Source organism: Candoia aspera, chromosome 2 (genome assembly GCF_035149785.1).
Source record: "Candoia aspera isolate rCanAsp1 chromosome 2, rCanAsp1.hap2, whole genome shotgun sequence".
Classification (NCBI taxonomy): Eukaryota; Metazoa; Chordata; class Lepidosauria; order Squamata; family Boidae; genus Candoia; species Candoia aspera.
In genome coordinates this window covers 135254836-135397588 of record NC_086154.1, presented here as the reverse complement: position 1 = coordinate 135397588, position 142753 = coordinate 135254836, and the positions used below count along the sequence as shown (strand labels likewise).

At 41.4% G+C, this 142753-nt stretch overlaps 1 protein-coding gene across 1 annotated transcript; it reads left to right on the top strand.

The window, feature by feature from the left end:
- The first annotated feature begins 34865 nt into the window (after positions 1–34865).
- SLC4A8 (solute carrier family 4 member 8) lies at positions 34866–134764 on the top strand. The gene is made up of 26 exons (XM_063292966.1): positions 34866–34878; positions 35413–35657; positions 64608–64689; positions 75786–75920; positions 80334–80469; positions 82606–82766; positions 84504–84680; positions 85935–86026; positions 89237–89394; positions 95517–95604; positions 96946–97092; positions 97504–97604; positions 98547–98721; positions 100014–100147; positions 103476–103721; positions 105480–105585; positions 107102–107263; positions 114746–114859; positions 116758–116919; positions 117896–118147; positions 120810–120878; positions 125242–125415; positions 127347–127484; positions 128422–128540; positions 133700–133802; positions 134257–134764. The coding sequence occupies exons 1-25, from the start codon at positions 34866–34868 to the stop codon at positions 133785–133787; spliced, it is 3474 nt and encodes a 1157-aa protein (XP_063149036.1). The 3' UTR covers positions 133788–133802; positions 134257–134764.
- Positions 134765–142753: the final 7989 nt, after the last annotated feature.

Genomic DNA, 142753 nt, shown 5'->3' with positions numbered 1-142753 from the left:
CTACTCAAAAGATAACCTCACGCGGTCCAGCTACAGCGGTTCCAAAGGCTGCCGTTTTATTCATGACTCAACTTGTAGATTATCTCTGAGTAATCTACATAAATCAGCTTTCTAATTGATCCTCGAGTCACCTGCTGAATCACTGCCTATCGGGAAAACGTGAAGGGCTGCAAAGACCAAATAGACTGGGGTTGCACAACATGCTGACACCAAACGCACTGCAGTGTGGCATAGCATGATGGAGTTGCAAACTATGGTTTCTGACCTAGCATCTGGCTTATTCAATAAACCACACCTAATTAAATCATAGTGCAATATGTTAATTAGGTCACCCTCAAGACAGCCTTAGCTAATTGGTGCCCTCTAGAGTAGGTGGAGTTCTACTGCCAGAGTCAGCAGCTTGCAGTGCCAAAGGCCGGGGAGCACAGCCACAGGTTTTCCCTTCCTATTACAGCAAACGCTTTTCTAAATACAGGCCGACCACTGATGGTGTGAACAGGTGATGCGGCGAGAAAGGAACCGCTGCCAACTGCAATGGCCTTACAAGGCAATTACATTTAGGGTAGTGTCAGTCTAAATAACTAGGTAGGGTGCTGCTCAGCATCAACTGAAGGAGAGGACGTAAATGGCCCCCTGTTGTCGCCAAGGGTCGGATACGACTGAATGGATAATTCAATTCGATTGTTGCTTTTAGATCTTGCTTTTGGCATCCCAGGAGCTTTTACCTGACCAGGTGGAACCGCAGTGGAACAGGCAGGCCTTAAGCTCATCACAGCTCTTGGTATGTTCTAAAGAGGGAGAATATAGTGCGCCTCTCTCTGGAAGCATGAACACATTTCTGGCTCCTGCTTGAAATTTCCCCCTTCCAAATGCGTCTTCCTATACAGAAGGGGGAGCCTCAGAGTCTTCTCATCGGCATCATGCGTAACCTCTTCCATGTTTCAAGTTACGATTTTAACTGTCCTCAGGAAAGTCCCATGAGGAACTCTCCCCCAACTGTTCTGCTTTTGTGGCGCTGTGAGGCTTGTCTGAGTTCTGTTATAAACTGGAGAATTCTTTAAATTCTCCCTCCCAGAAATAATTAGTGTTTCAGATTAGGGATGTAGCAAATTTCAATCATTTATCCCCTCCTTCTTTAAAGATTCATTTACTGTGATCATTGCTCAGAAGCAAACAATACATACATTTTTACTTAGCTCAATTAGAGTACATTTCCTATGTTAGGTCAATGTTGTAAGCATTTGATCAATGGTGCAGGCCCTAGCAGAAAACAGGATTACAGTAGGTGTCCTTTCTGGATGATAATTTGGCAGTCAGTAAAATTATTTGAAGAAGGGAATTATGTTCTCAGTGGGAGACCCTATCACAAAAATGATTGTAACAGCAGATGGGCTACCGTTTCTACCTCTCCTGCATTACCTGGGTACAACTGCTCTGAGTATGGGGCACAGTAGTCTGCCCTCCAGTAAAGCCACTGAAAGATACTCATGTGGACAACAGCAAAACCCTGTCTCTGATTAGGGATAGTGAAGCAGGATAACAGTTTTCCGCCTTGTACTTATTCCTGATGCTTCCAGAGATGTAATCCTTGGTCTGACATAACTCTTTGAAAATCGATGTTGCAGACTGCTTCTTGCTGCCTAGTTTTGTGGAACCCCATTATAACCACAAACTGTGGGACATGTCCCAAATCTAAAATTTATTTTCCAAGCCCTTCTTCAAGGAGGACTGGAAATAGTCCCGTAGAATTAAGGGTACCCTTCTAACCAGAATTTAAAAAATATATTGCCAAGCTCAAGCCTCGGTTGGTTGGTTCCTTTCCTGCTTCCACATGCAGTATTGCATAGCAATTAACACACACTGGAGGGGGGGGAGGCTGCTGAGTTCTAAGAAAACTAGTCTGTATCTTCTCAAATTGTACGTTTACATACAAGTTTAGTAGAGCATCATAGAGAAGTTGAGCCTAGTTTTTGCAAGGAACACCTTAAGAGTGGATTGTCAATGGTATCCACCAGATGTTCTGCAGAATCTCAAAACAGGGGCGACCTTCTTTGGCATGTACAATCTCAAATATGTATTGGAAATGTGCCCACCATGACCTATAAATATATGGGAAACAACCCCCAGATATTCAATAACCACAACAACAACCCAAAACCTTGCTCAGGGTGGATCCCATGTAGTTGACATCTATGTAATTTATATCATTTATCAAAGAACATTTTCTTGGAATTAAAGACAGGTACAGGTATCTTATGCCCCCATGTGATCTAAAGGACATTTTTGCTCTTGAATCCAAAGCACTGTACAGCCCAAATATCAAGTCAGAGTAGTAAGCTAACTTTCAGCTACACTGATGGGCAGATGTTGTCTAGGGATTTCAGATAGGAATTGTTCCTATTCCTATTTCAGAGTCTAGTGACCTGGAATCTTCTGCATACAAAGCAGATGCTCTGCCATTGTACAACAGCCCTTCTCCAACATATCCAGCTAGTGCAAAAGCACTGGGTAAATAATGTTTAAAACCCAGTTTAATTCAGAGACATGTCATGAGACTTGAAGAAAAGTATGCAAAGGTGAGCTGGAGTGATAAAGGAAGTGATGGAAGGCCATTTCTATGCCAAACTACTTAAAAGTAGTTTGAAGCCAACATGCAGTTGTCTTCACTGCTTCTGGTCTCAAATTGTTGAGAACAGGTTGAGCCAATCAATACTTTTGTCCAGCTGTCCAATAGAAGCAGACGAAGAATGGTATTTCATCAGAAGCCTGTATTCCCCTCCATATTCTAAATTTTGCAAGGAATGCATTTGCTCAGTCACTCCTTTAAAAAAAGCAAACAGTTGCTATCAGGGGGAGATGCAAAGTCACTCAGGTGGTATTCCTCTGCTCCATTAACAGTGAATGTGAAAATGACTTGGCAACCATGATGCTCTGGTGGCTTAATTTCTACAAAGGAGTGAGAAGCACTTGGCTTCAGACCAGAAGCTGAGGGTTGGGTAATTATTTATTAACTCAGCTCTTGGTTCAGGGGAAAAACTGTGTGGACACTTGCATAACGTTTCTTCTGATGGGGCAGGCAGTTTCCCTTTCCTGGGAATACTCACCTCTTCCCTTCTCCTAGGATTTCCCCTCTTCCTTCTATGGTCAAAAGGCAGGATGAAGCCCAGAAGTGAGATGCTGTAGGGCAGCACAAATTTGCTGCCAGAGATTTAAGGGGGAAGGCCATTAGCTGCATGGAAGTAGCCTATGTGAAATAAACACAGACATAATTTATAAACAAGGTAGTTTGATGTATAAATGGCAACTCGTAAAAAGGAGGTGCTTAACAACATTTCTTTTTCTCACTTTTTCTTTTTGCTCCTTCCCAGCTGATGCTTTTCTTTAATTAGCTGTCTGGGAGCTAAACTCTAAATTTGGAACATAGAGGAAATAAAATGCTAGGGAAAGAGGTGTGTTCCCATTTAGTATACTTGAGGTTGTTGAGGGACAAATATGAAGAATGTTTCCTGAGTCATGATCCTATTTTTGGTAGGCAAACCAATTGTTGTCTTTTGAAGACGGTATTTCCATAATTACTCAGCTACTTTGGACAATCACACTAAGCTTATAATAAATTCGAATTATTGACACCTTTCCTGATCCATACAGCCTTCTCTCTCACTCTTCTCTGTATGCCTTGATCAAACTAAGATGTCTTCAACTAACCATAGTTTCCCATTACTTCAGAACTAGGAAACTATGATTATCAGGTTTGAAATAAATCATATTCTTAAACCATTCTTCAAACTATCTGAAGATTCTGGCTTATTCTCTTATTATCATTGTTTACTGGCTCAGATAATGACAGGACATATTAATATTTTCTAATTTAATTATAATGCTCAGAGAAGGATGGAATGATAGGGGTGGATTAGATTGTAAGTACTGAACTGTAAGTTCTCTGACTTGCTCTTTGCTCGTTAATAATTTAAGGAGCAAACTCTTATCCTGCAGACTCCAAAACAGAGGCCAGTTATTCTAATAGATCTAGAGACCCCTTCCTTGGCATCTACCAAGTTCCCTGCCTCAGCTAACCTTTTTAATTTTTAGAATGATTTGATTTTAAAACCTAAATGGGAAGCTGGCCTCCCATAAAGCAGAATGTCAACCTCTTGGGTTAACTTTCTTTCCACAAATACCTCTGGGCCCTACATTGGCATCAGAGTTACACTCAGTAACTAGAAATGGGCGTGTGGATGCATCCAAATGTTTTATCTGGAAATGTTTCCACTGCTCCAGAAAAAAATGATGCAGGTAGTCTAGGGTGGAGGGAGGCATTCTGAGGGTGAAATGGGGTTGGGGGAAGCAACTTCACCAGTTTGCTTTGGTAGGTAGGTAGATTCTGTCTACACAGAGAGAGAGAGAGAGAGAGAAAGAAATTTACAAAGAACATTTATATTCTTGTGGACATCAGCATTAATTAAATTCCATCTATAGTTGAAACAATAATCATAGTTGAAGTACAGCCTCCAAAACAGCGTCTGACTTATTATACCTGAAAAAAATCATAAGTTTGTGCTATGCTGAATAGGTAAATGCATTCTTTATAGAACTCACTAATGAAAGTGAATACTGTGCTTGGTAACTTGTGTGTGTGCCTTTGAGTAGGTGTTGACTCCTGGTGACTGCCTGGACAAGTCCCTGCAGTTCTTTAGGCAACATTTTTGGAAGTGGTTTGCCATTGCCTCCTTCCTAGGGCTGAGAGAGAGTGACTGGCCCAAGGTCTCCCAGCTGGCTTTGTGTCTAGGGCAGGACTAGAACTCCTGGTCTCCCGGTTTCTAGCCTGGTACCTTAACCACAACACCAAAATGGCTTTCTCTTGGTAACTTACTGTAGACTGTTGTATGTTCGCTGCCTTGAGTTATTTATAAAAATAATAAAGGCAGGATAGAAAACAAACAAACAAATAAATAAATAAATCTCCCCTAGAAATCTGAGTAGCTCTCACCCTTATGTCATTTAGGAAATTATTGAAGTCTTGGCTGTTCTCCCAGGTCTTGGGAACTGGCTGATACGGAGCCCCCTTTTTGTCTAGTCTTTTGTTTCCTTTTGGTCTGTTTTGTTTTTATATTTTGCCCTTCTAGTTTGTTTACTCTTTTTAGATGTTGGGGTTTTTAGCTGAAGCCACCCAGTCATTTAGAGGTAAATGAATAAAAACTTTTAGTTTCTTCAGTAATTCATGCAGTAAATTCATCATTTACTTCGTACAAAATTGTCTCCAGAATGATTCTGCTCATGATGCTTAATTGTTGGGACATGAACTGAATGTTATATTTATTTTAGCCTAAATTCTAGAATTGTGGTTTGCTAGTAGATTCAAGAATTCAAAAACAGAATTCAAAAGTATTTGTCTTACTTTCCCAGTATTCATGCAAAACAAGAATGGCCAAGCAATGCTATTTTTTAAAATAAGCTCTTTAAGTACACTACTTAATTTTGAAAGATGGCTAAGCCATCTCTGAAATTCTACATTTGTCTATTAACTGTCTATTGCTGCCACACAGTCTTAATGGACTACACTCCTGTTACACAGCTTCAATCCTGAATATTTATCAGAATCCCTTTTCAAGCTGCTCCATCCTTTATAGGTAAAAGTGTTTTTGCGTCTAGCATATTTTCCAGTAAAATGGTATCAAACAAAGCAAAATTATGGCATTTCCATGGTGCTAAATTCTAAGCCTTGTGGCTTGAAAGACCATCATGATTTGGCATATTTTGTTGGGGAAAAAGTGTTTAGCATTGACTAAATGTCTTTCTTGCTTCTATTGTGCCATTTCAGTCATTTCAGATCCACCATTACTACCTGGGCATGTTTGTGAGAAAATGTGGTCAAGCAGTCTCAAGGATGAGAGAGGAGAGATTGGAGATATTTACCACTGGGCTTCCAGCTAAGAGATTCAGGGGTGTTATCTAAACTAAGTGCCAACTTGTTCCTGGCAGGTTAAGGGCAGGCAAGGTAAGCATTATATTCAGAGAAAGGTTCCTGCAGGGAGGGCATGCCACTCCTTCCACCTGACTCTCTGAGTGGTGATAGCTAGCAACCCATTGCTTGCTTGGTCCATGACATGTCTGGGCTTGCATCACCTGATACCTTCAGTAGGGTGGTGTTGCTACCCCATCACCCTTATAAGCATAGAGTCCAAATGTCCTGCTGAAGCCTGAGTGTATAGAAGCCCAATCCTAGAAAATCTCTCAACAATAATTTCTCATGAATTGGACTGAACTGGTTAGATACAGTCCCTCAACCAGCTCAAGAGGAAGGGTACTAGAGCAAACCAGTGACTATTCCAACACATGAGCATCTTCAGTGAGGGCAACGGGGCAAATGACAGCATTTGTGATAATGTCATCACACAAATCCCACAAGTAAGGTAGTTGTGTCAAAGGTTGAGGGGCAAGTACTAATGTGTGGTGACGTCATTGTATGTGTCATTTTCAAATGAAATTTCCCCCTTCACCTATTCTTAAGACCAGCAAAATAGGTGAGAAGGAAAAGCTTTATTTGGAACTTTAGGTCTCTGTGTGATATACTGTATATCAGTAACTTCAGCATGCTTTGGTTTCCTGTTTTATTTTCCAGGACACTGAATAATAATAGTGGAAATCCTTTGTATCCTTTATTCCTCCACAGAGAATAAGTTTTATTAAGAATTCTTGAATGCAATGAAATAATTGCTGGTTCACAGGTTTATATTACAAGCAGATAAGGGAGCAATTCCATTCATCCTTGCATGAGAATAACCTCTGTTTTATTTGTTTGTTATACTTCTATTAACAAAGTCTCTCTTTGATTTCCTCCATTAAACTGTGAAGGAAAGATAAATGTCAGTGTATTGAAAGGGAACCTGTTTTCAGTTACCTTCCAGCTGCAAAGTTTTCCTCTTACCTGTCACCATTCCAAAACTTAGCTCATCCAAATGCTCTTTTATAAATTAATAGTATATAGATCATAACAAAGAAAAATCTTAAATTCACAAGATGAAAAGTATCAGGTTGTTCAGAAATTAGTGGAGATACATAGAATTAAATGTTATTTTAAAAAATGGCAATTGTGGATATACAAGAGAAGTTACCACATAGGCTTACTGTTCATTTTTTCTAAATATATTAAAATAACCATTCCACTAAGTTCCATTAAAATGGAATAAGAACTTTCTCCCCTACCAGTGTCACAGTGCTCACATGAATTATTGCAGTTAAAGTCCAAAGACCATGCAGATGCGACAGCTAAGGGAAATGCTTTTTGTCATTTGTTGAAAGGCATAGGCGCTTAGGAGTTTCCCATAGTATAAACTCTGTTCTAGGCTGACTGCTTTCTGGAGCGCTGAGCAGAACAGGTTTTTGTGTTGCAATTGTGTCATGACATAGAATACTGACGTTTCTGCGTTGTCTCTTCAGCTGCTTCAGAATTTCCTATCTTTGTATATTAGTAATGTGGAAGAACCAGCCTAACTTGTCTGACTATGTTGCAAAGGACTGACTTATAAGATCAAGGAAATAATCCTAAATTCATGTCAGTCAAGACCCCATCTTGATAACCCTTGCACAGTTTGTGACATATTAGCTAACTGGCCTTTTGTAACTTGCCAGATTATTTAGGAATCACTTGGGAATAAATCCCAGAATAATGCAGCATTGTTGCTTTATTTTAACAGTAGTGTGAATAAAGTGTGCCCTAGATATGTTTTGGTCTGACTAAATTATATGTTGATACTGCTTAAGGGTTCTCGTTCTGTTTGTTCCTTCCAGGTACAGAGCAGACTTTACAACCCGTTTCGAGTCACAGGCAAGCAACAAACTACTGTGAGAGACTTTTTCAAGCCCCTTGAAGGAAAAACAGGATTGGGTGGACTGTCTGAGCTGTAATGGGACATACATTTGGGCCTATGTTTCTTAAGGTATTATTTCAAAAATAGAAAATCAACTCATGTTGGTGAGCTGTACGGGATATTGGGAAGAGGTCTGCCGATGTGAACTCACAGGTTCTCGGCTAGCCATCACTTTTGGGTATCAAACATGCCTCTGGCTCAAAGCTCACTTGAGTCACAATTTGTATTACAAGGTAGTAAGATGGGCCTAGCTTGCAGGGCTACTATCAATATTGATGAAATCATATAAGCAAAGAGTTGTTCTTATCATAATTATTATTAAGTAAGAGGGCATTTTGAAAATAGTATAAAAAGAAGAATACTTACAGTATGTTGGTACCTACAACTTTGATGTTAATGACTGGATTTCAGATTTTGAAAATAAATTCCAATAATCTTTTGTGGGTTTCTTTTTTGAGCAAGTTTGAGAAGAGTCCCTCACACAACTATCTCTGACCTAATAAGACCCAATTTGCATGTCTGGAGACTCTCCTGTATAAGTTCTAAGAATGTTATCTGCTATAGGCAAGGTTCAAACATTGGCCACATTTAGTTAATAAATCTTAATTTACAGTTAAAGACCAAAAATTAATTACACTCATGCATTGACAGGAAATAAAATACAACAACAGGATAAATAAAAAAATACATTTTCAAAAGAAGCTAAGTTTGACATAACATTAGCATAATTTAAAATATTGTATATGTATGAAAAAGAGGGGTACAAAATTGATCCCCAAATGCTGATTGTTATTCAACAAAATTTGGTTCCCATTCCAGAGATTACAGGAGGACAGAATACACTTCTCCTTCAATTTACCCTGCTGTGTAGCTAAAAAGGGCATTATTAAATCCGTGCACCAAGCCGTCTAAAAGGACAACTCAATCGTACATGTGGGACAGTCTTGATTCCCTCCTCCCTCACTGGCAAGGGCATAGATGCTGTTGCCCTGGAATGTGATTAACGCTCCCTTCCAAACTATTAAACCTGGACAAAAAGAAGGCTCTTCTGTGAAATGGGCAGAATGCTTAGGTAGCTAACTAGCATGAGGAAAAGATGTTCCAAGCAAATCCACATGGATGGGACTTCTCCTCAAAAGTTTGTGAAAATCAATATTGACCGCCCTTTGCTTCATCTCCAATGCGGGTTTCCCAGAACCAAGTTAGATCAGGGATTGGGTTGAAAGACCATAGAAATTTACGTTCAGATCAGTTTTCTTTCTTCCAGAATTATAGAAAGTGGTCTCAAGAGATCAAAGAGGCATCTTTGCTGCGTGAGCTGCACTGGGTACCAGTTTGCTTCCGGGTCCAATTCAAGGCCAGGCTACCTGAGGGACTGCCTCTTCCCCGTTACATCAACCTGTCCCACCCGATCATGCAGAGAGGGCACGTTACGGACCCCGTTGGTAAGAGAGTTCCATCTGGTCGGGTCCAGGAAGCGGGCCTTCTCTTCAGTGGCCCCCGCCCTTTGGAACATCTTGCCCCCAGAGGTGAGGCTAGCCCCATCGCTCCTGGCCTTCCGGAGGAATCTGAAGACCTGGCTCTGCCACCTGGCTTGGGGTGGGGAGGGGAGTTATCATGTTTGGGGATGGCTAGTGCCCTAGAGTGCTCATCGCATACAAGGACTGAGTTATTTTTGCCATTTGGATTTTATTTTTATCTATATTGTTTACTTGTAACTGATTTTTAGATATTGTATTTTTATACAGTATATGGTAATTTTATTGTATATTTATTGTTTTACCGATTATTGTAAACTGCCCAGAGTGTCTCTGGTGGGAGGAGGTGGGCAGTGACAAATTCGATAAATAAATAAATAATAGTATTCCTCCTCTTATCTCCTGGATTTTAACTATTTCTCCTTATGAATAGTTCCTGCAACTACTTCTTCTCCACCCCAAAAAGTTTCATATGCCATATTATAAGTGAATTTCAACTGTTGTAACCAACACTCTTCTGCATGTGCCTATATTACCTGGGAGATAGATAGATAGATATCGATCAAATCCAGACCATAAATAAAATATTTTATCATGCCAACTGCAGTTGTACAAAACTGATAAATTGCAGATGTTTTACACAACTTCAATCATCCTAATAAATTGTTTTGTGCATTCTGAATATATATTGTTTTATTGCATAACACAGATTATGTGTTCAAGCCTTCTCTGAAAAAGAATTAGATCCATCTGTAAGCCTTCTAATCAACACAAGGTGATGCAAGTTGTTTTTCTGAAAAAGAGGCCATTCTTTTTATTGTTTCAAACCCAACAGGATGTTGAAAAGGAGTCATGTACTGTAGAAGAGCTTGGAACACTATCTGGCGATCTGTTAGCAGAATAACTCTGAAAACAACAGAATGAGACCCAGTTTGGTGTGTGAAGGATTGAAGGTAAAGCTGGCAAAGGAAAGATCAGATTTTATTAAACAAATAGTTCTGCAGAGAAAAACATTCTAAAAAAAAATAAAAATGTCCCAAAGCATCCTAAAGGGAGAAGCAACTGGGGAGTGACTCAGAATGCTGCTGACTGTTCAATTCTGACTCCCTCCCTCCTGGTCATGTGACCCAGAGAAGAATATATGTAGCTCACCCTGAGCACATGTATGTGACAGGAATCCACAAACAGAAACACAAACAGACTAACATGCTATTTCTTTACATAGAAGAAAATACACCGCCTGTGGCCACCACTGGTAAAGGGGTTCGAAAGAATCCTAAAAGCTATACTCAGGATGTTTTCCCCAACTTCCCCAATCCTACTGAATGTTGGAAAGAAATTATGTAAAGAGGCTCAGGATTCTGTTTGTCAGGAGTATAACTCTCAGAAAAATGATCAGAACAGGATCACATTTGGTAGAATGGGAGAAGCTGGCAAAATAAATATTGAATCTGACCATGGACATATCTGGACGGGGGCCCAATGGGAGAGGCAACTGGCTAGTGCAGGGTTCCCCAAAGTGGTCAGTATTGACCCCCAAGGGTCGATGGGACTATCAAAGGGATCAATAAATGTCTGGGGGTCAAAGGGGGGTCAGTAAATGTCAGGGTCAGTAGGTGGTTGATAAATGATGGAAGTTCGATTGGGGTCAATCTTTTGGGGTCCCTGTAGAGCTCTATGCCAGTCCCTAATCCAGAAGGGAGGTGGCTTGTGGCAAAACAATGTTACCCAGGGTTGGATGGTCAGCTGCCAATGAAAGCGACCTTGAGTTGTCTCTATTATTATTATTATTATTATTATTATTATTATTATTATTATTATTCTTCATAGTACTATTAGATAAAGTGGTGAAAGGTGAAAGGTCCCCTGTGCAAGCATCAAGTCATGTCTGACCCTTTGGGGGGATGCCGCTTTCGTGACCTTTTCTTGGCAGACTATAGCGGGGTGGTTTACCATTGCCTTCCCCAGTTGTCACCTTCTCCAGCAAGCTGGGTGCTCATTTCACCGACCTCGGAAGGATGGAAGGCTGAGTCGACCTGAGCCGGCTACCCGACAGAGAATCCAGCTTCCGCTGGGATCGAACTCGGGTCATGGGGAGAGTTTCGGTTGCAATACTGCCGCCTACTACTCTGCGCCACATGAGGCAGATATTAGATAAAGTAGTATTTATTAAATTATTTTCATATAATAAATGTTTGGGGTTTGATGAACAACCTGAAACATCATGAATGGGTCATTAAGCTGAAGAGTCTGAGTGAGTGGCTCAGAATATTGCTGATTGTTCCACTCTAACCCCCCACTCTCTTGCTTTCCAATCATGTGACCCATAGCGGAGGTGCTTCTACAGGGTTGGAAAGAACTGCTGGGTGGGTGCCATCTCCTCCTCCTCCTCACACAAACTGTGTTACATTTTCTTTTCTGAGAATATTTCTGATCTGTTTTCTGCCTTATTTTGGAACCAGACCAATAATGAAGAAGAACAGTAAACAAGAGAGTGAAGTCCTTTTCCATCACTGCTGTGATTATGACCTGTTCTAGATTTGTTCCTCCACTCTGGAACTGCCATAGCGTGTGACCATTGTTCTATTGGTTCTTGTTCCAACAATGTGACATGTGCAGCTGATCAGGGTGTTTGCACTGTGGTGCATTTTGGTGGATGAAAAATGATTTATGGTTGCTGGAAATATTATCTACTGTGTGTAATACAGGCTACACTAGGAAGCATTTCAACACTACCATCTTTAGACACAATACTGTACTGAAATATGTGTAATGGTAATCTTATTACAGCAAGTTACTTCTCAGTATAACTTCCTTGCTGGCTATTGTTCAGATGCTACATTTTAAATCTGGATCAGACATTTCTCTGTATAAAATTTTCTTAACACCTGTTGACCAAAAAAAAAATTCAGATCCGATCTTAATTGGAGGAGGTGAATGCATTAAGTAATCATCTAATATGAATTTTTAATATTTTGTATTGCATTACTAAATTCTACCTGAACATTTTAATGTAATTTGCATGCTTAAGCTTTACTGATAAAGATTCAAATCATAGTTATGTAAAATTACTTGCAGAGTCATAATGGATGTCTCTGCAGCTAGCTATGACTTGAATCTTCAAACTGCCTCCCCTCCAGTGCACCATCAGCAGTGAGAAAAAAGCTCAGAAAGTGTCCACCCTAATGTACATGGAGATATATTAATTCTAAACTGAAAATAAATCCACTTGCTGGGATTCTTGTAGGACTACTCTTTCATCTTAATAAATCTTGTTAAAGAGAACTCTAATTTTGTGTTTGAGTAAAAATACTTGAAGTTCAGGCAACTGCTATAGGCCTGACAAGTTCAATATTGGACTTTCATATTTCTTAATTTCAAGAGTTGAATCTCTTCAAATTGCTGACTTTATTTATACTTATTTGTAAGCATTTATAACAATAAAAGTGGCATTGGGATCTTTTGGATTTTCCTCCAGTTTAATTTTGTTTTACTTGGTGGTGTAGTAAATCCTGACTCTGCTCATATATCTCTTTTGTGCATGGAAAGTGCTGTTTGGCTACATGAAGATCTATATTTTATTAAGGATCCAATTGGCATAGGATACTGAAGTGAAATTTCTTAGATACAGCTGAAATCTGTCTAGCACTTCTGTGAGTTTAGTAGACATTTGGTATGTGAGAAACCTATTTTTTAAGGAATAATCATGTGTCTTTAGTTACACTGTTGTAACTAAAGACACATGATTATGGCTAGTTACACTCTTGAGAGGGAAGGGTAAAGACTAAAACATGCAACAACAATTTAAAGTGTCAGTCACACTGAATCATAAATAGAAACCAGGACTCTAGCTTAGCAAGATGGAATTATTATTAGTAATTTTGTATATCCTTCATTAAAAGTAAAAGTGGGGACATTTTCACAGAAAGCACAGTGGCGATTTATATTGTAAAGCTTTGTGTTTTTTTTTAGTCTCATTGTGACCTAGCTTTCATTGGAGAAAAATATGGTGTGGTTTTGCTAGCATAGCATTAATTGGAGAAAATGTTTTTATTTACTTTAATAAAAAAGAGCTTTAGAGTATGTTAATTGCTTGAACATAAAATTTTGTACCACGAAAGTTGGGTATCCTAATATTGTCTCATTAGAGTTGTCCATCCAGACTATATTTTACTTGCCTGACCAGTAAAATTATGTTCTGACAATATTGAAGTACGAAAATCTGTGCCAGATCCATTTTAGCCTTTCACCTGGTCACATTTTTGGACAGAATGCTGGCAATTGCCTTTTTAGTAGGCCAGTTAAGAAGCCTAATTTGACAATGCTAAAAGAAAGATGAGTTGTACATCTCTGTAACTTGTGTGGGAAGTTCAGGCTGGCTCTAAAGTTTATAGGATAGGAAGACATAAAATAGTGGCCAAAGAAGCCAGGTTTAGAAGTTCTGAAAGGCGGTCACAAGACTGGCTTTGCCCTATCAGAATGTTACCTCCTTTTGTTGGTCTGAGTAAATTTGACGAGAGTTCATTCTACAATTCATTTTTTTAAAATTCATAGCCAGGATTCTATCTGGAAGCAACGCCTGGTATCTTTGGTAGCCAGCCCAATTCCTAGTTCATGCTTGACTTGCTGCTTCTTTTGGGACTTCTATAGTTCCAACCTGCAACATATAGATCTAGACAGATGTAAGCAAATCTAAAAACAAGACTTGAGGTTGATTAATAAATAATTAAGTAGCTAATCAGATTAGCATTTAGCATTGCATCACTGTTTAAAGTTTAACAGAATTAAATTGAGCAGACTGCATAGGATATTTGTATATAAGATTTCACATATTTTGTTAGTATTAAATATTATTAATATATTTGAAAATCCACATGTCCTTGTCAGTTGCAACCTTCAAAGCAGGCCTGCAGAACATATGGCCAAATGTTGCTGCTGCCAGGAAAGATCTGCTGAGCGACTCCGGTGCCTCCAGGCCTTACCAACACCACCAGCTCCTTTGCTGCTGCCATGCTGGTAGCCCTTGAACAATTGATTGGTGTGCCAGCTATTCTTCTGTGGCCTGCAATTATTTTCAATTTATCTTTGTGGCCCTTTCCCTCTACGAATTGTGTAGGCCTGCTTTAAAGGCTAAAGCAGAGATAAGTTCTTTCTACTCAAATTCAACATTTTTTAAATTTCTTAACACCCTTCTTTCTTGCTGTGTTCATTTCCTAAGGACAGACTGAATGTATAGAAATTTTTATAGATTTTGGAGTTGTTTCATTCAACTCCAAAGAGCCACAAATACATTGATCTCCAAATCTCCCATTAAACAAGTAGCATGGTTTTGCTTGCACAGTAAACCCAGCATTTACCATATAACAATACAACCTGTAACTGAATTAGGATTTCTAACCAACCAGTATCTTTAGAGGTAGTACTCAATGTAGGGCAAGGTGAGTTTGTTCTTGTCTGCTCTGCCTTTTCCTCATTTTTTGGTCCTAAGTAAACCAAATGTGCTTGTCTATATACTGTACTTCTTGAATTATAATAATGTTACAATTCTAAATATGGGTAATAAAGTCAGCTGGAGACTGTGACTCTTGGTAACAATGCAAAAGTGTTTTGCTATTACTTTTAAAAAATATATATTTTCTCAACTTCTGAGTCTAGTCTATAGCTCTTGGATTTTCTGGTGATGCTTCTGAACTCTTCAAGAAGAGGGCTAGTATTTTTTAAATCAAAATCTGTAACCTTCAATGTCAATCATCAGAGGTGGGCCCTCCAGATAGTGTTAAACTACAACTCCCAAAAGCCTCAGTTAACCTAACCAACAATGAGAGATGCTGGGAGTTCTCATTCAGCAATAATTTGACTGTCAGAGGTTGTCTACCTCTGGCATACCATTTAGTACTTTTTGCAAGGAATATTTATTTATTTTACTGTTAAATTCAATATTACATAAAAAAGGGAGGCATTCTGTCTACTATAAATAAACAAATTATAAAAACATATAAATTGTCTACCTTTATAATTAATAAAACTACAACAGTCTTAACCCTAGTAAACCAAAAAGACAATATAAAATATTATTATATCTTATCAATACCTTTTAAATCTCACAAATCAAAAATCCTGTAAGCCCAAATCATTAAAAAAAAAGAAATCATAATAGCCTCATTATCAGTCCAGTTACACGTTCTTGATTTTTTGTTAAAGGTGAAAGGTCCCCTGTGCAAGCACCGAGTCATGTCTGACACTTTGGGAGGATGCCACTTTTGCAACGTTTTCTTAGTATACCAGGGCATTTACATGTTTCCCCATTACATATAAGGCATTTTTTTTTATAAAAGTCCAACAGGCCCATAGTAACATATGGCTGCGAGAGCTGGACCATAAGGAAGGCTGAGAGAAGGAAGATCAATGCTTTTGAACTGTGATGTTGGAGGAAAATTCTGAGAGTGCCTTGGACTGCAAGAAGATCAAACCGGTCCATCCTCCAGGAAATAAAGCCAGACTGCTCACTTGAGGGAGCAATATTAAAGGCCAAACTGAAATACTTTGGCCACATAATGAGAAGCCAGGACACCCTGGAGAAAATGCTGATGCTGGGGAGAGTGGAGGGCAAAAGGAAGAGGGGCTGACCAAGGGCAAGGTGGATGGATGATATTCTAGAGGTGGCGGACTCGTCCCTGGGGGAGCTGGGGGTGTTGACGACCGACAGGAAGCTCTGGCGTGGGCTGGTCCATGAAGTCACAAAGAGTCGGAAGCCACTGAACAAATAAACAACAAACTCTAAGCTGACGCTATGCCTTTTGAAAGCCACAAGAAAAGATTCTCCTGTCATAGGCTTTCTATTCCTTCCATGTAATTTTTTTTTTTTCAAAACTTCACAAGTGGGTGACTGCAGTGCAGATGATCTCCTCATCTAGAATGGAAGGTAAACCTTTCGAAGAATTTGGAGGTTTAGGGCAAGATTCTGTAATCAATTAACTACTTCTATGAAGAAAATAAGTTAGGAAAAGCAGGGGGAGCATGGCTTCTGGAATTCTTTCCAGCCCTTTACCAGAAGTGGCCACAGGTAGTGTCTGTATTTTCTTCTGTGTAATGAAGTATGTGCTTGATCTCTGTGTGGATGAGATTCTGCTTCCCTTCTTGCTGTGGGTACATATGCACTGGAAACACAGGATGAGCTGCATCTGCTCCCCTGTGGGTCATGTGACCAAAAGGGCTGCCGCTAACAATGGAGCAGTCAGCAGCTTTTGAGTCATTGCCCAACTGCCTCTTCCATAAGGATTTGTTGAGGGTTTTTTTTGGGGGAATATTTTTCTCCATCGTCCCAAGCTGGATCAAGCCCATTTTCAAATATGGTCTTTTTTGTGCTGGCTTTGCCTCTCCCACCTCCAATTGATACCATTATGTTCAGTCTTCAGGGAGCTCTTTACATAATTTCTCTCCAATATTTAGTTGAGTTGGAAATTAAAAGTAGACTAAGTTGCAAGCCATGCTTGAGGATACTATGGTTACTTTCCCATAATATTCCTGCCTTTTGGCACTGTAGGTAGCATAGTGTAGTTCTGCTGGCATTTGAACATGGTCCCTTTCTATGCTCTGGGCCTTCTGCAGAAGCAGGGACTTCTACCTTAACCTGTATTCAGGTCTTTGCCTACTCCAGTGTAGTGCTCACCACCACCATCTTGTAAATATATCATCCTCCCCTACCAGCACTTCCACCTTGTTGGAGCAACTCAGGATCTTAGTACCTAGTAAACACCTATCCCTTCCATGCTGGATCGCCACTGCCTAGTTGTGAGGTGCCTCCTCTGACCCTTTTTAATCATCATAGTTGGTGGTGATTTAAGAGGCTGAACATGGCCCTGGGGTTGGCTACCTCTGCTTTTTGCAAAACATGAAATCCAAAATAAGAACTTTGTGGAGGACTTAGCAGAACCATATTTCCCCTTCCTATGTATAAAGACATCTGCAGATGGGGGTCGGGGGAGGCAAATGAGACATGTTTGAGGTCATCATCAGACATTGTCATCATTTTGACATCACTGGGTGCCACTGCCTACAAATTCATTTCTTGTCTTTATAGGACTATTAACAAAAAGTGTTTTATTCAGTTTCTGTGTGAGTCTGAAAAAGAAGTATGGCAGTTTAAGAAATCAACTTATTCAGGGTAATGTAACTCTTAAAGCAGCATCACCTTCTATTCAGGCAAACTCAATAAACCAGCAAATTCCTTGGCACAGAGGAGGAATAGGTCAGCCTTTCCCCAACCCATTTCCAGTAGTTTGCCAGCCACTCTTTTCAGCTACAGGGACAGCTGTGCCCCTAAGCCAACTCTACAAGCTATAACTGTAATGATTGCCCAGCCCAAATACTCAGACTCACAAGAAGTGCTTAAATGAAATCTGATTTATTAGGGAACTTAGGACAAATACAGAGAAAGCTGAGAATGAGCAAAAGCGCGCCAAATACAAACTTAAGACTCCTCCAGTGCGTGCGTGTCCCGCCCCCGTTGCATCAGCCCCGCCCGGTCCAGGTGCTAGCAAACGTCAGACCTGCTAGCCTGGGAAACTAACCTTGAACAAAACAGATAAGAGGAAAACATTCCAAAGCCAAGCCAAGAGATAAGTACACCCATCCTCCCATGAAAGATGAAACACGTATCCAATTAATGACATGAGAAACGTTACGATGTCTCAGAGACATTGAAACGGCGAACATGACAATAACTCTGTATTGTCTTTATATTGCCAGTAATCATAAGCCTAAGATAACTGAGTCCTGGCAGTGATGAGCTGTCCCGTTGCCAGCAGGGGGCAAGCTTCGTTCTCTCTGTCTCTGTCTCCAAATGTAAAGATATGGGCAGGTTTGTCTAGGAGAAGGCAGCTCTTCAGGAGAATTAGCTGGAAGCCATGAAAAACTTTGGTAAGAAAACTTGTCCTTCACTACAGAAAATCATGATATCATCTCACAGGGCAGGACTTGTTCTCTCTCATCCCAGAGGACATGAATAATAGATTTAAGTTTCAGGAATAGAGATCCTGCTTTAATCTTAGCCAGAACAGGACAATGGAACTATTTGCCCCAAAGAGTAATGGGCTCCCCTTCAATGGATATGTTCCAAGTTGGACAGCCATCTGTGGCTAATGTTTTAATCTGGATTCCTACATGAGCTAGGGGTTGAAGTCAATGGCCTAAATACTTGAGTCTGTGATTTATGCTGAGCATCTACATCTCACTAGGTTAGTGGGTATCCTTGTATATTTCCCATACTGCTATGCAAACAAGTGACAATTCACTGAAAACCTGGTATAGTCATATTGGATTATTATACCTAATGTTCTACATCTGCCATTTTTCAGTGCATATGCACCCCAAATTGACATCTACATCCATTTCAATAAGCCGAAACTACGAAGCAATAATGAGCTACCACCTACTCTTAGGATTTTTTGCAAGACAAATATTCTTGGCTTAAGGTTGCATACGGAGTAAGAGTGTGTTGAAGCAAGTAGAAGGGATTGGAATTTACTTTAAAGAGCTGCCATGGCACTGATGGGCATGAGTAGAGCTACTGTCAGGGAAAGGAATCGGGCAGAACATCTGGGGGTAGAGAACAGCAGGGAGATCTTAAGCAGAGAGGCATGAGCTGAACAGGTTGCCTTGGGCTCCCTAAACTACTACTCTGTCACCAGTGTTGACATAAGGTTTAATTGCCAGCTAAATCTGGGTGGGGAGTGTCAGCTTGTCCTTCAGCTCAGGCAGCAAAACATCTCTGGCCAGGCCTGTTGATGGACTCACCAGAAATGACTAATATCCTCCTGTCTGACATTTCATGGGAACAGTATAATACAAAGCTTATTCTAAGAGGAATAACAAAAATATGTGGTATTTAAAGCTACTGGAGTCTATGCATTCCAAAGTGCCTTGACAACAGTGACTCAGGTAGAACAGCAACAAAGACTATTAAAAATAAAACCTAACATTTCTCTATCGCTAAAAACATAACATGATACTGGAGTTAAATCTTATGGTAAAAAATTAGACTGCACTCTAAGACCAACTTAATTTAATGAGGCTTACTTCTGAATAGGCATTTACAGAATTGCAATTTTATTTCATAATATAATTCTAAACTAAACTTAGCATATCTAATGACATTAAGATCTTTCTTTATAGTACAAAACTAAACAAGGATGATATCTGAGGTTTAAGGATCTCCAATGTTTTTTCCAATGCTATGTCACAGCTATTTTGTACTTTAATTGAACATCAAATTATCTGAAGGCCAAAAGGTGGTTGCATTTCATGTATCTTTAACAAAACTGATGTAAAAAGCTGGTGTGGGAACATGCACAGAATTGGGGTTACATTTCTAGCATCAAGATTCTGCTTAAGACAAACAATTGGCTTTTTCTGTGCCATTGTGTCTCTCTGATGCCACTTGAATCTTTACATGCAATATAATCGCACATGTACCATGTTGTATAGCTGGGTCTACAGAGGTATTGACATAGGGTTCAAATCCTGCCTCAGCCATGGAAATTCACTTTCTCATCCCAACCTACCTTGCAGTGTTCTTGTTGTGGGGAAAACCTGGTGGAGGGAGTATGGTGTATGCTGTCTTGAGCTCCTGGAGGAAAAACAGGATATATATATCTAACAAAAAATTAAATAAACTACACAAATAGTATAGCATGTATCTCAACAACTGCACCAATTTACAAGAGCAATTTTATCGTCAACTTTAAGGTTCCCTCCCACCAGTGTTGGTGTCATTTACAGCCAAATTATCCTTCAGTTGAAAGAAATCATAGCTCCAACCCCAAAACAGCTACTTTGGAGGTAGTAAAGTTGAGAAATGTTGGAAACTAAAAGTAGTCTATCAAGCATCAGTTAAGAAAAGCTGAGGAATACTGTAATGACTTAGGTTATCATGAAAGAATCATTGCTGTGTATTATTTATTTATTTATCAAATTTGTCACCGCCCATCTCCTCTGACCGGAGGGACTCTGGGCAGTTTACAATATAGAACAATAAATATATAATACAATTCCAATAAAGTACACTCTAAAACAATTTCTCAACCACCAAATATAATAAAATCCAGATGGCTGTGGTCTCATTCAGTCATTATGTAGGAGGAGCACTTCAAGGCACTAGCCAGCCCCAAGTATGACTATTCTCCTCCCTGCCCCAAGCCTGGTGGCAGAGCCAGGTCTTCAACTCCCGGGGGCTAGGAGCGATGGGGCTAATCTCACCTCCGGGGGCAAGATGTTCCAAAGGGCGGGCGCCACTGCAGAGAAGGCCCTCCTGGACCCCGCCAGATGGAATTCTCTTATCGACGGGGTCTGTAGCATGCCCTCCCTGCATGATCCGGTGGGACAGGCTGATGAAACAGGGAAGAGGTGGTCCCTCAGGTAACCCGGTCCCATGCCATGTAGGGAATGTCCAACATTCCAAACATTATGATATGTTCAGCTTATTATACATAGGCATATTCCTGTAGTGATTGTCTATTCAAAATCACCATCAGACTCACAAAGGGCTTTCATGGATATCTGATTTAATAATGAATAGTATGCAGGATCACATACTATCCCCATACCAAAAAAGGGAAACACTAAAGACTGTTCAAACTATCGAACAGTGGCACTCATTTCACATGCCAGTAAGGTAATGCTCAAGATCCTGCAAGGTAGACTTCAGCAGTTCATGGAGTGAGAATTGCCAGATGTACAAGCTGGGTTTAGAAAAGGCAGAGGAACTAGGGACCAAATTGCCAATATCCGCTGGATAATGGAAAAAGCCAGGGAGTTTCAGAAAAACATCTATTTCTGTTTTATTGACTATTCTAAAGCCTTTGACTGTGTGGACCATAACAAATTGTGGCAAGTTCTTAGCGGTATGGGGATACCAAGTCATCTTGTCTGCCTCCTGAAGAATCTGTATAACGACCAAGTAGCAACAGTAAGAACAGACCACGGAACAACGGACTGGTTTAAGATTGGGAAAGGAGTACGGCAGGGCTGTATACTCTCACCCTACCTATTCAACTTGTATGCAGAACACATCATGCGACAAGCTGGCCTTGAGGAATCCAAGGCTGGAGTTAAAATCACTGGAAGAAACATTAACAATCTCAGATATGCAGATGATATCGTTTTGATGGCTGAAAGCGAAGAGGAACTGAGGAGCCTTATGATGGTGAAAGAAGAAAGTGCAAAAGCTGGCTTGCAGCTAAACCTCAAAAAAACCAAGATTATGGCAACCAGCTTGATTGATAACTGGCAAATAGAGGGAGAAAATGTAGAAGCAGTGAAAGACTTTGTATTCCTAGGTGCGAAGATTACTGCAGATGCTGACTGCAGTCAGGAAATCAGAAGACGCTTAATCCTTGGGAGAAGAGCAATGACAAATCTCGATAAAATAGTTAAGAGCAGAGACATCACACTGACAACAAAGGTCCGCATCGTTAAAGCAATGGTGTTCCCCGTAGTAACATATGGCTGCGAGAGCTGGACCATAAGGAAGGCTGAGAGAAGGAAGATCGATGCTTTTGAACTGTGGTGTTGGAGGAAAATTCTGAGAGTGCCTTGGACTGCAAGAAGATCAAACCAGTCCATCCTCCAGGAAATAAAGCCAGACTGCTCACTTGAGGGAATGGTATTAAAGGCCAAACTGAAATACTTTGGCCACATAATGAGAAGACAGGACACCCTGGAGAAGATGCTGATGCTAGGAAGAGTGGAAGGCAAAAGGAAGAGGGGCCGACCAAGGGCAAGATGGATGGATGATATTCTAGAGGTGCCGGACTCGTCCCTGGGGGAGCTGGGGATGTTGACGACCGACAGGAAGTTCTGGCGTGGGCTGGTCCATGAAGTCACGAAGAGTCGGAAGCGACTAAACGAATAAACAACAACAATGCAGGATCACAAGCAAAGCTGAGAATAGTAAAAGCGTGGGATGTCTCCCAATAAATCCCCAAGCAACTCCCAATCCCTCCCCCCAAAAGTACAATTCCATGCCCTGCAGGTGCCCCTAACGGTTCCTGCTGGTCTGCGGGAAACATCCTTGACAAGGCGAGATAACCCAAACGTGCATTCCTCATTCTTCACTCCTCGCATCACAGCCTGGTACAAGGAACAGGAGCAGCCCCCTCCTGTACAGCAACTCGTGTCAGCCCCATGGCCTATTGGAACCCATTACGATGTTTTTCAGGAACATTGGAACAGTAACCATGACAGTTCCACAGAGAGAGACCCCATATCTGCTTCCCAGGGACACCCTCGGCAGTCTAGGATATGTGCTAGAAAGAAGAGGTGGCTTATTGTAAGGGGCCCCAAACCACCAGATGCTTCATCACATCTAGGAGAGCAGATTTTGTTTCCTTCTGTCATCTCTGGCATGGAAGAAAGGCAAATTTCTCTGTTCTTGCTTTTTTTTTTTCTTTTGAAGGAAACTTTTTCCTTAATCCTCCTTAAATGCTGACAGTTTCAGAGCCCTCTGTGCCACTTCAGCAGCCTAGTATGGATGGCCGTGTGGCAAAACTCTATGAGTCCTACCACATGTGGGGGAAACTGCATCTGTTCATGAGCATCTTGCCAGCTTTTTCATGAGCTGCCTGAAGTTCAGTGGTGCCTTATTTCAAGCAGCCAAAAAACTGTGGCTGCTCTGTAGTTTCCTGGGAATTAGGTTTTTGAGCCCTACTGCATCTCTTTTTGGGGAGGTACATATATTTCTTGACCTTCATATTTCTGTTGAGGAGGACAACACCCTGCTGATTCTATTGATTGCAAACCACAGCAGAGGGAATGACACAGAGGATCAGTAGGCTGGCTTTGCTCTTCACTGGGAATGTTTTGTGCATGCAACTATTACGATGTGATAGGCTCAAAGCTATATATACTAAAACATTGAGAATAGTGACAAAGCAGGTGTGCCCTTCTGCCTATACAGAATTCCAACCTTATCAGAATCTCTTGGTCAGTCCAAAAGATTCCAGAATATGTTAAAATCTGGCACTTCCCATGGAAAAAAAGCAACCCACTTTTATGATCCCGTCAACCTGACTTGCTCATTGAATTGTACAGGGACTCCAGACACTGTTGTCTTCCATTTGTAATCTTCTGTTGTCTACCCACTGCTTCTTCCCATTTTTCACAATAAATAAGTAATAAAACATTCTAAGGGGTTTAAAACAGACTTTGCACAATGTCTTTTTTGACAGGTAATGCTAATAGCCTTCTGTCTATAAGCATCCAGATATTTTGAGTAGGCAAGCTTGACATGACATTGTTAGTCTGTGAAATAAGACACTTCATCATATATTTTGGCTACTTCATTTATACATCTTCTTCTAAAGAACTCAGTCAAATACTTTACATTAGTTCCTAGGAAGTCTCTCATATAGTTATTTTAAACAATTGTACACACTCAGTTTCATTTCTGACTCATTTAATTTATACCAAAGAATAGCACTGAAGGTGGTTAAAAGTGTAAAAGGAGTATAATGCAAACAACAATAAATCACTGAACTCCCAAATAAAACACTAAATTACTGAAAAACACAGTTTAAAGCTTAGAACATAACATATGGAGCAAGCCAATTTAAACCCTGAGAAGGCAGCCAGTTTATCCATCAAAAAACATAAAAAATATTTTTGTTTACAAGAAGAATGACTGAAATACAGTTAGCCTGATTTCTCACGACAGGCAGTTCCAAACCTTGGCGGAGCTGAAAGAACCATTCATATCTTACAAAGATGGCAAGACTGAGATAGGGGCTTCTAATACACTTCTAAAATCTTGACAGTCTATTAAGGATAACTATAGCCTCCCAAATAGCCTGATTCCAAGTTGTATGGGGTCACAGCTATTGTTGTTAGATGGTGTTCTCTGTATTTAAAGTCACAGGTCATCACTTTCAAAGTATATGTTTGATTTCAAAAAGTTTCTCTCCTTCAAAAAGTAGGCTTCTGCCCACGTTCCCAGCATCTTTGTGAGTGACAGCAGGGTTGAGAGATTGTGCCAACAGACCAGTTTTATTGCTACTGAAAATTTGTACTCAAATCTTGGCATGTTTCTGCACCACTGCTTTATCTTGCTATAATATTCTCAAGTGGGAAACATGTATCTCTTTCCATTAGCACATCATTATTTGCAATTCTGACCTCATGAAAACATGGATCTGAAACCTGACTGTTCAGACAGCATTAACTCATATCACTCCAGTATTTTCTTAGTCCAAAATAAATGAATTGTTTATAGCAGGTACAAGCTGAAGGTATTTGATTCATAACACACTAGAAATACCGATGAAGATCTTGTCAATCGGAAGGCAAATGCTGGTTGCATAGACAGATGATGTGGCAAAGTGATGGTAGACAGTAAAGAATGACAAAGTAAAAAGAGTTCATGGCTTAGCTGCTGCAGTTTGTGGTCCCTGGTCATAAGGTCTCAAAGATGGAGGATCCCAGGACTTCCAATGCAAGCAGAACGTTCTGAGGTATTTTTGCACACTGAATTGTGTAAGTACCAGAAGATTTTAGGATTTAAGTGGCTGTGATGTGGATGAGTCACAGCCATTTCTGTACATGGGGAAGTTATGCTGAGTAAAATAGATAGTGGGGTCTGAGGAACATGCAGGTTAAGATGCCTGAGGGCAGAACATCTACTGTATTAGGATTTTGCTGCAACAAAATGAATTCACACTTAATTTATTCTTATTTGGTTATGTCATTTTGCTTCCTCTTGATGATTCCATCCAGAGATGTAGCAATCAAGTCCGTTGTCACCTGCAGGTGCCAGGGAACACGGTGCACCGAGCTAGCTAGTAAGTCATGCTCTTGGGCACACTCTGATCTTTTTGCCAACCTGTGCACCAGTTCCATTGGCATGTTGGGATTTCGTGGGCACGTTTTTCAGATAGGATGGCCCTTTGAATGTATTAGCTAATCCTGGCTAATTTGACAGATGTCAGGCATGCAAATAAACAGTCTTGTATTTAGTCATCCATGCATGCATGTCCTGATTTTTAAAAATAACTTCATATAGAGCAGAACATGTTTTTAAAGTGTCAAATAACAGCTAAATTTAGTGATTTACAGGGCTTATAGGCAACTCCAATCAACCAGTTCTCAGTTGTGTACAGCTCCCCAAATCTGTCATTTGGGTTAAAACAATACATAATAGTTAACATTAAAACCCAAAACATACAATATAAATAATTATGTGCACCTTATATTCAACTAATTCATAATATAAGCAAATTAGCTGAACTTGACCAGTCAAAATTAAATTGTTAGTTTGTCCAGTTTAAAATTAATTGTTCTCAATACAAATGTTTTTAGTTGTTTGTTTGTCAAATTTTGCCACTGCCCATCTCCCCCCAGAGGAGGGACTCTGGGTGGTTTTAAATAAAGACTTGTAGGCAGAGAGAAAAGTATGCCAGATTTCTCCAGGGGTGGTGTTCTTTGATCTACCTGCCCTTGCAGAAAAGGCTCTATGTCTGCTATTCCTAGTGATATCAAAGACTTCCAGGATCTGAAGATTCTGGATTGCTCCTTGTTGCAATCTGTGCAACTGATTCCCAGTCCAGTGCTGGCAGTTTTCACCAAGGGCCGCTCAATATCAGAAAGAATATGGCTGACTTTATTTTCGGTTTTTTGATCCAGGTGTTCTTCTGATGGAGGTAGAGCTGTAGCCCACACTAACACATTTTATTCTCTTCTACATAAAACATAGGAAATAGTGAGGGTCTTCAATGAATAGGAAAATATGTTTTGTGCTTGAAACAAGCACACTGTGGCTTGCAAGTTTGACTGGGCTATTCTGGTTGCACTGTCATTGTCTGGTTGCACTGAACTTGAGAACATTTTGATTGTTCTGATTTTCAACCAAGAAAAATCCAGAGAGTCCTACAAGTGAGTTGGGTGAGCCTGGTGCACCTCATCCCACTCTCCATTTCTCCCCTGCATAGCCTGTAGACCATCTGATATACTGATCTTCCCATTGCCTTACCTCTGTTGCACTCTCTACTCGCCAACCAGCTTCTCACCTTTTTCCCCATGTTCTTCCACTGTTCCAATCTTTCTGGCACTTTTCTTTCCCTTCTCTCCTGTTGTGCCCCACTGCCAATGACCCTGCATTTTCCCCACTGTCTCCCACTCTGGAGCACCTCTACCTGGACCATACAGATTTTTCTAGGTCTATCTCCAAATGAAACACATGTTTCAGACTGGGCTTTGACCAGCTGATGTTGTTACATTCATGTACCTGATGGTCTGAACACAGAACACTTTGCATATCTCTAGGAAATAGGTATTCCTTATATGTATGTTGGGTGTGGTGGAGGGTATCTGGATTTGGGCAATGGAGGGTTTATTCATCATTAGATTTATATCATGAGTTTCTTCTATTTATTTATATATTAAAGATTTTTTTAATATATGATGGTAAAAACCAATACAAACTAATATAAAGTAAGAAAAAGAAAAGAAAAAGAAAGAAAGAAAGAAATCAAAGAGAAGGCTAAAAGTGCAAGAACAGGAAAAAAAGTAAAAGAAAAATAGAAAATAAAGAAAAAAGATACAAAGAAGTAGCTTCCCATCTTCTTTACAGCAATTATAAGCACAATTATAAATTTACCTCTTACTCTATGATTACAATGTAACTCTCCTCTTTCTATAATCTATCCTGTCTAATCATCAAAACCATAAATCATATGTTTATTTTTTTCTGTTTTACGCAAAAAGTCCATAAGGGGTTTCCAGTCAGCAATAAACGTAGATATTGTCTTTTCTCTGATCAAAGAAGTCAATTTAGCCATCTCAGCAAGTTCCATCATCTTCACCAACCATTCTTCCATTGTGGGTAGTGCCGAATCTTTCCATCTTTGTGCATACAATAATCTTGCTGCAGTTATCATGTACAGAAACGAAGTTCTTCTGAATCAGTGTGTGTATTTGAATCCAGAATTTTCTAGCTTTTTTATACATCCACCAAACATGATAAAATGTCCCTTCTTGTTGTTCACATTTTGAACATAAATTTGAAGTGCCTTTATACATTCTAGACAATTTCTCTGGTGACATATACAAACGGTACATCATTTTATAAAAATTCTCCTTAAGATTATAACATAATGTAAATTTAAATCCTTTCATCCACATATTTTCCCATTGTTCCATCTGTATATTATAACCAAAATGTTTAGCCTACTTTGTCATACATTCTTTCACTTCTTCTTCTGTTTCAAATTTCAGTAAAAGTTCATACATTTTAGCAATTACATTTTCATTATTTATATGCAGTTCTATTTCAAACTCAGTCTTAGAATGTTCAAAACCATAAATTCTTTTATGTACTTCAAAACTTCTTAATAATTGTAAATAAGAGAACCATTGACAAGTATATCCCTCTGCCACCAGTTCTCTTGATTTTATTTTACATTCCCCTTGACAAAATTCTAGTATCTCATGATACGCTAGCCATTTGTGTTTGCCTATTATTTCTCATTTATAAAATCCTTCTTGTGATGAGAGCCACAAAGGTGTTTTGGGGCACAATCTGGGTTTGTTATCTATTCCATATTCTCCATATGGCACATCTAGCATAATGATTTTTAAAATCCATATTAACCTTGACTTTGTCATACCACAAAATATCCATGCCACTCAGGTCATGTTCTTCTAACTCCAAAAGCCTTCTATTTCTCAGCAGCACCCACTCTTGCATCCATGCCAAACAGCAAGCTGCAAAATACAATTTCAAATCAGGTAAATCCAATCATCCTCTTTCCTTTGCATCTTGTAACACCTTATATTTAACTTGTGGTTTTTTCCCCTGCCACACAAATTTAGATATGCTGTATCCTTCTGCCACTGTTTAAATGGTGCATCAGTTGTAATACAGGCATTGTCTAAAACAAAAAAATTGTTGACTGAAACAAAAAAAATGAAACAGAACTGAAAAAAAAAAAAAAGTCTATGCAAGACATTTGTTTTTATCACAGAACTTCTCCCCAGCAATGAGAGTTGTAGTTTCTCCCATCTTAACATGTCTTTTTTAACTTCATTCCAAGTCTTAACAGTTATTTTGAAATAACATACAATTCAAATTTGTCATAGTAATACCCAGATATTGTACCTTCTTCTCTATCTTAAAACCTGTTCTATTAATCCATTCTGTTTGATCTTTCATTTTCATATTTTTTGTTATCATCTTTCTTCTTCTGTTTATTAATCTTGAAACCTGGCTAATGCACCAAATTCTTTTAATTTGCCCATTAATGTTCCAATTCCTTTAAAGGATCTTCCAGAACCAACACCAAGTCATCTGCAAAGGCCTTTAACTTTTAAGTTTCTTTTTAAATCTTTATTCCCACAATCCTCTAATCTTGTCTTATACCTCTATTTAGTATTTCAAGAACTAAAATAAACAAGAGAGGGGCCAGTGGGCATCCCAGTCTTGTTCGTTTTTGTATTTCACAGGGTTTTGTTAGATCTCCATTAGCAATTACTTGTGCTTTCTGTGAAGTGTAAATTGATCTTACCCATTTTATAAAGTTCTCTCCAAAATTCATATCTTCCAAAGCCCTGTTCAAATGGTCAAAGGCCTTCTTTGCATCTAAGAAAATCAATGTGGCTTGTTTTTCATTATGTTCCTCCAAATATTCCAAAATGTCCAACCCATTTCTAAGATTGTCCTGTAACTGTCTTTTAGGTAAAAATCCACATTGATCCTCATGAATAAATTCTTGCAAAATAATTTTTTCAGTCTATCATCTAGAATTGTTGTGAACAACTTGTAGTCTTTATTCAATAGTGATATTGGTCTATAATTTCTTGCTAAAGTCAAATCTTGTCCTTCTTTAGGTATTAGTGCTATATTGGCCTCCTTCCAACTCTCTGGCATCTTTCCTTCCTGTAAGATAGAGTTTGTTGTATTTTGTAAATGTTGTAAAAGTTCATTCTCAAAACATTTTTAATAAGAACTGGATAATCCATCTAGTCCAGGCACCTTTCCTGGTTTAATCTCTAATCAGAAACTTCCCTTATTGTTATAGGTGCATTCATAATCAGTCTCTGTTCCTCTGTAATCCTTGGTACATTTTGTTTCTTTAGATATTCATCTATTTTCTCTAGAAAGATGTCATTGGAAGTTGCAAGCAGCTTCTCCAGGAACCAGCTTTGTGTGAAGCCAGTAAAAGCATACACTTTCACTCAAAGGCGCCCCTTTATGCCAAGGCACACCCCTTCGTGCCCCTTTGCACAAATTGCAAGCGGCTTCTCCAGGAACTGGCTTTGCACAAGAGGGAGCAAGAAGATGGCAAGGTGAGCTGGGGCAGTGAAGGGCAGGGCAGCCAGGGTCCTGGAGGTGGCAAGGGTGACTGTGGCTGGGACTGGGCTGGGGCAGTTGTGGATTCCCGGGGCGTGGCAGTTGTTGTCAGGTGTTGGTTAATGCTGGTGTAACACCCAAAACATCGTGGCATGTCACCTTTAACACGGGTGTCATAGGTTCACCATCACTGTGCTAGACACTTCCCTAGTTTATTTGCAAACTCAAAATATTTTTGCTTTACATAATTCATTTTTATTTCCATTTCCCTTACTGTTAACATAGATAATTGTCATTGTAAAAGTTTAATTTGTTGAGAAATACTTATCTTCTCTGGAAATTTCTTTAATTCTTTTCTCTTTATCTCATCCAAAATGGCTTGTGTTTTCTCTTGACTCTTCTTTTTGAGTAAACTATTACGTTGTATAAAATAACCTCTGATAAAAGCTTTACTTGCATCCCAAACCATTCTTAAATCAGTGCCTTTAGCTAAATTATTTTCAAAACATTCTTTTAATTTCTTTTTATAATCCTCCACTATTGCTTCTTTTTGTAGCAATATTTAGTCTCCATCTAAAAGAACTAGATTTTCTTTTATAAACCAAACTCACAGGATTATGATCCAAAGAAGTCTTCGTTAATATCTCTGCTTTAGAAACCTTTGTAGCCAAGTTCTTTGATATATCCTGCCTTTCTTTTAGAAGCTTTTTCAGGGTCATTTCCAACAGCTCATGCTTGGTTGGAGTTGCCAGGAATTCTAGTTCAAGAGCACCTGGAGGCAACAGTATTTCCATTGCTAAATTAAATGGTATGATTTTTAAAAATCTGTTTAAATCCATACTGGTGAAAGCATAAGTGGTCAAATCCCACCCACCCCCTCCAATTTTGTATTCCTCTGCATTTTCAAGCAAGATGGAAGCTGTTTATCTTTTTAGGCAATGAGGGAGCAAAGGATGGAGTACAGGTGGTCCTTGGGTTACCATTCATTCAGCAACCATTCAGACTCGTGATGGGCTGAATGAAGGGGACTTACGATGGGTCCTTGGGGTTCTGGCTGTCACAGCATCCCCACGGTCACATGATCACGATTTCTGATGTTCCCTGCTGGTTTCCCACAAACAAAGTAAATGAGGAAGCTGGCAGGAAGCTGGAAGTCGCAATCATGTGAGGCCTTCACTTAACAACCCGTCTGGTCCTCGCTTATCGTTGGCAACCAGGACTGCCAGAACTGCAGTCGCTAAGCGACACAGTCATGTGACGTTGTGCTTCACAACCACATCGGTTAGTGATGGCAGTTTTGGTCCCAATTGCCATTGTAACCTGGAACCACAATTGGGACCAGCAACTTGGTTGTTAAGCGAGGTGGTTGTTAAGTGAAACTGACTGTGCTTAAGATCTTACTTCAGTTTTTATTTGCTTTATAGACCTGCGAAGGTCATAAATGTGAGGATTGGTCATAAATTACTTTTTCATCACTGTCATAACTGTGAACAGTTGCTAAACGATGCAGTTGTTAAAGGACTACCTGTATGGCACAAGAATGTAAACAAGTTTTCCTGGATGAGACCAAAGGCCCATGTAGCCCTGCATTCTGTTCTTATGCCAGATGCCACCAAGAAACCCACAGGCAGATCATGATAACAATTGCACCTTTTTTCATTTAAAATAGAAGCCTTCTTATAGCAGCTTGCACAGTGACTGTGATGAAGCTGCGGCCTCCACCTACACTCCGTGGACTGGAATGCCATGGCAATGGCATTCAACACACACTTACTGAGAAGCCCTATTGGAGCAGCAGGCAACCTTTTGGCTGGTAGCTGTAGGCTGCACTTAACATTTTGTGGGAAGCAAGGTTGCACTGGGCAGGGAGATTATGCAAAGAGGGTAGAGACTACACTTATCTGGGCAAAGCTGGGATTTTCCAAGATTCTCCTTTTGCTTTTAGCAACAGTTTGTTACTTTGCTTTTTAAAAAGCTGTGTTAAGCTCCTTTTAGGAGCTGCACTTCAATTGTTGTTTATTTCCTGCCTCAAAATATGGGGAAGCTGCACCACTGTTTTTTGAACTCAAATAAAGCAACAGGGCAGGGTGGCATTCCTGCTAAGATCTACAAAGCACTAGACCCAAGTGCCTTGCAGGCATTCCAAGACATCATGGAAGACATTTGGTCCCCAGAGGAGATGCCTGATGACTTCCCCGATGCCCTCATTGTGGCTCTCTATAAAAATAAGGGAAGCAAATCAGACTGGAAACTATAGGAATATCTCACTGCTGTTCATTGTGGGCAAGATCTTTTCCTGCATTCTCCTGAACAGACTTGTCTTGGAAAGGAACTTCCCAGCAGGGTCGCAACTGGGGGAGGGGGGCAAGCAGGGCGTGTGCCTTGGGCACCATGCTGGGGGGCGCCAAAATGAGCGCTGGGGGGCGCCAAAATGGGCGTGATATCCATGTTTGCCCTGGGTGACACAGACCCTAGTTGCGGGCCTGCCTCCCAGAAGCGCAATGTGGCTTTCGGCCTGAATGAAGTACAGCAGGCATGATATTTGCTGTAAGGCAAGTCCAGGAGAAGTGCATCAAGCAGAACAAGCCTCTTTATTCTGTCTTCATTGACCTGATAAAGGCATTTGACACTGTAAATAGGGAGGCTCACTGGATCATCCTGAGACATAATGGATGCCTGAGGAAATTCCTGAAGTTGATTCAGCTACTCCACAATGGAATGACAGGACAGGTCCTTTACAATGGCGATACATCAGCTGCATTTGCCATTTCTAAGGGGGTAAAAGAGAGTTGTGTGCTAGCCCCAGTCCTGTTCAATCTGTTCTTCACTTGCATGTTGTCACATGCTGTCTAGGGTCTGAAGGAGGGAGTGTACATCAGGTACCAGCTGGAAGGCTTTCTCTTTGACCTTCGCCACTTGAACGCATGGATGAAGTGCCTCCATACAGTCATTCAAGAAACCCTCTTTGGTGATGAACTGTGCGCTCCTATTACACAAAGACAGTGACCTACAGTTGATGCTGAACAAATTCTCAGATGCTGCTATGCTGTTTGGCCTGACCATCAGCCTGAACAAGACTGAAGCATTTTACCAGCCCATGCCAAATACCAACTCCGTAGAACCAAAAATCACTGTTGACAACAGCCAGCTGACAAATGTAAACAGCTTCAAAACTTGGGAAGCATCATCTTGAGTAATGGGTCGCTGGACAAAGAAATTGACTCCAGGATCAGTAAGGCCAGCCAGGCTCTGTGGTGACTGAATAATAGAGTGCTCAACCAACACAACATCTATATCTCCACAAAGCTGAAAGTGTACAGAGACGTGGTTATCCCTTCTCTCATATATGGATGTGAGTCCTGGACTCTGTACTGAAGGCACATAAAAAAACTGGAGAAATTTCACATGCGTGCTCTCTGCTCCATCCTTGGCATTTGTTGGCAAGACCGTGTCTCCAACCTGGAGGTCTTGGATTGTGCGGAGTTCACCAGCATTGAGTCCCTGATTATCAGAGCCCAGATGTGGTAGGTGGGACACGTCATCAGAATGGATGACCACTGTATGCCTCGCCAGTTGGTCTATAGTGTGCTGGAGTCTGGGAAGAGACCTTGAGGTCGACCATGCAAGTGCTACAAAGATGCTGTGAAAGAAACCCTACACCACTGTGACATCCAGCCAAGGGAACTAGAAGCTGCGGCTGCTGACAGAACCGACTGGCAAGCCCTCTGCTATGGAGACTCCACTGGTTTGGAGACAGGTGCTGCCAAAAACCGATAGAAAACTGTGAGCAGCCTCACAGAATAACACCCAGGGATACTACAACAATGGACTTCTGTGCCCCTGTTGTGTTAGACTCTGCACTTCCAGACTGGGACTGCAGAGCCACCTCCATGTCCACAGATAAACTGCACAACAGCGTGTCTTCTTTGAACCTGAAGGACGTGTGTGTATATAATCAGGCTGGAGGATACTTTAGGGCAAGGATGATGATGATGCCATTCTAAGGAGACAGATGTGTCTATAAGCATTGACACTCCGCAAGGAACTGAGATGGATGGTGGTGATTTTTCTATATGACCTTCCCTCTCTCTCTCTTTCTCTCTCTCTCTCTGACCTTCTCTCTCCCTCTCTCTGTCAATGCTGACTCCTGGCAACTGCCTGGAGTAGTCCCTGCAGTTTTCTTGGCAAGGTTTTTTGGAAGTGGTTTGCCGTTGCCTCCTTCCAAGGGCTGAGAGAGAGTGACTGGCCCAAAGTCACCCAGCCGGCTTTGTGCTTAAGGCAAGATTAGAACTCACGGCCTTCCCATTTCTAGTCTGGTGCCTTAACCACTACACCAAACTGACTCTCCTGTATGTCTGGCTATTTCATACAAAGTACTGAATTAAATATATCCAGGCCCCATCCCAGAGCATTTCCACGACCCTTCAGAATTACTTTCTCTTTGACCATTTAGTGACATTCCCTAAAAACCTTTATGGATGCTGAATCCATTCTTTCAATTCATTCCAATTGCAAGGGCCATTTAGAATTTTTCTACAGTCTTTCAGAAGAAAACAAGATTATTTGATTCCATAGATTACTTGGTATCATTCTTTTTAGTGTTTTATTCTTTTTAATTAATTGACTTCATCTTCACATTTACAAAACTCCATTTCTAAGTTCTTTGACTTTATATTCCTTTTACTTCAGTTCCTCATGAGACAAATCAGGGGAATAGTATTTTGTTGTACAATTTTCTTTTTTGTGTTCAAAACTGAAAATGGGAAACTAAATAAAATTATGTGATAAAACAGTAATTGCTACAAGACAGGAATATGAAAGTTTACACTGTGTTCTGAGAATTATATGGTGGCAAATGCACATTTAATATAAGATGACCAAAGAGATAGTGCATTGAAGTATGTTGTTTAGAAATGCTGATTCTGGGATGAAGAATATGATTCAGATTATCTCCTTTGACTTTGCCAAGCAGTCAATCCTGGCCCAGAGATGTTAGGAGGATAGAGAGACTGGAGTCAGGGAGGGAAAGAGCCAATAATATATTGTTACTAAACATTAGTGAGGGGAGGGTTTGGGTTATGGAAATGTTTTGATTAAGCACCCACTATTTTGTGCCATTTTTTGAAATCATCTTTCACCAACAGGAGTTACATGAAAGACAGATGGAAGTAGTTGAGGGCCAGGATGCAAGAGAGTGGTAAAGCTGAAAGAAATACGGAAAGGATGGAAATGAAGAGAGTTAGATTTGATTGGGAAAAGACATTTTGGAAAGGCAACTCATTTCCATTCTTCCCTCATTTCCATGTTCCCCCAGACCGCATTCCTGTGTCATACTGGGAGAATGAACTGGGACACCTCTCTGCAGAATATAAAACTTAGGACTTTCTCTAGTCCTCACCCCGGGAGATTCTGTTACCCTTCTTCCCCATTCTGCTTCATCCTCTGCCTGTCCACTCAGCCACCTGTCGGCCATGCCCAGCCTTCAACTCCCTTCCCGCCCCTTCCAGCTCCCTCACCTCACCTCCATCCAAGCCCTCCTCACCCTCTTCCTCCCAGCTGGTTCCCGCCATTTATTCTCCCCCATCCCTTGCCTCGCGCCATTCCCACCTCCCCTGCTCTCCTCACCTTACTTCGGGTCCTTCCCTCTTTGGCGCCTCCGTCCCCACTATTAATGCGCTCGTTTTTTTGTTGACTCTCCCGCCTCCCCGACTCTTTCCTTCCACGCCTCCAGTCCCTCCATCCCCGGAGGCCGACGCCTCTGGGCCGGGATTGGTTGCTCGCCGCGACCGGAGGAGATGGAGCTGTGGCGCCCGGCGGGCTGCAGGCGCCCGTCACTCCGGGGCTGGCCGCTGCTCTGCTGACGCTTCCAGAGGGATAGGTAAGAGGGGGCCGAGCGGAGCCACCTGCTCGCCCGGCGTCAGCCACCCGGCCATGCCTGCCGAAAGCAACGAGCCCGACTGTCCCCTCCGCTACCAGGTGAGCACTGAGAGGTCCCGGGGAGGAGGGCGGCTGCGGCAGCGAAGGGGGAAGATGGGCGTGCAGCGGCGGTCGGGGAGGTGGCAGTGCGCCGCGTTGCCGCTGGCTGGTTCCTCCCGCTTACTCTCACCTTCACGTGGGCTGAGCCCCGAGGGGGCTCGCATGCCGCCACCGGCCTTTGGGTTTTGTTTTGGTTTTGCTGGTGTGGCTCTGGATGGAAGGAGGCGGCTTACTGAGGCAGTCTTGCCTATGGCGGGGGCCGGAGAGGGGGACAGCGAAGGAAGAACGCATGGCTGCCCCTCCCCCCGTTTGACTGAATTGAGCGGGTGAGAATGGATGTACACCCCCAGGCGGGCGTGGGGGAAGGGGCATTGGCATCCTCCTTTCTCTGGAAGGGACACAACGCGCAGATCCAGTTGGGAAACCGGCTGTGTAGTTGCTGTGCTGAACGAAGCCTGGCATTTCGGAGTATCCTGCTTTAGGTGGCCCCAGTCGTCTGAGCCTAGGAAGCGAGCCCCAACCCCAAGCGGTTCCTTGGATCCGAAATGTCCAGGGCAAGGAACCAGATCAACATCCCGATCTGATATCCCTCTAGCCTCTTTTCTCCCTGTCTCTTCCCCTCTTTTATGTAGTAGGCACTGCGGATTATTATGGTTTTAGGAACCACAGCCATAGCTTTCAGGGTCGTGAGACCCCATTTTCATGACCCTCTCCCACAACCTGCAAAGTATAAGCAGCTTTTTAAAGGTGGGGAAGGAAGGAGGCTAGACAGCATCTGAAAACTGGCTGTTCATCTGAACTGTTTCATCCGAACTGACTGTGTGTAGGAATACATTTTGTTGTCTGCAAAAGATGGAAAGAGGTTATATACAACTTGCAACTCATACAACACACTCAGCTGTTGGGATTCCCCTGTGCAGCCACACAGCTACCCTTGACAATCAAAGAGCTCTGCATATTTATTTATTATTTTTTGCAATGGCACTTTTGAGTTTTTGCAGCATGGACTTTCTCTGGTAATGGGATGGAAAAGACTCAGAGAATCTGAAGAGTTTGTGTTCAGTGGAGGAGTTAAAAGTTAACAGTGATGTGGCCATTTATATCAGACTACGGAGGTGCTCTGCATTGACTGAGATACAAATGGTTTGGCACATTGGCATAACGGTGAGGTCAGTTCTAGAAAATTTATTTTCAAACTTGTAATCTTGATCTATCAGTCTCCAGAATATTTATACAAGTAATCTCCCTAAAAGTTTTGCCAAGCAGCCCAGTATTATTGTTCATTTTACCTTGTTCAGTTAGCTTCCTTAGATACATTTAATATAGTCCCATTCAAGCCTCATCAGGTAAGTATAAAAAGGACCGCAACTCTCGTAAATTGTGTTTCAACTGGCGTGTGTGTGTGTGCGCGCTTTTAGTTTGTATTCTTAAAAAGCTTTTTCATGTGCGACTGCAAGTACGTTTGACCCCCGCATCTGCTTTTGGTTTAAGGGTTATGACCATTTATGTGTTAAGTGAACAGTATGATTTCTAGTTCTTGCCTTATTCATCCTGACAACTGGGCCACCTAGTAGATGACTGTAATTCCCATTTTAAGTGTGGGTAAGAGGCTGAGAAACATTTGGGGTAGCAAGAGTCATTCCAGTGTGGGCATGTTATTCATCCCACTTGTCCTGAAACTTCCTTGCTCTGATCTTCTCTTTATTTCCTTACCCAAATTTCTTTCTAGCTTCTCCATCCCAGCTTCACCCATGGAAAACCCTCTTTTCAGGCATAATGACAAAATGGAACTTCCATGTTCAGTGGCGATAGATCTCTGAAGATAGGAGCAAGGAATGTGAGTTCTAGTCCCACCTTAGGCACGAAAGCCGGCTGGGTGACCTTGGGCCGGTCCCTCTCCCTGAGCCCAACTCACCTCACAGGGCTGTTGCTGTGGGGAAAATAAGAGGAGGAAGGAGTATGAGGTATGTTCGCCGACTTGAGTTATTTATAAAAATAATAAAGGCTGGATTTTAAAAAATCTTTAAAAAAAAGATGAACTGCAGGAGAATGTATTGTCTTCACATTCACTTGCAATTTCTCTAGTGTAATTGGCTTGGCTACTATTGGAAACACCTGTACTTCTGCAGCTTGACCTGATTTCCTGTCTCACCTCCTTCAGTGCAGTAGCAAAATTAAGATTTAAGAGGAAGCCTATGCAGCTGTTATCCAGTTGGGAGTGTCCTGGTTACAAGCCTGCTTTCTTTCCATCTCTTCACATTTTCCTTCTCCAATCCACCATGTAACATTTCAAAATATTCAGGGCAATACAGTGTATATAGTACAAGAAAAAAGTCTGTTTCAAGAGCTAAACCAAAGGCACTGGTATCTATTTTATTGCAGGTTTGGTCTTTGGAACTTTTATTCTATCAGTGGGCATTATGGCTTTCTATTGTGGACCTGTTTTATTTTGTAGAGAGAATAGAGGCACTTCAGTGGTAAAAATACAAGAGAGTTTTAAACCAAGATGCTAGGCACTATATGTGGAAGAAATAAAGTGGAATCATTATTCCCAGATTTCAGGGAAGTAATAAAAGATAACAAATGGCAGGATGATCTCTTCAGGGTCATGTTGAACCAGAGTTATCACTTGAATGTTACTTTTAGCAGAAAAACGAGAAAAACGAATTAGCTGAATTCTTCTAACTGTAGTGAGGAAAAAGAAAAGTAATGCAGCAAAGTACAACAAAGCAAAACTGAAACTTTAGATGATTGAAAGTGGGACAGGAGGAGAAAGAGTGATGAGACAAGGAAGCTGAATCAGGGCCAGCCCTACCCTTAGACAGAGTGAGGTAGCTGGCTCTGACAGCAAGTCCTGCGGGATGGGAAACGGTAATAAGATGCAGAAGAACAGAACAATGTGCTGCCATACACTCTGGTGGACTGCCAGAATGAATGAAGTAAGATTCCAGTCTTGTCAGCTTCTATACATGGACTGTGATGGGATATCTTTTGGTACAGTTGCAAAATATCTTGGTTCAGTGCTGGATCTTATTGATTTCCATCATTCTCAAGATTCTAGAAAATGTATGTTCTAGGCTGAAAACAGCATTGAATTAAATATTTGTAGTGAGTTGGTAGTAGTTGGTGGTTATGTGGGTAGGCGAGGGGAAAAACTAGTTTTCATTTGGCAACAGTCTGTGTATCTGCCTAATACTTATGTAATGTCCCTATTACATTATAGGGCTGTGTAGCACTTTGGATTCAATTCTGAAAAGATGCCTTGGAATACACAGAGGTCCCAGCCTTTTTGGCCCCGGGGACCAGTTTCGTGGAAGACAGTTTTTCCATGGACCGGGGCGGGGGGGGGGGGATGGTTTCAGGATGATTCAAGCGCTTCCTCTTTTTCCCAACCTTTTATTCTTTTTTCTTCTCACTGTTTTGAGATAGCAGCCAGTGGGCTTGCTTTCTCTGACAGGAGGCGGAGCTCAGGCAGTAATGCGATGGGGAGCGGCTGTAAATACTCAGGCTGTAAATTTGCTCACTCACCCACCACTCACCTCCTGCTGTGCGGCCAGGTTCCTAACAGGCCATGGACCGGTACCTGTCCGCGGCCTGGGGCTTGGGGACCGCTGACATGGAGGACACCTGCCTACAATTCTTTAAAGAGCCATGTCTTTTCTTGGGAATGTGTGGTTCCAGGAAAAGACTCAGTTGCTTTAAAGAAATGCAGATAGGTTCTATGTCTGTGCACTCTGAAGCACCTGTTTGGAAGTGACTATGAAACGCTGCACACGCCTAATGAATTGCCTTTATTTGCATAGCTTTTCTCTTCCATTTTTTTCGTCTTTGCCATTCATACAGTGGGATTCAGTGAAAAAATCTACTTCTTTTAGATACTTGTACTCTTCCTATCTAGCTTCTCTCTTATGCTCTCCGGTTATGTCTTGTAAGTTGAGATTAGGAACTGTAGACAAGGTTCTGTTGGTTTTTATTTTAAATTATTCTTTATCTGAATTTTTATAGCATACAGTGATTTTAGTTGTTTAGGAAAATTTAAGCACTATTAACCTTATTAAACTTTTCAGCTTCACAATCAGGTCTTGAAGTCTGATGTGGTGAAAGGTGAAAGGTCCCCTGTGCAAGCACCGAGTCAAGTCTGACCCTCTGGGGGGATGCCGCTTTCGCGACCTTTTCTTGGTAGACTATAGCGGGGTGGCTTGCCATTGCCTTCCCCAGTTGTCACCTTCCCCAGCAAGCTGGGTGCTCATTTTACCAACCTCAGAAGGATGGAAGGCTGAGTCGACCTGAGCCGGCTACCCAAGAGAGAATCCAGCTTCCGCTGGGATTGAACTCGGGTCGTGGGGAAAGTTTTTGGTTGCAATACTGCTGCCTACCACTCTGCGCTACACGAGGCTGTTGATGTCTGATAGATCAGGAAAATTAAAAGTGAGGTATAGTGACTCTATATATTACTGAACACAATATGCACATCTACTTGTAAAGTGCAGCTGAGTTTGGTCCACTGAGACTGACAGCGCTTTACAAGGTCACCAGATAAATGTTTTCAGTTCTAACCACTCTTATGACGTGAAATCCTTCTAGCTGGGGAAACAGTGCATTGAATTCAGACCTATTCCTTGAAAGTATCTGTGTTTACTTTGAGCAATATATCCTTTATAGACTTAAGATGATGGGAGGTACAAGTAACCTACCTTGATTCACTTTAATTTTGGAAGAGAAAGTGATTCTTACACTGTAGTGAAACTTTTTTTTTTTACAAATTTGCAGGTTCATGGGTAAATTACAGCAGATGTTTCAAAGCAAAAAAAAAAAAAAATTAAGACGGGATCCCCATGCAGAAGGGGAGGTATAAACTTCTTTAATGCATTGTGTCTGTGGAACAGTGGATGTCAGAGTGGATAGGAGGAACACTGTGGGTCTGTATGGGTTTGAGCGAGAGAGGCCATTCTCAGTTTGAACACTTTTACCGCTGTAGCTCCTGACATACCAGGCGTTGCTGGATACATGCTTTGCAACAAAAACAAACAAAAACACAAGAAAAAGCAGTTTATTCCTGAGCTAGATCAGCAACCTCTGAATATACTAACTCTTACCTTGGACTTTAAGTAGATTTAAATAAACTAAGAGTAGGATTTCATTGCAGGAGAAACTAATGAGAAAAGGAGTTCAGGACGATGGGAACTGCTAAAAAGGAAATACTAAAATCACAATTGCAGACAGTTCCAGTGAGAAATAAAAATGGAGCACAGCAGAAGAATTTGCTATGGCTCTACAAAAAGCTTACTGAAAATAGGAAAACAAAAATTACAGATATAGGAGGTGGCAATCTCCTATATGTGTAATTGGACAGATCACCAAACAAGAGTACAGACAATTAATCTGGAATTATAAAAAAGTGTCTGGAAAGCTAAAGCTCAGAATGAGCTGAAGTCTGTGGAAGATGCTAAGATAACAAAAAGAGCTTCTTCGTATAAGTTCAAAATAAAAGGAAAAGAATTGACGTGCCAGCTGCTCAGTGAAGATGACACAACGTCAACAAGTAGGAAAGTAAAGGCTGAGCTACTAAGCTCCTTTTTGATACCTCCAACAAAAGTAATCTGTTCCAACAAGGAGACCAGAATTAAGGGGGAAGAGGGAAGCCTGAAACAGATAGAAACGTCAAGGAATATGTATTTACTTGGAATGAATAAGTGCCACATAGTTGAAGGACAGCAAATATTGACCTTTCCTTCAAAAAGGAGAAAAGCTACAGGAAACTACACTCTGTTAATCTGACATCAATATTTAGAAAGAGTCTTTAGCAGGCCATAAAGGAACTGAACTGTAAGCACCTTGAAAACAATGTAGTACGGTATTTACCCAATGTAAACATATCAGAATGGTGTATACTGTTCACCTTCTCTTAATTCTAGAAGAGAGAGATACGGATATTATGTTATGTCTTCTCCCCATGTAGGAGGTTTTACATGATTCCCACCCCCCACCCCCCAGTGGGTGGTGGGGCAACTTCTCTGTCTTTACATTGTATATATCATGTGTAGTGTTTTTATTTATATTGACCACCAGGAGGCAGTATGTGACCAGTTTCACCCTATACAGTATTGAGATTCCTCAGTACATTGGGTCATGACGTAATGAAATATCTGTATCTCTGCTCTGAGAGTTTAATGGAAGGTGGACTATATGCACCATTCTGATAGATTCTATATATCCTTTTCTGCAACACTGCTAAACACCAGGGCCTGGATAGCTCCTAAGTCAAATGCACTGTATATAGTCATCTGAAGTGCAATGGTCCATGAGTTCAATTCCTACTGAAGGGTTTGAACCCCATAGAAAGATCTGGCTAAATATGTTAAGAAAATACAAAAGCTTCATCTGAAAGACAAATATATTTTCTCTAGTGTGATGCTATCTAAAATGAAAACAGCACTATTGCAGTAATTGGCATCCCAAATCCATGTAACAAATGGCACTGAATAAAGCACTATCATCACCCCAACAGGCTGGAAGGAGGGTGAATTTCTGAAATTCCAAGCAGAAAAATGGTCATGCACAATGAAGGTGAAAGGCTCATCACGGAAACTTTACAGCAAACTATCCAACTTAGTGTCAGTTGTTTCAGGCAAAGAGAATGCTGGAAAAGTCTCTATCACATCCTCCTTTGCCGGAGGAAACTGTTCAAAGGCATAGGATTGACAGAAATGAACATGAGAGGATAGAAGGAAGATACAGAAGACAGAGAGAGACAAGATGACTTCTTGGGGCTTGATGTAGTTCTTTCTGCAACACCTAAAGCATAACCAGTCAAAATGGAGGCACTGAATTTGGGGCAGAAGGAACCAAAATCCTTTGGGCTGTATCTGGTTTGCAAGGGCAAGAACACTACTCCAGGACAGCTTATTTCCTTGTATTTTCAATACAAGTGCTTTTTTCAAAATTCTAATTCAGAGCAACTTTTAATGCAATTAAGACATTGCCTTAACAGCTGAGATGAAGATAGGAGAAGGGAATTAACACAGTAGTGCTGAGCTACATATCTGAAGTACTCAGCATACTCCTGTTTATGTAATATAGCTGAATATATCAAGATATCAAATAATTAACAAATTAACAACAGTTAAGGCTAAATGCAGTATTTTGATATCTGTACCGGATAATAGCTAAAATGAGTTTTCCTCTGCACTTATACAGTAATGTCTCCTCAACAGATGTAGAGATTATCTGAAATAGCACCAGGCAAGTGAGTCATAGCTTGCATTTGCAGCCACCAGTAATTAGATGATACTGGGTGAAGGGTGAAGCAGAGGTCAAAGCGTGCTGTCAATCATGGGCGGAATGTTGGAGGAGCATCTGTTGTGGTTTGACTCCATCTTGCAATCTCTTCATCCAAGCATTTTCCCTCATAAGCAGAACGTACATTTTTGGCAATTCTTCCTACATCTTAGTGACAATAGCCTTAAAGCACTCAGGGCTGTATAAATTGGTGCTGGCAATGAAGATCCCAGGCTCCACAACATATGCGTTCACACCATGGGAGAGCATCTTATAGCGCAGGCAGTCGGAGTAGGCCTTTACCCCAAACTTAGTGATGCAGCAAGGGAAGCAGGAAGACTCTGGCCAGCCAACCCATCATGCTACTAATGTGTCTTTTACTGGGATTGTGCTGCAGCTATGTAGGACAGTCATACAACTCCAGGAAAAGCTGCAGCTGGATTAAGAAGTTGTAGATATGTGCTACATACATATTGCACCCTTTTCAAATCCAAAATGTTGCACAGAACTAACTGACATTATTAAAAAAGGGCCCTAATTGTCCTTCATAAGGGGAGTCTAAGCCTTCCTCCCTGTGCCACAATCTAAGTTTTTGTCCTCTAAACCTGGCATTTTCTGCATACATTTAGGCCCAGTTTTATGCATATTTTCTCTACATGGCTGAGAGCAGCTTGGGGGAGGGGAGGGGGAATTCGGAGGATTAGCATGACTCCATTTATGATTGGCCCCTGATCTACATCAGCCATCTTTGTTCCTGCTTTGAACAAAATAAAAAGATGGCACTGCATAATTTGGCTCTTAAACTGTTCTGAGGCCATGGAGTTTACTCCTCCCATTTCTAGATCAATGCATAAGCTGAAGGCAAATAATGCAACTTTAATGGGAGACTCCCTAGGTATCCTAAGCATGACACCTTTTATCATTATAGAAGTGGATTTTAAAATGATCAATAGGGATTCGATATAATATGATACAGATTCATATTTCTCACATTAATTCAGGCAATCCTAGCAAAGAGTAGATGGGGAAAAAACCTGTTTGCATGGTGCATAAAAACTAGACTGCAATGATCAGAAAAAGATACAGAATGAACAACACACCAGCATTTTAGCAAATGATGTTAGCATAATTTAGATCAGATTGCAGTTGCAGTCAGTATAACTAAAAATGTATTTCAACCCTTGTATGCTCAGAACAATTTAATAAATATACTGAAATTACATTTTCCACAAAAGAATTTGTTCTACAAAAATAAAATTAAAAAAATGGAGAATTTGATACAGAATAAGAACATGTCATATCAAGTCTCCCTTTCTCTTCAGTCTTTCCCTCAGACCATTTATGAAAATGCTTGCTTTTCAAACAGACAACACATCAAGGTTGCAAATTTATACATGCTCACTCAGATATATAGGAAATTGCACCAAATTTAATAAGATCTTATTTCTGACTTGGTCACCATACAACTATCCTACATTCTTATGTTCAACAACTTTAGACTATGGACCAAATTAGTACAGTAAAGTTTATTTCAGTGTCATTACGTATAGGATTGCATAGTTAAGGACTGAAATTTTCAGGAGTAAAATTTCAGTAAGTATAGATAATGTGTGAATTGAAGGTTACAATTTTTACTTTGGTGTTTACATCCTTTTTTATTCCATCAGAAATATGGGTATCAAGCCAATGGAGGAGGCTTCATTCTTTCTTCTACCCTTGTTCTGTTTAGACTATGAGGCAACCAGACAGGTAAAAAGGAATTCTTTATTTACAGTGCAACTATGCACAATTAGCAAGTGTCTCTCAGTTCAATTCAAACCCAACTGGGCAAAGGCAGAGTGCTTGGCAAGATAACGAAGCCAGGTTCAGCTGGAGAGCACGACGCTGTGGCCGGGCTGCACTTGACTGGGGTTCGTGGCAAGGCGGCTAGGCAGGACTTGACTGAAGACTGCGACAGAGAGGCAGGACAGGATTTGGCAGGAACTGGTGACAAGGTGACTGAATCAGCCTTGGCTGGAGAACATGGCAAGACTGCAAGGCAAAACTCAGCTATGGATCATAACAAGGCAACAGGGCTAGGCTTGCCTGGGCTCTGTGGCAAGGCGACAAGACTGGACTGGACCTTGTGGCAAGGTGGCAAGGCAGGACTTGGTGGAGCTTCGAGGTAAGATGGTGGGACTCGACTGGGCTTGGCTTCGTGGTGGGGCGGCAAGGCAAGACGGGACTGGGCTTCGAGGCAAGGCGGCAGGGCTCGATTTGGCTGGGTTTCGTGGCAGGATGGCAAGGCAAAGCTCAGAAGGCTGGGAAGGCTCTGGTTCTGTAATGGCTACAGGACAAGGCTCCGAGAATGTTTCTGGCTTTTCTTCTCCTAAAGAAGTTGTTAGCTCAGTGGAATGTTTGTCTCCAGCAACCTGGTCCTTGCGCTGGCTCCTTTTTAAGCTGTTCCCTTCGCTCTGTTTCTCCTCTGGAGCCAATTGGGCTTCCTTTTGCTGGGCACGCTTTTCGGCTTGCCTTTCTCTTGTGCTGATTGGTGGCTTTGAATTTGGCTCCTGATTTCACTGAATCAGCTGCTCAAGACTTTCCCGCTCTGCTGAGTCACTTGGACTTGTGATTTCCCTGTTTTGCCTAGCATTGGTTTCGTTTTACCTGTTTTGCCTAGTATAGGTTTCAATTTCCCCTTCCTCAGCCTCAGAGTCAGACTCAACTCTCTTCAGAATGGTCAGTTGTTCACTGAGGTATGAATGGCAACCAAGCTAGACAGAAAAGCTGTCTCTGGGCCCATCTACTTTATCCTGGCTCTCCCTGTCTTTTCCTGGGCATGGCCATCCTTAACATGCCACATAAGGCCAGCTGCAAAACCAGCTTGGCCTAAAATAGGCTGCCTGCTTGCCAAGGGCTAACCTGGAAAATAGCTGGCTGTAGTCCAAGATGGAAGTGATCATTGGCAGCTGGGCTAGACCAATGACCCACTAACATTTATTCTTAACTGGATATGGCTTGCAGAAAAATATGGAGGTCTGTCAGGTTTTGTGGGTAACAGGAACAAATCACAACTCATGCCACCTTGAACAAAATTCTCCCCAAGTGCTATTTGGAACATTTGAAAGCCACCCTCTCTTTCTAGCTACTGAAACCCTTCCCCATCCTTTATGTCATAATCATAGGTATGTCTAGAAGTCCTCTTAAATCGGTTCTACTGTCATAAAAAGGAGATAGGTTTGCAGCTTTAAAATATTTGAAAACATTAATGATTAACTCACGGTGGAAAATTAATATTAACATATTTAATACAAATACCTTCCTTCACGTTGTGTGTATTCCTAGAAGCCTTCTGATGTCAATATCTCTGAAGTACACTGGTGAAATTAATAAGGCATAGCAGACCTAATTATGCAGAACCATGATCTTTTCTTCAGTTGTAATAGAAGGTAGGAGAAGAAGGGGAACTGACAGACCTTTCCAGTATATGTCCTGGTTTTATATCATGTCAGAATGGTTTCATCCGGGTAGATATCTTATGACCTCAACCTGGCTCATGATAGAACCCAAACTTTTATATATTCTTTGCAACTGGCCTTAGTAAAAGGAAAAAGAAAATACTAGTAAATGAGCAGCTAGGCAAGGGTGATAATAAGCAATAAGTGAGCTTTGGAGCCATTATCGTTATCATTATCTCCCACCTTTATTTTGTAAAGTCCAAGCAGCATACATAATGCTCCTGCCTATTTTCTCTATAACAACCACCCTGTGAGGTTAGTTGGGCTTAGAGAGAACAACTGGTCGAAAGTCATGCAGCTGGTTTTCATGATTAACAGGAGACTAGAACTCATGGGTTCCTTTTTCTAGTCCAGCCCTTAACTATTACACCAAACTGTAATTTCATGCTTTAAGAAAGTGTAAAACACACTGATTAAAAATGGCAGATCTCTGGCTTTTTTTCTTTTAGATTTTTTAAAATCCTGCCTTTATTATTTTTATAAATAACTCAAGGTAGCAAACATACCTCATACTCCCTCCTCCTCCTACTTTCCCCACAACAACAACCCTGTGAGGTGAGTTGGGCTGAGAGAGAGGGACCGGCCCAAGTCACCCAGCTGGCTTTCATGCCTAAGGCAGGACTAGAACTCACAGTCTTCTAGATTCTTAGCCTGGTGCCTTGACTGCTAGACCAAACTGGCTCTGTTTACAGGTGGGGAACTGTCTGTCCTCCAGATATGGACTCTTCATGCCTGCCTGCCCATGTCTACATGACTAGTGGTCTGAGACAATTCAGTTCTGGTTCAAATAGCATTCAACTGGATTATGGAGAATATAGATGTCATTCCTAGTTTGAATGGAAAATACAAGGTAGCTGTATGCCTTTCTGAATTTTTATAAATTTTTATGTCATAGTTTTGAGCTTGAATTGTGTTTATACCATCACACTCTTAATCTTTGCAATGTATGCTAGGAAATATAGACCAAATTGGACAGGCTGTGTCCTGTGACAAGTGTCAGGAATGAGGACCACTGGAGGGAATGAAAAATGAGACATTTCATCCATTTGCTCCACATAGATTCCTCCTCTAGTTGCAAATTACAACAACTTGTAAAGACATTGACAGATTTTAGTAGTAGTAGAAGAAGGGGAATCTTTATTGCAGTCAATGGTTAGTCCATGAAACACTTTACATCTATAAAACTGATACTGATTGATTAGGTAAACAGATCAATCAAACAAACTGCTGCATTTTTTATATATAACATGACAAAATTTGGCCACAAGTAAGGAAATGGAATCATTTGAACTTGAAAGTAAAAGTTTTAAGTAAAACTGGGCAGAGTGACCAGGCTGTTTAATTAGGTGCGGGGTTAACAGGTCATGGTGGGCATCAACGTAAAATGGATGGTATAATAAAACATGATGGTGATTTCAAGGGGATGTCTTTGTACCTCTCCTCTAAGACCTCTGATGGAAGCAGGCTGGGCCATGCCAAGGTTAAGGCCCTTCTTAGTTTGGGAACGGTAACTTGGTTAAGATATGTGGGTGCTCTGTAAGGGGTATGAGGGCTATTTAAAAATACCTCTTGGGGAGGAATATCAGGTGGATTTAAATGTCAGTGTCCTTGAGGCATTGCTTGATTGACTCTGCTGTGTGTTCTCGCTATAGCATGCACACGTGAGTTAAGGGAAATTTCAGAAGTTCCAGTTTTTTATATATTGCCTTGGCAAAAGGGGAAACAAATTTATCAGAAAGGACCTGGGGAGAAAAGCTGTGCAGTCTAATATGTGAAAATATGTATCCAGGCATTGGGGATTTTAGTATATTCTGCTGTAGTTGTACAACCTTATTTTGTATTCACCCTCCTCAGCCATCCGTATTTACATGGTCCTTTGAATCATCCCCCATGTCAACTTTTTATTAGTCTCTGTATCTTCAACGTCATCTTAGATATAGTAGATGATGGTGCAGATCTGTCTGCTGTGAAAAATGTCATATAATCTCCTTTGTGCACAACAGGATATGTTTTTTATGCATCAGCTGACAACTTGGCTTCCAACCACGCTCCACATTTGGAGCTGCACAGTTGTTGAAAAAAGTTAATTCAAGGTTGCAGATTGGACAAGGGAGAAAGAAGGCAGTTGGCTCCCTCTTCCCAATACTTAGTCATTCTTACTTACGATGCTTTAGTGCCTGCAATGACAGAGACCCAGTAGGTGGTGAAATACATGCCTGTGCTGAGAGCAGCTGGAAGATAGTAGCTGTTTCACTACTGAATATATTTTCGGACTCCACACTCACCCATATGTTTTACCTCATTCCTGCATGCGCTCCCCTTCCTGATACTTTGTGTTCATTGTGCTGGCAAGTAATTAATTTGCTCTTAACAGGATGGTAATTCATAGCATTTTTTTACAGAAAGATAGAGGTATTTCTCATAAGAGGAAAATGTTTGTGATGGTTTTAATCTAGCAGTAAGCAAGCAGGCTTTCCTCAAACAAAATGAAGTTGTTGCCTCAGGCAAATGATGCTGGGATGCCTGAAAAGCCTTCTTACGACATGGAGGATAAGATGTTGTGTTTTTTTTGCCTATGACGATCCACTACGAAGTCATGTGGATTGGCTGGGTTGTATAAGCAACACATGAAAAGTTAGTTATATATAAATAATGGTTGTAATATAAGAAAAATAGGTAGGTTATTAAGGTGATACATAAGATTAGGTGGGTTTTGCAACTGGGCTTGTGAAGTGGAATGTAAATATTAACATGGCAAGGGAAATGGTAGCTAAGTTAGTCTTCTTTGAAATACTACTTGCCTATCTTTTGGTGCAATGTGTGTCCCCAAGACAGCTGGAGTTGGACTGTTATTCATAGCATATATTTTTAATTTGTATGGAGTGATTTATGAGGTTTTGGTCAGAAGTTTGTAAAGATGGTATGATCCAGAATATGTTTAGAATCCTCAGTTACTACTAGTACCAATGCTTGTACTAATAGTACTGTATCTTGAATATCAGATGTTGGCTGTGGTCAGGAGAGCCTTTGTTTGGTTATATCTGGGGAGCCCATTCCTGGATCAGTAGGTAGTATGCATGGTCATTTATGCCCTTGTCACCTTTCAGCTGGACTGAAAGGTGACAAGGGCATAAATATATAAAATACTACTGTTCAGTATTTATAAAATACTACTGTTCAGTATATATAAAATACTACTGTTCAGTATTTTATAATACAAGGTACTGCCCATATAGAAGCTTCAACTGGTACAGTATGCAGCAACCCAGGTAGTTAGGGGTTTACCTAGATTTGCCCACATAATATCACTACTAGTGAAGCTGCATTGGCTACCATCTACTGCTTGGTACAATTCAAGGCACTGTTTGTTATCTTTAAAGCCCTCGGGGCCTGGATATCTTGGAAAGCACATGCTCTAGGTTGGGTTTGCCCATCCAGTAAGAGCTGGGAGACAGGTGTCCTGACTCAGACTGAGCATGCACACACCAAATGGATTTACAAGTAGTTTACTAGCAAGGAGCAAGCAAATGCCCACGTGGTAGGCAGAGAGCTTCAGCAACATTTACAGAAGAGTCAAGTCTCAGAGCAGGAGGAAGTAGCATAGTTCACAACAGTCTAGAAGTCCAGTCACCAAGGAGGTCAGTCAGTCAGTCTGAAGTCCAAGAGCCACGGTTCAAGATGCAAACAGGAATCATGAATGCAGGAGCATGGAGTCAAGGTTAACACAGATGTTCTAACAAAGAAGGCAGCTGCTAGTAGTTATTCCAATATAGGCAAGCAGCAGATATGGCTTAATTAAGGTGTCCATGTCTTTGCTTCTTGAGGAGCTGAGCAAAGCACCTTGGCTTGGCTCCTTAGAGTTCCCAACGTGTTCTCAGCTGGGGGCCTTTTGGAATCAGGACCTTCATTGGCTGACTCCTCGTGCAGCTGCTCCAGTTGATTGCTGGCTGAGTCAGCCTCAGGTGGTTGACTGCTTACTGAATCCCAAGACTGACAATCTGCTGGAGCAGGCCCTCAGTCTCTGACTCCTTCAAGTCAGAGGTGACTGTAACGTCAAGGGTCTCTTCTCTGAGGGGATGCCATTACAGGGGTCCTGTGGTCAAACCTTTCCAATGATGATCTCATTTTTGGAACATTTTGCTCCTTGATATCTGGAAGTCCTTGTTGGGCTTCTGAAGAATATTGAAGGGGTCTGCTTCTATGGATAGACTATGCCCAAAATATGTTGTTAAAGGAATGACAGATATTTTGAGAGATCTACAGGATAAAGAGGTGAAACAAATTTTATCTGATGTAGAAATATTAGAACCAGAAATGCTGGAAAATAAAGAAGTATGGATTATAAGACAGAGAAGACAACTAAAGTGGAAACACAAATGATAAGCCAAGAGAATGATCTGAATATACAAAAGAAGTTGGTTAAAGCCTTGACAATTAAAGTAAAAATATAAATGATATACCAAGAGAATGACCTGGGTAATGACTTTTTATTGGATTTACAAAAGCTAAAGCCTTGAAGAAGCCTTTGGGATGGGAAAGAGAAAAATTGAAGAGAGATCAAATTCCATGACAACATCTGAATGAATTAAAGATCAAGATCGTTAGAAGTAAAAGGAAGGAATATAAAGTTGGTTTGTTTGACCAAGGTTAAAATAAGATATGTTTCTATAAAGTTCTGGTAACCCTTTACAGAGACCAGGACTGAAAAGTTAATGATTTATGGATTTGCATATGGATAAGGGTTGGGTTATGGGAAGAAAAGATATTTGTTTGTAACCTTATAGGGGGTGAAGAGTTATTAACTTTGTTTATAGTTGTTGTGATAAAGATTGGAAGTCTTCTTTAAATATTTTTTTCTTACTTTCTCCTTTTTCTTTCTTTCCTTGCACCTTTCATTCTTTTTTCTGTCTCTTTCACTCTGAGTTTAGTTTGTATTTGCTTTTACTATTGTAATCAAAATTTTCAATAAAAATTATTAAAAAAAGAATCTTGAAGAATTTCTTGGGAAAGCAACTGGTGATCAACCTAACTGCCCCCCTCCCTGGAGGCACCATTAGGGGATTATGTTGTTTTGATTATTGCCATTTTGTTTCAATGACTTTATTGCTTGATGTAAGCCAGTGAAAACTGAGTAATATGCAAGCTACATTAAACAACTAAATAGAAAAAACAAACTAACAGTATCTTTGACTTCAAACAATTGAGGATTGTGCAAAATGAACTTCCAAATCCAACCAAAGAATCTGGTTCTTGTAGAGGGAAGTTGATGGGAAAAGCTTTGGGATTTAAGCAAGCCCACATATTGGGTGGGAGATTTTAGTAATGTTTAAACTTGGCTTAATCATCCTCCAATGTTCCTTTTATGTTGAAAGCTTTTGATGTTGATGAAAAGAGAAGTCATTCCTTTCCCTGAAATGCAACAGAGGAATATCAATTCTTCTCTGATGACTCTTTAGTTCCTCCCCTGCCTGCTTACGTCCCCAGAACCTCTTTTACAGCCAGTAACAATTCTGCACTATTACCACAAGCTTTAAATCAGATGTAACGCAACCTGTCTTCAGCAAAGGATCGTTACCTTGTCATGATGCTTGAGCGCCTCAATGATGCCATGAGCTAAACTATGAAGGGCCACCCAAGGGGGGAAGGTCATGACAGAGAGGTCAGACTAAATGCAATCCCCGGGGAAGGTAATGGCAACCCACCCCAGTATTCTTGCCGTGAAAACTAAATGGATCGGTACAACCAGAGAAATGTTGGTATACCACCAGAAGATGAGACTCCCAGGTCTGAAGATGGTCAAAATGCTACTGGGGAGGAACAGAGGATGAGCTCAACTAGCCCCAGACGTGATGACGCAGCTAGCTCAAAGCCGAAAGGACGGCTAGCGGCCGACGGTGCTGGTGGCGAACGGCGAATCCGATGTTCTAAGGATCAACACACCATTGGAACCTGGAATGTAAGATCTATGAGCCAGGGCAAATTGGATGTGGTTATTGGTGAGATGTCAAGATTAAAGATAGACACTCTGGGCGTCAGTGAACTGAAATGGACTGGAATGGGCCATTTCACATCAAATGACCACCAGATCTACTACTGTGGACAAGAGGACCACAAAAGAAATGGAGTAGCCTTCATAATTAATAGTAAAGTGGCTAAAGCAGTGCTTGGATACAATCCAAAAAACGATAGAATGATCTCAATTCAAATTCAGGGCAAGCCATCTAACATCACAGTGATCCAAATATACACCCCAACCACAGATGCTGAAGAAGCTGAAGTAGAGCAGTTCTATGAAGATCTGCAGCACCTACTGGACAACACGCCTAAAAGAGACGGTATTTTCATCACAGGAGACTGGAATGCTAAGGTGGGCAGCAAATGACACCTGGAATTACAGGTAAACATGGCCTGGGAGAACAAAACGAAGCAGGACATAGGCTGATAGAATTTTGCCAAGACAACTCACTCTGCATAACAAACACTCTCTTCCAACAACCTAAGAGATGGCTTTATACATGGACTTCCCCAGATGGACAACACCGAAATCAGATTGACTACATCCTTTGCAGCCAAAGGTGGCAGACATCTATACAGTCGGTAAAAACATGACCTGGAGCTGACTGTAGTTCAGATCACGAACTACTACTTGCACAATTTAGGATCAGACTAAAGAGAAATGGGGAAGACCCACAGATCAGCTAGATATGAGCTCACTAATATTCCTAAGGAATATGCAGTGGAGGTGAAGAATCGATTTAAGGGACTGGACTTAGTAGATAGGGTCCCGGAAGAACTCTGGACAGAAGTTCGCAACATTGTTCAGGAGGCAGCAACAAAATACATCCCAAAGAATGAGAAAACCAAGAAGGCAAAATGGCTGTCTGCTGAGACACTAGAAGTAGCCCAAGAAAGAAAGAAAGCAAAAGGCAACAGTGATAGGGGGAGATATGCCCAATTAATGCAAAATTCCAGAGGTTAGCTAGAAGAGATAAGGAATTATTTTTAAACAAGCAATGCACAGAAGTGGAAGAAGACAATAGAATAGGAAGGACAAGAGACCTCTTCCAGGAAATTAGGAACATCGGAGGTAAATTCCAGTCAAAAATGGGTATGATCAAAAACAAAGATGGCAAGGACCTAACAGAAGAAGAAGAAATCAAGAAAAGGTGGCAAGAATATAAGGAAGACCTGTATAGGAAGCATAACAATATCGGGAATAGCTTTGACGGTGTGGTCAGTGAGCTAGAGCAAGACATCCTGAAGAGTGAGGTTGAATGGGCCTTGAGAAGCATTGCTAATAACAAGGCAGCAGGAGATGACGGCATCCCAGCTGAACTGTTCAAAATCTTGCAAGATGATGCTGTCAGCAGACAGCCATTTTGCCTTCCTGGTTTTCTTTTTCTTTGGGATATATTTTCTTGCCGCCTCCTGAACAATGTTGCAAACTTCTGTCCAGAGTTCTTCCGGGACCCTATCTACTAAGTCCAGTCCCTTAAATCGATTCTTCACCTCCACTGCATATTTCTTAGTAATATTAGTGAGCTCATATCTAGCTGATCTGTGGGTCTTCCCTAATCTCTTTAGTCTGATCCTAAATTGTGCAAGAAGAAGTTCGTGATCGGAACTACAGTCAGCTCCAGGTCTTGTTTTTACTGACTGTATAGATGTCCGCCACCTTTGGCTGCAAAGGATGTAGTCAATCTGATTTTGGTGTTGTCCATCTGGGGAAGTCCATGTATAAAGCCGTCTCTTAGGTTGTTGGAAGAGAGTGTTTGTTATGCAGAGTGAGTTGTCTTGGCAAAATTCTATCAGCCTATGTCCTGCTTCATTTTGTTCTCCCAGGCCATGCTTACCTGTAATTCCAGGTGTCATTTGACTGCCCACCTTAGGATTCCAGTCTCCCGTGATGAAAATAACATCTCTTTTAGGCGTGTTGTCCGGTAGGTGCTGCAGATCCTCATAGAACTGCTCTACTTCAGCTTCTTCAGCATCTGTGGTTGGGGTGTATATTTGGATCACTGTGATGTTAGATGGCTTGCCCTGAATTCGAATTGAGATCATTCTATCGTTTTTTGGATTGTATCCAAGCACTGCTTTAGCCACTTTACTATTAATTATGAAGGCTACTCCATTTTTTCTGTGGTCCTCTTGTCCACAGTAGTAGATCTGGTGGTCATTTGATGTGAAGTGGCCCATTCCAGTCCATTTCAGTTCACTGACGCCCAAAATGTCTATCTTTAATCTTGACATCTCACCAATAACCACATCCAATTTGCCCTGGCTCATAGATCTAACATTCCAGGTTCCAGTGGTGTGTTGATCCTTAGAACATCGGATTCGCCGTTCGCCACCAGCACCGTCGGCCGCTAGCCGTCCTTTCGGCTTTGAGCTAGCTGCGTCATCACGTCTGGGGCTAGTTGAGCTCATCCTCTGTTCCTCCCCAGTAGCATTTTGACCATCTTCCGACCTGGGGGTCTCATCTTCTGATGGTATACCGACATATCTCTGGTTGTACTGATCCATTTAGTTTTCACGGCAAGAATACTGGGGTGGGTTGCCATTACCTTCCCCAGGGATCGCATTTAGTCTGACCTCTCTGTCACGACCTTCCCGTCTTGGGTGGCCCTTCACGGTTTAGCTCATGGCATCACTGAGGTGCTCAAGCTCCAGCACCACGACAAGGTAACGATCCTTTGCTGAAGTGGGTGGCTAACAACAACAACAAAAAAACCAAAACCACAATAATATAAAATAAATAGACAATCGGCAGCCAAGTTAAACGAATACAGAAACAGTAAAACTTATTTCAATAAAACTAATGCGTAGGGTCCAACAGACACACTAATCCCCAAGACAATGAGGAATTATGCTAATTAGAAAATATGCATGGGAAAAGGGTCTTTGTGGGGGTAGGACTTCAGTATAATTCCTAGATTGCTTGCGATTATGACTCCTTGCTAACGCTAGACTTGTCTGTAAGATAGAGAAAAAAATCCAGCCTTCTTACCAGTTGGAAAGTATGAGGAATCCATTGTATTTTATGCCAGTATTCACTTTCAAGAAAATTATGGGCACGGTGTTTTTCCTCTCTAGGAATGGATGCAGTGGGGTGGGATGGAAGGATAGGTATCTTTGCCAATCCATTGGAACTTCCGTGTTGCTGTGTTCCATGCTGTCATAGTAGTGATAGTCATGAGGCCCTAGGAAAGGGAGAAAATCCAGTCAAAGTGGTATATTTATTAATACAACTGTTTTCCCTCCCCCACCTATCAATCTATATTTCAAATTGTTTAAAAGACGTGCTGAAGAAATAGTAAGTTCTGAAACTGGCTTCTGTTGGGATCAACATGCATGCAGTTGGTTAGGTGTGTGCAATGGACCCCAAGTGTCTGTGACTTGCATGAAGAGAGACCATAGCCTAGGGTCTGGATTTGGAGTCTAAATCATACTAGAAGAAAGTTAATTCATCTTTCTGGCTTCACACCCCTGCTGAAGACAAAAATGACATCATACAAGAATTTAATTTCAAAGGTAAAACAATTCATAGAGAATGTATTGGCCATCTTTGGAGGCCTTCTGTGTTAACGTAGGATATTTATTTTGATTAAGAAGCCCAATGCTTTGCAGGTTAAGTAAACAATTGAATTCTAGGCAGAATCCAATTCATTTTTTTGGCTGATGGAGAGGCTTCTGTCAGGGAAGGAAAATTTATAGTAGCTCAGTACCTTAATCAAATATCTTCTCCCAAGGTCCTTATAAGTATTTTTGCTGCTAATTCAGTCAGTGGCAAAACGTACTAATCTGCTGCTTTTTTTCGAAGGGTAGGATTGATCCCAGTCATAACATCAGGTTAATCTAAACTGCACTGAAATTGGCCTATTTGGCAACCTGTTTGGTATACAAGAGGGTGATACAGTATAATCCCTCTCTATCTCAGATTAGTTCGTTTGTCTGTAGATGACACTCTGGGCCTTTGTGTGCGCGTGCGCTCTCTGTGTGTATGTGTGTGTGAGAGAGGGAGATCCAGAGAAAATGCTAACATCATTAAAGCATCTCTACATGGATTATTTTGAGTAAGTTTTAATTCTGTTAAGTTCCGGAAGAAGCATTAAGCACAATTTGTTTGACCTTTTAAGGGGCAGTTTTTCTATGTGCTATGTTAGACAGGTGTATGCAGAGAAGGATAGAACAAGTCCTGTCTGTGGAGATAGAGCTTTTCCTTCCCCCTGCATAGCAAGCGGTGCCCTCCAGCTTCTGCTCTTGTACACCAGGGCTGGAAACCTGTCGCCTTGGCTGCTGCAGCTCCCAGTAGGCCATCAGCCATTATGGCTGATGGTGAGGAATGCTGGGAGTTGTTGGTCAAATGGCTTGAAAGTCACAGAGTGGGCCTGAATCTACAGGAGCCCTACCGGCCTAGTCGTTATGCTGGGTCCTATTTTTAGATCTGTTTGTGATACATAAGCTAATATACGTATGGCATTTCTCCTTGCTTTTTCATTTGCTTGTAAACCTTGCCAGAGGCAACCTACAGAAAAGCTGTTGCTAAGATAGAATACATAGTAGTTGGGAATGCTACAGAAGTAATTAGGAAATGGAAAGCCAACAGTGATTACAGTAATAAACCGGCTGCTAAGTTACACATCTGAAAGGTACAATTCTGTAACAACATGCTTGCCCTAAACAAGATCTTTCAGAATCAAAAATGGGTGGTGTTTTTCTTCAAAACCTCTGTGGGAACAGTAAATCTTCTGTCATATAGGACTGAGAAATACAAAATTGTATTTATTATCTCTGACATTTTCAGCACAATCTGGTACCTGTATCTTCAGCATAATTCATCTTCCAAAGAGTTAAGTTTTATTGAGCACGATCAGATTGATTCTTAAGCTGTGACTGAGCTACAATGATTTATTGCTTGCTCTGTAAGATAGGAATGGAAGGGTAAACTGTCATGCTTTAGACTGCATAGCCTAGGGAAGCAGTCTTCAAATATTTTCTGCAAGTAAAATAAAACAAAGCATCCAAACATTGAGCAAAACATCAATGACAGAGGCTATAGTCCTGTATGATTCTTAGTATGCTAGATTTCTTAACACGCTTTACAGACAGGAACATTTAAAAACATAAACTGTCATCTGTACTATTGCGGATGTAAATTATAGAGGCATGGTATAGTGGTTATGGTGCTGGACTGGCTCTGGCTCAAATCCACCCTTAGCCATGAAAGTTGACTGGGTAACTTTGGTCCAGTTACTCGCAGCCCAGTCTACCTCATGGGGCTGTAGTTACAGGGAAAAACGGGAACGAAAGGCAGGGTAGAAATCTAAGGTTTTCAGGGGGAAATCTGTGGCCTGTAGCTCTTGCTGAATAGTAGCTCCAGCAACCACAGGCATCAGGGTATGGCCCATAGTGAGGGATGTTGGGAACTGGTATTCAGTAATCTTTGGATTCCCCATGCTGCGTCTATGCTAAATACATGCTTCCAAAGTGGACATTTCTATGACAGATCCTACGGCACTCTGAGAAAACAATGGAAGAGGAGAGAAATAATATATTCTGTGCCTGTTCTCTTCAGAAAAAACTCATTGCTTCCTACTTCAATAGGATTTATTTCAGACCTTCGAGTCCTGCTGGAAAAAAAAATGTTTCCTGGGAATACCACAGTACAACAAGTTTTTATTATCTCTCTCTAGCGAACTTTGTGTTTCTGCGGCTGAACATACAATCAGCTGTGTGGTCATGGGGGCAACTTGTCACAGAAGCCACTCTATCTTGTTCACAGGAGACATGCTCAGTTTAGTACCCTGTTATGGCTTATAGATGTGTACAATGTGTAATTTCAGTAAGGTCACTGCAACTTTCTTTTCAACTTCACCTGGAATGTAGAGCAGGCATTCACCTTAATTTTGATTGTTTGAATGTTGTGGCAGGTATCCATGGTGTGTGTACTTGCAAAGCTCCTACACCATGCTAAGAATTCTCTGCTTCAGTTCTTGGCCAGAAGCTGTTGTATTTCGAATACAGCAGGTCCCCAGTTTAAGAACATTCTGGTTTATGGATGACTCTAAGTTAAGAACGGACTGCCATAAAGACTATTTTATTAAAAATTCAAGTTAAGTGCAGTGTTTCAGGTTAAATATACAATTGTTGGTGTTTATTCATTCAGTCGCTTCCGACTCTTCGTGACTTCATGGACCAGCCCACGCCAGAGCTTCCTGTCGGTCGTCAACACCCCCAGCTCCCCCAGGGACGAGTCTGCCACCGCTAGAATATCATCCATCCACCTTGCCCTTGGTCGGCCCCTCTTCCTTTTGCCTTCCACTCTCCCTAGCATCAGCATCTTCTCCAGGGTGTCCTGTCTTCTCATGATGTGGCCAAAGTATTTCAGTTTGGCCTTTAATATCGTTCCCTCAAGTGAGCAGTCTGGCTTTATTTCCTGGAGTATGGACTGGTTTGATCTTCTTGCAGTCCAAGGCACTCTCAGAATTTTCCTCCAGCACTACAGTTCAAAAGCATCTATCTTCCTTCTCTCAGCCTTCCTTATGGTCCAGCTCTCGCAGCCATATGTTACTATGGGGAACACCATTGCTTTAACTATGCGGACCTTTGTTGTCAGTGTGATGTCTCTGCTCTTAACTATTTTACACAATACTTGTGTATTATTATGTTTAAGATGTTTTAGTGTATTTGGAAGTGTTCCTTAAGTGTTTTATATGCATTGCAAGGTAAAATATATACAGGTAGTCCTCGCTTAATGACCTTAATTGAGACCGGGATTTCAGTTGCTAAGTGAAGTGGTCATTAAGCAAATCTGATCTGAGTTTACAACCTTTTTTGCAGCGGTCATTAAGCAAATCACTGCAGATGTTAAGTGAACCATGTGGTCGTTAAGCAAATCACATGGTTCCCCCATTCATTTTGCTTGCCAGAAGCCAGCCAGGAAGGTTGAAAATGGTGATCTCATGACCACGTGACACTGCGACGGTCATAAATGTGAAACTGTTGCCAAGTGCCCAAATTGTGGTCATGTGACTGCAGGGATGCTGTGATGGTCGTAAGTGTGAAGAACAGTCATAAGTCGTTTTTTCAGCACCATCGTAAGTCAGAACCATCACTAAACAAATAGTTGTTAAGCAAGGACTTAGTACTGTATACTAAGACAAACATTTGACTAGGTAAAGGTAAAGGTTTCCCTTGACATTAAGTCCAGTTGTGTCCGACTCTAGGGGGTGGTGCTCATCTCCATTTCAAAGCCGAAGAGCCGGCGTTTGACCGTAGACACTTCTGTGGTCATGTGGCCGGCATGACTAAATGGAACACTGTTACCTGCCTGCTGAAGTGGTACCTATTAATCTACTCACGTTTGCATGTTTTCGAACTGCTAGGTTGGCAGGAGCTGGGACTAGCAATGGGAGCTCACCCCATCACATGGATTCGATCCGCTGACCTTCCGATCAGCAAGCTCAGCAGCTGAGCGGTTTAACCCGCAGCGCCACCACGTCCCAAACATTTGACTAACTGATGCTAAATAACTGTTCCGACTTACATACAAATTTGACTTAAGGACAGACTTGGGAACGGAACTTGTTCTTAAACCGGAGACCTGCTGTACTAAAGTTGGATTTGGCACCCAGGAAAACTGCTTTAAATGTTGTATCATTGCAATGGTTTCTAGTATTGATATTCCCTCAGGCTGATACATGCATGAATTGTGCAGTGTCGAATGGCAGATAGATCCCAGTGACATATTATTTCTAATACCAGTTCTTTTCAATACCATTTAAACAATTTTGGTTTGACAGAGGTTTCTTACAGCTTGTTGATTTCCAGAATAAGGTTTCCTGATCTTGGTTGTTCTTTCTTTTAGTTTTTAAAGCAATATAAACCTGGTACCTATACAAGTGACATTAGCAGTTAACTATTTAAACAGTGAGTTGTTTAAGTGTCGCTCATGGATTTTTGAGTGGTTTTCAGTCCTAGATGACTTGAAATGAATGAGGAAGTAGCCTCATTATAAGAAGCAAACGAACACATTTACATTTGGGGAAAAAAAAGTTGCTGGATTTACCATTTCATTCCTTGCATTTTGTCTATAATTTACTTTCCCTTTAAGAACTCAAAGTGACATATATGGGGATCTCTCTTCATTTTATTGCAATACCATAGTTGAGAATAGACCATGCTATTGCAATAAAACCATGAGAGACTTGGGTCCCTCTAATCGTAGTTTAACAGTTTTCTCTTCACTGGTGCATCAGTTTCTTACCTTCATCCTCTCATTTTGGTTCTTATTCTGCTGTCTGACTTCTGCTTGTTTTTGCAGTACCTTCTTCTTTCTATTCTTCACTAACTGCTTCTTAACCTTTTTGTATCATGTATATGGCTGATCCGCATTATTCACGGATTCCGTATTTGCAAATTTGCCTACTTGCTAAAATTTATTTGTAATCTCCAAATCAATATTTGTGGTGCTTTCATGGTCATTCACAGACATGCACATAGTGCCCAAAAAATTGAGTTGCCTGATGCATACATTCGCAGCTGGGATTGAGCAAGGAGATGCTCTGCCTTCGTGTTTCAGCTCTCATTCTGTAAACACGTGTCCTGTATTTCCCCAGGAGCAACGGTTCAGTATTCACTAATTCAGTGTTCACATCAACTTAATAAAACATAACTACCACAAATAAAGAGAATTGCGTGTGTGTGTGTGTGTAATTCTAGTATCCTCCAAAAACATATTTAAAATTGATTCCAGTTATTGTCATGCCTTTGAAAAGATAAAAAAGGGAAATATGGAATAGTTCTACAATATTGTTTGATTAGTCCCACATGGAACCTTTTGTGTGGAACCATCGTAAGCCTTGGTGACTGCCTGTACAAGTCCCTGCAGTTTTCTTGGCAAGATTTTCAGAAGTGGCTTGCCATTGCCTGCTTCCTAGGGCTGAGAGAGAATGCCTGGCTCAAGGTCACCCAGCTGGCTTTGTGCCGAAGGCGGGACTAGAACTCTCGGTCTCCTGGTTTCTAGCCCGGCACCTTAAGCACTACACCAAACTGGCTCTTCCAAGTCTAAGTAGATTTCTACCTTTCTGCTTGGCAATCCTAGTGCAGCCTATAAAAATGGGAAATAGGGTGTCAGATAAGAAAAAAAAAATACAAAAAAAGAGCACAAAAGGGATCCATTCGCATAACTCATGCATGTGAATTTGGAAAGAATTTCTATATTTCAAAAATAATACTCATCACAGAGAGAGTGTTGCCAGTTGAAATGTGACAATAGGCTTGTGGCCTAGACTCCTGCTGTGCATGGGCAACCCTAAGGATTCTTCCCCTTCAGATTATTCTTGGACCAAACTATTCTCCATACAGTGGATGCCTTCAGAGATCTCTCCTCTGATAGCTCCAGGAATAGGATTCTTCTTTATAAATTAGTAATCATGGCCATCCTAATAGGAACTACATTAAAAATGAAAATGCCACTTACACGTAATAATTATAAAATACAACTTTCATTAATATGTGGTAAGCAGAAGGAGTAGTAATTTAAAATTATAAGTTGCCAGTTACATTCAAAATAAGATTTCCAGTCTAATATGATGTAGGTTAGAAACTGACTAAATGCCTAAGGGGAAATAAAAATAAATGAAATGCCTGATGCCTAAAAGGAAAATAGTATCAGATAAATGTTTCCGCAAACTAATTCTGCATATGTAATGCCACCACAGAAAAGCCCTGTCTGTCTATTATTGCTGCTTGTCTGAGCTGTGGAGAAAAGGTCACCTGGAACACAGCCTCAACCATTGGCTTCAGAAGACAGGCAGGTCTGTATAACATGAAGCCTGCACTGATTTATTGGAACGATGAGAAAATTGGAAAATATCAGAGCTGTGAACTATGGGTGTAAGTGAAATAAAGTCACAGCAGAAGGGGTGCTTCCTACCTGTGCTAGTCTCTAAGAAGGATGAATGTCAAAGGAAATGTAATGGATGCTGTAGATTCATCTACTTTTATAGCTTTCCTTCCTTTCTATTATGCTCTTTGAGTTAAGCCTTTCCCTTGCTTTTTGTTGAGGGGGGAAGAAGCATTGCAACAAAAGCAAATCTGGAAAAAGACAGGATTTCAGATTCAGACAGGAAGTCTGAAGTCATGGTTAAAACAAACCATGGTGGTTTTGGCCTAAAAGTAAAAGAGCATTTGCTGCTTAGAGTATGGTTTGCATGAGCATTTAAACCCAATCAGATTAAACAAATCCTAAATCCTGGTTTTGCATTATGCACAAATCACCTCCATTGTAGGAGTATTGGTAGGGGAACTGCAAGTATTGTAGTTTGTAGTACTGAGTATTGTAGAGGAACTACAAATGAAATGAAATGAAAAGAAAAAAACTGTACGGTTAACTTGGCTGATGACCACTCAGTTGCTGATATGAAGTTGGAATTTGAGAACCTAACTGGGGTTCTATTTGTGGGGTAATCTGGGCAGAGACACAATTGCATTTTGTTGTTTTTATATTGGAATTTGGCTTCATCTTGTGGCTCACTGATGGGAAAATGTTTTGGTTTTCCTTGGGGAATATCTGCTTTCAGCAGAGCTATACAAGATTGACATGCATAATTTATGTTTCTAGGAGAGAAATAAAAAGAGGCTGCATGGCTGTTCTTACTGAATGGTCTTCTCTTTCCCTTTGAAGGACTATTAAAATTTTAGTAAATGCAATGAGGCATAAATGGCAGTGTGTTACTACTTTAAATCAAGAGAATTACTTGTTTGTGTCATAAACTTGAAATCGTTCATTTCCCATTTCTTTGCCAGGGGGGAAAAAAAATCCTTTCAGGCATCGTGCATGCCTCACAGAACTCCCTGCTAAGCTTAGTCTCAAGGATTTTTTTAAAAGTGTGACGATGAGAATCCATGCATGTTTTGATTGTTTCCCCCATCTAATTGCAGATCTAATTTTTAATTATTAGTCTGTTGGGCACAGGTTCAGTAATAATGCCCCATAATCTTGGCGAGGGTTCCTGTCTCCTGAATTGCTTTCGGAAGGAGGAAAGATTATAAAAGGGGAGTAATTCACTTCAAGTGCTGCAGGAGTGTTAGGGTGGGAGATTTAAAGCTTGAGGACTGTATGCAGCCTTCTAGCCCCCGTTTTGCATCCACAGAACCTTTTGGCTGCAGTTGCTGAAAATTAGTGAGGCACTTCCTCAACATTTTGAGATATCAGGTACATTTACATCTTCATTTAACCCATAAAATAGGCTTAAAACATTTATCTTCTTTCTCCTACAGGAATATTTTCCTATGAGAAACTAAACTAACTCCTGGTCTCAGCTTCACTTATCAGATAGCTAGCACAAAGCATTTCTCTGGGTTTCCAAGTAGATATGTGAGCAGCTAGCAAGAAGTCATGACTGAATACAGGTTGTCACAAACAATTGCTGATAGCATTACAAGCTCAAACTTGCCCAAGAGTGTAGTACTCATAAAGAATAAATTCTCCTACTCCTCCATTCTGGAAATGAAACTGATTTTTCTATGCCATTAACTGAATTCTCAACAATACAAAACAGAAAACAAAAATTTGTAATAGAAGTAAGGCTACAAGAAGTAGCTTGGATAGTCCATGTCGTCATGAAGAATGGTCAAAACCTGCTGTCGGTCTCTCTGCTGCGCAAGATTCTGAAAACTGTTCAGACCAGCCTTTCTCAACCTTTGGACCCTGGAGGAACCCTTGAAATATTTTTCGGGCCTCGGGAAGCCCTGCACATTCAGGCTCAGATATAGGCCAGGAGTTAAAATTATTACATTTGTTTCATGGGTAGGCCTGTATTTATGTATTAACAGTGTTCTTAAACTAAAAATAAAGAATGAAACTTACCTCTTTAATGTGAAGTTGCTCAAATTTGAAATTTTTTTTTAAATAAATCGTGATCTCCCGGGGAACCTCCAGTGACCTCTTGTGGAACCCGAGGGTGCCACAGAACCCTGGCTGAGAAACCCTTGTCCAGACTAGATGCTAGAGAGACTGAGTCCAATATACTGTGAGGGTATGATAGCCTGGCTACCACAAAGGAGTATTCAACAGCAGACAAAAGTGTGCGTGTGTGTGTTGGGGGGGGGAATCTATAGTGTTGTGTAAGGATACATTTACGTGATATACCATGTTTTATCTTTCCAATAGAGGCCTGAGGATGAGGCAGTTGTTGATTTGGGAAGAACTAGCAACGTTATTAATATTCATTATGAACCAGAGGAGCTGGAAGGTGAGACAATTCTTTACTAGTGTTTTTATTTCTTCTTCCATTTTTCTGTTACACCATGAGTTATTATTAAATATCTGGGAACGGAACTAAATGTGTTTTCTATTTGAAAGCACCCACATGTAGTGAAAAGTATTTTATGTAGCATATAACCAAAGCATCCTATACTGTGCCTGAAACAAAGAAAATCCATTAAAAATTATTATCAAGAAGTAGCAAAATCTCTTTTTAGAATGTTGATTTGTTTTCATTTTTTAAATGGTAATTCCTTATTTATGTCATGCATAAACAGTTATAGGCGTCTTGAGGCAAAAGAAATTCACAGTAGATTTTTTTCAAACTGAAAGAGCACTATCTGCCAAATATTATATCTTGTCCTAACTGCCAGGAACACGCTGAGACAAGGAACTGGTCTCTAATGTTTTATTGCTTGTACATAACAGGAATCCTAACAAACTGAAGAAGCGTGGGAAAACCCCAGCCATATAAACCCCAAAGGTTAAGGCGGTTCCGATCTGTGTCTCTTTGAATGGCTACCTAATTCCTCAGTGCTACATATGCGCTTAACAGTCTGGATGGGAGCCCCCTGCTCACCATCCTTACTCGTGACATATCTGCATGTTATAAAAGTATATAACAGCTGCTGGGTGAGGTCATTCATTGGTACAGGGTCAGTTCTCATCAGTATGCTGATGATATCCAGCTGTATACTGTATGTGGACCCCTAGCCAACCGAGTGATGCTGTTAAGATCATGTCCCAATGCCTGGAGGCTGTGGTGGTCTGTGTGGGGAGAAACCAACTTAGACTCAACTCTAGCAAGACTAAGTAGTTGCAGGTATCTAGACAATCCAGATCAAGGGGCTTTCTATCTCTGGTTCAGAATGGAGTTGTAGTCCCCCAGATGCAACAGGTTCTCCGTTTGGGACACTTCCTGGACCCTCTTAAAGAACAGGTTGCATCTGTAGCCAGGAAGGCCTTCGTACAGATTGCTAATTGCTAATTGTTCCTGGATTGGGAGGCCCTTCTCATGGTCACTCATGCCTTGGTTATCTCATGCATGGAATACTGTACGTTGTTTTATATGGGCTGCCCTTGAAGACTACTCAGAAGCTGCAACTGATCATATCAACAGTTCTGGGCATGCTTGGTTTGCCCATGTAAAACCTTTCCTTGTGAACTTCACTGGTTATTGGTAGGCTTCCAAGGGCAATTCAAGGTGTTGGTTATCACCTACAAAGCCCCACACAGGGGCTAGGCATATGGCCTAATTACTTCAGGGACTATTTCTCTCCCATTGTTTCTGTCCATCCTGTAAGATTAGACAGGACTGGTGTGCTCCTGGTCCCATCCATTAAACAGTGTCAACTGAAACACACAAAAATTTCTTTTTTGAAGATTACATATTAAGGTGACTTCCAGCTTTCAACAGCAAGAATATATAGCAATTTCCATAATCAAACCCTTACTCTATATCACATTATTTCTATAAATCCTTCCATTAACACATGTATTAATCACTAATACAATTGCTCCTTCACCTTATATAAAAAAAGAAAGTATGTATGTATGTGTATGTATATATGTGTGTGTGTATGTGTATATATATACATATATATTTTCCCTAGTTCAACTTCCCTCCCACTTAAAACACCATCCATTTAATTATTTCCTTCCTACCACTATTCCGTATGTTTCTGTCTACTATAAATAAACAAATTATAAAAACATACAAATTGTCTGCCTTTATAATTAATAAAACTACAACAGTCTTAACCCTAGTAAACCTAAAAGACAATATAAAATATTATATCTTATCAATACCTTTAAAATCTTACAAATCAAAAATCCTGTAAGCCCAAATCATTAAAAAAAAGAAATCATAATAGCCTCATTATCAGTCCAGTTACACGTTCTTGATTTTTTGTTAAAGGTGAAAGGTCCGCTGTGCAAGCACCGAGTCATGTCTGACACTTTGGGAGGATGCCACTTTCGCAACGTTTTCTTAGTATACCAGGGCATTTACATGTTTCCCCATTACATATAAGGCATTTTTTTTATAAAAGTCCAACAGGCCCGTAGTAACATATGGCTGCGAGAGCTGGACCATAAGGAAGGCTGAGAGAAGGAAGATAGATGCTTTTGAACTGTGGTGTTGGAGGAAAATTCTGAGAGTGCCTTGGACTGCAAGAAGATCAAACCGGTCCATCCTCCAGGAAATAAAGCCAGACTGCTCACTTGAGGGAATGATATTAAAGGCCAAACTGAAATACTTTGGCCACATAATGAGAAGCCAGGACACCCTGGAGAAGATGCTGATGCTGGGGAGAGTGGAGGGCAAAAGGAAGAGGGGCCGACCAAGGGCAAGGTGGATGGATGATATTCTAGAGGTGGCGGACTCGTCCCTGGGGGAGCTGGGGGTGTTGATGACTGACAGGAAGCTCTGGCGTGGGCTGGTCCATGAAGTCACGAAGAGTCGGAAGCGACTAAACGAATAAACAACAACAACCAACAGGCCAACTGCCCATCTCAAAAATATAGACTTCTCAGCAAACAGTCAACCCCCCTCCCCCATAACATATTCTCTTCTTCCCCATAATACTGATTCACACTTTTTAGTTTCTTTTTCTTTTTCTGTTTGTAGTTTTTTGTTTTTCTGTAGTTCTTATCTTTGTTTCAAATACAATAAAAATTCTACCCTAAAAAAAAACCAAAAACAAAACAATGTCCTCTGATGGGACCCAGGAAGCAGGCCTTCTCTGTCCTAATACGTGCCCTCTGAAACAGCATCCCCTCAGAGATTTGAACAGCCTCAACCCTGCTCCCCTTTAAACAAGGATTGAAGACCAGGCTGTTTCCCCAGGCTTTGAGCTAGGGCAGGTTGTGGGCTCCCTTTTGGGAGGGGTTTTCATGTCTGTTCCACCAGGATAACATCTTTTTTTTTGTCTGATGTTGTTAACTGTTAATTTATGATGTTGGTTTTCAATTTGTATACCACCCAGAGTTAGAAATATGAAGTATAAGTAAATGAATAATAAAACATGTTTGTTGTGGTGCAGAAAAATGGTGACACAAGGATTCCCTGTTATTTGTCATCTGCTGAAAAATTAATTTAAAATGATGTATTGAATCCAAGGAAGAGCGTATGTTTGGGAAAGTTATATACAATAATCCTATACTAGGGGTTAATATGCAGTTTATTCAAAAGTATTTATTGGAGAAGCTGCATTTTTGAAATTATATGTCAGCTACTATTGTATTAAAAGCATACAATGACAGAAATATGTTTTCTAGTGATTTAAGAAAAAATGCAAGAAAGCATGTAATGGAATGGAGTATTCATACTTGAGTTACTGAAACAAATCAGATTTAAACTGAGTCATACTATTGAATCAAATGGATAATTGAATCTATAGATTTTTATAAAGGTAGACGTAGTGGTACGCGGAATGTCACTAAAAGCATACATGGAAAAGAAAGCACAGGGGGGGATGATACAGATATATCCATTTCAAAGCTGCTCTCTAAGTCACACTCTGTTGTCTTCAGTCTGCAGTTGTTATTACTGCTTGAATGTTGCAGATGAGATTCTTGCGTACCAACAGTGATTTGATCAGAAGGCTGGTTATATGCCCTCCCGTGGTGGTAGATTCTGATTGGGAAAACACCTCTACTTAATAAAACATTCTTGTTAGGGGATTCAGAACCGGAACATGTTTTCATGTATTGTATAGGAGTCTTAGCATGGCTGTCACAAGATGCCAACATCTTGTCTAAGCTGGAGCCATCCTTAAAACAATGCACACACTCAGTGTCACCTTATAAAATGCATTTATCTTTCTGCTGTCAGCATTGGAAAAGAGACGCGAAAAACAGGGAAAAACTCCCCAGGGACAGACTGAGAAGAAGAAAGATATAACGGACATTTCTAGTATAAATGTCTAAGATACATGGCTGCCTTTCATAAATGCCCTAACTGTAAGGCGGAAGTGCATGAGTAGTGATATATGACATATTACATCGAAGTTTCCTTCTTCCCATAATCTACCTGTTCTAATCATCAGATCCATAAATCATCAGTTCATTTTTTTATTTTTTCAGCAAAAAGTCCATAAGGAGTTCCAGTCAGTTAATCATCCTCTAAGCAAACAAATTAATTTTACCATCTCTGCTAGTTCCGTCATCTTCACCAACCATTTCTTCATTGTGGGTATTTCAGAATCTTTCCATTTTTGCATATATAGTTGTCTCACAGCAGTGATTATATATAAAATAACCTTCCATGGCTTTTTTCTGTCCATTAATGACAATAACAAATATTTATCCATCAAAATATGTGGTAGGAAGTTTGCCAAGAAATCAAGAGTTGCCAAGAGTTATTTGGATTTAGGCATTGTTATTGGAATTATCTCAGCATTTGCTTTTGCACCACTATAACATTAGTCAGCTCATTTTTATGGGAGAAAATTCAAATTATTTCACCAAATATGAACACTTAGATCTCCTTATCTAGGCTTAGAAGCTAAGCAGGATTGGACTTGGTTAATACTTGGATGAGAAGTTAAAAAAAATACCAGAAGTCACTGGCAACTGACTTCCATACTGTTTCCAATAAAACTGTTGATGTTTCCATCTAGTTACTAGCAGTCAAACTGAATTTAGCTAGGTTGGCATCTTGGTCTTTAGATTTTGGCTGGATGATCATGAAGATGCTGAATTCACACAAATGGGATCTAAACCAATTTACATAATGCTTTTTCTTTGTCAGAAAGAGAGGGAAATACATGAAAACTCAAGAGTTGTCATGGATTAGGATTTTATTCTGGAATGTAACATTTGATCATGCTGGAATTCAAAAATTCTCTAGACTCTGAACACAAAATTCCATTTCAGATTCTCAGAGTTGAATAATAGAATTCAGAAGCTATAATCTGAGATTTAAATTGATGGATTTGGAGATGAAATCAGGTTTTACACATATATGAATAACTGTTTGAGGAAATAATCTTGATTGAGTCCATTGAGAAAGCCAGTTTGGTCTAGTGGTTAAGGCTCCAGGTTAGAAACCAGGAGACTGTGAGTTCTAGTCCCACCTTAGGCATGAAAACTGGCTTTGTGACTTTGGGCCAGTCCCTTTCTCAGCCCACGATGTCAGGCTCAGGCAACAAGCCAGTCAGTCAATTCCTGTTGCAACCAACGGATCAATGTTCAGTCGATCCAATAAAAAGTGGACCCTGCATCTGCAGGAAAAACACTAGGAAGAGAAAAAAAAATCTTGATTGAATCCATACTACATTTTAAATTTAACATGTTTCAAATTCTGATAATTAGGCACTGCATTTGTATCCTTCATTTGCAATTTCAAGTTATCTTGGGCCTCAATCTGACAACCAGGGGCATAAGTAGAGTTCTTTAAGATGCTCCCACTGTAATGGAATGTGAGAATAACCTTGGAAGACTGGGGGAAGAGATGCCACCTAGGGAATGATTTGATAAAAGAGGAAGGAGTCTGCAACTGAGTAACAGGCAGAGAAAGAAATTTAGAAAGGACCTGCCCTAACTTGGCAGGTGGTTAGAAAGGGACAGCGGGAGAGCTGTACTTTCAGACTTGCAAGATTCTGTTAAGGTAGCCTAACAATAAAGTAGAAGTAGCTCACCTGGTGTGTTTCCTGTCTGGTCTACCTGCGAGGGCTGACACACACACACACACACACCATGAGAGAACTCAGGCACTGAGCTTCTCTCTTGCTACAGCAATTGAGGGCAGAGAGGGACAAGGGCCGCATGGCTGAGCTCCACAAGAAATGAAGAGAGATGCCAGCAGTGAGTTCTGGGACAATTCCCAGGGCTCTGCTTTCATTACCTGGGCTGTCCCCTTCTCACCCTAATTCTAGGAGATCTGAGTGATTAGAGGAGAAAGAGGAGCTACTATGATGGTTGACGTGGGAGAGGAAAGATGTGGTAGCAGCGGAAGCCCCTGGGTCACTTGCTGCTCCTGCCTTCCTTACATGCTACTCCTCTGATGCTGCTTCTACTGGGGCCTCATGTGACCTGATGGTTGCATGGGGCAAGGGGCACTCCAGGAGCCCTGTGTCTGTGTACCCCAAGAAAGCCCCTGTCCCGCCTTACCTCACTATTTGTATACAACTGACAGCAATTTTTTTTTGGTCTGGTACTTCCCAGAGGCATTGTTCCTTAGGTGCTCTCATGCAAGCCAAGATGGCTCACACATCTGGAGAGTCCCAGGTTAAGGGAGTTGGTACTATATGGAGTAAACTCTGTTGAACACAATGGACTTACGCTTCAGTAGCATGCATAGGAACATGCTGTCAATTTTTTAATTTATATGTGTAATTTTCACTTAAAATACTAATCTTCTTTATGGGATTTAGAAATGGCTTATGTATGTTGTGTGCTTCAAGTCTTTATTACAACCTCAAACAAAAGCAAGCAGATTGTCAATTCCAATAAATAATTCCTTTTATACCAAAGGGAAGTCATTCTTGAGAGACAGTACAAAGGGGCAATAAATAAATAAATACATCTTTCTGTAGCTCCTTTTCCCATTTCTTATACTTTATTCTCTTTATTCTTCTGGATCCTGCCTGGCACAATGTGTTTAAATTCATAATAAAGAGCAGAGAAACAAAATGTCACTTGAAAACCTTTCCTCTCTTGTGAATTCAGGTGTGTTTTCATTGCTAGGGTTCAGGCTTGGAAGTGGAATAATAATAAAGGAAAGAGGGCCTCTGTACATGAACGGAGTGAACTTTCCTCATCCCTAAAGATTTACAGCGTGAACTACGTGAGATAGGTCTTACAAAGGCAGAAGAGTGTTGCTTCCAAGTCGACTTGCAGGCACTTTGCTTTTTCCGTTTGTTTGTTAGAAAGTTAAGCACCGGACCGGAGGGATGGGGAATGCAAATGTATTTGAAGAAACTATCAGTTTGGTAGAACAAAAGACAGAAAAAAGTGCTATCCATATATAGTCTTGGAGCCAAGTTCCAGATCACATGGGAAGGAAGCCCCACTGCAATAAATGGAGCTTATTGCAAAATAAGTGTCAGCCCTTCGAGGTAGTCCAGACAAGAAGCACAAACCATGAGTACTAACACTACCTTTATTGTAAGGTTATAGTAACAGATTCTTGTGAGTCTGAAAGCCCTTCTCCCCTCCCTTCCAGGAAACTAGGGAGGGTCCCTTCTGAGATGCTTCCCATGCCCCTTTTCCTTCTGTGGGCTGAAATACCTTTTGTACGATGGTTGTCCAGTCTTCAGCTCTTTCTCCTGTCTCCCAAGGTCATTCCCACATACCATTACAATAAGTGTGCAGAAGATGGCAGCGAGTTTTTGGATGAAATTAACTTAATAGGTTGTAGTAATTAGTAGTCCATTATCAGGACATTGGCTTGGCTAGCTTGGCTGTATCTTGATGTAGGTTTTAGTTTTAATTCTTTCTTTGTATAGCGAGCTTCTGAATAAGGAGTCTCCCCTTTATTTATTTATGTGTTCAATTTATATGGCCGCCCATCTCAAACAAGTGACTCTGAGTGGTGAACAGTTGTAGAATCAATTAAAACCAAATTACAATCACAATACAAAAAGAAAATTAAATGTATACAGCAGCTGAGAAAAATTATAACCCATCGATATTAATCTAATCAGGAAATGGGGCCCTTCACACAAGCTTTTTTTTTTTTGCTAGCTACCTCAAACTGCAAAAGCAAGGGAATTGTCAAATACTCAAGAGGCCATCATATACAGCTGTGTTTAACTAGGTGAGTCATAATGCAGGTGTAAATAGATTTCTAAAACAGGGTTGTTCAGAAAATTGTGGTCTCCTTTCCTGCTTACCAGTGCTGATCCCAGTCTACACAAATATCTGCATTTCTACAATCAAAATGCTCCAAGGGCAATTTTCATCATCTTTTCTATATAGGCCTCTTTATGAGAATTGTTTTCCCCCTCGCACAGCTTGCATGCAATTACAAAAGGCACTCCTGCTCTCTCATTTCCTATATTAATAATTCCCCCTGAGCCTGCAACATGTTTATACCATAACATCAGGGAATTCTCACCAGGAGCAAATGTGAAATTCTTGGTAGCATAATCGTCCTGGCTAAACTCATGCCCACTAGAGACAGAGAATGCTTAGTTACAGTTCTCCTGGCAGTGGAGAATATAAGGTGGTATGAACACAATATAGACAAAGGCAAGCCAGAAAGATGCAGCAGTCAGATTATGTTCTTAACTGAGCAGTTCATGGCAATAAACATCTAAAAATGGACATGAGCTGTATTGGAACTATAATTCATAATCATTATTCAGGTACAGTCCACATGGTTTTGTGTTTGTACATCACACTAAGCCATTCAAGGTTTAATTAAAGGTTTAGCAGGTTGAGAGACAAATCAGAATGCAGATAGAAAAAAACTCATATGGAATTCAACTGAACACTAGTGGGAGTCCATCACTGAGCTTTGTGATGGAGGCCCCAAACATTACTTCCCACCATTTCATCCTCTCGTTATCAACCGGTGGAAGTCTTTCTGAGTTGTTCTGGAGCTTTTACAATCTGGCCTAGCTAGAGATCATACAGAGTCTTTGGTAGCTTTCTGTGACTTGTTGGCAAGACACTTTGAGGGCAGAAATAGATCAAATATGTCAAAATTGGCTACAGTTTCAGCAATTTTGGTTGAAGGCCCTGAATGGTCAGATTCTGGGGGGTGAGTTTCAGTTTTTAAGGTCTGATGATAGAGACAAATGTTGGTTGAGTCTGGCCAAACATGTTTGCTTGCCTCTTGCCCCTCATTATTATTACATTTAGTAGGAAGGGGTGTTTGGCTGGGTCCAGGAGGATATAAATTTTTCCCTAGGAGAAGAAGAGACCCCAGCTTCATTAAAGAAGGCTATAGTAAGACCTAAAAATAATCTTTGAACCTAGAAGGGCTAAATAATTATAGCCAATGGCCAATATTCCTTTCCTGGGCAAAGTGCTTGAGCATGTGGTGACTGGTCAAATCCAGACATTTTTGGATAAAATAGATTTTCTTGATCTATGTCGGTTAGGCCTGGTTTTAGCACTGAAACTGTCTCAGTCACTGTGTTGGATGATCTTTGCTGGAAGAGAAATGTGGAATGTAACACTGTTGAGTTTCCTGGATCTCTCAACTGCTTTTGATAAGGTACCCTCCTCAAGAGGTTGTCCAATTAAATGTGGGGAGAACAGCCTTCAAGTGTTTCTTTTAAGACCTGGATGGCTTTCTCTAGGAGGTGAAGCTGGAGGATTTTTGCTTGACTTGATGGAATTTGCACTATTTGCACTAAAGTTCCATTTTACATGTACATGAAATCAGTGAGTGAGATTATTTGGAGATCTAGAGTAAAATGTCATCAATATGCTGATGACAGTCAGCTCTATTTCTCCTTTTCGTTGGATTCAGGTGAGGCATTAGAATTGCTGAATCAGTGCCTGACTGTCGTAATGGACTGGATGAGGGCCAACAAACCGAGCCTCAATTCAGACAAGATAGATGTGCTATTATTGCATGGTTTATCAGTCTAGGTAAGTGGCCATCTCCTTAGAGGTCAAATTAGTAATGTGGAGTACTTCTGAATCCATCTTTGGCATTAGAGGCCCAAGTGGTTTCTGGTATGAAGTACCTTCCACTAGCTCAGGCCCTACTTGGATAGACACAGCTTCACTACAGTACTCCATCCCTTGGAAATTTCTTGTTTAGATTACTGTAATGAATTATACAAGGGGCTGCCCTTGAAGATGGTTCAGAAATGTCAATTATTACAAAATACTGCAGCAAGATTGGAACTATGATACAAATCCATCATACCAGTTCTTTATGATCTTTACTGGCTTGCAGATCATTTCCAGTCCTAGTTCAAGGTGGTGGTTTTAACCTATATAGCCCTTCATCATTTGGGACTACAGCATCTGAAAGAACATTTCTTTTTATATGTTCCTACCCATCCCCTAAGGACATTTACAGAAGGCCTGTTCTGGGTATCCTCTCATGCTGAGGTGTAACAAGTGGCTATTTGAGAACCAATGTTTTCAGTGGTAGAACCCTGGCACCATCTTTATTGCCTTTTCTGTCCCAAGCAAAGACATTTTTATCCTAACAAGCTTTTAAGAATGTGTTAATGCTGCTGCAGATTTTAATTGCTTTAGTGCTACTTTTACATTTTAACATATATTTTTATCAATTGTTTTAACCTTTTAAAATTCTTTTTAATTGTAATTTTAAAATGTAAATCACTTTGAGATTTCTTTTAATGGGAAGCAAGCAAGCAAGCAAATAAATAAATGCACACCTGTCCTCTTAATATTGTTAGCAAACTATTGATTGTTGTTCGTTTTGAGTCAAGGGTATCTTCTAATAATGCAGGATGCAATCTGCCTGTCTAAAACTAGAAGATTTAATCATGTTCTGTTAGATGTGTTGATGGTTAGGTTCCTCAGTTCATTCTGGATGGGAGCATCCTGCACCCTATATTTGATATACTTAGCTTTAAGGAAATCATGGACAGGTATTTCATTAGCTGCACTACTCAAGAAGAGCCAGTGGTTTTGAGCAGTTGTTGTGTTGTAACCAAGCCTTATGGATTAGCATGATACAAAAACTGACCCAGTTTGCCTGGAGTGTAATGACAGCTTAAAATATAGGTATTCCTCATTTAGCACTTGCCTTGTTTAGTGACCATTCGCAGTTACGATGGTGATGAAAAAGTAACTTTTTGACCAAACCTCGCATTTATGACCTTTGCAGGTCTGTAAAGCAAAGGAAAGCTGAAGTAAGATCATAAGCACAGTTGTGGTTTCACTTAGTGACCATTTTGCTTAATGGCTGAGTTACTGGTCCCAATTATGGTCACTAAATGAGGAATACCTGTATACAATTTATGTAAAATATTTTGAACTGGTGTTCCAAGGTCTATGTCAGCATAATGATGAAATGTGGCTTTGACTAGGAATACAGCTTTCCGTATCACTGGTAAGTAATAAAGAGCAGTTACAGTGAAATGGACTGATATGGTCGCAATGAAGTCAGAGGTATAAATACCTGACAGTTTGCTTCTATTCCAGGGCACAGGACATTGTATGTTGGGGTACGGATGCCTTTGGTTAGACAAGGCCACAGACATCACAGAACCCATGACCCCAAGCACAGGAAAAGAGATTGGATAAAGGAAAGTACATCAGAGGAACATGAGACTTCTGGTAAGTGTGTGTTGATAACAGAACACAGTCGGAGTGTAAGCCATGGTCTCATACTTGGCAGACCATTGATCTGTATAGTTCTTCAGGATCTCAGAGAGGCATTCAGAACATGGCTGAGATCTTTTAATAACTCCATATGCTGAAGCAAATCCTCAAAAGATTTTAGACCTACTATCTCTGCAATGGTAGGATTATCCTAGAGTCACACAGCTAGAAGAGTGTTGGAGGCCATTATTCTAATCCACTGCTTGATGCAGGACCAGAGTATCTGCAACTGATGGCAACCCACCATCTGCTTGAGGACCTACCATAAGGGAGAACCCTGAGCCTATGGTTGATCAGTTCCATTGTTGAACTGCTCTTACAGCAGCACATTTCTCTTAATGTTCACCTAAAAACTGCCACTTGCAGCTAAAAACTGCCTTCCTGATAGCAAAGGATGTGTTTACATGATAGCGCTTCAGGTCCTTTGGAGAGTGTTGTGATGCCTTCCCATCAATTTTCTGTTCAGTGCAACTGTTCTTCATATTTTGGGTCATCTGAGTTGCCCTTCTCCCACTTGGTTTACATTTCTTCTGAAGTGTAACAGCCAGAAGTGGTTTTTGATCGCCAGAGGGTTCTGAAGGGCAGCCTGGTGTGGAATAAAGGGGAAAGGGTCCTTGCCATGACTCGGCACTATGATTTTGTTACTGCAGCCTCAAAAGCTCATTAGCCATCTTTACTTTACAGCCCTAGTGCGCTGCTAACTCATGTTCAGCTTGCGATCAAGCACAATCCTGAGACGTTTTTCACATACACCATTGTGTATGTGTGAGGATTAATTTAGGGTAAAAGTTTTGGCCTAAAAAGCAGAGGTGAACAACTCACAGCCAAACAGCTACACAAACTAACTTTTTGTGGTCTTGGGTTTTCCTCTAATCACTGTTCCTGAAAACTGACATTGCTTCCCACAATGTTGATGTAGTTAACTGTAATGTAACCCCTAAAATAGACATAATGCTACGTGGTAGTGGTTTTTTTTAAAAAAAAAAAGCTACAAAATTTCCCATAAAAGCAAGGAAATGGAAAATCCCAGGTGTATTCATGTGTGAGATGTAATCCCAGACACTTTGCATCTTTAACCCAGTAAAAGTACATTACTTGAGATGCTCATCCAGCAAGAGATTGCCCACCTTGTCACCTAGAACGTGGCTCACAGGGTGCCTCCAGGTGACTGAAGATTTATACCCCAGTCAGACAACTGACTAAATACAGCTAAGACAGTATGATATCTTGCCAGCATAAAGAGCTGAAAGATTAGTGTGGCATATCACAAATGAAGGATACTTGCTAAGAATTCTGCCAAAGTAAAGCAGCAACATAACCCAAAGTGCAGGAAGTACACATCTTTGGTCATAGGTTAGTTATTGGCTGATCTTGCCTAGGCTCAGAATGAAGTAGAATTGGGCTTGATGGAGACCTCCAGGAAATAGCAGAGCTGTAGGCTAGACTGGGAAGTTGAAAACAAGTCCCAGAAGAAGGCAGTAGTAACCCACCTCTATATAGTTGCCAAAAAATCTACATGGGTGGGTCCATGAAGTTAAGTTTGATTTAAAGGTGGCTGCCACCTGGAATAGGGAGGCGGCTGGGGCCTTGGACAGAATCATGCCTGTGTGGCCTCTCTTATCCCATTGAACCCGATACTCCCCGTGGTTCATGGAGGAGCTGAGGGTTCTGAAGAGGATTAAGAGACGCCTAGAGCGCCGCTGGAGAAAGACGAAGACTGAACCCGACTGGACACAAGCTAGAGCCGCAATTAAGGCCTACCTTGTGGCGGTAAGAGTGCTGAAACGTCAGTACTTCTCCACTCTTATTGCATCTGCAGAATGATGCCCAGCGCCCCTGTTTAGGATCACCCGATCCCTGTTGGGGAAAGGGGGTCTGGAAAATCATCTACAGGGCCGTGCTGAGGAGTTTTTGGAGCATCTGCAGGATAAAATTGCTGGGATTTGTGCTAAGCTGGATTCCAAGCATGAGACAGGGTTTCAGGAGATGCCTGGGGAACGTACTTACCCAGTTATCTGGGAACAGTTTGATCCTGTTGGGCCTGAGGAAGTGGACAAAATCCTCCAGACTGTAAATGCCACCACCTGTTAATTAAACCCATGCCCTTCCTGGCTAGTAAAGGCAGCCCAGGAGGTGACGTGTGGTTGGGCCCAGTTGATGATAAATGCATCCTTGCGGGAGGGGGTGTTTCCGACGGCCTTTAAGGAGGCACTTGTGCGCCCCCTCCTCAAGAAACCATCACTGGACCCTACTGTACTGGATAATTTTCGTCCAGTCTCCCACCTCCCTTTTATGGGGAAGGTGGTTGAGAAGGTGGTGGCATTGCAACTCCAGAGGATCTTGGATGAAGCGGATTATCTGGACCCCTTTCAGTCAGGTTTCAGGCCCGGATATGGAACAGAAACAGCATTGGTCGCACTTATGGATGATCTCTGGCAGGAGCGGGATGGAGGCAGTGCATCCATCCTTGCTCTCCTTGACCTCTCAGCGGCTTTCGATACCATCGACCATGGTGTCCTTTTGGGGTGGCTCAGGGAGTTGGGGTGGGTGGCGTAGTTTTTTGCTGGTTCACCTCCTTCATCCAGGGCTGATCCCAGTTGGTGTTAATAGGGGAGGAGAGATCAGGCTCATGGCCCCTCCTTTGTGGGGTGCCGCAGGGTTCAGTACTCTCTCCTCTCCTTTTTAACATCTACATGAAACCACTGGGTGAAATCATCCATCTCCATGGGATGAGGTATCATCAAGATGCTGATGATACTCAGCTATACATTTCCATCCCGTGGGAAGTAAGTGATGCTGTGGCTGCCCTTTCCAGGTGCCTGGGGGCTGTTGGGATCTGGATGGGTAACAACAGGCTTCAGCTGAACCCTGGTAAGATGGAGTGACTGTGGGCTAATGGCCCCTCGGTTCGCAGGAATTTGCCATCTTTAGTTCTGGATGGGGTTGCACTGCCCCAGACAGACCTGGAGCGTAACTTGTGGGTCCTCGTGGACTCACGACTCCTGCTCAAAGAGCAGGTGGCAGTTGTGGCCAGAAGGGCCTTTGCGCAACTTCGTGTTGTGCGCCAGTTATGCCCCTTCCTGGAGCGAGAGGCCCTTTGAACGGTCACTAATGCCCTGGTCATCTCCCGTATAGACTATTGTAATGTGCTCTACATGGGGCTACCCTTGAAGAGTATTCGGAAGCTACAGCCGGTCCAAAATGCGGCTGCGTGGATGATTTTAGGTGCTTCAAGATCAGCACATATAACTCCGCTGTTCTGCGAACTGCATTGGGTGCCAGTTTGCTTCCGGGTCCAATTCAAGGTGTTGTTTATCACCTTTAAAGCCCTACATGGCATGGGTCCAGGTTACCTAAGGGACCGTCTCATCCCCGTCGCATCAACCCGTCCCACCTGGTTGTGCAGAGAGGGCATGCTATTGACCCCGTCTGCAAGAGAATTCCATCTGGCGGGGTCCAGGAGGTGGGCCTTCTCTGCAGCAGCTCCCGCCCTTTGGAACACCCTCCCTGGGAAATGCAGTTAGCCCCCTCGCTTCTGGACTTCAGAAAACAGCTGAAAACCTGGTTTTGTCACCATGCTTGGAGTGGGGAGAGGAAGAGCCATTCCTGGGGCTGGTTAGTTCCCTAGCCCTGCAGGGACCAGCCTTATCCCTTATGGGCTGAATTTGATCTGCCCTTATTTGGATTTTAGTGTATGTTATATTTATTGAAATATTAGTATTATTTATAATTTTATTGAATTTTAAATAGTTTTTACTGTGAACCGCCTAGGGTCCCCCATGTGGGGGAGATGGGCAGTGATAAAAATATGATAAATAAATAAATAAAATAAAGGTGACTTGACTTTTTGGGTAACTTGTGGTTTTTCTTATGACCTCCTAGTCCTGCAAATTATTGAATGTTCTATATACTTCCCCACTAGTAGCAATAATACGAATAATAATGTTTTTTTTATTCATCAAAGAATAATACAGTACAAACAACAAGCTAAAAGAATCACATCTTTGACTGCTATTCTTTGGAAATTTGATGATTTTGTTTTTTGGCCAGTCAGGAACCTAGGAATTATCCAAATATCGTCATAAGATATGACATGTGCTCAGCAAGGTGGTTCTTGTAAATCGATAGTTGTAATATTTAGTTCTTGTAAGAAATTGTTCAATCTATTTGTTATTCTGCCTAATGTGCCAATAACTATAAGCATGACTTTGCAAGATCTTTTCCATAATTTTTCCCTTTTGATTGTTAGATCTCTCTCTGTATTTTTCTTCAAATCTTTTTCCTTGATTCTGCTGTCCCTGGGTATTTCCACATCTACAAAGATAACATTATATCTAAAATTATTATTACAATGTTCCATTTTATTAGATACCCCATCTCAGCGAGTTCACTTTATCCTTGGTATAGAAGAGGATCAGGAGCATGTCCCCCATGACTTATTCACAGAGATGGCTGAAATCTGTGTGAAACAAGGTGAAGAATCAGAGTGGAAAGAAACAGCAAGGTAAAATAATTTTCCATATGTCTGTTCCAGTTCCACTTTTGACAGAATTTGTCAGATCAGGATTTCTGGTCTAGAAGCAGTTTCTGCTCCTGTGCAGAATCTATTCTTGATTCCTTAATTTTACGTGCAAATCTCTTTGAATCTGGTGGATGCTGTCCAAAAGCTTTCCCACTTTGTGGGTTATTTTGAGGTGTACAACTGGTTTTGGGTCAGCACTGTGGGGAAAATAGGAGGAGGAAGGAGTATTAGGTATGTTCGCCGCTTTGAGTTATTTATAAAAATAATAAAGGCAGGATAGAAAATAAATAAATAAATAAAAGAATACCATGTCAAATCAGGAGACTTCTGCTCAGTTGGTAGCTCAACTTACAACTATGAGAAAAATTCCAAACTTGCATCGTTACATTTGGATTCAATTAAAATCAATTTCTGGAGTAGCGTGTTTCTGTTAAGTGTAGTACTGATAACTATTGTGCCAAATGCCACTTTGAACAGAGTTCAGAAGTGGTTTTCAAGCACTTCCAAATGTGGTTCAGGAGTGCATTTAATGCACTTCCAAACATAATTCAAAATATATGAGTAAATAAGTAGAAAGTAATGTTTGGAAGCTAACAGAAACCTTACCATAGTACATTTATTATTGGCTTGGTTGGTTGTACAATAATGCCACCTTCTGGCAGATGAAATACTAATGCCTGCTACTACACAGCATTGCTAATTTACTACTTTTGTAGCTGCTGCTGCTGCTGCTAGGATCAGTGTCACCTGGGGCAAACATGCATTCCTTGCTCATTTTGGCGCCCCCCAAATGCTCATTTTGGCACCACCCCGTGTGGCACCCGGGGCGCATGCCCTGCTTGCCCCGCCCTAGTTGCATCCCTGCTGCTGCTGCTGCTACTATTATTATTATTGTTATTTTAATAAATAGGAGATGGGGTGAAAGAATAGTACCTCCTAAATTTATTGTTTCAACATTTTAGTTATATGCCGAACTTGAGGGCAAAGCAAGAAATCTATTAAGATCCATTGCCTGGGTCAATTTAAGTCAGGCAGCATTCTATGGAAAAGTTCTTAAAGAATCAAAACCTTGAAAAAAACTGATTGCTCCATTCCTTTTCCAGAGTCTGTTGTCTCAGCAGTTCAAGTATGGGCAAAAAAGGATCTGGGGAAAATCTTCCCCAGTTACTGCTTTTTTTTCCTCTTCAAAGAGAGACATGTTACATCATGGAAACATAGGTATTTTGGGAAAGGCCGTACCTTGGGGCCAAAGGATATGTTTTGCAACTGAAAGATCCCCAGTATTATTTGGCATTTTCTTTTATAGGATCATGAATAACAGAGCTAGAAAATCTTCTCTGTGATACTTTGGAATTATGCCGTATAATCTGACTCAATCTAAGAAACATTTCATGTAGTATCAAGCAGGGCCCATTATGCTTTCTACACTGGTATTTATCTCCAGCATCACAAAAGCTACAGCAGGTGTTTCACCTTGCAATCAGGCCCACATGTCTGCTCTATACCAAATCCAAGACTGAACTCTGTTGGATTATTTATCAAATATACTTCTAGGTTAATCTCTCATCTGGGAAAAATACGTTACTGTAGTTTGTTTAATTCTTGGTCTGCACTGATTTTTTTAAAACATGTATCTAGCTCCCTGAAGTGTATGTGTGGCTTTTGTCCCTGTTAATGAGCATTTAACCAATAAGGTAACTCAAGCTTCTGTGCTCCAGCTCAGAGCTATTTGTACCAGCTAGTAAAGACAGGTTTGCTGCAGGATGTCTTGTTTTGCATTCCTACCTGTCACTAGGAAGTAATTTCTTATTCCTGTATTCATTTCTGACTTTCTTGGGCCCATAGGCACTCTTCTAAATAAAGATAATGATAGAGGCTAGTATTTTGCTTTGCCTTCATTGACGTGGGACAGGGAGCCTGGCAGGTTTCAAGGGATATGTCCACTGGCATCACATGACTATTCACTAATATTAATGCATAAAAGCTTTCTCAGTTATACAGCTGAGCCTTCCAAGCGTTCTGAAAAAATAAATATTTTGTATTGGTACTGGGATCATTTTGCTAAAACCATTTGCTGTAGTATTTGATTTGGGTTGTGTTGGTGTGCCTCATTTGCAGATGGCTAAAGTTTGAGGAAGATGTGGAAGATGGAGGAGAACGATGGAGTAAGCCATATGTGGCTACTCTGTCACTGCATAGTCTCTTGGAGCTGAGGAGCTGCATCATGAATGGGACTGTCCTTCTGGATAAGGCTGTAAACTGCACTGAAGACATTGCGGGTGCTGGTTTTTGATAATTTATGGGAGTAAAGGACAAGGAATCTGGGAGGGTGGAATCTGGGAGGGTGTCCACTATGCCTTCTTCTCTTGTGTATGGAGGACATCCTTCCTGGGTATAACCTGCTCAAGTGCAGGACTGGGATAGAAATTTCCCCAAACTCTGGCAATCTGTTTCAAGGCAGAATAATACAGCAGTTGTCCTTAATTTGGTGCCCTCCAGATGTTTTAGGGATATGATACTGAGAATATCAAGCCTTAGACATGATGACTAGGAATTCTGGGAGTTATATTTCCAACAAATCTGGAGGACAACAGCTTAAGGGAAGGCTGTGTTTAATTTAAAGATCAAGCTGGTTTGCCCAGTTTGGAGATTCATTGTATTGAGAGAACATTAATCCTCCATTGGACATGGGGTGGGGATGTTCCATTTTGGAGATAGGATGCCAAAGTAGCACGAATGGTTTGGGGAAAGAGTGTTTACTGTACCTGGTGTTTTTTTCTTTAACTATTTTAAAAATGTCAGATTAAAAAAAATGCTATGGAAGCCAGAAAAGATTTGGCTTCTTTTATGAATCTCCCTTCTACCACCATTGCTCATGGAATGGAGCATCATGGATAGTTATTCTGAGAATGGAACATGGCAGCTAAGAATTTCCTCTGGTTGTTGCTGGGGATAATTGCTTTCTTTCTGAGTTAGATCTTTTTTTCCTCAGAAAGAAATAGAATACATATTTTTAGCCATTGACTATCCAATCCCAGAGCATGGGGTCTAATGGAACAGAGGAACAAGCATGAACTTCTAGATCAAAAGTCAATGAGAGAATGCAGCCTGATGACTGAATCCTTCTCACATGAAAATAAACGCCAGTATCCCTGAAGGAAGAAACACATCCTTATTCTTGAAATGATACTGTATAGCTTAGAGAAGAATACAGGAAATGATCTGATATTGCAAATAGACTTGTGTAAAAGTCTTTATATTATACTTTTTAGAAATCATTTTGGGAAGTAAGGACTGGTCAGCAATATATAAACAATTTTCTTAGCTATTTTATTTGGCATTTGTAAAAAAAATTAGGGAACATTTCATAATAAACTTTTTAATTTAACGGGGAAAAAGCTTTGGAGAAAAAATTGAGAATTTTTTTTCTGTCATTTTTGGGCAGTGTGTGTTTCTGTGTGTGTGTGCCTTTGACTTCATTTTTCAGACTGCATCTCCCATTATACCTGACCATTAATATCTCTGGATAGATCAGATGAAAATTGTAGTTCAAAATATCTGGAGGAACCTGGGTTGCAGTTGGCTGAATGAGATAAAGTTCTGGAGGGTAGGCTTACCAGTCCTTTTAGCTAGTACGATACAGTAGCTAAACCAAACCTCCATGTCTCCTTTTGAAGACTGAGAATAGGCTTAGATGAAGTCTGATCTGATTCTGCCAAGACATATTCTCATTTGTCCTGTATCAATGCTCCAGCCTGATGTGATGTGAAATGCTCCTTTCTTTTAGCAGACTTGTTTAAAAAATGCAACTAACAGGAGGTGTGCAAAGGATTATTATCAGGATTGCTGCTATAGTAGGACAAAGTAAATTAAGCCTTTCTTTCTTCCCCTAACAAAAGCTATACTGCTGAACCTCCCAACCATACCAAGTCTAGTTAGTATAATTTTAATCTAGGAACACTAGTTGCAGTTTAATCTGCAGTGTAATTGTATAATTAAATGGTTTTCTCTTTCAGAAATGATCCTGAACGGCCAGGAATCTTACGATGAATCCACAAAGAAAAAATTCTGGGAAACCCTCCTGAAGAAACATCATCATCAGAACGTGAAGAGGAGAAATATCCTTCCAATTGCCCGTTCTTTTGCAGAAGGTGGCAGGAAAAAGTCTGATCCTTACTCAATAGATAAGACAGGTAAGGATCTCTGTACTCTGGCTATTCTGGACCAATTTCCACATTTGATGGGGAACTATCAACCATATGTTGAGAAGTCATTGGGAATATATAAGGTATCTTATATATTTATTGTTCTGGACGTCCCTCAAGACCTGGTTATGTCAGCAGGCCTGGGGGTCCCAGGGAACCGCCCAGAGTTGCTTTTTGCAAGATGGGTGTCCATATAAATGTGATAAATAGACAAACAAACAAATATCTGGTCCTAATTTACAGTTTACAACCCCCAGTGGCTCAATCACACAACCCTCAAAGCCAAACCACAAATGTTTGGGTGCACATCTAGTTATCAGAGTATCCCTTCCTAATCCCTCAGTGCCTCTGCTTGTTTTCTGGATCACATGTACTCCAGCAAAGCAGAAGGGAATGAAGGTTATTTTGGAGAATACTTGCTTCATCTGACAAAACTAACGCAATGCATGGATATGGAGGCATGTAGAGGTGAAACAAGCTAGAGATGGAGTGTCCTGACCTCGCAGCTCTGTTCAGCACAGCCAGAGTTTTCATTTCCCCAAAGTGCAGTGGTGGCAATTTCTCCTGCCAATTCTTGAATACTGTTGAAAAAGACAGAATTAGATCCTTTTGTTTTCCAGCAAAAATTTCCTAAGGAATGGAACTCTTTCTAAGTGCCCATCAATAGAGGCAGCTAGGATTTTATTATGGGGAGTTCACCCACCGTTTTCATTGCTACTATTGTGGAAGAATGTAATCAGCAAATTCATGCGATTTTTTTTGTTTGTTTTCTAAAAAGAAACATTTCTTTGTTTTGGAGGGAAAATTTTCATTTTGATAAGGAATAAGCACTTCTCTGGAAACATGCACGTACACCTTTTGTCTAGTTCAGTCATGAAAGAAATGAATTGGAGGGATCTAGAAAACACCTGTCATCTCGTTCAAGCTGCTCTTTTAAAAGAAGTACTGCTCCTTTGCTTACGGTGAAAATTGTCAGGAGCTAACCACATGAAGGGTTTGTTACACCAAAGCAGCAGTTAATGAAAGTTATTTTCTTCTTCTATTTGCCGTTCACATAAATAAAATAATCCATGCACTGTTGGACATTGTAAGTGAAACCAAGCATTCCGCATGTTTTTCTATTGAGAAAGTCATGTGTACTTGTATATAATTTTTCTCAAAATTATATATTCAATGTATAGTGTATAATGTAATCATTAATGCAACAAATTATCTAGATTTCCCCCCTCTGTTTCTACTTAGGAATGACTTCAGTGTCTCTTCATCCTCCTTGTAACACATTAGATGTGAGAAATGGATTGACTCATGATACTCCCCCAACAGACATGAGCAAAGTGAGGCCTTGTTTATTTAATTGTTTGACACTAATTGTAAGAGCATCTTACAGCCAATCAGATTTGACTCCATTAAGGTCAAGTGGGAGTAATAGGCATTGCTTTTATTCTGATTTGGCATCCTTAGCCACATTGGCTTTGTGATGATGTCACTGTCAATGGGGAAAAAGAGTTGGGTTCCCTGGAGGTTTGCTGTGGACCACTATTGCTGTCATATGAGTAGCAGCCATGGTCGGTGAGGATCTCATCTGAACGTGAGTATCTCTGTATAGTGCCTATTTAAAAAAAAATGCTAAAAGACAGCCAAAAAAAGGGGAGATTCTCTAGAACTTATACAGGTAGTACTCACTTACTGACCGCATTTGGGACTGGCAACTCTGTCGCTAAGTGGTGCGGTCGTTAAGTGAAACATCGTACTGACTTCCAATATCAGTTCCAGCTGCAGTCATTAAGTAAATCACCATGGGTCGTTAAGTATGATGTCACATGACCAGGACTTGCAACTTCCTGCCAGCTTCCCCATTGACTTTGCTTGCTGGAAGCCTGCTGTGAAGGTTGCAAATTTATTTAATTTATTTATTTATCTAATTTATCCCCGCCATCTCCTCCTGCCGGAGGCCTCTGGGCCATTTACAACAAGCAATTAAAACCATCACAATAATACGAAAAATAAAATACAGTAAAAATACTATAAATAGAAATAAAAAATAAAGAATAAAAAATCCAAGCGATGAAACATCTAAAACAGTCCAAGTGTGGGAGGAGTGGTCTATAACAACCATCCCCATGTAGCTCTATTCCCCTCTCCACCCCAAGCGAGGCGGCAGAACCAGGTTTTCCGACTCCGCCGAAAGGCCAGGAGCAAAGGGGGCCAATCTCACCTCTGGGGGCAGCATGTTCCACAGGGCGGAAACTACTGTGGAGAAGGCTCACTTCCTGGACCCCGCCAGATGAAATTCTTTTACAGACGGGGTCCGTAGCATGCCCTCTCTGCACAATCGGGTGGGACGGGTTGATGTAATGGGGAAGAGGCGATCCCTCAGGTAACCTGGCCCCATGCCATGTAGGGCTTTAAAGGTGATAACCAACACCTTGAATTGGATCCAGAAGCAAACTGGTACCCAATGCAGCTCGCGCAGCAACAGTGTTACATGTGCCCTTCTGGGGGCACCAAAAACAGCTCGTGCAGCTGCATTCTGGACCAGCTGAAGCTTCTGGATACTTTTCAAGGGTAGCCCCATGTAGAGCACATTGCAATAGTCTATCTGAGAGATAACAAGGGCATGACTGACTGTTCGAAGGGCCTCCCGGTCCAGGAAGGGGCGTAACTGGTGCACAGCATGTAGCTGCACAAAGGCTCTCCTGGCCACGGCTGCCACCTGCTCTTTGAGCAGGAGTTGTGAGTCCAGGAGGACCCCCAAGTTACGCACCAGATCTGTCTGGGGCAGTGCAACCCCGTCCAGAACCAGAGATGTTAATGTCCCGGATACAGAAGAACCCTTAACCCACAGCCACTCGGTCTTACCAGGGTTCAGTTGAAGCCTGTTGTTCCCCATCCAGGCCCCCACAGCCCCCAGACACTCGGAGAGGGTGGTCCTGGCATCACTTACTTCACCCGGGATGGAGATATACAATTAAGTATCATCAGCATACTGATGATACCTCATCCCATGGTGACGGATGCTCTCACCCAGTGGTTTCATGTAGATGTTAAAAAGGAGAGGGGAGAGTAGTGATCCATGCGGCACCCCACAAAGAAGGGGCCGCGGGGCCGATCTCTCCTCCCCTATCAACACCGACTGGGATCGGCCCTGAAGGAAGGAGGTGAACCAGCGTTAAGACTACACCACCCACCCCCAACTCCCTGAGCCGACCCAAAAGGATACCATGGTCGATGGTATTGAAAGCCGCTGAGAGATCAAGGAGAGCGAGGATGGATGCACTGCCTCCATCCCACTCCCGCCAGAGATCATCCATAAGTGCGACCAATGCCGTTTCTGTCCCATAACCGGGCCTGAAACCTGACTGAAAGGGGTCTAGATAATCCGTTTCCTCCAGGACCCTCTGGAGCTGCAAAGCCACAACTTTCTTAACCACCTTCCCCAGAAAGGGGAGGTGGGAGACTGAACGAAAATTATCCAGGACAGTAGGGTCCAGCGATGGCTTCTTGAGGAGGGGGTGTACCAATGCCTCTTTAAAGGCCGCTGGAAACACCCCCTCTCCCAAGGATGTATTAACCATCGCATGGACCCAACCACATGTGACCTCCCGGCCTGCTTTTACTAGCCAGGAGGGACACGGGTCTAGATGGCATGTGGTGGCATTTACTGTCCGTAGGATCCTGTCCACTTCCTCAGGTCCAACAGGATCAAACTGCTCCCAGATAACTGGGTAAGCCTGTTCCCCTAGTATCTCTCCAGACCACGCCTCATGCCTGGAGTCCAACTTGGAGCGGATCCAAGCGATTTTGTCCTGCAGATGCTCAGCAAATTCCTCTGCATGGCCCTGTAGGTGGGTCACTGAACCCACCTTCCCCAAAAGGGATCGAGTGATCTTAAACAGGGCCGTTGGGTGGCATTCTGCAGATGCAATAAGAGCGGAGAAATATTGACGTTTCGCCACTTTTATTGCCACAAGGTAGGGCTTAATGGCGGCTTTTACCTGTGTTCGGTCGAATTCAGTCTTTGTCTTCCTCCAGCGGCGCTCTAGGCATCTCTTAACCCTCTTCAGCACCCTCAGCTCCTCCGTAAACCACGGGGAGTGCCGGGTTCGATGAGACAAGAGAGGCCGCACAGGTGCGATCCTGTACAAGGCCCTGGCCGCCTCCCTATTCCAGGCTGCAGCTAGGGCCTCCGCTGGACCATGCAGCAGATCACCGGGTATAACCCCCAGCTCCCTCCGGAACCCTACCGGATCCATCAGTCGCCGGGGGTGGACCGATCAAATGGCAATCAGGTGACCTTGGGACTCTGCATCTCTCATAAATGCACACTGGTTACCAAGCACCCGAATCACAATCAATCACATGACTGTGGGGATGCTGCGATGGCCACAACTTCAAGGACCGATCGTAAGTCTCCTTTTTCAGTGCTGTTGTAACTTTGAATAGTCGCTGAACAAGTGGCTGGTAAGCAAGGACTACCTGTATTTATTAAATGCATCATAATATCAGTTCAGCCTTAGAAATTAAGCTCTTTTGTTTGTAATTAGGCATACCATCATTTTATGAAGAAGATTCCTATTGGAGCAGAAGCTGCAAATGTTTTAGTCGGAGAAGTAGATTTCCTGAAAGAAACTATTGTCGCCTTCCTACGCTTATTGCCAGCTGTTCTTCTCCCAGGCATGACTGAAGTTCCACTTCCTACCAGGTAAAATGTGGTCGTGATAGTAGTGGTGGTTTGGGATAGCCAACAGTGAAGATGCCTTCAAACCAGTGTTGACGCTTAGTGGCTGCAGCTGTGTAGTTTTCTTGGCAGTGTGACAGAAGTGATGGTTGGCCCTTGCTGCCTTTGGGATGTGTTTTCTTCCTACCTTCCCAGTCTAGCCAACAGTTATTAGTCCTAATTTCACACTGTTGATCTACTACTAATACTATTATTTGTCACCTTCATTATTATATTTGAGATTATGCTTGTAAATAATTTGTCCATGCCATTTAGAATTGTGTTTGTTGCAAACTTTGGAATGTGGTTTGCTCCACATACCCCATGAGTTCAGAAAAAAGGAGTCAGTCATCTGTTTTAGTCATTTTGTAATTAGACTGAAGCTTTTTTTTAACTGGGTGAGCAGAAAAACCAAACTGAAGTGGAAAAGCTTTGCTGTCTTGATCAAAGAATTAACCAAATTGTTTCTACCATTCTAAGCTCTTTGCTGAAATAAATTTTAAAAATCCAACTTTTTCAGTTGACTCAAGACAGGAGAAATTGACTTTTTTTTTATAAGAAAAAAAGTAAAAAGCAACTCAAAGAACCATTAGGTTTAGACAGTCAGAATAGCTAACATGCAGGTGCCTGTTGTCTATTAATTGATGGGCCAGTGGTCAGCACAATTCTCATTATATGCTTGCATGAGTCACAGTGGAAGACTCAGTAGGTAAGATGAACTTTGTTGCAGTTCTTGTGTGCTGTGTACACAAAGTGCCCCAGGTAATGTGCTGAGGGGGATTCTTATTCTTATAGGTGAGACCATTTTTAAGTACAGTTTGTTTGATATCTATCGCATTTATATTGATGAATAACCTGGCTGATGATAAAGAAACACAGTGTCCACAGTTGCTCCTTAATGTGGATATGCTAAACTTCTCAGAAACTTTGCTGGAACCACTTCTTCTTCACTGGTGTGCGCTCTCCCTTCTTGCCTAGATTTGCCTCAGGAGCGGTCTGCCTTTTCACGCAGAGATGTATTACAAAGCTATTCATCTTTTCCCAGAACTGAAAATAATTCCTTTTCCATGCGCATTTCTGACATAATCTTTTTAACAAGATTTATTAAGAAGGATAGGGTATATGAATTCCAGCAACTCAACTGTTTCTTGTCCATGGCCAATATATCCCCAACTTATATTAGGGAAGAGCTTCATCAATTTTTTTTTTTGGTAAACTGGTGGGTTCTTCACTGGTAATAGCGCTTGCAGGTGGACATTTATACCACCATCTCCTGATTCTTTATTAATTTGGGAAGCATCCATTATATGTTTTAATCTGTCATTGGTTAAGCTGATCTCAGTGTATTTGGTATCCTCAAGTCATATAGATGCTCAGAGATTTCTGGAGGGTGCTGCTGTAGATGTTTATTTTGTTTTCTTACAACAGCTTAAATCCCCAATGAAATAGTTTGTAACACTGCTTTTGTGGCAGTATTTACTGCAAAAATTAGTCTCGTACAGCAGTGATGAGAAACTCAATTTTGTCCAGGTCTTCCGCTACATTACCAGTTATTAATGCTTACCCAACTTCTCCTATGAAGGGCTGCAAGTAAATTGAATCTGCTGAAAGTTATGCTCAGTTTCTGTACTCATTTCTCACGGTATTAGTACTGCACATGGAACTCTATCATAAGGATGAATACACTTCTATCTAATGTCATCCAGAATAATGGAAGTCCTTCTGCATTTGAAGATTCCAGTCCCCACCCCACCCCCAATATCCCTGAGATATTGTATAGGAGCAGTACAAAGTTCACATCTGGTATGTGAATTTGCAGTTCAGACTGAATTTTATACGAAATTGTGCATATGCAGGAAATGTATCTGAGGCTGATTTATTCTAAAGTCAGTAGTAGGCATAGTCCAGAGCATATGTCTGGTAGATGTGGGTAGCATTTGGGTAACTGTGTCATACAAGACTGACTAGTATGGCCCTGAAAGGCAATTTCACAACATTTGCCTGTGGATATATCCTGTTCTTATGCTATTTAATCCTTTTTAAAAAGCTATGCCTACTAAAGAGGCATCCTATTAGAGAGTCCATAAAAAATCCTACTTCACTATTGTATATGCATCCAGGGAAATGAAATAGCATTTCAGAAGCTGCAATGCACCAGTGAAGGCACACTGCTTGAATCCATAAATAACATGATGTTTGCAGTGGTTCAGAACTTCACAAACAGTAATGTCATCTTTCTCCAAAAAGAAAGTATGTGCTCCACCTGGAAATTATGAAGGGTAAGATGAAAGGGCTGGAGTATAGCTTGAGACAGAGAAGTAGCTGGAGAATATATTTTTATTTTGAAAGAGTTTAATTTCTGAGGCCAGATAAATTGTATCATGCGATATCGAAGGAGCTAGCTGATGGTGTGGTCAAGCCTTTATGTCTTATCTTTGGGAAACCCTGCAGAGCTGGTGAAGGGCCAGAAGACTGGAGGGGGTCACACATTGTTTCTGTCTTCAAGAAAGGGAAAATGAAGGCTCTTTAGAGAACTGCTTATCAGTCAATATAACATGATCGTTTAAGTAGAACACCTAGAACCAAGATTCTGCAGGCTACTGGAAAATACTTTGGAAATTACCAGAAGTCAGGGTAGATTTTTCAGTAACAAATCTTGCCAGATGTACCTTATCTCATTTTTTTATTGTGTAACAATCACAACATTGAAAGACAAAAAGTAAATAAATATATACTACTTCTATAAGCAGGGAATGGACCTTATTCTAAAATAGCTACATTAGGATTCTTGTCTTTATGATTACACTAAGTCAGTCTTCTCCAATTTGATGTATAAATGTGTTGGAATACCTGGTCTTGCAGAATTTTTCACCACAGTTTTTCACCACAGCCGATGACCATGAAAGCTGCAGAAACTGAAGTCCATTATATCCAAAGGGGTGCCAGCAATATTTAATGTTCAATGCGGCAAGAAGGGCTAGTTCAGGACTGGCCGTGCTCATAGGCCGCTGATTGCAACTTCGTAAGTGGGAATCACAGTTTGCAACTTAGCTGTGCTCCAAATGGAAGCCATGTGTATAGATAGATCAAGTCACAGAACAACAGGAGAAGCCTGCATTTCTGCAAAAATGCTATTTTAAAATAAGATTCTGGTGGAAATCTAAACTTCTTCTTGACAGGGCCTCAGCAAACCTGATACTTAATCCTGGGGAATGACATTGTTTGAGCATACAGTAGTTTTTGCAAGCTCCATTAAAAAGGATATAGTTGTTGGATTTTTGCAGATCCTTGGGAGCTCTGCGGTAGCTGCACTGCTGCCATAGTTTTGAGCATACAGAAAACATATTTTTATTTATTTATTATTTATTTATCAAACTTGTATGGCTGCCCATCTCACAAAAAGTCACTCTCTGAGTGACATGAGCGGTGAGTAAATGTTATATATATACTAAAAAAGTGACTCTGGGTGGCATTTATTTATTTATTTATTTTCCAAATTTCTATCGCTGCCCATCTCTCCCGAAAAGGGGACTCTGGGCGGTTTACAATAAGATCAAAATTAAAACATATAAATTACAATATAAATAGATCAATAAAAAGATAAAATAGATATAAAATCCAAGAGGCGAAGGTCTTATTCGCTGGGGAGAGATCTATGGTACTAGCCACCCGCAAGATGAACTGGTGCCCCTCCCACCCCAGGCGAGGCGGCAGAACCAGGTCTTCAAACCCTTCCAGAAGGCCGGGAGCGAAGGGACCTGGCTCACCTCCGGGGGCAGAATGTTCCAAAGGGCGGGCGCCACTGCAGAGAAGGCCCGCTTAATTAACACTTAATTTTAAAAAAAGCCAATAAATATATAAAACTTTCATTATAAAAACTATAAAAAACACCAGAGTGAGAGAGGATGATGTTAGCCATAGTAAGGGAGCCATCACAAAATCTCCCCTGTCCTCTGGGACCCCCAGGCCTGGTGTCATATCAGGTCTTGAGGGACTTACAGAATGTTGAGATATGATATACAAAATTAAGTAAGGTCTAGAGAACGGGATGTAGTGTTTGTGCTGATTATCTGTGCTAATGGTAATGCACATTTCCACCATTTTCAGAAAAATATGATCAGGGATAGAATTATCAGAATGCTGATGGGGCACCTGCTTCAGGAGGAATGCCACTCTGGGCATGCCAATATGCTAAGGCATAATTACTGAGATGCAGCATGGCAATGAAAAAGCAGCAAGTGATGCAGCATGAAGAAACAATTGGAATACATCAACTAGAACATGAACACAGCCCTTCAGTCCATGGGCCTGCACTCATTCTGTAGCAGAGAAACACTGGAGCAAGCCCAGTATTTTAATGATATGAATATACAGGCTAAATCTATCTGTTTCTCACGAACTGAACAAGTAAAAAGCTGTCTTTTCTTTATGGATAATCTGCATCTGAAGCTCAAGCCTCTATAATTCTCTTCCTATTTGTCCAACTAGTGGGATTTATGTTGGGATCAGGGTTGATGGCACCGAGGCCAAAAGGAGAGCAGCCACAGCTAAATGTCTTACTGAAATATTGGGACTGATGATGGTGCCAGTAGAAAACTTTGCAGTCCTTCAGCTTGTATTTGTTTTATAATGTTGTTATAATTGTGTTCAGTGAAAAAGAACCTTGCTAATTGAATGATTAGTGTATAAATCATTTGCCAAAAAAAAAAAAATCTGCTCACAGAAGGGCCTGGCCATTTCCTTTGCTCATGATCAGATAACTTACATGTTTGTCCCATTCTATCCCTGATCATATTTTTCTGAAAATGGTGGAAATGTGCATTACCATTAGCACTTATGTGTTTGTCACATTTAACAGTAACTCGTGTTTGCATCCAGAAACCTAATCTGAAGAATCTTCTGCTGTGCTGAATCTGTACTTCTTTTAGCACAGCCATGGAACAACTGTTCAGGGTCCAAACCAAATCTTTTTACAGATCTGATACAAAGGATTCTGAAACCAGCCTTAAACAGTCTGGTTTTAGTCTGGGAGGTGCTGTTTTGCCCAAATCTAAACTTTCCTTTCCTTCTTCATTTCTGCCAGTTAGGAGGTTGGAAATATGCCTCCATTTATGCTTAATACAACCACAATGCATCCAATTGCCGTTCCCGAGACATAACTTTTCCTTTAGCTATTTCAACGTATTGGCAGAGAGATCAGGGCATATTCACATTGCATTGTGTGCATGGACACTGTTGTTACACTGGCATTTTAAACACATGCACATTTTAAAACACCTGTGCACATGCACTTTGGTAACCTGATTGGGCCAGTATGTCCAGATACTTGTACATTAATGTTTATCTATACATAAAATCTAAAGTTTTATTATTTTTCATAGATGTCATCAATGTTTAATAATTTCTTGTCCATGAAGGAGATATTTAGCAAAACACTAAAAGCAGGTATAGGAGTGATACACATATAGAATGTTTGTATACAGGAAAGTGAAGATTTTGCTTAAATGCAAACATGTTGGGCACAATTTATATGTATACTTCAGAGAATATATACACTGATTTACAGGAAAAAAGCATATGTTTGTATCATGAAATTTGCTAGGAGCACTGTCCCAAATAAATAATGTAGAATCCTCCAGACCACTGAGTGACTGATTAGAATGGCCCTTCCTTTTTGTTCCTACTCCAATGAGGATTTCCTTTTTGCATTGACTGAATCCACAAAGGTATACTATCTGAATGGGAAGGAGATAGGTTTACCTCCAACTCTTTTCCCTAAAGTTGAAGAGGGCTTTAGGGACAAGAGGCTGTATGTAGGTGAGACTACAATGTAAACAACAGGGAGATGAACAGCCTGACAGTTCAGCAGGGACTAAATGTTGCAGCAGGGGAATGTGGAATCTCACCTTCAAAGATTTTTAAAGCTGCAAACCAGGAGAAAGGTTTCACTGTTCTGGGAAGGTCTCAGAAAGGTCTTTAAGAAGACCTTTTCTTTTCTAAAATTGGACAGGGTCCATCTCATTTGAATGAGACTTAGCTTCCAAATGTCTTTAAAACGTTCGACCTATCATGGAAACTTTTCTCTTTCTGTCTCTTTTAATGGCTAGGTTCTTGTTTATCTTGCTGGGTCCAATAGGGAAAGGACAGCAATATCATGAGATTGGAAGGTCAATGGCTACTCTCATGACTGATGAGGTAAGTGAAATGTGCATCCTTTCCACTCTCAGGCCATTCACGTTGCTTTGGATTAGCCACATCTAAAAGAACAGCAACAGAGTCATAAAAGAGTTATAAAAGTCAGAAATAGTTTATGTAATGAAAGATGTACAACAGGCCATTGCCAAATCAGGCCACTGTCAAGTCAGGAAAGTTTCAGCCTTTTCAAAGGAATGTGTGCCTACAGAATGTCAAGGGAAATAAGTACACGGCCTTATAAAATCTCTCTTCCTCTCACATAATCATAGTCACAGTAATAACCGGCTAATCTATTTCTGCCTGGAAGTTCAAATATGTATTATGTTTTGTTTCCTTAAATGCAGTGTTACTTACTATTTCTAGTACACAGTTGATGCAGAAAGTAATTTTATTTTTTGTTCTTTTGTTTTACTCTGCTGGCAGGGATTGGAAGGTCCATAACATTGTGCTGTCCTTACTGTATAGCACAAATGAAAGCTCTAAATTTCGGAAAGAAGGGAGATCTTGCCATTGGCCTTTCATTTTAGCAATGAATTAGTTCCTCACAAAGAGGGAGTCTATATGATAATAAAAGCAAGCAAATAAAAACCTCTCATTGACCATCCCATCATTCTCCTGAGATTGTCTTTTCTAGTGATTGAGCCCCTAAGTTTCTGTTCCTAAGCATGGAGACATCAAAATGATGAAATGCAAGATTACAAATAAGCTCCATTCTTTTGTACTCTCAATGTCTCATGCAAGTATGTAAGAGGTGAAATTTGTGTCTCAACTTGTATTTTATCATTCCCCCCCCCGCTCCCAATAAAGCATTAGTAAACACATTATGGAATTTTTTTTAGTGATGCATGCTCCCCTTCCCTTCCAATATTTACATTAAAAGAAACAATTACTGGGTTCATGTATTGTAGTAACCCATAATATGTGTTACTTAGCTTTGCATTCACATGTTATATAAACACAGCCAACTTTGTTCTTTTTTTAATGAGCCATGGTTAGGCAGCTGTGATTTAGTGTGACATGTAAATTCAGCTATGTGAAAAGTGTTTGGTGCAACAGAGATACTCTGATAAAGGTACCTAATACTGGTGGGATCCTCTAAGCTGCTACTTATGCAAGGATGCTCTTTTACTACCTGGCAAAATATATCTGTATATTGTTCCACATGCAAACTAGATTATTTTAAAGTCTTGCCTATTTTCCAGAATGAATAAACTGATAATTGCCCAGACAGACAAAGATTCTGTTTGACAGAACATATGGGAAAATTAGAATTGATTTAGCTATTATTTGTAAGTAAATGTCATGATTAATACATTTTCTCATGGTCTCCTGTCTGTATAGGTTTTCCATGATGTTGCTTATAAAGCCAAGGACCGAAGCGATCTTTTAGCTGGCATTGATGAGTTTCTAGATCAGGTAACAGTGCTGCCACCTGGGGAATGGGACCCATCCATCAGAATTGAGCCACCTAAAAGTGTTCCTTCCCAGGTAAGCTGTGGCTTACTTCTCTAGCCCATTAAAACAAAACGGCAGCATTTTAAAGATATCAAGTCTAATATGGGATATTATGTCTAAAAATGTCTTAATATGTCTATAAATTAGATGGGTAGAATCATAGCACAATATGTGGTTGTCATTTGCTGGCTGATAGCTAAGGTTCCCTAGAGAACTGCCTCAGCCTTTTGGCCTCTTGCAGTTGCAAGGAAAGAAAAATAATCCTGCTGTGTGCAAATGAGACTATGACATTGATACAGCTTTTGGTATACAGTATTGTTGCAACTGTAAGATTAGGTTTAGGCCCCAATTTGATGTTGTGTTTTTTTTTAAAGGCCACTGTGCCTTGGACTGATTCAGAAGCCAGCAGAATTGAGTTAATTTTTCAAACTTCCTGTTTATTAGGACAAGAGAAAGATGCCAGGAATGTCAAAGGTATCTAATGGACAGCTTTCTGATGATGAGCTGGATGGTCACAAGGGGCCAGAGCTCCAGAGAACAGGAAGGTGAGTTCTGGGAACTTTGTGTGGCTGCTCCTGAAGCTGTGATAGGTAACCTTTTTACAACCTAGTACTGCATTTTAAAAGGTATTTGGCCTCTGTGGCCTGCAGAGAAAATGGACAGTGACATCCTGGCATCGCTGCAGTGGGGAGGTTCATATTACTGACTTATTTTAGGGGTGCTTTAAGGTTGTCTCAAGGCTTAAGATGCTGATTGTCTCTCTAGAATGAAAAACATTGCCACAGTTTGGGGGAGAAGGATTCAATCATTATTAAGGGATGAAATAACCTCTCCGGGGTTTTAAGACTTTTGCCCAGTACTACTACAAACTGCACGCAAGGGGCTTTGTGTGGCTGCAGAAGAAGTGGTTGTGGGCCACATTCTGTCCACACTTGTACTAAAGGCAATTTTCCCATCGTTCATAACGGGCACTGTAAAACTCATGAACTAGGTAGTAGATTTAGGATGGTGACATCTGGACAACTTCTGAAGCATTGATCCAGGTGACGTTTGCTAGCATTGAGAAAGCATGCTACTGGAAATATGGAACAGAGGAATTTAGATGCCCCATTACTACAGTTTGGCAGTCTTAGTGATTCTATAATGTGTAAATCCATGTTTGTAAGGAATGTCTGTAAGAAATTCAGTGGCCAGTTAGCTCTCTGTTCATAGTGAGCTGATCATCTGAGTAAGAACAATACCTTTTCATAGAGGCATCATTTACACACTCACATTTTTTAAACCAATCTCAGTTTGGGTCAGATAAGACCCTGCAAACAGGAATTGTAAACAAATAATGGAATGAATATGTCAAAGCGAAAGTACGGCGACTTTGTTTTGAATATTATGTCCTGAGAAATGGTTTGCTTCCAGCCATGTTGTTATTGTATTTAACTCACTACTGTGAATCCACCATATCTTAGAAATTCCCTGTTTTTGCTTTGCAGGCTCTTTGGTGGCTTGATCTTGGATATAAAACGGAAAGCTCCTTGGTACTGGAGCGACTATAAAGATGCTTTGCGACTGCAGTGTTTAGCTTCCCTTCTCTTCCTGTATTGTGCCAGCATGTCTCCTGTGATCACCTTTGGGGGGTTGCTTGGAGAAGCAACAGATGGAGAAATAGTAAGAACGTTCTTCCCCCTCCTTTTATGTGTTATGGATGATTTTCAAGGTAGGTGACAGTAAAACCAGCATTACAAAAGCAGTGGACATTTAACCTCACCACTGCTGGTCTGTGTACTATTTTGGATTACTTAGATCACAGCTCCAAACTATTGGTGTTTTTTTCTGGCGGCAAGGTTTTGATTGGGTAGTGAGTGATCCATCCACAAACACAGAATTTTACAAGGGGCCCAGATCTTCCTGTTCTTTCTATGCTTTCCATCTTTGCTTTTTTTTTTTTTACAGGAAGACATTGATGGAGTAGTTTCACTATACCTTTCAATTAGAAGTGCAAGGCACCCTTGACCAAAAATCACCCCATTCATCTTCTGTGTCCTCTTGTAGAATTTTAGACCACCCCTACAGAATGTGGCTTATTAGAAAGCACACTCCATAATACCTTTTGGGAAGTGGAGATTAGGGCACATCGTTAAGATTAGTTATCTGGATATATTTTAACCAAGCTTTCATATTCACAGTCAGATACTAGACAATTTTACTCATTCATTTATTTAGCTATTCAATGTTTATGGGTGGATTGCAGTTTTTAGGGGGAATTAATGTTCATGAGAGAGCCAGTCTGGTCTAATGGTTAAGGCCCTGGGCTAGAAACCGGGAGACTGTGAGTTCTAGTCCTGCCTTAGGCATGAAAGCCGGCTGGGTGACCTTGGGCCAGTCCCTTTCTCTCAGCCCTGGGAAGGAGGCAACGGCAAACCACTTCTGAAAAAGCCTTGCCAAGAAAACTGCAGGGACTTGTCCAGGCAGTCTTTGAGAATTGGACACGATTGAATGGATAAAAAAAAAGTGCATGAACATAGATCAAAGAATGGTAATTATTTGGGATGTTGATCTGCAATAGAAGGTAATTTGAGAAGCATTTCAGAAGATAAGAAGCTGAAATTGCCAACATTGCCATTTTTCTTAATGTGGATACATGACATAAGGCAAAAGTGCTGCTTTTCCTACACCACAACAAATCTGTTTCCTGGATTAAAATAAATGTGTGATGAAGGAAGAAAGTTAGCTTCTTAGGTACCCCTAAATAAAGTTCAGCTCCTGCTAACTGGAAGAACCAATGCTTGCCATCTTGACCTGTCTTTAATGATAACTCACAGAGAGAGGAGATTAAAGCAGCTAAACTGCGCAGCCTCTTTTCTGATCGCTGAATCCGAAAGAGGGAGTGGCTGCATGTACTGCCAGTCTGACCCTCTACAGCAGCTCTTCTCTTCTTCTGTTTGTGCTGAAACCTGCAGAGTACTATAGAAACCTTGCTTGGCGCCTCTGTTACTGGACTGGTCTACTCTCTCTTCGCTGGCCAGCCTCTCACCGTCTTGGGAAGTACCGGACCAGTATTGGTTTTCGAGAAAATTTTGTACAAGTTCTGCAAGTAAGGCTGTGCACTTTCACAAGGGACGATGATAATGATGATGATGATGGACCAAACAGAGATAAATTAACTAACCCATTTCTTATTGGTAACCTCTCCACCCTCTTTAAAAAAAAGAGTATAGTTAGGCAGCAGTATTGTAGGCTTGTATTGATTTGGATGCTTAGGCAGCTAGAGATGCTAATAAGGCCGAAAATGGGAAATTCTGACGTGGTTTTGATGCATGTGGTAAGATGTACGGTACTACATTCTGTCTGAAGAGAGGGAGTGTCCTATCCCCTTCCACTTCCCAGCAATGGTTATGATTAGTATTCCCAACCCAGATGCTGATTGTGAGCAGTTATTTCTCTCCTCCCTTCAGATTCAAACCCTGGCTCTGATGGATAACAACAACTCCACATCCAGAATAGTAGACAGAGGTAATCTAATCTGGGATGTTGGTAGATTCCTATCAAAAACATGAGTGTGGCCAGAAATGTTACAGACTTTTAAAGAAGTGCCATGTTGCCTGGGAGTTCCCATTGTTATTTCTTCAATGGCTTATTCCACTCATATTCTGTAATTCCCCACTGCCTGCGTAAATCGTTGTGGATTTAACCTCAAGATTGCATGGCTTGTGAGAAATAGTTAGGTTGAATGAAGAGAGGGGTTGAAATGCTTCTTTATAATTTATCCAATTTTTAATTGAAACTAATGAAGATATTCTAGCTTTGTGATAATTCCAAAGTGGAAATTTTATAAAGGTCTTATAAAGGGCAATCATTTATCAGTAGCCAACCCATATCAGTGTTTATAGTTTTCAGCCACTACAGGTAGTCCTTGCTTGCTGACCACTTGTTCAGTGACCGTTTGAAGTTACAGTGGCACTGAACAAGGAGACTTATGACTGGTCCTTGAAGTTGTCGACGTCGCTGCATCCCTGCAGTCATGTGATTGTGATTCAGGCACTTGCCAACCGGTGCACATTTATGACGGTCGCAGCATCCCATGGTCATGTGATCACCATTTGCGACCTTCACAGTTAGCTTCTAACAAGCAAAGTCAATGGGGAAGCCAGCAGGAAGTTGCAAGTCATGGTCACGTGACATCATGCTTAACGACCCACAGTGATTACCTTGACAACCACTGCCGGAACTGATGAGCTAATGTTATTTATTATTTATTTATTTATTAATCAAATTTATCGCCGCCCATCTCCCAAAAGGGACTCTGGGCGGTTTACAATAAAACATAAATAAAAATATAAAACTGTAAAACACTATAATACACAATAAAATAAATATAATAAACACCTCGAAGGCTGGAAGTTCTTTATGGTTTGCAAGCAGAGCAGGGTCCTTCTAAGAAACTAACCACCCCCAAGAATGGCTACTCTCTCTCCCGCCCCAGGCATAATTACAAAACCAGGTCTTTAGCTGTTTCCTAAAGTCCAGGAGGGAAGGAGCCAATCTCACCTCCGGGGGAAGGATATTCCAAAGGGTAGGGGCTATTGCAGAGAAGGCCCCTCCTCCTGGGCCCCGCCAGTTGGAATTCTCTTGCAGACGGGGTCCGTAGCATGCCTTCTCTGCACAACCAGGTGGGACAGGTTGATGTGATGGGGAGGAGACAGTCCCTTAGGTAACCTGGACCCGTGCCATATAGAGCTTTAAAGGTGATAACCAACACCTTGAATTGGACCCGGAAGCATACTGGCAACCAATGCAGCTCGTGGAGCAAAGGGGTTACATGTGCTGATCTTGGGAAACCCAAGATCACCTGTGCGGCTGCATTTTGCACCAGCTGTAGCTTTCGGATACTCTTCAAGGATAGTAAGTTATAAGGGTTATAAGTTGGGTGCAGTCACGTGACTTTTCACTTTATGACCAGGTCACTTAGCAATGGAGTTGCCGGTCCCAATTGTGATTGGTAAGTCAGGACTACCTGTAGTTTTATAATCTTGTTTCTAAAAAGACTAGTGTTGCTGTATCTGTTTGACATTTGATCAGCTGTAGCACAATCCATTTTACTCCCATCCTTGTTTAGTAGGCATGGAAGTGCGTGGAACCTTCTTTCATAAGAATATAAGAGAAGTCCTGCTGAAATAGATCAAAGGCTTGACTCAGGTGTATTCATTCCAGATTCACCCCATTCTCTACTCCTCCATTTCTTCTGGTGCCTCTTCCTCATCATTTATTCTTCAGTGGCATGATCCCTTCTGACATGAGCTGCGGGCTAGCCCCTAAAACTCGGTCACTTACTCAGCTTATTAACCACCACCCTCAGTGAAACAGCAGCCAACAACAAAGGAACAACCATGGCCAAGGGACTAAATAAGGGACAGCTCCTTGCCTGATGGTATTTTGAAAGAAAAGGTGCATTCGTTTCAGTGGATTCAGTTCTCTTTCTCATGAGCTTTGTTCTTTATCTGTGGATTTCTGCAGAGCCAGAAAGTTGTATTGTGACTATATATACTACTAAACACCATGTGAAAAGAGCATCCTTGACTCTTAAAATTGGAGAACTATTCTTCCATTATGGCGAAGTTCAGTGGTGCTTCTGCTGTGATGCTTCCTTTGATAATGTCAGATGGAATGATCTATACTAATATTGGCAAGGAAGAGAAGGAGTGGCAAGAATGGGCATGAATTTAATCAATACATTCTTCCTGCAAAAATGCAACTATCACATGACAATAGCCACCTGAATTTAAAGCCACCACCACCACTGTTTACAACAGTCTTGTTACATCTGTAGCTGTCAAAGGGAAGGAATCATCTAGGTCAGGGTTTCTCAGCCAGGGTTCCATGGCACCCTCGGGTTCCACGAGAGGTCACTGGAGGTTCCCTGGGAGATCATGATTTATTTAAAAAATTATTTAAAATTTGGGCAACTTCACATTGAAGAGGTAAGTTTCCTTCTTTCTTTTTAGTTTAAGAACAGTGTTAGTGCGTATATACAGGCCTATCCATGAAATGAATATAATCATTTTGTAACTTCTGGCCTGTCTTTGAGCCTGAAAGTGCAGGGGTTCCCTGAGGCCTGAAGAATATTTCAAGGGTTCCTCCGGGGTCAAAGTCTGAGAAAGGCTGGACTAGGTTATAAGGTCTTATATCCACATGCACGTGTTGCTCAAAATCCAAGATATTCCAGTCTATTCTGCTATGTTTCCTGCTGGCCTGTGCTGTGTATTTCTGTAGGATTGGGTAGGAGTGGAGAAAAGGTCCTGATCAATTAACGGACAACCAGTGGAGCTAAACAATTTCTGCATTTCAACAGTTTTGTAATTCTATGATCAGAACTGTTTTGGCATGCAGTGCTCCTTACTTCCCATCTTTGGCACACCTTGCAGAGACTACAGCCTTTCTTATCTTGCTCTACGAACCTGCATTGGCCTGTGGATAACATTCATGTGCCTCGTGCTTGTAGCCACTGACGCTAGCTCTCTGATCTGCTACTTCACTCGGTTTACGGAAGAAGCTTTTGCCTCTTTGATCTGCCTCATTTTCATTTTTGAGTCCATCGAGAAGCTGTTTCAGCTGCAAAGTACTTACCCATTTCACATACACAACAACCTGGACCATCTGACCTTATATTAGTGAGTCTGTGTTGTTTTTTTCTATTTTGAACAAAAAATGGTATACTTGAGTTGATTTGTTTCGATATGCATCAACTGGTGTGAGGTTCCTTATTGTACAGAAATAGGAAACAAAGAAGCAACTATCACCCAGCAGTAGTTAAGTAAGAGCTGGTGTACAGTAGGCTCATTGGAGCAGATATAGAAGCCCTAGTTAGGTCCTTGTGTGAAGGCCTGAGATAGTACATAGCATAAACGGGCCATCTGTAGCCCTTGGCTGAACCCCCTTTTTGAGCCGCAAAAGCTCTTGCCTGGTAAAAGAGAGAGCTGCACAGGCTGGCCCTGCCTTATGTATGTAATATCTTCTTGACTCACTGCTTGTCCTTCTTGTCTTCCTGTGGAGTAAGGATGCCTGGTGTCCTAACAGTCAGAATTCATGCTGAGATGAGGAGTAGGTCTCTAGAGTTTATTACTGCTACATAAAACAGAATCCTAACAAACTGAAGAAGCGTGGGAAAAACCCAGACAGATAAACCCCAAAGGTTAAGGCGGGTCTGATCTGTGTCTCTTTGAATGGCTGCTCAACCCCTCAGTACCACGCATGTGTTTTCCCCCCTGGATAGAGGCTGCCTCCTGCTCGCCATCAGTACTCATGACATCTGGTGAGAGCTTTCTTTGCCTTTGCTTGAATAAGACCTTGTTTCTTCTGTGTCCTCGATTACAGGGGAGAATGCTCTTTGTGTCTGAACAAAGATAAGTAGAGCTCTTTTTGAGAAAACACTGAGGAGAGCAGCAGCATAGCACATGTAGCTAGTCTGTATGGCTCTATTGCCTGCAGAGTTTAATCCATTCTGTAGTTCATGGATAGAACCTACTTCCTTGATGTATTGGAAGAGGCTCAATATTTCCTTTGATATTAGGGGATGAATTATGGAGGAAATAATTTAAATTTGGACAGCTGAGCTATCAGAGTTATCAAAGAGATAGCTGAGTCTTCAGACAATTCCTATAATATATTATTAAAATGAAATTGTACTGTCATATAATTGTTGATTTTTTTTATTTTTCATTAGTAAAGATTGAAATACTTTTTAAAGGTCAGCAGTGTTGTTAGTAAACGTGTGCAAAACATTTTGAATTCAACTGCCCCCTCCTCCTTTTGAGCCCAGAACAGTTGTTACGAAACAGCTGTTTTACATTGACACAGGTTGTTGCCATCATTTCGGAAGTGTTTTGAACTCTGACATGAAGTCATCCAAAGGCCAACAACTTCTCAAGTTTTTGCAGCCAAGCAATTTATTTGCTATTTCATCCATCTTCAGTTGAGCCCAATGGTAATTGGTCCCGTGATTTGTAAACTCATGCAAAAATGGTAAAGTTTAAAAACCTTGTAGACATATTTGCTTCTGTGTTGGCTCTATACTACCTTTGTCTCAGTTTAGACAAACAATTGAGAGCCAGTTTCGTTGAAAGGTTAAAGTTGTTGGACTAGGAGTGGGGAAACCTGAGTTTTAGTCCCGCCTTAGGCATGAAAGGCAGCTGGGTGACTTTGGGCCAGTCACTCTCTCAGCCCAACCCATCTCACCCAGTGGTTGTTGTGGGGAAAATAGGAGAAGGAAGCATTAGTTTGTTGCCTTTACAAAATAATAAGATATAAATCAAATCAAGCAAATAAACAATATAGAAACTTTCAAAAACTGTTGGACCAGAGACTTTGGCTTTCAGAAGTAAACATGGTTGTATTTGTGATGCTCATTAACCCTTTCCTGTGCCCACTAGCTGCAGATGCAGAGCTCCTGCAAAACCCAGCAATGATACTCTGAAGTACTGGAACAGCAAGAAGATTGATCCTTCAAAAGTTGCCTGGGCTAACCTCACAGTCTCTGTAAGTATATGAGCCCGGCACTCTATGCACGGTTGACAAAACGATTGATCAGAATAGAACATTAGTCTTTCCAAATGGGACAAAGAATTACATACGTACATTTCATGTTCACAAAACGACTGGTGGAGGGAGGAAAAATAACTTTTGATGGGAAGGCCAGTGTATATTAGGAATTGACATCAGGAATATTTTCTTGCTTAAGTTCCCCTACAGGTGCTTTTCTTTTAAAGTGAAAGCTGGCATGATAAGTACAGTAGTCTACTTAAAAAGCATTGTGTTTTTGCTCTCATGTGAGCCTGACTGGATTTCAGAAATGGGATGGTGAAGAGTTATGAGGGTGGCCATTAGATGGAGGTTTCTGTGAGGAGTCCTGTTACTGCAAATCACTAGGAATAGGCATGTGCTCTTGACTACCAGCACAGGTGACTTTTTAAAGAGAGTACATACATTCATGGAATAATTATCTAGCTACTTGCTACATTTGCTAAAGGAAACCACAGGGTAGCCAGAAAACAGATCCTTGGCCCAATCCAGCAAGTTCTCCTTTTGTTCCTGCTTATTTTGATAGCTGAAGCCTTAATGTTTCATTGGTCTTGCATCAAAGAAATAATTTGTAGACATTTGAAAAACAATAAATACCCTTTTAAGGAGAGCAGTTATTGGTTAATTTTGGCAAAACTAGGTTTTTAATTAAATCTGAAAACAGCTGTTCTTAAGTTGGCAGGGCATATATGTGTTCTATTTTGCATATGTTTGTCAAATGCTATGCTGCTGATTATCCAAACAATAATTAAGCAATTGCTTATAAAATGATTGAAATTGTGATATTTGATGCTTTTAATAAATATTACTGCATAATATTTGTTGAACTACATAAGCTTCTCTGCTCTTACATTTGTTTCACACTTTGACCTTATTAGGATTAATAAATCAGTCCTCAATAAATCTACTATAGAGCATTGGTATATTCACATCCTGTACCTTAAACCAAAAAAGGAATAGATTAATCTGGAAGTGCCCTTCACAAAAATAAACCTCTGTCCCACTCAAAGGTAGGTGTAGAAATTTTTGTGAAGGGCACTTCCAGAGTAATCTATTCCTTTTTTGGTTTAAGGTACAGGATGTGAATATACCAATGCCCTATCATAGATTTCATTTTCATCTCCATCTCTCCCCTGCCCTGCTTTACTCTGATACTAAACATTAAACCCTTCTTTTATGCATGTATTGACAATGTTCTGGATTGTGAACTTAATATTTTCCCAAAAGGATTATTAAATTTGTACAATTGCATCTAAGCATCTGCAGGTTCTTGTTGCTTGGGGACAGAACCCTGCATTTAACTGGAATTGAGATCTAATTTCAGTTTTTGTATGATGTTTCCTTCATTTTAGAATTAATGAACCTTGACTTGTTCAGATGCTCATTGTAGTTTATCCACAGGTAGCCCCATATCTTTGCTGAAGTCACTGTACCTTTTGCCACTGTTTCTTTTTAAATTCTTTTGTCTAATCAGCAATGTCGGGAGATGCATGGAGAATTCACAGGACCTTCATGTGGAGCCAAAGGGCCTTATACCCCTGATGTTCTTTTCTGGTCCTGCATCTTGTTCTTTTCTACCTATTTTTTGTCAAGCACGCTGAAGAATTTTAGGGGCAGTGGCTATTTTCCCACAAAAGTAAGTAAATGCCAGCAGCTTAACACTAGTTGTGGAACTCTAATTCCTGCTGTCTGCTTTTCTGCATAATGGTGACTAGCTGGATGGATTTCACTGTGTGCATAATTACCATGGCTGGGAATTAAAACTAATCCCTCCCCGCATCTCTAGGCACTGGAGCCAGTCTGCATTTAGATAGAAGTCTAGTTCTCTTTGAATTTCTGTTTTTTTTTTTGTCTTACCTACACAGTGCAGTCTTGAGAGTCAGTGTTATCACTGGGTTGGGAACAGGATATCTCCATATACCAGTTTCAGGGGAACAATGGTGGGAGAAGGATAAGTTTCTACCTTCTCCTTTCAAGTACTCCAGAGGCATCTGGTTGGCCACTGTAAGACACAAAAGGCTAGGCTAAGAAGGGCACTGACCAGATTCATTTGTTTGTTTGTTTTTTGGTTTGAAACATTTATATAGCTGGCCATCTTAAAAACAACTCTGAGCAGCTCACAACCAAGAAAACAATATAAATACAGTATAAAACCAATAGCAATAAAACTAAAATCAGAAAAACCTTGTGCTACAGCCATATTTCTCTGATGCACCCACATTCTCATCCCACCTTGACCTCACCCTATCCCAACGCTTGGAGGAAGAGCCAGGTTTTAAGCGCTCTCCAGAGGGATAGATGGGTGGAACCTGTTGGATCTTGGGGGGTGGGGGGAGTGTGTTCCATAGGGCAGGGGCTACAATGGAAAAGGCACACTTCTGAGGACCCACAAGATGGCAGGGTTTAAGGGAAGGGGCCTGGAGCATGCCCACCTTATTCACTATGGTGGGATGGACAGATGTCCTCCAGGAGAGGTGGTCCTGCAGATAACCTGGTCCCATGCCATGTAAGGCTTTAAAGGTAATAACCAGCACCTACAATTGTACCTGGAAGAAAACTGGGAGGGGCATAATAGGGGCAAACCTAGGGACACACAACACTGTGAGTGCCACAGCATTCTGGACCAGTTGTAACTTCCAGGTGGTCTTCAAGATAGAGCTACTGCTCCACATAGAGTATGTTGCAGTAATCCAAACGGGACGTGATCAAGACATGAGTGATCATGAGCAAGGCCTCCTGGTCCAGAAAAGGGCACAATTGGTGCAGAAGATGAATCTGCAAAGGCCCCCCTAGCCACGTCTGCCATCCACTCATCGAGCAGTAGCCATGAGTCCAGGAGAATCCCCAAATTGTATACCAGCTCTGTCTGGGAAAGTGCAACCCTGTCCAGAGTCAAAGATGACCTTTCCCCAGACGGGGGGGCCAGAAACCCAAAGCCATTCCATCTTTCCAGGGTTGAGTCAAAGACAGTTCCTCTCCGTCCAGACCCTAATAGCCTCCAGGTACTGGGTCAGCACCATGACAGCATCACCTGCTCGGCCCAGGGTGGAGGTGTACAATTGGGTATCATCAGTGTACTGATGATACCACACCCATGCTGGCAAATGACCGCACTAAGTGGTTTCATGTAGATATTAAGGAGGACAGGAGAGAGCCCTGAGGCACCCCGCATTGCAGGGGTCTCCCACTCCCAGTCCCCAAAGCCAGCTCAGAAGGATACCATGGTTGATTGTATTGAAAGCTGCGGAGAGATGTAGGAGGGTGAGGATGGTTGTACCACCCCTGTCCTGAATCCTCCAGAGTCATCAACAAGCATGACCAATGCCATCTCAGTACCGTACCCTGGCCTGAACCCAGACTGAAAAGGGCCCAGATAGTCCACTTCGTCCAGGGCCCTCTGTAGCTGAGCGCCAACCACCCTCTAACAGTGTTCCCTAAGAAGGGAAGGTTGAAGACTTGATGAAAGTTGTCAAGAGCTGTTGGTCCAAGGATGGCCTCTGGAGACAGGGGTGCACCACTGCCTCCTTCAAGGCAGGTGGTACCACCCCCTCCTACCAAGAGGCATTAACCACCACTTGGACCCAACCACACGCTACCTCTTGGGAGGCCTTAACCAACCAAGAGGGGCATAGGCCGAGGACACAGGTGGCCAAACTCATAGTCGTGAGGACCCTTTTCACTTCCTCAAGACCAACTGACTTGAACTCCTCCCAGATAAAAGGGCTTAGACTTGTCTTGGTCACTTCCAAAGGATCTGCCCAGCTAGCATCCAACTCTGAACAAAGTCTAGCAACTTTGTCTAGCAGATGCTGAGAATATTCTTCACAGTGACTCTAGAAGAACTCCCCCAGTTCCTCCCTATGCAGAAGGGACCTGATCACCCAAAACAGGGCTGCTGGGCAGCTATCTGCAGACTTAATAATGGTGGAGAAGTAAGTGTGCCTTGCAGCCCTGATTGCCACAGGGTGAGTTCTAGTGAAAGCTCTTACCTGTGCTTGGTTGATTTCACGCTTTCTCCTTCTCCAGTGGAGCTCTAGGCGTCTCTTGTGTCACTTCACCTCTCAAAGCTGCTCAGTGGACCATGGCGCTCTAGAAGATCCACATGCATAGAGAGTCCACACAGGCACAATTCAGCCCAGCGCCCCCACCACCTGCTCATTCCAAGTCACGATGAGGGCATTGCCCGAGACACATGCTAGAGCTTTGGGAAAAGCCCCAGGCTCCCACGGAAACCGCATGGGGTCAATCAGGTGCCTGGGGTGGGCAGGTCCTGTAGGACTATTATTATGTTTTCAAACCTTGGGGCAGACTGTTTGATTAAAGTCTGTTGTATACAAAATGCAGGGTATTATTTACCTAGGTTCAAATCAAGCAATGGCTGTGTTTGATAAAACACAAATCATGGCTTACAATCCACAGTGCCTAAGCCAAAATCTAAAACTAGCTACACTGTGCCATAATCTAATATGTGAACCAGACCATCACAGCACAACCTCAAATTCTGTATGTGCCCATCAGACTGAAAATATTGGAGGCTTGCAATTGCTCATGAGTTAGATGAACCAGTATCATATCCTCCCTACTAGATCTTGCCTTGAGCAAAGGGTGGGAGAAGGTTGGAAAAGAAGAACAGATGATGCATGACTAGATTTGTCTGAGATTTGGCTCCTTTCAACAATGAAAACAGAAGATAGAATTTTTACAAATAACATTTCTCGTAAATAAAACTGCCCTGCCTTTTCCTGTGTTCCAAATTTTTCATCACAGCTCCTAAGATCTCAAAATCATACAAGCTCTTGTACAAGGAGTTCAAAGCCACTTTTGATTACCTTGCATGAGCACTGAAATTTCATGAAATTTGTTTTGAGATTTGGGGAGTAATTAATTACTTTCTTATCAGGCAGTGTAATGATTGCCTAAACCCAAATACTCAGTCTCACAAGCTCGGGCTTAAAGATAACTGATTTATTAAAGGAATAGTATGCAAATACAGAGAAAGCTGAGAATGAGCAAAAGCGCGCCAAATACAAACTTAAAAGCCTTGCTTGTGAGCAGGTCCCGCCCCGTCGCCCGTCAGGACGCTCCCCCTCCCAGGTGCTGGAAGCCGTTAGACGCGCCTGGGAAAGTAACCTTGAACAGGAGCGCAAACCCAAACATGCATTCCAAGCCCTCAAAACAAGAGAGGGCGAAAGAATGGAAAAACCCCGGGTGAAAGAACACGGAACAGAGAATGACATGTGAAACGTTACAATGTTAACCATACATTAGAATGAGAACATGACATATTGCCCCCCCAAAAGAAATTAGGGAGCCGGTTCTGTGGTAAAGATTTGCTTCAGCGCTTCAAACGCTTGCTGACAGGCGGGAGTCCATTTAAGGAGCGCGCCTGGGTTCTTTGAACGTCGCGTATCCCCCTGTCCTTTAGTTTTTAACAGTTCAGTAAGGGGGAGGGCGATTTCCGCAAAATTTTGGGCGAATGTTCGATAGAAATTAGAGAATCCAAGGAAACTCTGTAATTGTCTCCTGGTACGGGGAGGTTCCCATGCCACGATGGCTTCTACTTTTGCAGGGTCCATTTCAATGCCCTGAGCTGAAATCCGGTACCCTAGGTAATCAATTTGCGACTGATGAAAGGCACATTTTGACAGTTTTGCATACAGCTGTGCTTTTTGCAATTTAGCTAGTACCTGACGCACCAGGTGGATATGTTCTGACATGGTTTCAGTATAAATCAATACATCATCCAAATATACCAGTACCCCTTTAAATAGGTGGTCATGCAAGACCTCATTGATTAGTTGCATAAAAACCCCAGGTGCCCCAGATAACCCGAATGGTAAGACTTTATATTGGAAAGCCCCAAGAGGACAGTTGAACGCTGTCTTCCACTCATCCCCTTCCCTTATGCGAATGCGAAAGTAGGCTTCTCTCAAATCCAGTTTTGAAAAGATTTTGCCTCTGGCCAGATGTGATAACATATCTTTGATCAGGGGCAAAGGATATTTATTTAATATTGAGACCGCATTGAGCCCGCGGAAATCGGTACAAAGCCTTAATGACCCATCCTTTTTTGGCCTGAATAGGACAGGCGCTCCTACCGGGGAATTTGCCGGCTCAATGAAACCTCTAGCTAGATTTTTGTCAATGAACTCCCTTAGCGTGGTAAGCTCTTTGGGAGACATGGGGTATATTTTTGGGTGAGGCAATTTTACATTAGGTAAAAACTCAATGGCACAGTCCGTTTTTCGGTGGGGTGGCAAGCGATCTGCTTCCTTTTCCCCAAATACTTCAGCAAAATCTTGGTACTGATTGGGTAGCCCCTCAAGAGGTTGAAGCGTTTGCACAGTGGTATACGCTACCCCACCACCCTCCATGTCCTCCAGTAGGTCCTTTTCGGGTACTTTGTAAAATCCATCTGCAAACGTCACAGTTCTATGCAGCCAGTTGATAAAAGGGTTTTGCTTCACAAACCAAGGCATCCCCAAGATTACCAGAGGACCCCCCACTGGAGCTACCACAAATGGCAGCTTTTCCTGATGGGAGCCCATCTGCAAAGCGACCAGTCCCGTGGAAAGATTGACTGCCTTCCCTCCCGCCATAGTTCCATCCAATTGGGTGAAAATCATGGGTCTTGGCAAAGGGAACGTGGGCAGTTCCAGAGCCGCTACGACATCAGGGTGCATCAGGGAACGGGAGCAACCCGAGTCTAGCATGGCCCACACTTCCACCGTTTTGGTTTTTGAGCTTAGTTTAACTTTAACAGTCAGTGTGGGGAAGTTTCCACTCACCGAATCATGGTTACGCCCGGTTTCTTCCACCTGCCCTAGGGCGCCCTTCAGGGCAGGTGGTAGGCTTTTCCCGCCGGCTGCTCGAATTGCAACTCTTCCTCCTCTTCACCGAAGGGAAGGTCTGGGGGGTCCAGTTCCGCGAGGGCTGCCTTCAGTTTTCGCGGTGGAGCAGGAGCAGGCGTCTTTACCGTGGGTTTCGTCTGTCGTTCCTCTGGACGGCGTCTTGGGCACGAAGTGGCTCGATGTCCTTCTTTCCCACATCTGAGGCACTGACCCTTGGAGAACCGTTGCTCCCTCTCTTCTTCCCAGGTTTTTGGTTTGGGGCGGCTGGCAAGTCCAGATGTGCGCGCCCCTCTAGCGAGACGTGTTTGTCGAAGCTCCTTGGTATGGGCATAGGTTCGTAGGGCATTTTCTGCGCTTCCCGCCAACTGAATCCACCCATATAGCGTTTTGGGATCGTCTCTGCCTAGCGCCCATCGAAGGATTTCGGGTTCTAGCCCCTGCTTGAACAATTCGATGATTGTTGGCTCAGACCAGTCTTCCACTTTTCCTGCTAAAGCTTTAAACTCCAACGCATATTTAGCAACTGAGAGGGACCCTTGGTAGAGTTTGCGCAGGTCATTTTTGGCCGTTTCTTGAGCTAGGGGGTCTTCGAAATGCTCCTTGAGTGCCCACAAAAATTCATCAAAGTCCTCTAACTCAGTTGCCTCAGCTTGGCATAGTTGCACATACCAATCTGCTGCCCTTCCTCTCAGCTTGTTGGCAATGAAATTGACCTTGCCGTGTTCAGACTGAAAGTTCCGACCCCAATCTTCTATATAATGCTTGGCATTCGTAATAAAGAAGGAGAGCGTTGCGGGATCCCCATCAAACTTCACTCCAAATGGTGGGAAGGTTCTTGCCGGCTCAGCTGGCTGTGGCGGTGCCGCGAATGACAGCGTACGCCGAGCCCCCACAGGTAGTCGATCCCTAGGGGGTCTTGCCTCTCGCTCTCCCCTTTGATGGGCTGATCGAGTCTTACTTCTCCCCCGGGTCGACAGGGTGCTGTGCCTGGGGTACTGTGACGGCTCTTCCTCCCAATCCTCCGGGGTGGGCTCTGCCCCTCTGGGCTGATCCTCTCTGGGTAGATCCTTGAGGATCGTCACTATTAAATCCATTTTATCTTCCAATGCCCTCATACGGGCCGGAGTGACCGGCTCCTCCTGGGGTTGGTTGGTTATCACCACCTTTGGTGACAAGGGGACTTCGTGCTCCCAGGCCAATTGGGGAGACCCCCTCCCCGTGGTTCTTTCCATAACAGATCTCTGTTCACTCCTAAGACTCTCCTGTATGGATGTTAGCAGCTCGTCCAATTGGGTATCTCGCAACTCCCGACGTGCTGCTCTTTGCGCTCTCGAGGTTAGCGCTGGCCGGCTTTTGGCCACCTCCCGCTCTTCTTCGCCTCCCTCACTTACGCGAAATTGAGGTTCTGTCATCGCTGGCGTTCCCTCTTATCCAAGGATTGGATGGGGCCAGCGGAAAATGGAAAAAAAATGATTCTCAGCTTTATGTAATGATTGCCTAAACCCAAATACTCAGTCTCACAAGCTCGGGCTTAAAGATAACTGATTTATTAAAGGAATAGTATGCAAATACAGAGAAAGCTGAGAATGAGCAAAAGCGCGCCAAATACAAACTTAAAAGCCTTGCTTGTGAGCAGGTCCCGCCCCGTCGCCCGTCAGGACGCTCCCCCTCCCAGGTGCTGGAAGCCGTTAGACGCGCCTGGGAAAGTAACCTTGAACAGGAGCGCAAACCCAAACATGCATTCCAAGCCCTCAAAACAAGAGAGGGCGAAAGAATGGAAAAACCCCGGGTGAAAGAACACGGAACAGAGAATGACATGTGAAACATTACAATGTTAACCATACATTAGAATGAGAACATGACAGGCAGGCAGTGTATCTGTTTAATGTCCAGCAGGCATCCTGGTGGGCAATATGAGAATCATATATCCAACAACTGGTTTATCTGGAACTGATTATTTAGGTACACAGATCAAGTCCTATGTAGAGAGAGCCAGTCTGATCTAGTGGTTAAGGTTCCAGTTCTAGTCCTGCTTTAGGCACAGAGCCAGCTGGGTGGCCTTGGGCCAGTCCCTTCTCTCAGCCTACGATGTCAGGCTCGGGTGACAAGCCAGTTGGTTAATTCCTGTTGCAACCAACAGATCAACATTCAGTTGATCTGAAAAAGCAGACCCTGCACCTGCGGGAAAAAGGCTAGGAAGAAAAAAAATAGTTCTATGTATCTTAATCCTAACCCTGTTGAAAAGTTTCTGTTTTTTTCCTCTTTAGGTACGCTGTCTGGTAAGCGATTTTGCTATTTTTATAACCATTGTTACCATGGCCCTAATTGACTACTTCATTGGAATCCCATCACCAAAACTGCAAGTCCCCAGGGCCTTCAAGGTAGGTGCTCCTCCTCCTCTTCTTGAATTCCTCTAAGTGCAGGTAGCTTTCGTAGGTGGAAAACATCCCTTGCTTGAGTAGCTGGAACAGAGAGGCCAAGGGCTGCCCCAGATTGTTTCGTGTGTTCTTTAGGGAGGAAGGGACGATGTCACATTTTGTGGCTAACTGTGTATGTGTGGGTAAGGGGGATCAAGGCTGTAGGTATGGCTGAGCAGGAACTGATGTCCTGTTTCTAACATTAGGGATGCACTGCATTTTGGATCTGAAATTGAAAAAGTGCTTTTGAGTGGGTGTGGATATAGCTGCCGCACCTGCCTTTAAAGAAGATGCGCCTTTTCCTGAGCTTGCAGGGCAGAGGAGCAAGTCCATAAAGAACATCTGAAGACAGATGCTTAAAGTGCAAAGGGATGAGGAAAGTGTGTTAAGAAAGTTATATTCTGTGATAGAAATTCTGCATCTCATCAATCTGGGGGAAATAGAAGGAGGGGGCACTCTACGTCTCCCTGTAGAAAATAGGCCGAGGCAGAGGGTCTGAGAGCACCTCTTCAGCCTCCTCCAAAGGGAAGAGATAGGGGGGGGGGGGGAAAACCCTTTTTGTAGCTTTGTTAAACTTAAACCAGAATTGGTTGTGTTTGTATTTTTCTGTGTTGCTGTAAAAAGCATGAGCTTTCTCAGATATCAAGCTTTGATAGGAGGCACTGGGAGAGGCACTGACATTCATACATCAGATACTATTTATGGCTATACCTCCTTTATGATCTGTAGATGCCCTTGTTACTTCATGAGACTGTCGAATGACCATTAATCTAACACAGAGCTTTTCAACCTCAGCAATTTTAAGATGTGTGGACTTCAACTCCCAGAATTCTCCAGTCAGTCTACCTATCTTAAAGTTGCTGAGGTTGAGAAACACTGATCTGACCTACCATCCTACGAATAGAGTTTAACTAACTGGCAGTTTCTTCAACTCTTCTCTCTAGCCTGATTATTTCCACCCCTCTTCAGTTCCTTTCCAGTGGGCCACCAAACTCTTTGTTGGTCCAGCTGATGTCCTTGATCCCCTTCCCAGGAAAGGTGGGAAACAGTTAAATATTTCACGTGATGGAAGAAACAACTGCTTCTCCCTAACAGACTTCCAGAGGTGTTAAATAGATTGATAGCTGTGTTTCTTCTACTGTCCTCTTGCTCTTCTCCCAAGCATTTAGCCCAGTTTAGATTCATCCAGCTCCCCCCTCCCCACTGCTGCCTGATTCATGCCTGATGGAGAGGATGTGGCTCCATCAGTGGGCATGTCCCCATCGTCATCATTCCAGGCAGCTTTGGAAAAGATAACTCATTCTCATCTCTGCCCTAACTGTGGTCAGGATCGGTACAGATGACTCTCACCATCTGTTGACACTGAGACAGCTTATTTCATACAGTGGTTGCAGGAATAACTGTACCTGGTCCAAGGTGTGCCTCAGCACCCTGAACCCGACAGCGGGGTCCAAACCTGTGAAAAAAATTGTGATTTTTTTTTTTAATGGGGTAATAGGGGAAGAAGATTAACTTTATAGGGAATGATTTTAGTAAGAGTATTTAATAGGTTTAATTTAACTTAAATCACATTTCACTTTTATTAGCCAGGCTCCACCTATTTCATTGTTTTAACCACTCCTACGTTTTAGAGGGCAACCTCAGGCAGGCTACTCAAAAGACTGTGTGGCCTTGGCTCTAGAAAAGGTGCGTACCCCAGCCTTAGGCTGTGCCAACATTTTAAATCCCTACCCCCCCTACCAAGGAGGAATCATAGATTTACATTCAGAAAGCCAGGAGAATTGCAGCTGAACCTGGGTGGGGGGCAGGAGCATATAAACATGGCAGAGTACACTGTTATATCTGCGTATTTTTTTCTGCAGCTAATGACAGATGACCATGGATGGCTCATTAACCCAATAGGCCCCAACCCCTGGTGGACTGTGGTAGCAGCTATCATCCCAGCATTACTCTGTACTATACTGATATTTATGGACCAACAAATCACAGCAGTTATTGTGAACAGGAAAGAACATAAACTTAAGGTAACAGAGCAAGATGTCCTGGATAATTTGCCATGCTTTCCTTTCTGTGGCTGTGACGTGAGAAGTAAAATCACAGTGGAATAGCAGTGTAATCCAGACTATGTTGAACTTTACTTTGAGTGAAATCAATGGGTCCTGCTAGTCATAGCTACTTTAAACATTTTTTATAGGACTGACACAGTGAAAAATACACCATTGTAGCTATAGTCCAATGCACACATACGTTGGGGTTGGTGGGGATTAAACTTTAAATCTGTTCTTGAATTGGCCATCTGGAGTCCCTGTGGAATAACTTTACTTCATATTGCGAATAGGAAAGCTGTTTTCTAAAGCCAGGCGTGCCAGATTTCCATTTCAAGTGACAAACAAGGTTGCAATCCTATATTGCTTCTTTGAAAATACCTTGAGGTCTATTGTATTTTTCAGATTGCTCTGATCTCAGAGGGAGGAATCGGTATTGACAAATTCCCAAATTCAAAGGCAACTGTGAAGACTTTATGGAGGAACTTGGTTGTGCTAGTGGAAGAAAGAGGGCTCTGCTCTTCCTAACACTTGCTTATCTTCCAGGCAGACCAAAAACACAGGGAGAAATTTACACCAGCCTGGAGCTGGCGTAAAAGGAAGTGAAATAATAAACGTGCCTCTCTTCCGCTCTTCCACCTCAGAACCTTCTAAGTTGATAGGAGACTTGGTCTGCCAGCATGCCAGTCTGCTTCTTTAAAGGGCAAGCAAATAAATCCCTCTGGCTTACACACTTGTGGTCTCCTTTGTCCACGCCTGCCACTTTGGGCAAGCATGCGCTGTATGAAATCAGCGTAGGAAGCAACAGAGCAAGTCAAATATACCAGACCTTTTCTAACTTTTGATTCTTTGGGTGATTCCAGTAACCCCTTCTCTAGGTCATGCCTGGTGTTTCACAGTGCTGTACTGATACCGGCTTTTAGTTGGCCTCTGCTAATGATTTCTGTCTCCACAGAAAGGATGTGGCTACCACCTGGACCTTCTCATGGTGGCCATCATGCTTGGTTTGTGTTCAGTGATGGGGTTGCCTTGGTTTGTTGCTGCCACTGTCCTTTCCATCAGTCATGTGAACAGTCTTAGAATCGAGTCTGCTGTGGCAGCTCCTGGGGAGCAACCTAAATTCCTGGGCATAATTGAACAAAGAGCAACTGGAGTGATGATCTTTATACTAATGGGCCTCTCAGTCTTCATCACTGGTGTGTTAAAGGTAAAAGCATGGAAGAACATTCAAGGGTATGTCAGGGCAACCTCCTCTCCCTCTTTTAAATAGGCCTAGCCTTAGTGGAGTTGTATTAGCTTGAGACATCAACCTTGACTCTAAAGACCCATTCTGAAAGTACACATCTTTAGTTTTTGTTTTTGTTTTTTTTAATCCATTCAATCATGTCTGATTCTGAGACTGCCTGGACAAGTCCCTGCAGTTTTCTTGCAGTTTTTCAGAAATGGTTTGCCATTGTCTGCTTCCTGGGGCTGAGAGAAAGTGACTGGTCCAAGGTCACCCAGCTGGCTTTGTGCCCAAGGCAGGACTAGAACTCACTGTCTCCTAGTTTCTAGCCTGATGCCTTCACCACTATGCCAAACTGGTTCTACATCTTTAATAGCGTTTATCAAAAAGTACTTTTGACTTTTGCAAACGAAGCCAGGGGAAGATCTGTGGCCTAGTTAAAGAAACGGGGCTTAGTCCAGTCAAGACCCCCAGGACGTTTCCCCCCTCCATTGAAGTTGGTATCAGAAACCCGTCCTATACACAGAAAGTAAAGATACATTTTTTCTGCATCGTTTCCCAGAACAGTGGGCAAGCTATCTCCATGAAGCTGCAAGACAACTGAGTTAGTAACTGCTTTCCAGCATTCTGCTTTCTGCTAGGGGGATAAGGTCCATGTCTGGGTTTTAAGCAGGCTAAAGGAAAAGAGGAAGCAGTGGAATGATGACATTTCAGATTCGGCCACACTAACTGTAGCTTGTGGTCCATGCACTATTTTGTTATTATGTATAGCCATGGCAACCCAGTGCCATAGAAAGCTTTGGCACTCCATATGGCACTCCATTAATGATCTCATGATGATGATGATTGTGTAGTATCCTGGATTCATCATCATAAATATGCAGCAATTTGGGTTGAAGGGAAAAAGGTGCTTTGAAGTACTCAGCACCTATTAGCAACTCCTTAAAGCTTGTGCTGCTGCTGCTGCTGCTGACATCTGGATGATCCTGGGAAAAGAAACAGCTGCTTTAAGGATTTGCTGATTGGTGCTATGTGAGCATCCCCATACATTCTCAAGCACCTTTCCCTCCTCCAATCCAAAGCATTGCCCAGCCCTGATAAAGATGTGCAAATCCTTTAAACTTTAGAGATTCTGTGGAATGCACTTTTGATACATTTTTTCCCAATGAAACAGGAAAAAATGAACATGCCTGATCCTTTTGGCGGTACCTGGGAGCAATTTCCCAAGCAGCTGTTTGTGCCTGGGTTGCTTTATCTGTTCAAAAAGAGGTGCTTCGTTATGTGCTCCTGCGCATTCTGAGATGTCTCTTTCAATGGATTTGCACCATCCTAGCGTGTATGCACAGACAAGTACACTTATATGTAGGCATGGGCATTGGGAGATAGGGAGTGGGGGGGCAAATGATAAAATGTACCTCGTGATGCAAAAAGTGCAACTTACGTATTCGCATCAGATATCAGGACATCAAGACAGTTTGTATCCTAAAGTTGCTCCATGTGTTGTCATTTTAACACAGTATGTTGGAGATGCCTGTTTGTGTGTGTGCATGCGCATGTACATATACATAGAGTATACATGAGGTAGAAAAAATACACAATGAGATCAAATTTTTATTGATTTATTTATCATATTTTTATCACTGCCCATCTCCCCCAAATGTTGGTGAAATGCAGAAAGCTGTAGAAGTTTAAGTAACTTTCCAACAGCAGTGATGGCATTATCAGTAGTCACATTCAATGAAGCAATGTAGTAAAAGAGAAAAGCATTGCTTTATTCATGCCTAAGTAAGTAGAATAAAATAGGTGATTAAGTTTTAAGGTAGCAATTTTATCTTAAATCTCCCCTTAAAATCATTCTGTTGTTCATTTTATTGAGAAACATACCAACAGACACATTCTACTCTTCAGTGAACTTCCGTGGCCAGAGAAAACTGCAACTGTTAATGTGTGATTAATAGCATGCAATTTTAAAATAAAATGTGTAAATGCAACATAGAATCCCATGTTACAGATAAAAGCCAGATTTGAAACTAAAATTAACTTTAACAAGTCCTTGGATATAAAGATCAACAGTGACTATTCTGTTAATTCAAAATAGAAGTATGCCATAATTGTTCAAAAATACGACCCTTAGTGTTTAAACATAACGCCCTATTCCATAGGTTAGGAATTGTAGCCTGGAGAGTAGACCTTATCTCCTTTTCTCCTTTTCTGAAAGCTAACTTGGAACTCTGTGATTCAAGAGAAAGTTGCCTGACCTTTGCAGGACCCTGATCAGCTGACCGTGGGAACGTTGCGACGGTCTTAAGTTTGAGGACAGGTCGTAAGTCAGCGCAACTGAGCATCCACATTAAATTGGAGTTGCCTTGTGTGGTCATGCCTCTTTTCCCCAATTAGAAAGTTTACCTTTCCACGTGGTATTTCAAGTGCTGGACTGTAGCACAGAAAACAGTGACAGTGTTGATGCCAAAGCCCTGATAACCTTCCTCTCAAAACAGCATATTTATCAGTGATTGAATAGATTTTTTTAAAGAAATGTCATGTTGGAGAGAAGCTATATTTTCAGACAATATTATTTTATAAAGAATTCAGCGATATATCTAAATTACATCTCATGCAGTACTTACGTTCTTCTTCTTTTCAGTTTATACCTATGCCTGTTCTCTATGGAGTGTTTTTGTACATGGGTGTTTCTTCCCTGAATGAAATACAGGTATTTATATCTATATATCTATATAAGCACAGCAAGGATGTCAGGGGCTTTGGATGATTAATGTTTGTGGTGAGACTTTGTAAATGGCAGAGACATCAGAAGACTGAGTGAACCACTTTGTCTTCTGAGCAGAGAAAACCTGTATTCCACCAGCTTTGCCATAGTAGTTTTGCAAAAGCCAATATAAATTTTGCTCTAAGTACCAAGGCACCTGCAAGTGTAGCAGTTCACATCATTCCTAAATTATAGCAATCAAACAGTTATCCAGCACATAGTGTATAGCGGTGAAGACCTGATGTTACTTGCAATTTATGAACAAGTTGCTTACAGGTATAGATTATATTATTTATTTGTTTGTTTTAAAAAATAAAATATGATTATAGTGAAATATAATCTTGTGTACATGTATGAGAAGCCTGCATGTGCTTTCCCCCCCCTTGTTTTATTAAATAAAGGCAACCTCCCCAACAGATTGGCACTGACACATAAACACCACTAGGTGGCACCCATTCACTTCCAAAACTTAAAACAAATTAAGCATTAAAAAATATTAAAGCAGCCCCGGTCTATGAGCAATCCAAATGGGATAGGTATCTCTGTTTTCACATACAATGTTACACCGTTCCGGGGATACCTAGGAGGAATAGTACCAAGTTTACAGCAAAGAAATCAGTCTAATACAAGAAGCAACTAAGAGAGTTAACCAAGTCTGATCCAAAACTTGTAGTCAGCAATACTTTATCATGCCAGGCAGAATGTGTAACCAGTAGCCAATCAGGAGTCCAAGTGTCAGTCAGGAGTAAAAGAGTCCATGTTCACACAGAATCTGAGGTTTTGCACTGAGAATGAAAAGGTGGTTTTCCAGTACTGGCTGACAGAGTCAGGTTTCTATTCATGCCCTAGACCAGGGTTCCTCGACCTTGGCAACTCTAAGCTGTGCAGACTTCAACTTCCAGAATTCCCCAGCCAGCAAAGCTGGAATTCTGGGAGTTGAAGTCCACACAGCTTAGAGTTGCCAAGGTTGAGGAACCCTGCCCTAGATAACCAAGGCCCTTACAAACTTACCCAAAGTATGATTAACTCACAGCTCTTGCATGTTACTGCCCAGGAGCTGGGCCTTGCAACTTCTCCATGGTTTAGTCCACTGGGCTTCCACAAGATGATGCCATTATTCTCTTGAGCTCTGATCTTGTAATTCTGGCCCAGATACCACTGAGCTGGACAAAAGAGGTTCAGATTTTTGTTGCATACTAGGGCCTGGGTCTTTGGGATGTTGGCCAGCTTGTGGTTCAGAGCACATAACCTCCACTTCTTCCCCATCATCCTCTGAGTTGGACATCATGGAAGCCCTGAGATTTGGACCATTTTTCAAGTTTTTAATTTAAAAAAATAATAATGCATAGTTTGTTGCCTGTGCCCATTACTGAAATCTTGGTGTGATGCCATCACCTGAAAAAGTTGCTGACCTCTGTGTTAAAAGGTTGCAGATATACTTTGTATTTTCTGTACTGTACAAGAATGTAACACAATATATTCATTTCATTGTTAATTGTGACACAAAAAATACTTGCACTTTCTTTTGTTGTAAACCTCTTCCACCAAGCACCACATTCCATCTTGGGAGATGATAGGGACTTTTTTTTGTTTGTTTAAAGCTTTATTAATATTTTTTTCAACATATACATAAAAACTACAAAGAATGAAACGAAGAATACTACAAGAAAAAAAGAAAACTAAAAAAGTGAAAACACAAAGGAGACTACTACATAGTGACTTCCAACTTTCTACAACAAAGATATATGTAACTCAATATTAATCTCTTACTCTAATTTAAACTAAAATAAACAGATTTTTGTTGCATACTAGGGCCTGGGTTTCTGAAATGTTAGCCAGCTTGTGGTTCAAAGCACAAAAAATTATTTCTATAAAACATTTCCATTCTCATATAACGTTCTTCTCTAAAACAAACTACCTTTCCCTCTTAATATATAAAAAACCGTTTGCAGCATAATTTTTCACCTAATAAACAACTGATCAAATATTGTCCTTCTTCACTACAATTTTACTCCTCTCTACCTGCTAAAATAACAACAAAAAAAGCCCTGTCTACATTTAATTCATATTTTTCAAAAAGAAAAAGCGTCCATCAAAACCTTTAAAAAACCACCCTAATAAACTTATTTATGTAAATTAACCAAAACTTAAACGTTACATCTTACAACCATTAAATATTTAAACAATAACTTTATTAATATCCTCTTACCCAAATAAAAGGGACGCGGTGGCGCTGCGGGTTAAACCGCTGAGCTGCCGATCGGAAGGTCGGCGGTTCGAAACCGCGCGGCGGGGTGAGCTCCCGTTGCTCGTCCCAGCTCCTGCACACCAAGCAGTTCGAAAACATGCAAATGTGAGTAGATTAATTGGTACCGCTTCGGCAGGAAGGTAACGGCGTTCCGTGAGTCATGCCGGCCACATGACCATGGACGGGTCCTAAGGGACAACGCCGGCTCCAAGGCTTAGAAACGGAGATGAGCACCGCCCCCTAGAGTCGGACACGACTGGACTTTACATCAAGGGAAACCTTTACCTTTACCTTACCCAAATAAAGTCATTATCCCAAAAACAAAATTATCCGTCTAAACCTTTAAGAGACCATCCTGATAAACCCAATTAAACTATTATCCCACTTCAAAATAGACTAAGGCATTTAAATGTCTCAGTATTACAGACAGGGCTTTCTCCTTACAAATCTCAAGTTTAACAGCCTGCCTTGTGAAGTCCAAATAATCTTCAAAAACCTTCCAGCCCTTGAAGCTTAATTCCTTCCTTTGGTCTCGATGCTCCAGGAATGCAGCCATTTCCATCTCTACCTTTACACCCAGAACTTTTCCTTATTCAAGATTAGGGTTAGCATTCCACAATTCAACTTTTTTCCCTTCACATTTTGTCTTCAGGACATTAATCCTCGTTTTCTTCTTTAAGGAAGAAGCATTATTCCCAAAATAGTTTTCACCCTTGTATCTTTTTCAGATCGTTGGTAAACTTTAGATTCTACAACTTCCAGGAGATGTTCCAGGACATGGGCAACCTTAAGATAGAATTCTTTAAGGATTGCTTTCTTCCATGTCCCTCCACAGAATGCTATGGCGCCCCTAGTGCCTCAAGAATGCATTAGGCAGGAGATTGGGGAAGTCCTTCAGTTAATTTTCAGGAAGCCTTCAATAAACATGAAAGAAAGTGTAAACAGAAGCCGTTCTCATGGAAAGTAAAAGCAGATAGATCAGAATTCAGCTCTGCAGATTCAACAAAGTAGGAAAATCTTTTATAATCCTCGAAACATTAAAAAAATAGCAAATAGCAAGCAAAAATCTTTAAGTCCCAACATTATAATTTAAGTATTGAAAAAGCCAAATTTCCAAATTAATAACGTCCAAAAATAATGAAAATCACCAAGAGGTTCCACATCTCTTTGTTGCAAAAAGCAATAACAAATAAAACAGAAAAAAATGGTGTTTTAGAAATGGGGTGGGCAGCTTTAGAGTCCGTTTTCAGTTTCAGCATAGCTAAGGAAGAGATGACAACCCTGCCTCCCAGCTGATCACTCACTAGTCAATAGCAAAACACCATTCTGCAGCCTTCTGGTTGCGACCAGCCATCTGGAGAGCACATGGGGTGATTCCTAAGGTTCTCCTTAATCTGGAGAACATTTCTGTGCTCTAAGGAGACCTGCCTGAGCCCAAAAAACAATCTGCCCTGACTAGTCTACCGCAAAGAGCACAAAGATGTGTCTCAAGGTGCCATTTCCCCACCAGAAGTCCATTACTAGGGACTGAACTTTTGATCAACAGAATGCAAAGTGTGTGTTTTATCACTGAGCTGGGCTGTTTCTTAAAAATTGTAATCTTTCAAAGTCTGAGTAACAGCTTTAAATAGTAAGTTGTGAAGATATATCATTGTTTAAAAGTGTATTACCATGTATGGGTAATGGATTACTGGGGAACCCCACAAAGTGATTTTACCAAAGTGCTTTTTGACCATGGGGGGATATATACATGATTCCTGTTCAAAGGATATAGGTTTGAAATCAAGCTTAAATTAATTGTTTTTGTGTTGCTGACTAGTAGCTCTTGTGTCAAAAATGGTCTTAACCTACTTATTAGGTTTTGGGATGGTTTCTTTATGGTAGGCTTCCCTGATCTGACATCCCTAGAAGTGTGGGGTATGCAACTCCTGCCTTGCCTTACCAACCATCATGGACAATTCTGGGATGCCTGGTTGGGGCAATATGATTTCTAGAATACCTGCTCTACCGGTTACACCTTTTTTCAATGCATGTTCTGCTTTTGTTGCACTGTTTTCCTAGTTTTTTGACCGCCTGAAGCTCATGGCAATGCCCACCAAACACCAGCCTGATTTCATTTACCTGCGACATGTTCCTCTGAGGAAAGTGTATCTCTTCACAATGATCCAGTTGATCTGCCTGATCATTCTGTGGATTATCAAGGCAACTCCTGCAGCCATTATCTTTCCTATGATGGTAAAATACTTAAAACTGAAATGGCCATCTCTATCATAGGGGTATGGGAGAAGAGTCAGAATTACATCTTGAAGGCATTGACCTGGCATCTGTGTATTACATCTATACAGTATTAAGAAGACCTGATTTTGCTGAGAATCCTGAGCTGTAAGGCTAAAGAAATAAGTCTTTAGTTATATATTATTCATGGGACGTGGTGGCGCTGCAGGTTAAACCGCTGAGCTGCCGATCGGAAGGTTGGCGGTTTGAAACCGCGCGGCGGGGTGAGCACCCGTTGCTAGTCCCAGCTCCTGCTCACCTAGCAGTTCGAAAACATGCAAACGTGAGTAGATCAATAGGTACCACTTCGGCAGGAAGGTAACGGCGTTCCGTGTCGTCATGCTGGCCACATGACCCGGAAAATGTCTACGGACAACGCCGGCTCTAAGGCTTAGAAACGGAGATGAGCACCGCCCCCTAGAGTCGGACACGACTGGACTTTACGTCAAGGGAAACCTTTACCTTTACCTTATATATTATTCATATGTCAGAGAACAAATGAGTGACAATATTCATGCTACATATTAGTTATTGCTGCTGGCTTAAGGGGAAAATATTAACAGCAGAACAGTTTACTAACTGGAATAAAGAAGGCTTTTGTAGACTTGACAGCATATGCCATTTCATAATTCCATTACCAATATGTCAACACCATCCATTATCACTTCCTAAATTTCAGTGTGAATTAATAGAAGTCCTGCTTGAATGTTTTAAGGGGTATTTTAGAGGCTGTCCCAGGTGGGCTGTACAGGCAATCCTTGCTTACTAACCACAACTGGGACTGGCAACTCTGTTGCTAAGTGCTGTGTTTGCTAAGCAGAAAATCACATGACCACAACTGATTTACAGCTTCACTTCCACTTCTGTCATTAAGTGAATCACCGCAGCCGTTAAACAAGACATATTACCATAACTTGTGATTTCACTTCTGTGTTCTCCAATTAATTTTGCTTGTTGGAAGCTGGTTGTGAAGCACACAAAAGGCAATCACTTGACTGCGGGATGCTGTGATGGTCATAAATGCGAGGCTTGGTCACAAAGCTGTTTTTTCCCAACCGTTGTAACTTCAAATTCGCTAAACAAGGCAGTCAGTAAGCATACCTGTAGTTTGTTTGCTGACATGAGCCTTTTTCACCAGATGAGTCTTGGTCTTAATCGTGTGCATGGAGTTAAAATACCTGATATTCTCCCAATGTGATCATTTCTGAATATCTACCAAGTAGCTCCAAGATAACTAAACCACTTTTTCTTTGCATCCACTGTTCCTAATGAATTCCATACTATATCTTGCCTTTCCATCTTGATTTTGTGAAAGGTGAAAGGTCCCCTGTGCAAGCACTGAGTCAAGTCTGACCCTTTGGGGGGACGCCACTTTCATGACCTTTTCTTGGCAGACTATAGCGGGGTGGTTTGCCATTGCCTTCCCCAGTCTTCGCCTTCCCCAGCAAGCAAGCTGGGTGCTCATTTCACTGACTTTGGAAGGATGGAAGGCTGAGTCGACCTGAGCCGGCTACCCGGGAATCCAGCTTCCTCTGGGATAGAACTCGGGTCGTGGGGAGAGTTTTGGTTGCAATACTGCCGCCTACCACTCTGTGCCACACGAGGCTCTACTATCTTGATTTTAGTAGTATCATAAAGGAACAATGGTTGTATTTATTTAGCATTGTGAGATCAACAGCCCCAGAACTAGCATAAAGCAAGCTTATTTGCCACAATGGAAGCTTTTAGAAAAAGAGACCTTGATGATGTGTGATGTATTCTCTGTTTCTCTCTCTTTCAATTTTTTCTCTCTGGTGCTTGTTATCTGCTTTGCTCATTTCTGGTGAATTCTGTTGTCATCTCAGGAATGTTACTCCTTTTTTCTTCTCCTTTCTCTCTTCTCCCTTCCCAAGGTTTTGGCATTGATCTTTGTTCGGAAGGTCATGGATATATGCTTTTCAAAGCGGGAACTCAGCTGGCTTGATGACCTCATGCCAGAAAGCAAAAAGAAAAGTCTGGATGATGCTATTCAAGAGGCAAAACAAAGTGATGTGAGTAACTCTCCCTTCTGGTCTCTGGACACTGTACCCGACCCTTTTCCTGTGTGCTGCTGACCTGATGTGACCCCTGCCTTCTGTAGACAGCTGTCTGGGCAGTGCCTGCCTGGTGCTTTTGGAAGTGTAAGTCAGATCTGACCCAGGCACCTTCTTGACATGCTCACCGCTGTTGTGAAAAAGCTCTAGACTGCTTTCAAGACTTGTTTCTGCGCTCTGGTGAGAGACCACTAGAGGGAGCATTAGACCTCTCTTTAAAAACAAGACTAGCTTTTCCCCCCAGAAATTTCACCAGGAAAAACAGAAAAGGTTGCTCGTTTCTTCAGCTAACAAGGGGGTGTAGTTTCTACTGTTTTTAATTTGTTTTTTTACATTCTTATTTCTATCCTTTTTTCTTATCTCTCTGTATCATTTTTCTTATCTTCTGTACTGAGGTCCCAGACCTTTTCTACTGAGGTTTCTTTTTCCCCAGCCTCTCTGGATGTGACCCTTAGACATCTCACTCTCATTCCCCCTTTTATGGCTAGCAACTGCTCTGTGTATTGGGGGCCTCCAGGTTGTGTTGGGCACAACTTTCTGGCTCTGGCAAGAGATTTGTGTCGGGCCATCATAGGTAGAATGTCACCTCCTCTGGGCATGGACTATGTAGGTACTAAATAAATTGGAACATTTCAATTCAGTAATGATGGAATTTCAGATACATAATAAGTTCAGGGTATAATGCAGATCAGGCTACTTTGATTGAAACTTGTTTCTTTATTGACAGCAAATGTCATGAAAGTTGATAAATTGTGCTAAATAATATGGTGAAGGAGTTATCAAAAGGTAACCATTATCAGTTCAACTGTAGAAAACTTTGGTTGGTATATGTGCAGATTAGGACTGGAGTGTATTATTTTATCACAATTAAAACAAGAATTTCTCTGTTAAAAAGGAATCTCAGAAGATGATGGCAGACGATAAACCAACTGTAATTGATATGCCTTCGATGAATCCAGATTATCTGGCAGTTCCAGGAAGTTCACAGAGTAGTGTGCCAAAAACTTACAATAGGTAAAAAAAAAACAACCCATTAAGCTAAAAGCAATTATTATATTGTTGTAGCTTTTTCTGTTGTTCCTGTTGCTACTGTTATTTTTAATTCTTCCACTAACCTGTTTGGAAATATACTGGAATATACCTTCAGCCACATCATTTGAGTTGTATCAACCACTTTTACCACTGTGCTCATTTACATTTGGGAATGCAGACATTCATGGCTCCAATTGAAGCAAATATTTGTAGCTCAGGGTTGAACTGTGGAGTCCTTGGTGCTCTCTGAGCCTTGTTTTCTTGCAGACGTTTCATTGCCATTCATGGCTCCATCACTGGCATTTTTTTAAGTAATAGCATCTTAAATAATCTCCATCTTTGCAAATATAGACATGGCCTAGTTGAGTGTTCCAGTTTTTCAGCAAAGGATTGTTACCTTGTCGTGGTGCTGGAGCTTGAGCACCTCAATGATGCCATGAGCTAAACCATGAAGGGCCACCCAAGATGGGAAGGTCATGACAGAGAGGTCAGACTAAATGCGATCCCTGGGGAAGGTAATGGCAACCCACCCCAGTATTCTTGCCGTGAAAACTAATTGGATCAGTACAACCAGAGATATGTCGGTATACCATCGGAAGATGAGACCCCCATGTCGGAAGATGGTCAAAATACTACTGGGGAGGAACAGAGGATGAGTTCAACTAGCCCCAGACGTGATGACGCAGCTAGCTCAAAGCCGAAAGGACGGCTAGCGGCCGACGGTGCTGGTGGTGAACGGCGAATCCGATGTTCTAAGGATCAACACACCATTGGAATCTGGAATGTAAGATCTGTGAGCCAGGGCAAATTGGATGTGGTTATTGGTGAGATGTCAAGATTAAAGATAGACATTTTGGGCGTCAGTGAACTGAAATGGACTGGAATGGGCCACTTCACATCAAATGACCACCAGATCTACTACTGTGGACAAGAGGACCACAAAAGAAATGGAGTAGCCTTCATAATTAATAGTAAAGTGGCTAAAGCAGTGCTTGGATACAATCCAAAAAACGACAGAATGATCTCAATTCAAATTCAGGGCAAGCCATCTAACATCACAGTGATCCAAATGTACGCCCCAACCACAGATGCTGAAGAAGCTGAAGTAGAGCAGTTCTATGAGGATCTGCAGCACCTACTGGACAACATGCCTAAAAGAGATGTTATTTTCATCACGGGAGACTGGAATGCTAAGGTGGGCAGTCAAATGACACCTGGAATTACAGGTAAGCATGGCCTGGGAGAACAAAACGAAGCAGGACATAGGCTGATAGAATTTTGCCAAGACAACTCACTCTGCATAACAAACACTCTCTTCCAACAACCTAAGAGACGGCTTTATACATGGACTTCCCCAGATGGACAACACCGAAATCAGATTGACTTCATCCTTTGCAGCCAAAGGTGGCAGACATCTATACAGTCGGTAAAAACAAGACCTGGAGCTGACTGTAGTTCCGATCACGAACTTCTTCTTGCACAATTTAGGATCAGACTAAAGAGATTAGGGAAGACCCACAGATCAGCTAGATATGAGCTCACTAATATTCCTAAGGAATATGCAGTGGAGGTGAAGAATCGATTTAAAGGACTGGACTTAGTAGATAGGGTCCCGGAAGAACTCTGGACAGAAGTTCGCAACATTGTTCAGGAGGCAGCAACAAAATACATCCCAAAGAAAGAGAAAACCAAGAAGGCAAAATGGCTGTCTGCTGAGACACTAGAAGTTGCCCAAGAAAGAAGGAAAGCAAAAGGCAACAGTGATAGGGGGAGATATGCCCAATTAAATGCAAAATTCCAGAGGTTAGCCAGAAGAGATAAGGAATTATTTTTAAACAAGCAATGTGCGGAAGTGGAAGAAGACAATAGAATAGGAAGGACAAGAGACCTCTTCCAGAAAATTAGAAACATTGGAGGTAAATTCCAGGCCAAAATGGGTATGATCAAAAGCAAAGATGGCAAGGACCTAACAGAAGAAGAAGAGATCAAGAAAAGGTGGCAAGAATATACGGAAGACCTGTATAGGAAGGTTAACAATATCGGGGATAGCTTTGACAGTCTGGTCAGGGAGCTAGAGCCAGACATCCTGAAGAGTGAGGTTGAGTGGGCCTTAAGAAGCATTGCTAATAACAAGGCAGCAGGAGACGACGGCATCCCAGCTGAACTGTTCAAAATCTTGCAAGATGATGCTGTCAAGGTAATGCATGCTATATGCCAGCAAATTTGGAAAACACAAGAATGGCCATCAGACTGGAAAAAATCAACTTATATCCCCATACCAAAAAAGGGAAACACTAAAGAATGCTCAAACTATCGAACAGTGGCACTCATTTCACATGCCAGTAAGGTAATGCTCAAGATCCTGCAAGGTAGACTTCAGCAATTCATGGAGCGAGAATTGCGAGATGTACAAGCTGGGTTTAGAAAAGGCAGAGGAACTAGGGACCAGATTGCCAATATCCGCTGGATAATGGAAAAAGCCAGGGAGTTTCAGAAAAACATCTATTTCTGTTTTATTGACTATTCTAAAGCCTTTGACTGTGTGGACCATAACAAACTGTGGCAAGTTCTTAGTGGTATGGGGATACCAAGTCATCTTGTCTGCCTCCTGAAGACTCTGTATAACGACCAAGTAGCAACAGTAAGAACAGACCACGGAACAACGGACTGGTTTAAGATTGGGAAAGGAGTACGGCAGGGCTGTATACTCTCACCCTACCTATTCAACTTGTACGCAGAACACATCATGCAACATGCTGGGCTTGAGGAATCCAAGGCTGGAGTTAAAATTGCTGTAAGAAACGTTAACTATCTCAGATATGCAGATGAGACCACTTTGATGGCTGAAAGCGAAGAGGAACCGAGGAGCCTCATGATGAAGGTGAAAGAAGAAAGTGCAAAAGCTGGCTTGCAGCTAAACCTCAAAAAAACCAAGATTATGGCAACCAGCTTGATTGATAACTGGCAAATAGAGGGAGAAAATGTAGAAGCAGTGAAAGACTTTGTATTCCTAGGTGCGAAGATTACTGCAGATGCTGACTGCAGTCAGGAAATCAGAAGACGCTTAATCCTTGGGAGAAGAGCAATGACAAATCTCGATAAAATAGTTAAGAGCAGAGACATCACACCGACAACAAAGGTCCGCATAGTTAAAGCAATGGTGTTCCCTGTAGTAACATATGGCTGCGAGAGCTGGACCATAAGGAAGGCTGAGAGAAGGAAGATCGATGCTTTTGAACTGTGGTGTTGGAGGGAAATTCTGAGAGTGCCTTGGACTGCAAGAAGATCAAACCAGTCCATCCTCCAGGAAATAAAGCCAGACTGCTCACTTGAGGGAATGATATTAAAGGCCAAACTGAAATACTTCGGCCACATAATGAGAAGCCAGGACACCCTGGAGAAGATGCTGATGCTGGGGAGAGTGGAGGGCAAAAGGAAGAAGGGCCGACCAAGGGCAAGATGGATGGATGATATTCTAGAGGTGACGGACTCGTCCCTGGGGGAGCTGGGGGTGTTGACGACTGACAGGAAGCTCTGGCGTGGGCTGGTCCATGAAGTCACGAAGAGTCGGAAGCGACTAAACGAATAAACAACAAAAGTTGAGTTTTCCACCTTGCATCCCACCTACATGGGAAATGATGTGGGTTTTAGCTGCTGGAATTTCTATTTCCAGAATTGAGTCCTTAAAAAACATCAAGTTTTGGGTCTTCTTTCCCAGATCTTTAAAGATATTCCCTTATTGTTGCTCAATGTGTAGCATCACCCTGCACCAGTTAACATCTGAATAGCATTCCTCAGGGAGGCTTTGCCTTCCATTTAAGAATGTATCTGGTATGGCAATGGCTACTAACTCTGTCCTCTTTTTTCAGGCTTTAATTACTTTGCTGGAAGAAGAATTTAAACTCAAAAGCTTGCAACTGTTATAAAACATCGTCCTGATAAAGGAATTATTTGTGTAGATTGCTCTTATTTTCTTTTTTTTTCCCATGGGCAACACAGCTACTATTATACTTTTTTTAAAAAAATCAGAAACTCTTGTTTATTCTGCAGATGTCTCAAGCCTTTTCCTGAGTAAAGTTTTTGAATCAGTGCCAAAAATAAGTTTCTAGAAACAGATCTGATAAAAGGATTGAACTTCTTCTGCTCTTTCCCAGACACACACTACTGATGGAAAAAGGAGTCCCTTCTTTCCTGCCTAGTTGCCTGCAGTATTATATTGTGTTAGAATTTCTTTTTTTTCCCATAAACTTAATAAAGTTTCAACAAGAGATAAAATATAAAGAAACAGAAAAAAAAGAATTAAGAATAAAAGGTCAGAAAGAGAGCAAAGTTAAGAGTGCAGAAAAGAAAAAAAAAAGGAAAAAGAAAATATAGAAAAAGCATCGCTTCTGACTTCCTTTGGTAGAATAGAAGATACGTTAACCTCTTACTCCAAAATTAACAGTAGCACACAGTATTTCTATAATCGTAAACAATTTTAATCATCAAATCCCAAAATTAAAGTTTCGGGTTGTGTTAGAATTTCCAGAGGGTTGCGGGACGAGATGTTTTGCCTGTGGAAAGTGTGGGTGCAGGTTCTCAACAATGTTTCGTTTCGAGGCCATTTTAAAAGGTTTTACTTCAATTGCAGTTAAGCCAACCACATTATCATCCATGTTTCCTTACTCCTTCCTTAAGTTTTGGAGTAACATGGAAGAAAATTAGGCTTTGTATTGAACTAATTGAACTTTCTTCCTCAGAGTGGATATGATCTAATGAGGGTGGTATATGACTAAGACAGGGATAAAAACTTTAGGAACACGGATGTGCTATTCCTTGCCTCCAGCCCCCCACGTATGGATACCGGTGAACTGTGTTTGTTCATGAACAGTCATTTACAATAGTTAAGTACTTCTGGCATTCCACACTTCTGGCTTTTCAATTAGTATGCTCATGGCTTCGTTCACATAATCAGGGAGAAGAACAATTTTTCTAATCATAAAATAGAATTCAGTGTTTTGAAAGAAACTGAATTATGTGTATTGCATTTGGAAATAGTCAGGTGATTAATTCCTGTCTCATTCGAGCCAGGGGAATCAACTCTAAATGATGAAAATAATTTTATAAAATGGGAAGTTCTCTTAATGAAAATGTTGTTGTAGGCCTGATCCTTCAGATATTAACATCTCAGAAGAAATGTCTAAAACAACTGTGTGGAAGACCCTCACCATGAACACAGGAAAGATCTGAAGTTAAAAAGAAGAGGTATGGAAATTTTTTATAGGGCAATCTCACCTCACCTCATGCAGTCTTCAAGAAAGAATATATAAAGGGGCAGCTTTAAAAATGGCAGGATGAGAATTGTTAACCACCCCTCTCCAAACAGCTTTCTTACATCTACTACTGTGAACTGAATATAGTCAATGTATGCCCACAAAATCACTATACCATCTCTGTAGCATGGCAAGTCCATAGCTGTATTACACGTAGCTTATAAAGGAAGACCAGTCATTTGACCAGTGATAGAAACTACCAGTCCAGAAGCAGATGTTTGCGGACTATTTCTATATGCAGAGGATATTATTGGACAATCATGACAGGGAAATTCTAAATCTGTTTCATTTGTTTTAAACTTGGGGTGGGAGAAAATAGAAGATATGGGAAAATACCTTCAGGATATCCAGGACTGGTATCTCTAATGGCAATTTTTTATTTACAGCTTGGCCGTTTAGGACTTCGCTTAGGACAAGCAGCTCGCAGCACACGAAGGTGACTCAGGGAAGAGCCAAGGTGTGCAGGCCAAGAAGAGAAAATATTTTTGCAATGGAGAAGGGCACAGGCAAAGTAACTGCCCTGGTACTTCCTTCATTCAAGTAACTGGGTTAATATTAAAGGCATTGAAAAGTGTTCTGATGATCCTTTGTGTGCTTCAGTGGGCATTCTAATTATCTTCTGACCAGCAAGATAGACCAGTGGAAGTCTAGTGTTAAAGCCTCTCTTCGGTGTGCACAAACACATGCATATTTGCTCTGTTACAATTTCTTAGTAGTAGAGATTGCTGCCACTGTATATTTACCTTTTTCCTTCCAGTGTGTGTTTAAGTTTCCACTTTGAATGTACAGCAACATTATGCCACAACTATTTTGAGTTTCTGTTTGGTTTTGGGGGTTTTTTAGGGTGCTACTTTAGAAATGTTGGTGTTGTTTGCAAAATCCAATAATAAAATGTAGCTGAGTTACCACATAAACAATTGATAAGAGGTAACAATATAAATTATTACATTAAATGGGAGAAATATCCCTGCATTTCCCCCTCTTTTTTGTTTCATAATCATGCTGCTTAAATTCTGTTTTGGCTCCTTGTTTATTTGGCAGCTAATCTTGTGAGTTGTTTTTAAGAAAATGTGTATGTTGCTGTGTTTTCATGTCTAGGTGAATTCAGCCAAGCCATTGACCTCAATAGTGCAAATTACCTAAGGGGAGGGAAAGGTGATGAATGTAAGAGTTGTCAGCATCACTGTTTGCACCATTTTGATGGATACTTACTGCCAAGACAATATGTGGGAAAAAATAAAATAGATATTGGAGCTCAAGGAGTGAACACAATAATATCTAGTCAAAGTTTGCTTCAGCAAGGATTCAATTCCAGAGGAGTAACCCATGCCAGGAATCTTACTTTTTAAAAAAATAGTACTTGTAGAGCTGCAGAATTGGAAGGACATGGAGTCCAACCCCCTTGCTCGCTCAGGAAGCATTCTCTAATAGTTGGCTTGGTAGACTCTGCTTGAAGCTGTCCAGTGAAGGGGAGCCCACCACCAATAATCTCTCAAACTGCTCTTACCATTAGGAAGTTCTCCCTTCCCTTAAGTCAGAATCTGCTTTCTTGTACCATAAGATCCTATTCCATGGCCCGCCCTCTGTGATAATGTAACCTCCTTTGTGACACACTTCACTATCTGGAGAGGGTAAAGATACCTTTCTGCAAGAAAATCAATAGAATGTTTCAAATGTTAATAATATTGATTAAGTAATAGTTACTATTTACAGCAGTTAGTCTGTTCTAAGTTCTAGCTGGTAGAAATCAGTCAGAATTCCAAGCCCTTAAAGATGCATAGCATTTATTGTTAGAAAGGTGGCTAAACTCCTCTTTCCCTAAACGTAGGGAGCTCCCTCAGTTTCTCTTGGAAATTAGTAAAATCACTGAGCTTTTAAACAGAAATTTGATCCTTGATCATTCCTTTTTCTGTGATCATTTAGAACATTGGGATTCTCAGACAGTTGTTGTGAGCCATTTCAAGTTATGAAAATTAAAATGTCTGTCTGTCTGAGCTTCCCAAATGTTAACTGGCAAAACAATAATGGATTGGCTGCTACTATTGGCATGTGTTAAGACATCCCATGAGCTGGTTTTCAGCAAAGAAATCAACCAGAGTCTGCAGCAAGCTTGAATGTCCTCCATTATCTCTGGGCATCCTGCATCTATGCAGCTTGTCAGCCCTTTGAGGTAGGCAAAGTCAGCAAATAGGAGCAACAGAATTTTCAGGAATACTCTTTATTATTCTAAAGAATAAGAACAGAATCTTGAAAACCTGTCAGAATTTTTTTGTACTACATTGTATGGCAAACAAAGTTGGTTTGTGTGTATGTGTTATTTTGAGTTTCTTTTTCATGTTTCTTTATTTCTCACATCTGAGTTATATTTTCTGAACTACCTCCCTTTATAGTTCATTCATCTGTTCCTATTCCCAGGGCCAGATGTATATTTTATCACACAGAGGAAGAGAGATAATAGATGCTTGTACTGCACTTAATTATACTACTATACCTCTTAGTTGACTTAGAAGGACAGCAGCACACAGTGCTGAGTCTCAGATCTTTAGACAGGGCCTTGGTTCTTTTTAAGAGCGTTTGAAAGAGGAAAAAAGAAAGAAAACTGGCATGCTAACTTCTCAGAGCAAGTCGTTCATATCTGTCCTGATTTCCATTTCATGCAAGTGTACCATGAAGCCTATGTTTCCTTTGTGTTCTTCCCCAGTTCTCTGCAACTGCTAGTCTGATCTTTTTGAGAGAGATGAAGAGGTGGTTAGCCCATGTGGGTTCAGGGAAATGGTCTCCAGCTGAGCTGCAACACCTCTGGGTCTTCTGAACAGCCTTTTTTCCTAAAGGGATCTTCTCTTCTTTTCTAAGAATATTCTTTGATACTGCTGAGGCACATGGCATATGAAGCCCTTTTGAAACCAAAGAAATTGATCGGTATAAAACTGATATAAGAATTGCATTTAAGGAATCTTAAACTGTAGACTTGTGAGGAGATAATGCTGCGTTTCTTGTCAGGGTTTCCTCACCAAGCTACACTTCCCAAGATTTGTAGAGAGCGAATGAGCCTTGACAGACCAACAGGCGTGAATCTGATAAAGACTTGCAGCCTAGAGATACTTTTTATGTCAAGGAAAAGATTGATTTCTTTTGCCAGCCCTTCATCTGTCTGTTCAGAAGACACAGAGGTGTTGCAGCTCAGCTGGAGACCATTTCCCTGAACCCACATGGGCTAACCACCTCTGCATGCCATCCTAGCAATGTCCATAGAAACAGAATTCGGTATTCTCTTTTAATACTAGTTACAAAATATCCAGGAACACTCTCATGTTAATTAAAATAGCTTAAGGTTCATGTTCACCCATTCATCCTGTACAGCAGAAGTGAGTGATAAAAATCTAATCATCACCATCATCATCTGCATTCCTGGGCCATCTGCAGTCCTTGGATTAATTTCATGTGGTCCTCAGTCTAATTTCCAAAAAGTTAAAGTCATAAAGACTTACGGTAATAAAATTATTTGGCAGAAGTGATTTCTCCCTTTCCGCATAGCTTGCTTGTTTGACAGGAAGAGAGGGAGCGACAGAAGGAGAGAGAAGGCATCAGGAAGATAGAGATAAAACTGGAGATCAGGGATTTACAGAAGATGGATGACTTTAATTCCATGCAGAGCTTGCTTCTGTCCCATCCAGTAGCATCACTTGGGCTCCATAGTTTACTTCCCTGGAAATACGGCTGTGGACAGAAAAAGAGATCGCTTACTTCCGCCCCATCATCCATCTAAACCATTGCTTTCCCTTGTCTTGGTGGTGGCGGCGATAGAACATTTAACCTCACATTGCTACATATGTAAGCGCTCAAGGCAGCTTACAACAAGGAGGACCAAACTGATACATACAAAAGCACACTCTGCATACCGTCCTTGGGAAAACTGCTTGAACGTAACCCCCACTGAACCCCTGTCGTTTAAGAGTTCACTGTGTTTTGGAGTGCAGCTGCCACGTTGGAATGGGAATTCATGTTTTTGGAGAACAAGATAAATATTTTACAGGCTTTTTAAAAAGTACAGATACATATCTATTTTTTTAGTGTAGAACAAATAGTATACATTGCAGTACAATTCCACTGAAGGCAACAAATGAAGCCTTGTGTGGCTATTCTCTGTGTTATCGTTTAACCTGATGTTGTAAAGATGTGTTAAAGTTCAGTTCCCAGAATTCTCAGCCAATGTCCTGGCATGTTATGCTGTCAAAGAAGATTGCTATGCATAGTTGCCCGGGAGTAAGTCTGTTGGACTCAGTGCGGCTTATTTCTGAGCAGGTTAACCTCATTGTTTCTTCCTTAGAATCTTTTCTTACTGTTATTTCTCTCCTAAGGTGTTGGATGGTTACGTTTGCAGCAAGAATTGATTTATGTTTGGTTTATTTTCTTTATGCATTTTAGCTCCAGTACCTGGAATTAAGGCTTAAAAATGAAACTGAAAAGAGCTGCATTGATGAGCAATGTGATTGGCGATGAACAAAACTGCATTTTCCTTACTTCCTCTAATAGCTTCTGTTAGGAACTAGGAGGCACCACCTCCTGCAGTTTCTCTCTCTTAGATGATCCATTCTGATCTGCAGTCTTGATGCAGCCCAATGACTGTTAGTTGTGTCTTTTGTGATGTAGTGAGGCTATCAAAAAAGACCAGCAAAGCACAGTTATGTAAACATACACCCCAGGCTTCCATGTGGACCGCTGTCTTTGGAAACCAAGAACTCTGTGTTCCTTGTACTTCCTACTGTAAAAGTGTGGGCCAAGTGATCTTGTAAGCTCATGTCTTTGGTGGTTCATCTTTTAGGCTGCTCCACTATGGGAAATTTCAGAAGATTTCAAATCCTTATGATATCACTACTGAATGCAGAGAAGAATCAAGTAATTGGTTCTTCCTGATTGGTGTGAGCTGATCTAACACTGTGCCATGGGTTTCCAATTTTTTGAGGCTAATAGGCATATTTAACCTTCAGAAAGCATGTTATGGGTGGAATTCACAAAATGGTCTCTATACCATTGTGGTTATTCATAAAATGGCCACTGCATGGAAATGACAATCCCCCTTCAAAAAACCACCAAAATGCAAAGTTTGAGGATTTTAAAACAAAAGTATATAAATCATGTCACATATTAAAAATAAGGAAGATATATTAAAATAAATGTTTAAAACAGTTCAGATTCTCCTACTTACCTAGTCATTATTACAGGGAATAATAAAATAATGCCAACTTGAACAGAATTAAGACAGAACAAAACAGATTTAAAACGTCAGGGGATGTATAACACTCTCTTATACAAGTATGATGACTGGTAGAGCATACCATCTGCAAGCTTCCCATAAATTAGTTATGTATACAGTACTTTTCAAACAATCATCCAGGTGTCCTTCAGTAAGAAATGTTCGGTTTCTTTATTTGATGGATTTCATTGCTGAGAAAGAGTGTCACAGGAATTTAAGCTTTATAGCACTGTCTCACATCACCACCAAATACCAAAAATCTTCATGAATTAAATTTGTTATTAAAATGATATCTTGAAATGCTATCTCCATCAGACTTCATACATCCTATGGCTAACATAGTTCATCAGATCATGTCTCTGTTCTGCAGATACCTGGGCTTCAAGCCTTATAGGGCTTTATAGGTCAAAAACATCACTTTCAATTATCTCTGGAAGCCTATTGGTAACCAAGCCAGAGATCCCAACAGTGCTGTTATTTGCATGAAGCATCTCTTGCCCACCAGCTGCAGCTTCTGAGTAGTTTTCAAAGGCAGCCCAATGTAGAGTGTGTTGCAGTAATGTATACAAGAAGTGTCAAGGGTGTGAGTTACTATTTCTAGGGATATAAACAGGGTTCAGAGTAAAGACCACCACAGATTTAGTCTTGGTGAACTGTTGAAAGTGGGCATTGAATTGTCCTTCATGTGTATTTCAAGGTCACATTGTCAAAAATGGTATCACCAATAATTTGCTGCCATGAAGAGGATCTAAAGAGTGATTTACTCTGCACTTGTGATTTTCACAATTTCAACTTTGGAATGGGTTCCTGGAACTTGGCATTCTATAAATCTCTTTGTCTTTGCTCTAAAGCTTAGTATTTAAATTATTTAGTTCGGGCATGATATCCATCCAAAGCAAATCCATTGACTAAAGTCTTGTTCCCAGGTTGTTCAAAATGCTGGTCTTTAGAATTTAAAAATGCTTTGCTTTCTTACATTAATGGTGAAACTGGAGACATGTGTCCTTGACAGATGCTTTTTGGGGGCCATTGAAGACTGGTTTGGGTCAGTGTGAATTTTCTTAAAGAGCAGTGGGAAAGAAGCATTGCTAAATATAGAGGAAACATTCTATCTGGCCAACTGTCAATTACAGTACATTTATTACAAATAATGCCTAACAATATAAAGTAAAAATTATCACCCATTACTGATGAAACCCATTTCATATCAGATATATTCAACCTGACAAACCAGTTTCAGTAGTTGGATAATCTAATGTCCCATGAGTTGTGTTAACTATTGAAAAAGAACCCAGTAGTAATTATCAGGTGGGAAGGAAAAGCATCTGTCAAAGGACTTGTTGATTTGAGCAAGACAAATCTACCTCACCTGTCCTAGAATCAGGTCTGGTAGGGGGTCCAAATCATTTACATCATAATTTTCATATGGAGTTTGTTTTAGTTGTGGCAGGGTATTTTATTTGAGAATACTCATAAAAGGAAAATGTTCAGCTTTGGTGTCTAAACATTCTGAAGGGCCCTATAATATAAGTTGGTAGAACTTGGGTAGGAAATAGCAGAGCAACACAGGTAGACCTCGCTTACCAACCACTCGTTCAGTGACTGTTCAAGTTACGACAGCGCTGAAAAAGGAGACTTGCAGCTGGTCCTTGAAATTGCAGCCATTGCAGCATCCCTGCTGTCACATGATCATGATTTGGGCACTTGGCAATAGGCACACATTTATGATGGTCGCAGCATCCCGTGGTCACATGACTGCCAATTGCAACCTTCACAGCTGGCTTCCAACAAGCAAAGTCAATGGGGAAGTCACAAATTGCAGTCATGTGACATTATGCTTAATGACCCATGGTAAATTGCTTAATGACTGCAGCCAGAACTGACAAACTGACATTGTAAGTTGGATACAGTCACATGACGTTTCACTTATGACCATACAGCATAGCAATGGAGTTGCCGATCCCAATGGCGGTCAGTTAGTGAGGACTCTCTGTATTAGGACCTAAGACGAGAAGGCAGAACTGAATGGGTTATGGACAGTGTCAAGATGGAGTTCTGCAAGGGCATAGCTAAGGCAGAACATATGTTGATGGGTAGATTATGGCAGTTATTGGTTATTTACAGAGCACTGCTTTATTTGTTGGTCAAGTAAAACACCAGCAACCTCAATTAATACATGGCTAGATTCATACCTTGATGCTGTCAAGGTAATGCATGCTGTATGCCAGCAAATTTGGAAAACACAAGAATGGCCATCAGACTGGAAAAAACCAACTTATATCCCCACACCAAAAAAGGGAAACACTAAAGAATGTTCAAACTATCGAACAGTGGCACTCATTTCACATGCCAGTAAGGTAATGCTCAAGATCCTGCAAGGTAGACTTCAGCAATTCATGGAGCGAGAATTGCCAGATGTACAAGCTGGGTTTAGAAAAGGCAGAGGAACTAGGGACCAAGTTGCCAATATCCGCTGGATAATGGAAAAAGCCAGGGAGTTTCAGAAAAACATCTATTTCTGTTTTATTGACTATTCTAAAGCCTTTGACTGTGTGGATCATAACAAACTGTGGCAAGTTCTTAGTGGTATGGGGATACCAAGTCATCTTGTCTGCCTCCTGAAGAATCTGTATAACGACCAAGTAGCAACAGTAAGAACAGACCACGGAACAACGGACCGGTTTACGATTCGGAAAGGAGTACGGCAGGGCTGTATACTCTCACCCTACCTATTCAACTTGTACGCAGAACACATCATGCAACATGCTGGGCTTGAGGAATCCAAGGCTGGAGTTAAAATCGCTGGAAGAAACATTAACAATCTCAGATATGCAGATGATACCACTTCGATGGCTGAAAGCGAAGAGGAACTGGGGAGCCTTATGATGAAGGTGAAAGAAGAAAGTGCAAAAGCTGGCTTGCAGCTAAACCCAAAAAAACCCAAGATTATGGCAACCAGCTTGATTGATAACTGGCAAATAGAGGGAGAAAATGTAGAAGCAGTCAAAGACTTTGTATTTCTAGGTGCGAAGATTACTGCAGATGCTGACTGCAGTCAGGAAATCAGAAGACGCTTAATCCTTGGGAGAAGAGCAATGACAAATCTCAATAAAATAGTTAAGAGCAGAGACATCACACTGACAACAAAGGCCCGCATCGTTAAAGCAATGGTGTTCCCCATAGTAACATATGGCTGCGAGAGCTGGACCATGAGGAAGGCTGAGCAAAGGAAGATAGATGCTTTGGAACTGTGGTGTTGGAGGAAAATTCTGAGAGTGCCTTGGACTGCAAGAAGATCAAACCAGTCCATCCTCCAGGAAATAAAGCCAGACTGCTCACTTGGGGGAATGATATTAAAGGCCAAACTGAAATACTTTGGCCACATAATGAGAAGACAGGACACCCTGGAGAAGATGCTGATGCTAGGGAGAGTGGAAGGCAAAAGGAAGAGGGGCCGACCAAGGGCAAGATGGATGGATGACATTCTAGAGGTGACGGACTCGTCCCTGGGGGAGCTGGGGGTGTTGACGACCGACAGGAAGCTCTGGCGTGGGCTGGTCCGTGAAGTCACGAAGAGTCGGAAGCGGCTAAATGAATAAACAACAACAACAACAGATTCATACCAAACA

Bases quoted from the DNA above. Each gene is read 5' to 3' on its own strand.
- SLC4A8 (XM_063292966.1), top strand. The intron at 84,681-85,934 runs GTAAGGATCTCT...GTTTCTACTTAG, and splicing joins TTACTCAATAGATAAGACAG to GAATGACTTCAGTGTCTCTT. The intron at 118,148-120,809 runs GTAAAAGCATGG...TCTTCTTTTCAG, and splicing joins TCATCACTGGTGTGTTAAAG to TTTATACCTATGCCTGTTCT.